This window comes from Triticum urartu, chromosome 7A (genome assembly GCF_056163025.1).
Source record: "Triticum urartu cultivar PI428250 chromosome 7A, HENAU_Tu73, whole genome shotgun sequence".
NCBI lineage: Eukaryota > Viridiplantae > Streptophyta > Magnoliopsida > Poales > Poaceae > Triticum > Triticum urartu.
Genome location: NC_141879.1, coordinates 616,481,111 through 616,625,289, shown reverse-complemented (window position 1 = coordinate 616,625,289; position 144,179 = coordinate 616,481,111). Strand labels below are relative to the sequence as shown.

Here is a 144,179-nt window from a genome sequence, read left to right as displayed (position 1 = left end):
CTCTACTGCAAGCATCCGCAACTACAACAAAAGTATTAAGGTAAACCTAACCATAGCATGAAACATGTGGATCCAAATCAGCCCCTTACGAAGCAACGCATACACTAGGGTTTAAGCTTCTGTCACTCTAGCAACCCATCATCTACTTATTAATTCCCAATGCCTTCCTCTAGGCCCAAAATAATGGTGAAGTGTTATGTAGTCGACGTTCACATAACACCACTAGAGGCTAGACAACATACATCTTATCAAAATATCAAACGAATACCAAATTCACATGACTACTCATAGCAAGACTTCTCCCTTGTCCTCAGGAACGAACGTAATTACTCACAAAGCATATTCATGTTCATAATCATAGGGGTAATAATATGCATATAGGATCTGAACATATGATCTTCCACCAAATAAACCAACTAGCATCAACTACAAGGGGTAATCAATACCTACTAGCACCAATCCCGGACTTTGAGACAAGACTTAGATACAAGAGATGAACTAGGGTTTGGAGATGAGATGGTGCTGGTGAAGATGTTGATGGAGATTGCCCTCTCCCGATGAGAGGAGCGTTAGTGATGACGATGGTGATGATTTCCCCCTCTCGGAGGGAAGTATCCCCGGCAGAACAGCTCTACCGGAGCTCTAGATTGGATCTGCCAAGGTTCCGCTTCGTGGCGGCGGAGTCTCATCTCAAAAAGTTCCTTGTTATTTTTTTCTCATCGAAAGACCTCATATAGGAGAAGATGGGCATTAGAGAGCCACCAGGGGGCCCACGAGGTAGGGGGTGCGCCTTAGGGGGGCGCCCCCACCCTTTTGAGCAGGGTCTGGGCCCCCTGGCCTTCATCTTTGGCGTGGATTTTTCTTTATTTCTTTTAAGACATTCCGTGGAGTTTCAGGACTTTTGGAGTTGCGAGGAATAGGTCTCTAATATTTGCTCCTTTTCCAGACCAGAATTCTAGCTGCCGGCATTCTCCCTCCTTATATAAACCTTGTAAAATAAGAGAGAATAGTCATAAGTATTGTGATATAAAGTGAAATAACAGTCCATAATGCAATAAATATCGATATAAAAGCATGATGCAAAATGGACGTATCACTCATCGAGCCAAAGCTCGAAGGACAAGGCACCGAAGCCTAAGTATAATGGCCTTCCGAGGATTTCTTGAGAGCAGTCGGGATTTATGAAGATTTTTATGAATTGGCTCATAATGCAGACCTCACCGCTTTCCTCCACGACCAATGCGATCAGTATCTCTTACTCACAAATACCTTTGTGCAAAACTTTCATTTTCATTCTAGGAACTCACCACCTACGGTGGAGTTTCATTTATATGATGAGCATAAGGAGATGTCACTTTATGATTTTTGTCGGATTTGTTTAGTCTCTTTTGGGGGCAAGACAGAAGAACCACATCATGATGATGTGGAGGGGTTTATTGATACAATCACTGTAGGAGAAACTAGGAAGGTTTCCGATGCACGAATCACTAGCATACATTTTCCTGTTTTACGTTACTTTGCATTATTCGCTAGTCGTTGCTTAATTGGACACGGAAACTGTGGAAACCTTAGTATCCCTGATATAATTATTCTGCTCCATGGTTTATACACTGATAACACTTTTAGTATGGGTGGTATTATTGCTAAACGGTTAAGTCTGAACCGTACAAAGGGCCCCATCTTTGGAGGCATCTATGCTACACGCCTAGCTGCACATTTTAACGTACCTATTAGGCATGGTGAGAAGGAAGAAAAAGTACTGCCTCGTGTTTATCTAGATTATAAAAGTACGGTAGCACATGATTTTATTATTAAGAATAGGGCAGGAGAGCTTAAATATCAATTGTTCTTTAATAAACATCATCTTGAGACTATTACCTTGCCTGCTCCTTCTTTGTTTGATTTGACTGTAGGCAAGTACCTTGTTCCATTGACGTCTATCCACGCTTACCGGAACCACAATTTGATCCTTCATGACAGTCTAACTATCAGTGGGATCCGGAGATGATTGCTAGCCAGTGGCAATCAGAGCCTTCTTCTTCCTCATCGCAGTACGACCCCAACTATTATTATGGATATCAGACAGGCCAGCCATGGCCATAGACCAACATAGGCCAAAAGCCTAAGCTTGGGGGAGTACGTATTTCTCACCGACATTACATTCATGTTCACACACACTCATTGCTAGATGTCGGTGTTCATACTTTTTCATTGTATCATCCATGCTAGTTTATTTTCCTTTTTATGCTTTCTTCTTGTGTGTTTAATAAACCTTAAGAAAAACAAAAAAAATTGTTGTAGCTTTTAAATAATTTACTTTCCATGCTTGTAGTAGTAATTAAAAAGAAAACCCAAAAATATTTCCTGTTCTTCTTTTGCTTGTTGGGAGCTTTCCCGTGTAAATAGTTTTATTTTCTTTCTTTCTTTGGGGGTCAGTAGGAGAAGACCATGATTAAATTGTTGAAGTGGCTCTTATATGCAGTATTGTTGATTTAACCAAGAGCCCATATTGCTTTGTCTTCTCCTGTTTATTGAATACCCACAGATTCTAGCTTAGTCCAATGCACGTGCACTCTTATTATTATTCACATCGTTCGGTCGTGCAAGTGAAAGGCAATTATGATGATATATGATGGACTGACTGAGATGAGAAAAGCTGGTATGAACTCGACCTCTTTTGTTTTTGTAAATATGATGAGTTCATCGTTCTTGATTCATCTTGTTATGAATAAACATGTTTGCAATGACAATTAGAGATCATAGTTGCGTGTGCCATGCTTGATTAGCTATGAGTTATAATGGTTTACCTTGCGTGCCAACATGCTATTAAAATGGTTATGATGTGGTATGATAGGGTGGTATCCTCCTATGAATGATTTAAGTGACTTGACTTGGCACATGTTCACGCATGTAGTTGAAACAAATCAACATATCCTTCACGATATTTATGTTCATGGTGGATTATATCCTACTCATGCTTGCATCCAATGTTTATTAATTTTAATGCATGTACATGGCTGTTGTCGCTCTCTAGTTGGTCGCTTCCCAGTCTTTTGCTAGCCTTCACCTGTACTAAGCGGGAATACTGCTTGTGCATCCAATCCCTTAAACCCTAAAGTTATTCCACATGAGTCCACTATACCTTCCTATATGCGGTATCTACCTGCCGTTCCAAGTAAATTTGTATGTGCCAAACTCTAAACCTTCAAATAAATATCCTGTTTTATATGCTCAAGCTCATGTATCAACTAGGCTTGTCTGTATCTTCCATGTTAGGCGGGTTATTCTCAAGAGGAGTGGACTCCGCTCCTCACTCACGAGAGAAATGGCTGGTCACCGGGATGCCCAGTCCCATGCTTTATGCAAACTAAATCAAAAATAATTGCAAACAAAACTCCCCTGTGACCTGATGTATGTTGGAGGCACTCGTTGTTTCGAGCAAGCCATGGATTGATGTTTGTTGGTGGAGGGGGAGTATAAACTTTACCATTCTGTTGGGGAACCTCCTATAATGTGTGTAGCATGGAAGATATCGCCATCTCTTGGTTGTTATGTTGACAATGAAAGTATACCGCTCAAAATATTATTCACCTCTATTTCAAAACCGAGCTCTGGCACCTCTACAAATCCCTACTTCCCTCTGCGAAGGGCCTATCTATTTACTTTTTATGTTGAGTCATCACCCTCTTATTAAAAAAGCACCAGTTGGAGAGCACCGCTGTCATTTGCATTCATTACTGTTAATTTATATTGGGTGTGACTATGATCGGATCTCTTTTACCATGAATTATAATGTCTAGTCAGTCCTTGATCTTTAAAGGTGCTCTGCATTTATGTTTTGCGGTCTCAGAAAGGGCTAGCGAGATACCACCCTGTTATATCATATTATGATTGTTTTGAGAAAGTGTTGTCATCCGAGTTTTATTATTATGGCTCGCTAGTTGATTATGCTATTGATATGAGTAAACATGAGACCTGAGAATTATTGCAAATGTGGTTAGTTATAATCTTTGCTGAAAACTTGAATGCTAGCTTGACATATTTACAACAACAAGAGCAAACAGAGTTTGTAAAAGTCTTTCTTTATTTCTTTCAATTTTTCAATTGAATTGCTTGAGGACAAGCAAGGGTTTAAGCTTGGGGGAGTTGATACGTCTCCGTCGTTTCTACTTTTCCAAACACTTCTGCCCTTGTTTTGGACTCTAACTTGTATGATTTGAATGGAACTAACCCGGACTGACGCTGTTTTCAGCAGAATTGCCATGATGTTGTTTTATGTGCAGAAAACAAAAGTTCTCGGAATGACCTGAAACTCCACGTAATATCTTACAACAAACAATAAAATTCCTCGCCAAAGATGAAGACCAGGGGCCCCACACCCTTGCCACGAGGGTGGGCCCCCCAGGGCGCGCCCCCTACCTCGTGGGCCCCCTGGAGACCTCCTGACTCCAACTCCAACTCTATATAACTACTTTCGGGGAGAAAAAATAGGAGAGAAGAAATCATCGCGTTTTACGATACGGAGCCGCCGCCAAGCCCTAGAACCTCTCGGGAGGGCTGATCTGGAGTCTGTTCGGGCCTCCGGAGAGGGGGATTCGTCGTCATCGTCATCATCAACTATCCTCCATCACCAATTTCATGATGCTCACCGCCGTGCGTGAGTAATTCCATCGTAGGCTTGCTGGACGGTGATAGGTTGGACGAGATTTATCATGTGATCGAGTTAGTTTTGTTAGGGTTTGATCCCTGAGATTGATGTTGCTATGACTTTGCTATGCTTAATGCTTGTCACTAGGGCCCGAGTGCCATGATTTCAGATCTGAACCTATTATGTTTTCATCAATATATGAGAGTTCTAGATCCTATCTTGCAAGTCTATAGTCACCTATTATGTGTTATGATCCGTTAACCCCGAAGTGACAATAATCGGGATACTTACCGGTGATGACCGTAGTTTGAGGAGTTCATGTATTCACTATGTACTAATGCTTTGTTCCGATTCTCTATTAAAAGGATGCCTTAATATCCCTTAGTTTCCATTAGGACCCCGCTGCCACGGTTGGGTAGGACAAAGATGTCATGCATGTTTTTTTCCATAAGCACGTATGACTATATTCGGAATACATGCCTACATTACATTGATGAATTGGAGCTAGTTCTATGTCACCCTGTGTTATGACTGTTACATGATGAACCGCCTCCGGCATAATTATCCATCATTGATCCAATGCCTACGAGCTTTCCATATACTGGTTTACGCTTATTTACTTTCTTGTTGCTATTGTTACAATCACTACAAAATACCAAATACATTACTTTGCTTTCGTTACTCTTTTGTTACCGTTACCATCACTATCATATTACTTTGCTACTAAACACTTTGCTGCAGATACTAAGTTTCCAGGTGTGGTTGAATTGACAACTCAGCTGCTAATACTTGAGAATATTCTTTGGCTCCCCTTGTGTCAAATCAATAAATTTGGATTGAATACTCTACCCTCGAAAGCTGTTGCGATCCCCTATACTTGTGGGTTATCAATGACCAGTTCCTATCATCTCTCTAAATAGATATAAGTGAAGCAAGAGAGTTTAATTCTTTCGACAAAAGATATGCCCGTGCTCTAACAAATATAAGTGAAGCAAAAGAGCATTCTACAAATGACGGTTTTCTATGTAAAGAGAAACAGGCAATCCAAACTTCAAATGATATAAGTGAAGCACATGAAGCATTCTATAAAGCCATACTCAAAAGATATAAGTGAAGTGCATAGAGCATTCTATAAATAAACCAAGGACTATCTCATACCAGCATGGTGCATAAAAGAAAAATGAAAACCAAATGCAAAAGACGCTCCAAGATCTGCACATATCACATGAATGAAATGAATCCGAAAACATACCGATACTTGTTGAACAAAGAGGGGATGCCTTCCGGGGCATCCCCAAGCTTAGACGCTTGAGTCTCCTTGAATATTTACTTGGGGTGCTTCAGGCATCCCCAAGCTTGATCTCTTGCCTCTCTTCTTCTCACATCGAGACCTTCTCGATCATCGAACACTTCATCCACACAAAACTTCAACAGAAAACTCGGTAAGATCCGTTAGTATAATAAAGCAAATCACTACTCTAAGCACCATTGCAAACCAATTCATATGTTTTTTTTGCATTGTGTCTACTGTAATATAGCTTTTCCATGGCTTAATCCACTGATAGGAATTGATAGTTTCATCAAAACAAGCAAACTATGCATCAAAAACAGAATCTGTCTAAAACAGAACAGTCTGTAATAATTAGAACATTAACCACACTTATGATACTCGAAAAATTCTACCAAAATTACGAAAAATAAACAATTTGTATAGACATACAGTGCAAAAAGAATCAGAACCATTTGATGTTCCAGTAAAATACGTAAAATCCCGCGCTACAGCCAAAGTTTCTGTTCTTCACCGTACAAACCAACAAGCAAAGTAAACATCCTAAAGGCAAACCATGGCACATTATTTTTATAATACAATGGAATTGTACAAGGGGATAATTATTTTTGTTGAAAAGTTTCTGTAATCAAGATTCACAAAGTTTCCGTGAGCCTGAACAAAGTTCAAGGCTAGCTCCCACTTCAACAATGCTTGTCTCTCTCATTTTCACTTTCCTTTTTGAAAAAGTTTTGGGTTCCCCTCTTTATTTTTGTTGTTTTTAAACTATATGTAAGCACTCAACAGAAATAAACGACTCTCTAAAACTTCTGGGTTGTCTCCCTGGCAGCGCTTTCTTTAAAGCCATTAAGCTAGGCATATAGTGCTCAAGTAGTGAATCCACCCGGATCCCAAGGTATATCAAAGCCAATTTTAATTAACAATGATTTGTAATTTAGTAGTGAGAACAATAACATATATCATGTAACAACAAAGTCTAACTCTCTTCCTATGCATCGGCATGTCATAAAAGAACAATTCATGCACACATAGTAAAGGCCAATGCATAGTATAAACAATTTCTTGCAATTTTATCGTATTGGAAACATAGAGAGGTGGAGATATAGTTCCTCTCTCATAATAATTGCAAGTAGGAGCAGCAAGCACATGCATATTATATCTATCAAAATCATCATGTGTAGTAGTAAAAGGCAACCCATCAATATAATCCTTGATAAGCACATACTTCTCCGATATAGTGTAGTTTGGAGAATTCAAAAAGATAATAGGACTATCATGTGTGGGTGCAATAGCAACAATTTCATGCTTAACATAAGGAACTATAGCAAGTTCATCTCCATAAGCATAATTCATATTGGCATCTTGGCCACAAGCATAGCGAGCATCATCAAAAAGGGATATTTCAAAAGAATCAACGGGATCATAGCAATTATCATAGCATTCATCCTTCGGTAAGCATGAAGAGAAATTAAACAATATATGAGTTGAAGAGTTACTCTCATTAGAACGTGGGCATGGGTAATCAATCCGCTCTTCCTCCTTTTGTTCTTCGCTCTCCTCCTCATCTTTTCCATCCAATGAGCTCACAGTTCCATCAATTTCTTCTTCCATAGATTCCTACAAAATATTAGTCTCTTCTAGGACACCAGAGACTTTCTCAATAAACGCATCAATATAGGAATTCTATTCATAATTCTCATAACAATATTTAAGGATAGCTAAATTTTCAGGTCTGTAGACAACATCATAAAGATTTTCATATTCTTTGAACATAGATTCAATTTCATAAGCACCCATAAAAGCAACAAATTCTTCTATTTGTTCCACATCATAGTAGTCATATATATCTCTAGCATAAGAAGCCAAGTTTCATTATCATTACATTTGCATAAAAAGGGAAGGTGTGGAGCCTTCATCCTAGAACAACAAGTATACTCATATCTCAAGCATAGTTGCCTAGCATACCATTTCAACATATAAATTTGATCCCATATTAGTTTCCCCTTTTGAGTCAAGCGAAAATCCCTAAAGTATTCACGTTGATCCAACGTGTCTCCCATTACCAAATTGAATGGGGTTTTCTCTGGATTATCAAAGTAGTACATAATATCTGTCACATAGCGAGCATCGAGGGTTTTAGGAGGTTCCTCATCTCCATGAGCAGCAAGTACACCTAATTTTTTTGGTATTTCGTGTTGCATATCCATAACTAAAGATAAAGAACAACAAAGAACATCAAATAAAAATTACTTAGTGATAAAGCAAACAAGCACACACTAGAATATTCACCCCACGGTATGGCTCCCCAGCAACGGCGCCAAAAAAAGATCTTGATAACCCACAAGTATAGGGGATCAATTGTAGCATCTTTCGATAAGTAAGAGTGTCGAACCCAACGAGGAGCTAAAGGTAGAACAAATATTCCCTCAAGTTCTATCGACCACCGATACAACTCTACGCACGCTTGACGTTCGCTTTACCTAGAACAAGTATGAAATTAGAAGTACTTTGTAGGTGTTGTTGAATAGGTTTGCAAGGTAATAAAGAATGTGTAAATAAAAAGTAGGGGCTGTTTAGATAAAGACACAACTAAATTAGTTTTAGTAGAGAGCTTTTTGTTACGAGAAAGTTATTTGTCCCTAGGCAATCGATAACTAGACCGGTAATCACTATTGCAATTTTATTTGAGGGAGAGGCATAAGCCAACATACTTTGTATACTTGGATTATATGCACTTATGATTGGAACTCTAGCAAGCATCCGCAACTACTAAAGATCATTAAGGTAAAACCCAACCATAGCATTAAAGTATCAAGTCATCTTTATCCCATACACAAACAACCCACTTACTCGGGTCTGTGCTTCTGTCACTCACGCCACCCACCATAAGAAAATCATGAACATATTGCAAACCCTAATATAGGAATCCCTCACACTTGCGCGACACGGAGAGCACCATAGGACAGCACCAATAATAAAACATGCAACTCAAACCAATCACGATCATCAATTAAACCATAGGACAAAACGGATCTACCCAAACATCATAGGATAGCCATACATCATTGGGAAATAATATATAGCGTTGAGCACCATGTTTAAGTAGAGATTACAGCGGCTAAAAGAGGGGTTACACCGCTGCATAGAGGGGGGGAAGAGTTGGTGATGATGGCGGTGAAGTTGTTGGTGAAGATTGCGGTGATGATGATGGCCCCCGGTGGAACTCCGGCGCCACCGGAGGCGAGGGGGAGAGAGCCCCCTCCTTCTTCTTCTTCCTTGACCTCCTCCCTAGATGGGAGAAGGGTTTTCCCTTTGGTCCATGGCCTCCATGGCGTGGGAGGGGTGAGAGCCCCTCCGAGATTGGATCTGTCTCTCTGTCTCTCTCTGTTTCTGCGTTCTCAGATTCTACCCTTTCACCGTTTCTTATATTTCCGGAGATCCGTAACTTCGATTGGGCTGAAATTTTAACACGATCTCTATCCGGATATTAACTTTCTTTCGGTGAAAGAAGGGCATCAACCGCCTTATGGGGTGGCCATGAGGGTCAGGGGCGCGCCTAGGGGGGTGGGGCACGCCCCCCTGCCTCGTGCCTCCCTCGGGCACCATCTCGCGTGGATTTTTCTTCCCAAAAATCATATATATTCCAAAAAAATCCCCGTCAGTTTTTATCCCGTTTGGACTCCGTTTGATATGGATACTCTGCGAAACAAAAAACATGCAACAAACTAGAACTGGCACTGGGCACTGGATCAATATGTTAGTCCCAAAAATAGTATAAAAAGTTGCCAAAAGTATATGAAAGTTGTAGAATATTGGCATGGAACAATCAAAAATTATAGATACGACGGAGACGTATCAATTCCCCCATCCCTAATAATGTCTCTTGTTATGTTCTTGTTGGATTTGTTGTCTCTTCTCCTTATTTAGGAGTTGTTCTAGCAGATTGTGGTCTTCTTCTTTTCTTCAATAAATACCCCCACATTCATCTAAGTTACCTTGAATTTCCTCTTTATCTTCTCCGGCGTTGATCTTGCTATGCTCCATGTTCGATCTCTTGAGGTTGTCAATGGGTTGGGGGCAAGGCATGTGTTTCCATTCTCAATTCATGGCGTTGGTTCCCTCCCACGTTGTCGATGTTTACTGGCCATTATGTTGCGTTGACAGGGGGCAATCTTAGCGAGTGACGTAATTCTCTTTGTTCCTTCTCCACTTCCAACCTGTAGTTTAGAGGCCCATCATGCGGTCTTGAGCAGTTGTGGTGTTGTAGCTAGTTTGTTCGTGTTGTAAGATTCCTTGTGTGGAGATCTCCAATCACAAAATCGTTTCCTTCGAATGACAGTGCATGTGCTCATTGATCTTCTGTGGTGCTAGAAGACTCTGCATCCTTGGATCCACTTGGTTGTCTGACTCGAGGATCTCTAGAGGGTATTCCTTCCGCCAGTCTAGCTAGTGGCAACCAAAACGGTGAGCCAGCGACGCAATCGGCTTCTGTCTGTGGAGGTGTTTGTTTGGGGACACGTTTCTCATCCCTACATCCACGTGTGGATTCGGGAAGTTGCTAGTTCAATATGTGTTGGTCGATATCCTGTAGCCATTCATGTGTTGTCTAGAATGGTTGCAATCTTTATTTTTCTTGTTGCTAGCTATTGTAAACTTTATACTATTATGTGGGATTTATCCCCACAATTCTTGGAATATAAGACAGGGAAGTTTGCCAAACAATTGGTGAGTGAATTAGAAAATAAGTGAGGAATAATATTTCCACACATAGGATGTGGTTGTACAATTTTCACACAAATATTTTTGTTGCGATGAAATTTCCACCTAATCGTGTGCATGCATCCAATTCCACAAAAAGTGTAGGTGCACATGTATATCTTTGTGAATAAACCATACCTTTCGTCTAAAGAACATTAACGTAGCAAAAAATTACAATCATAGAGTTCATAACAAAACTCTGTAGATACACTTCATTGAAAATTTAAGCGCATGACCAACATAAAATCGTAAGAAATAAAGATAGCCACAAAGATATAATGCCATGGAATCATACACACCATAAAATGTGCTCCACAAGGTTTCAACCGTGGAACACTTGCACCACAAAGTAAAATCCAGAGATATTTCAAGAAGGTGGGACTGAGAAAACTCTCTAGCTGGCAGGAGTGAACTTCATGCGGATCGGAGGGTTAATCTTGGCAAGAGCAAGCAGTGAAGACGTGAATACCCATATGCCATCCCCACAGATCAAGCCGGACGCAACAGCGGGCACTTGGATGGTAGCATCCTTCTTATCCATCTTCTCCCACACAAATACCACCAAACTCCCGATGCACATGTCAATGGCAAGGCTCCCACCTACAAGGAAAGGCACCACCATTGCCATCGGCAGGGGCACATACTTGACATACCTACGTGGTAAGATATCCCTTGCAATACTCAGAAGCATCGCAAATGCAAAAATTCCAGCAGAGACTGAGAGGCGGTGCTTTGGCAAAACTGAGAAGCCTTCCACACCAATAATTGCCATACAATGGTATATTAGTGCATACGGCGCCTTCCAATATCCGTCTGGGTTACCAACGTCAAATGCCTTGTAGAAGAGCATGAAGGTGAGGGGTGAGATAATGCAGCCCATGCCTGTCCCGACAGCCTATGCAACAAGCATGGATCGTGGGGATGTCGACGTGAGATAACTCGTCTTCAAGTCATGCATCAACTCGGCAGACATGAAGACCAACAGCTTTACCAGCGTACCACCAACTAGGCCAACAATTACACCATTTTTCTTGCCAGCCCAGGCCGCAAAGATGAAGAGGGCAATCTTGCCGTGGTTGTAGGCCATGTTGATGTCAGTGAGACCCACTCCATAGGAATTGGAGAACCCAAGCATAGGTGCAAGGAGATAGGCTACTATCACATAGTACCACTTGATCTGCCAGAACATTGGGGGTGTGATGATTCATGAGATGATGCTAAGCAAGGCATACTCTATGTATGCCATCCAAGAGGGTATGTTGTCACTCTTGAAGATCTCGTCGCGCTGCAGTTCCTCTAGTGAAGCCCTACCGTCCTTATCTATCACTGCATTTTGTCCATTCACTTTACACATTAGACGATGAGGTTAGATGAGTACGATAAAATACAAAAATTGTATGCTTTGCTCACCTTTGTTGGTAACAATATTGAGGTTTAATCTTTGATATAGGCTTTTACAAGTGTGACTTTCAAGAATTGGTAAGGGCCATCTCCAATTATCAGAGCTACATAGAAGAAGGCCTGTAACGTGAGTGATTGATACTGGTGACATAAACCCTTTAAGTGATGTCTATTATTTATCAAATTTCTAACATACACAAAAAAGCATGTTACCTTGTAACCGTAGAAGCTCTTCATGCTGCTTGCTGGTACATCTGCAGGGTACCAAACCCCCTTTTGTTTGGTAATGAGTGGCCACATTTTCCCCCATGAAAGAACTGCACCCAATAGAGTGGAGAGGTTCACTAGGTGTGAGCAAATCATTCCGGCACCCACATATGTGAGGCTAAAGTCAAAGAAGACCCTGTCACACCCAGAAGTGTTGAGTAAGAAAAAATTATTGATATATCATATTGTGAAACTGTAGAAACGAAAAATGCACAAGTTTGTTTCCAAGCCTTGAGACCAAAAGTAGGGAACTGGACAAAACCGCAAACAGGGCCTCCAGTGTAGAACCTTTGAAAGAAGCTCCACATAAAGTTGATCCCAAAGTATTTTAGGAACCCGTTGACTTGTTTCCTGTCATGAAAAATCAAATAATAATTCATCATACCTTGTTTGAATCATTGTTTTAGTTAATCAATGGCAATGTAATGTAATGTTATGTAATGGGCATGACAAAGGTGACATAATCCGTACTTTGCATTCTTGTCTCCCTTGGGGGGGGGGGGGGGTGTGAAACCCATTAATAAGTACATCAGTTGCACTCCCACTTAGGTAGGTTAGTTTGTAGTCGACCGCCAAAACCTGAATACATTTTGCAAAATCATCGCGTCGCAAAGAAACATGGGTAAAAATTAATTGTACAAGATTTCCAACACATAATGTATAAATTCCTCTTTAAACTTGTATTGAAACAAATGGACCATGAATCTTGAGTCCAAAGTCTAAAACAATTATTCAATTGTTGTATTCAGAACATGATACACATGTCATGACTTGCAATATCTCTTGTAACCAGAGTAGCAAACATCATCAAATCTATTATTGCGTTCAAAAAGCGGTGAGAACCCGGCCGTGCCGTCATGGTGACCGAATTTGGTTCATACATTTCGGGTCAAATTCTAGCTAGGCGTCGCCCTCATGGAAGTTTGAAGTCAGAGGCAAAGACTATAGGTGCACATCGACATTTCAAAACAAAAAAATATTGTCCATCACGAAGACGAAAATACCCATGTATTACTCTTGAATCTTGATTGATTGCTTGTACTACTCCATCATATGTCTCTGCCAAATTAAATGCTCTCTATAATTAACCTAAGGCTCACCCAGCCCAAGTCTACATGATTAACGAAAGGGAGAAAGGATGATTAATTTGTACTAACTAGATGATACCCCGCGCGTTGCTACGGGAATTTGTAGCAGTGTGTAGGAGGATTTATAGAGTGAGAAAGATTAATGGAAACAATAATATAAATACATGTCTATTTGAAGCTTTGAATGGTATAAAAAGTAATGCAAATTAATATATGGTAGACTTTCTCCATATTTACAAAATTAGAAGAATGCATCACCAACATTAAGAGAAGTAACATATATTTCAAGATAGTATCATTTGGTTGTCTATTGGAAGTGCATCGGAGGAAGAAAAATATATACTTCATACTAATTTGCCCGAATAGTAATCATCTTGCCTTCTCCACCTTGATCTACTTATTGAGCTAAAGATAACCAACTATACAAAATGTCATCGTTACTTAATAGAAACATGTGCACTCCATTTTACTAAATAGAGTATTATTTAACACACTACCAACAAACAATGAGCAATTTTTTTGCAAGATAAACAAAGAGCAATTAAATTGAAGGACAATGAGAAAAGCCCATACCTGATCTCTCTGCGAGAAAAAACTTTGTGGTTTGGATTGTTATTAGAAGCATAACAATGAAATATTGATATTCTATCTATAAAAAAATCATGTATAGTAAATCTATAGTAGTTATCGTAAATTTGAGAGAGAATGCAAGTATGTTCATAAGAGGGAGAATGCAAGTATGTTCATAAGAGTCGCTTCATATTTTTTTTTCATTTATGTAGGTAGATGATTGTTGTCAGTTGTGACAACAGTAGACCCCTGCAGTATTGGGAAGAAAAACAATGTCAATCACACAATTGTATCACAAAGGTAACAGAAAGATACCAAAAAATTCACAATGGAATACTACTCATAGGGAACAAATTACCTGAAATGAACCCCAATATGCCACATGTTGTGATTCTACAAAACAACCAGAAAAGAGCAACAAAAGTACCGAATTTGTACTAAATTAACATGTGTGAGAGGGAGGGAGACAGAGAGATACAGTTGTTGGGGAACAATACATGGTAGCTTCATCTGTTTGTTCTTTCCACAACCCTAAAGAACACAAAGGAAGGGAAGAAAAAATGTTCCATCATCTAGTGCCTCCAATAAAAAAAAACAACCAGATTGGAGAAACATCAATGATCCATCGCATCTCGATATATGTGTCAGCAGTAGTTGAGTTAGAAATGAGTTTGGGGGAGAGAGACTGGCCGGACTTGTTGCCGTAGAGGACGTTGCTGGGGATGGAAACGAGATTCCTACTATGAAAACAACACACAAATCAGAGCGTCAAACCAAGCTAACTCAAAAATTACGTTCATATATATGAGAAAATTGAGAGGAAGGAGAGCACCCACCTCTCGCACAAGTGATTTTGGAGGAGAGCGGTGGCGTCATGTACCTGCAACGGCGGGGATTGCAGGGCTCCGTGAGCAATAGAGATAAAGGAAACGATCATGAGGCCTGGAGCCGGCTGCAGTGAGCAGCTCTTCGATGGTGACAACGCCTGAAGGCATCATCCGCGTCAGCGCGGTATATATGGAGAGAGAAGATGAGGAGAACCGGTGGGATTTTTTTTAGGGAACAAATCATTGGTGCTGAAACGGAATCAGTGCTGCCCTTAATTGGATCAATCACCCACCCACGTTCCCACGCATGCAAAATTACACGACCGCATGCGTTGGTCTGGCTGCCTGCCTCTTTGAATTAATGCCAAAAGCTAATTAAGGAGACGCACATAGTACTTTCCAGGAATTTAACATGAGGAGTTTTTAAGATGCTCGAATCACTGCATACACATATTGATTGCGGTTTATCGAGCATGCCTAGCGAGACGGACACTTGCATGCAGCGCCGTGACCTTAGGGAATAAGATTAATCGGATGATTTTGGAAACCGAATAATGACGTGGCAATCCGCTGACGTGGACAATGTGCATGATGAAAGAATAGAAAAAAGTGGGAAGCAACTTCTTAAGAACGATAGATGATAGATACAAGAGAATGAGGCTGAGGAGGCCTCCAAAACAGATGCCCAGAAGGAATCCCGTCATCCACCCAATGCCTGGCTCCTTGTAGCTCCCGGGCACGTTGCCGGCGAGTCCCCGACAAGCTCGTACGTCTTCTTGTTGAGGCCCAGCAATGTCGACCCAAACCCACCTGCAGCAGCAGCGCACGCAGAAAATAATCGCTAGCTACTCATCAAGAACCAGCACAAGAACTTATGGATGGTGCTACGTGTAGTTGTGTACTACTGGCTGACGTGACGGACCGGCACTTGCGATGACGTGACGGTGTTCTCCTGCCGGGTGAAGGGGCGGGACGAGATGCCGAGGCGGGCGAGCCCGCGGGTCCAGCCGCGGAGCACGAGGAAGGCGACCAGCGCGGTGGAGACGTTGAGCGTGGGCACCAGCCCGGTGGTGAGGGCGATCTTCATCACGATGACTGTGTAGATGACACCGATCAACAGCGCTGCCACCATTCCCCGGATCGTCAGCTGCTCCTGCCACGGCTGCACGGGCTCCAACTGCCGCTCGCGCGCCAGCGCGGGTCCGACTCCATGGCGATGTTGTCGACAGCCTTCTCGATCTCCGGTGCCACCCGTGTGCGATCGGCTGTGACATCCATGGTCGATCGATCTCCCTCTCCTCTCGGCTATCAGCTCCTAGCTTTTAGTAATAATGCTCACGCAATGCCATTGAATTATATAAATTCCGAGCGTTCGGAATTCTGCAACAGGTCCGAACGGTCCATTCACCGTTGAATGCGCATCGAATGCCCCACACAAGGTCCATCTCCCACTTTTTTTTTCGCCTGCTCACGTATGTCTAGGAAGACAGGTTCCTTTTTTCCAGCCATCTCGCATGAGGGAGTTTTTTTTCCGGCCATTATTCCCTCAATCTGGTTTTATGACCTGATCCCAAAGCATGTGGAGCCGGCAGTCAAACCTTACCTATAGGTAAGTCATGAACTCAATAACCACTTGGCTTGCTCGGGTTTGACAGAGGATATAATTTAGTTTTCTTTTGTACCTTCACGTATCAAATAAAAAATAAAAAAAATGAACACTTGTGCAAATAGCATGGTGCATAGGATTCGTACATGATGTCTCTACCTAACTAAATGGGCGGTACTAGGCGCCGGCGCGCCGGTCCAAAGTTTGGGCCGGTCGTGCATTAGCCGTCGGATTGGCCCCCTCTGAGCCGCTTGATTCTTATCCCTTCGGGTCATCTTCTTCTTTCCCGTTGCGCTCCTCTTTCTCATCCTCCTCCTCCTGCATGTGTGCGTGCCCCTCACACCGCAGCGAGAGCCAGCTGCGCGAGTGCCCATCAATCTCCGCTGTAATTTGCAGCCCCGCCACCGGTCGCCGCCATTTCGCCACCGGTCGCCGCCCTCGCCGGTGGTCAACGCCTCCCATACATTTCTCGTCGGTCGCCAACCGGGTCGCCACCCTCGCTACCGTGCTGCGTCAAATCTCCTCCTCCCCCCTCCCACCGACCGCTGTTCGAGCAACCCCGGCGACCTTGCAACGCGCCTCGCCGCGGTGACCTGTCACGGCTCGAAAAAAAGCTTCGGTTGTTGCAGCTTTGGAATTGCTGGTTCCAGCAAAATTAGATACTGGTTGAAGCAAATTTTCTCCCCATTTGTATCAGAAATTGCTTTGCATCTTTGAAAAACATAGGCTCCAGCAAAAATTTCAAAGGTTCCAGCAAAAAAGGTGCTGGTTGAAGCAAAACTGCTCACCGATTGTATCAAAAATTGCTTGCCGATCTCATCGAAGAAGAAAGCCATTGTCGCCGTGAACAAACACCGCCATGGGTGGATGTAGCAAAATTTATCTTCGATTCCAACAAAATCATAACATGGTTGTAGCAAAAAATCGATTGGAAAAAACAGGTGATGTCATGGAGATAGATGTAGCACAAATCCGCAAAACATCAGTAGTAACAAAAACCAAAAACAGTTGTAGCAAAATGGTTCGCCGGTTCCAACAAAATTAACGTGGTAGCAGGATTTTGATGGGTGGGTAGTAGCAAATACATGAGCTGGTTCCAGCAAAAAAACATGCTTGTAGCAAAATCCTGCTGTGACGGCCATGCTACCGTTCGCAGCAAAAACAACGTGGTTGTAGCAAAAAAAAAATATTGACGTCGGCCCGCCGCTGCGTATAGTGGTAGCAAATCATGTCGCCGGTGGTAGCAAAAAACTGCGTGGTTTGCAGCACAAAAAACATTGCCCCCCATCGTCGAGGTTGCATCATCTTTGCGAATGATGTAGCAAAAAATGGTGGAAGCTTTTTGCGATGCCGGTTGAAGCTTTTGTGACACCCTGTCGAAGCATTTTCCTGTTGGCAGCAACCAACCCTAGCATCGTCGTTCGCTGGTTGAAGCTTTTTACAATGCCGATTGAAGCTTTTTGTGACGCCGGATGTAGCTTTTTGTTGTGGCAATGACCGGTTCCAGCATCTGTCAGCTTTTCAGAACGCCGGTTGCAACATCACAGGGGTGTCCTTTGGTCTGTGCCCCCATAGCAGCTCGTGGCCATCCCTCGTTGTCATCCGCCTGGAGCTCGTAAGCCTTGGCCCCCTGGCCTGTGAGCTCATAGGCCATGGCCTCCTGTCGTAGTACCGCCGGTGCTCACCCCCGTCGCGTGCGGCCATGGTGAAGGGCGCAGCCACGGCGATGCTGTGATCCCGTAGGAGAGAGAAAAAAGTACCTAGAGGAAGAAGAGAATCGGTTGCAGGAGAAGAAAAAAAAGGAAACAGTTGGTCATGGGCCCAGGAGATTAGTCAACTACTCGAGGTGCGTTGGGCCGAGGATCTGCGTGAATCAAACGCGTGCTGTGGAACCGGCGGAAGGTTCGGCCGGCGTTCCCTTCCCAAACATTTACATAACTAAATTGATGCCAATTACCCACCTCCAACTAATTAGATTTTTTTGTATACTTGTGTGAACCGAGCGCTGCCTTCGGATTGAGAAAGTTATTGATCCAGGAAAAAGGTTATTGAAAACAAAACCCCGGTAGTTTCTATGTAAATAGCATACACACTATGGACCTAATATTTTACGCAAAAACACCGCTGTAACTTTGACCGGGCAAAAAGTTGTAAAAAATATACTAAAAAATATCCCTCGATAACTTTTATGTAAATAGCATGATAATATAAGCACCGTTGACCTGATAACTTATGTACAACACCGTGGTAACATTGACCCAAGGAAAAATTGTTGAAAACAAACCATGATAATTACATAGCATGGTAATTTATGCACCACATATCTGATAACTTAGATACAAACATCGTGGTAACATTTACCTAGGAAAAATAACTTGTTGAAATTATACCCCTGTAAATACTATGTAAGTAGCATGGTAATTTATCCGCCGCAATCCTGATAATTTACGTACGAACACAGTGGTAACCTTCACTTGATAACATAATCCTGATAGTTTCTATGTAAACAACACGGTAATTTACCCGAGAGAAAAAATTGTTAAAACATATCACAATAACTTTTTTGTAAACCACATGGTAGTTTACATGCAGCAGACCTGATAACTTACATATAAACACCATGGTAACTTTGACAAGGGGGAAAAAAAGGTGTTGAAAGAACACTCCTAGTAACTTGTGTGTAAATAGCATGGTAACATACGCATCATACACCTGATAACTTAGTTACAAACACCGCAATAACTTTTAGCAGTGGAAAAGGTGTTGAAAACCATACCTCCACTACTACAGGAATGTCTAGGCGCCTAAAGCCCAGCAGTGGCGAGCGAGCCTCTTTGGGCTGCCCGCCACTAACCTCCCGCCATTGCTACGAGATGGACTACACTGGCGGGCAAATTTTGCGGCCCGCCACTGCTACAAGATGGACTACACTAGCGGGCAAATTATGCCACTTGCCACTGGTAGGGCCCCAACAGTGGCGGGTGGCGTAATTTTCCCATTATTGTAGTCCATCTCGTAGCAGTGTGCTATTTTTTGAGCTTGCGTTGATTTTTTTTTCTTGAAGAGGAAAGGGTGATGCAGTAAAGTAGAGATAAAAATTTCTCTCAGTTAAGAATCAAGGTATAAATCCAGTAGGAGGCACAAGCAAGTCACCAATTAATGCACCTGCACAAACTAACAAACACTTGCACACAACGCGAAAAAAGGGTTGTCAATCCCTTCACGGTCACGAACAAAAGTGAGATCTAATAGAGATAGGTATAGAAGATAAATAAAAGAGCAAACTAAAATAAATAAATAAATTGCAGTAAGGTATTGTTGGGTTTTTTAGTTTATAGATCTGAAAATATATGGTGAAAAATAGACCCTGGGGCTATAGGTTTCGCTAGGAGAGAATTTCTTATTTAGCCATTTTTTAAAGTTTGGTTCCTTATTTCGCCCAAATAGAATTTTCTTTCCTATTTGACATCTAAAATATTTTTGTTCCTTATATGACACTTCCGTTCATTTTAAACACTAATTGTGTTAAGTGTGAGGTGAAAAGGCCATGTTGTCTCTAGTGTATTGTGTAACTATCCTGAATATAATAAAAAGCAAACAGTTCACTCATGTTCTATGGATGTTCAAGAGATGTTGTGCATGTATATTCATGGTCCAATATTTTGTTTCTTAGGTATCTGTTATGTGCGTGTAAAAGCCATACAAAACATCCATAAAACTTATACTTATAGCATATCTATGATCAGTACAATACCATATTTTGATTAGTTCATCACGTTAGGAGGACCAGGGGAACGCCCACAATCACCTACGCACAGCCAGAAACCACGCGCTTGCCCAGTCTAAGGCCGCCGCCGCCGGCGGCGTCCAGCCCTCACAACTACCTCCGACTCCTCTCTCTGAGGGTGCACGACGACGCTTGCAGCCTAACTGCCTGAGCCTCCTGTGTACGTGTCTGTGGCTGTGGCCACCAAATCTCGCGTGTTGTGTGCCTCCTGTTCTCGCGTGTGTATTAGCCGGCGGCTTCGTACGTAGCTACCCGTGTACGTGCATATCGTGTACACGTGCATGCACTAGGTTCACGTGGAATCAATCCACCTGGTTGCCTACCTGCTTGGTGTGCACGTGCACCTCAACTCCGGTGCAATCGGCTAGCGCGTCTCGACAGAACCAAGTTACGTACCTGCAGATGACAACGCCCAAGACCGCTCCATCGCTCCATCCAGGGCCTCACTCGTGAGCTAAGGCATCCCTTTGCCACGTCCGACTACCGCAGGCGCATCTTTAATCGCGACTGCCTCGAACCGCAGGCGATGCCGACTCCGTCCGCGACTCATGGCACCACTGTGGTATGGGTAGACACGCCAGCGGCGCCATCTCTGCGTAGACGCCCAAGGCCGAGCCCTCCTGAGCGCCGTGGGCCATCTACTCTGCTCTGCAGACGCACTCGCACATCATGAACTAATCATATATTGAGCACATATATATATAAATGCGCAGTATTCATTGAACATCCCTAAAATTGATTGCCTTTTTACTACATCCATAATAGTTACACAATACACTAGGGGCAAAACGGTCTTTTCGCCTCACACTTAACACTGTTAGTTTCTAAAATGGACGGAAGTGTTATATAAGAAACAAAAATTATTTTAGGTGTCAAATGGAGAATAAAATTTTATTTTGGGCCAAATAGGGAACCAAATTTTAAGAAAGGGCCAAATAAGGAATTCTCTCTTTCACTAAAGGCTTCTCTCTTGAAAAAATACATACGGTGGGTAAACAAATTACTATTGAGCAATTGATAGAAAAGCGCATAGTTATGACGATATCTAAGACAATGATCATGAATATAAGCATCACGTCCGTGACAAGTAGACCGAAACGATTCTGCATCTACTACTTTTACTACACACATCGACCGACTCCTGCCTGCATCTAGAGTATTAAGTTTATAAAACACTTTAGGTAAGATGATATGATATAGAGGGATAAACTCAATCAATATGATATAAATCTCATCTTTTTATCCTTGATGGCAACAATACAATACGTGCCTCGCTACCCTTTCTATCACTTGGTGAGTACACCGCAAGATTGAACTCAAAATTAAGCACTTCTACCATTGCAAGAAAACCAATCTAATTGGCCAAACCAAACCTATAGTTCGAAGAGAAATACAAAGAATATTGATAGATAATCTGATCATAAATACACAATTCATCAGATCTCAACAAACGCACAGCAAAATAAGATTACATCAAATAGAACTCTAAGAACATCAAGGAGAACATTATATTGAAGATCAAAGAGAGAGAGAGAGAGAAAAAGTCATCTAGCTACTAGCTATGGACCCTTAGGTCTGTGGTAAACTACCCACGCTTCATCGAAAGGGCAGCAAGGTTGATGTAGAGGCCCTCCGTGATCGAATCCCCCTTCGACAGAGTGCCGGAAAAGGCCCCAAGATGGGATCTCACGGGAACAAAGACTTGCGGCGGCGAAAAAGTATTTTGATAGATGCTTCTGATGTTTGGGGAATATTTAAGAATATATAATGAAAGAATTAGGTCAGGAAGGTCCACGAGGGGCCCACAAGCCAGGGGCGCACCCTAGAGGCTTGTGGCCTCCTCGGGACTCTTCCGGCCCTCTCTCCAAACCTCGTAGGTGTCTTCTGGTCCAAGAAAAATTATCATAAAGTTTTATTTCGTTTGGACTCTGTTTGATTTTTTTTCTGTAACATTCAAAAACAAGGTAAAACAGAAACTGGCACTGACTCTAGGTTAATAGGTTAGTTCCAAAAATAATATAAAATAACATATTAATGCATATAAAACATCCAAAACAGAAAATATAATAGCACGAAACAATAAAAAATTATAGATACGTTAGAGACGTATCATAGTGGCGGACGCCCCTATCAATGGCGGGCAAGGAGCAACGCTCGCCACTAATCTGTCAAGTACGTGTGGCGGGTGCTTATTAACGCCCGCCACTGACTGCTGCACCAACCGAAATCACCGAAATTCAGTGAATTTTTGTTTGAACTTTGGCCAAAGGGCCAAAATATTCACTTGAATTCCATTAAGTATTTGATATTTTTCTTAAAATATTTAAATTCCCGTGTGCTATTGAAATTGCTGAAATATTTTGGCCGAAACGTAAATGTCTGCTATAAGATCAATGAAGTTCAGTGAATTTCATTAAAATCTCACTGAAAGTGAAAACCATGCTTCAAACGCACCTTAGCTACAACGGAAAGGGTGTATGGAGAGGTGATAGCATTACTAGTCTTCAGAGATTACTGAATAACTTTTTCCCGGGATTGATGATCAATGTGGTAGTATGTGCACATGACCTTTATGCTAGTCATAACAAGGAGTCACTTAGACTATGTTACTGGTCGATGTTACTACCTTCATAGTGAGTAGTGTCATATGTGTGGTAACATAGAGAGCTTCATATTATGTTACTCTATTTTCATATCTCCTCATTAATTACTTGCCACGTCATCTTATTTGTCTATATGGTATGCATGCTAGTACTTATGTTACTCCCACTATGAGCAGCCTTATAATGCACCGGTCTTTCCGTATATTTCTGTCCAGACACTGTTCATTCATTTATGATATTTGCCCATGAACTTTATAAAGCACTGGTCTTTCTGTACTTTTGGCCGGTGAGTAGTGACACATGGCTTTCATTAATATGTGCATTTGATTCTCCACTTAAATAAGAAGTAATGACGGCATATAGTTGACGAGTGTCTCCATGATACTGTCACTAGATATGACTTTTCTCTATCTCAATATCTCTAGTATTGAAACTGAAAAGACGAGTTAATTTCTTACCTATAATGCTATGTTGTGCAGATAGTCATAGGCTATATCTAGCACTTGCGGTTGCGAGTTCGACACACCTAGTATGTGGCCATTGGTGAGCTCAGATACGATGCACAAACAGCTTCAGCTGTAGAGGTAGTTTTTCATTAACTTCTTTGTCCCAAAGTGCTATGGCAGATGCAGTTGTTTGGTTCTGTTGCTTTCATTTTTCAGGAGTTGCAGAGGTGCTTATCATCTCTTTGCAAGGGACTATCGGTTCCTTCACAAAAGGAAGACTATAAATTACCTTCTTATATCAGCAGGGTTATGTTCGGTTCAAACTGCTGCATGTTTGGTAGCTCTGATGCTACCAGGACATGGCCATCCATGTTGCTTTATTCTATTTTCGGTGATGCTCATGGATTTTCCACAGCCTTGCTCCTAGTCCTTGGGGAGCAAAATAGGTTTTGGTTCATGATAGAACTGAAAACAATGAGGTGGTGAGACATGAAGCGAGGCTTGCAGCACAAGGGTTCATGCAAAGACCCGACAATAATTGCATGAAACATAATCTCATGTTATTAGCAAAATAAGGTTTCGATATTTGATATCGATGGCTGTGAATAACGAATGTGTCTCGAACTGTTGTATCTCGTGACAGCATAATTGTATATGGGTGTCTTGGTACGGATGTGTGTATGGAAATTCATGAGGGGATGGAGATTACAAAATTAACCACAACATGTATTGCGTAAAGCTGTAAGAGTCAAATTCTGGCTTGAAGTAGTCAGGAAGGATGTGGTATGATAGTGAATTCTTTTATTAGAAGATTACACAAAGAATGATTCTTTTAAATGGTTGAAACCCCAGGCTTTTGCGTCATTGTGATGCACACAACCATTGTTATTAATTATGATGATTGCTGATTTTTATCAAGAAATCCAGAGATGAAATTCGTATCACTTCTATGTATGTTGATGAAAATGTATGTAGACATGTTATATCGACAAATAATTTTTATCCTCCTTATATTACAAAGTTTATTGCTCCAGAAATATTTTAGCACATTGAGTTGCAGAAAAATAGGGAGACAAATAATTTTTCAAAGGAAGTCATGCAATAATCTCAGTGATTTCTTTACAAAGTCCTTACCAATTTGTTTATTCTAGAACTTGTTAATGGAATTGGTAACAAAAGAATTCGTGATTTGCAAGAACCAAGGATGATAACCTATTCGAGATCCTAGAATCTTTGATATTGCACTCTTTTCCTTTATATTGTTTTCTGAATGGTTTCTTAAAGAAGGTTTTTCAAGAAACAATAGTAATACAAGTATTATGATATGTCGTTTTCTCCTTATATTCCCACTTGGTTTTTGGAAGGAGTTTTTCATGGCCAGTTATGTATATCTCCTCACATATTTTCCCTGCATGGTTCTTGGAGGGGACTTTATACAAGATGATGTATGACAACAAGGATAAGAGGTGATTAGGGCAAGTGTTGAGAGTAAATTAATATGTGGTTAGTTGGGTTTACTTATTGCCGCCGTAAGGTCCCCTCCCCCTCTCTTCTTCTTGGAACAGCCCCTCTGGGGATTGCACAAATATGTGAACATCATGAATGAGAACGACACATAGTTCAGTACTATTCATTCTAGCAATTAACTCTTTGCAATAATTTAAAAAATAAAGGTTTAAAAGGGAATATATAAAATTCACTTTTAATTAACTATTAAAATGAAGGAAGGATACAAAAGGAACAATTGAACTGCATGCGCTCCAAACGAAGTCGAAATAGCAATTCAAACCAAAAACCAATGCACTATATTGCGATGAGTTTATGGGTGTGACGGTAGGAGATGAAAACAGAATCACTGCATGGAAGTGCAATCGGATGGAGTAGGTTGGGTCGCACTTTGGATCCGTGCAGTGAACTTGTAGCATAATTCCCGATTTTAAATGTGAGCTTGTGACGGGAACAAAGTCAGTTCCTGGAGCTCCTTATCCCCAACACTAATTCATCTTCTGTATCACCATCCATCACAAATTCACAATGCATGACAAAGAGGGACTTTGTTGTTTATTACCAACAAAGGCACCTTTGCGTCCCACCACTACCATGTTGAGAACAGGAAACAAAAGAACCAACGAAAAAAGAAGCAGCTTCTCCATTTCTCCAAGGGACTATAGAGCAACTCCTAGTGCATTGAAAGCCATGTGTACGTCCAGCTTCTACAACTCCAATCCTTCATCTTATTTTCCATCTCTAGTCATTTCAAGTATGTATAGATACTCACACCAACCACCAACACTAAGTCCAGATAGCAAGGGATGCCATGGCTATGGCCCCAAGAAACAGGGAGACATATGCACCAACCTGCAAGATGGTCGGGTTGTTGCTCATCCTCCGACCAAGAAAATCAGCCGCGATGAGATCCACCAGTGCCATATAGATCAGTACACCAGCCGACATGGCATTAAGAATACCCTCCACCACCAAAGCACGGGGGCTGTACGGGTTGTAGAATGATGCCATGGCGGAGCCTGCAGCGATCCCGGCGGGTGTTTTGATGGCAAAGAAGAACGCCATCAAAAGCATAGAGAGATCCTTCAGCTGAGCCTGCATAGATTTGTTTCATGACATACCTTGCTTAAAGTGAGGAACTATTATGTTTAGCACATATGTACTATTATTGGTTGAGCAGGTACATCTCAATTACAATACGAAGGTTTTGAAAAAAAAAACACACCTCTTTTCATTTTCTGAAAGACCACACTTAAGCATGATTATGGGAAAATGGAGATAGTTAATTAACCTGAGAAATGCAGTCACCCAGTGCAAAACCCTCAAAGAACTGGTGGAAGGAGAGGGCAGCAACCAGAGGCTTGATTGTACACGTGCTCTGCGAAATACCCAGTGATAGCCCGATGATCACTGAGTGTGATACAATTCCAAGTTCCAAAATCTTGAAGGTTGTCCATACATGCAGCAAATGACTATAAATTATTAGGCATATATACATGCAGCAAATGACTATAAATCTTGAAGGTTGGCCATTCATTACATTATTAAACCACATGAAAATAGGCCATTGTATTAATCCACACACCAGCTAAAATATTTTTTCCATTGATCATATGACTGGCTTGATTAACATAGTCTACATCACCTAAAATATATTTTCTATTGATCATATGGCTGGCTACATTAATGCAGTACTAAATACAGATGTATTCCCTCGAAGAAAGAGATTTATGGTAAATACAGCTACATATATAGACATAGTAAATAAGACCTTCTAAGAAGCACCACCTTTTCTCTAGAAAGTAAAATCAATTTTGTATCACAACTATTATCGATTTAAAAAGTTAGAAGTGGAGCCTATAAGCAGTACGTGCTTAAACTGACAAGGTTCCAGACGGTAGTATATAATGCTAACAATAAAGAGCAAGGATTTGACGAATTCAAAGTATCTAGGCCCTTAATTAATCATGGTCTTCATTTAATTTCTTTAGTTGTACATCGATCCTCACAATAATCTAGTACTCCATCCTTTCTGTTTATAGGGCTTGTCTCAATTTAAAGGGCTCATCTCCATCTCATTTGAAACTTCCGGGGGCCATTAAATCACTGCATGCAAGAATTAAAAAGGAACACACCAATGCATGTAATATTCCTACTCATCTAGTCTACAAGCATGCATGAATTACAATTAATTCAAATTAATGCATCAGTTTAATTTGAGTAGTTTTGTGAAGTACGAGAAACATTCCTCCACTCACCATATACCTTCACTGGTAGAAAAAGGGCCTGTTGTCCCGGTTCGTAAGGGCCTTTTGTCCCGGTTCTGGAACCGGGACTAAAGGGTCGGTACTAATGCCCTGTCCCTTTAGTCCCGGTTCAATCCAGAACCTGGACAGATGGGCCTCCACGTGGCCTGTACGTGGAGCCCAGGAAGGAGACCCTTTGGTCCCGGTTGGTGGCACCAACCGGGACCAATAGGCATCCACGCGTCAGCATTTCTGTGGTTGGGGTTTTTGTTTTTTTTAAAGGGGGGGTTGGGGGTTTTGGGGGGTTAATTTAGGTGTTTCATATATTGTGTTAGCTAGCTATAATTAATAGAGAGAAGTGTCCTCTCTTATGTCCGTGCTTGGTCGACGCTACGTACTATACATACGTATAGAGAGGACTAGACACGCTAGCTAGCTAGTAAGCAAATGAAGGAAACTGAAGATCGTCATGAACATATATGCATGGAGAGAGAAGTGATATCGACCACCTCTCCTTCTCCGAGAGATTGGTCGAACAACAAGTTCTCGTATATCTATCCGACACTACCGGCTACATATATACAATAATTATCTCTTACAAATATAATCATACGGACTCAGGGTCCACATAGTATTCTCCGTCTTCAGGGATCACGTGGTCAAGAAAGAATGCTGCCAATTCCTCTTGAATTGCTCGCATGCGAGCTGGTGCTAGGAGTTCATCCCGCTTCCGAAACATCTAATTTAAAGAAGGGGGTCAATACATATATATATGAATGAATGAAACTCAACACAAATGATGGTAATAAAATAAAATTGTGAATGTTGTTATTTACGTACTTCATATTGTTCGTTAGTGTAGCCCCGCTCACAGGTCGTGTGGCGGATGGACTCACAAACGTAGTATCCACAGAAATCATTCCCTTGTTCCTGACACAACCACTTTACAAGAAATAGAGGTCAATCAAACTGATAAGCAAGAATGCCAAATGGTATTGATGAAACTATCGCTTGAATGACTAGTAGATGCGCGGAACATGCTACTATAGTACTTAATTTCGGGTGTCTAAATTGCAGCTCCTTCGGCAGTCCCGGAGCTTTTCTGGTGAATTTTCTCCAAACCCTGCCGGACAAAGAAAACAATTACTTGATATATCAGGAAATGAACAAAGTTGCTGATATGGTGGATAATGATCGATTTAACTTACTTCTCGAGTATTTGAGTCATGTCTGCATAGTCCTGAGGATCTTTTCGTCTCGAGTCTAAGACGGTTACTAGTCCCTGCTCAAGCTTAATCTCTAGGAGAATATAGTGAAAGCTGCACACGCATGCATAACTCATCAATTACATTACTATAACCTTGACTAATATATAAGGGAAACTGAATACGCACAAGACAGTAACACTCACTTGAAGTTGTAAGGAAAGAGTATTATATCTTTGTTTTCATTTATTACCAACGATCGTAGCAAGTTGGCCTCGGTAGCTGCGGCATGAAATTTAACCTGAGTTGCATCTATGAGATATGTGTTAATGAACCCAATATCACCGACTTGTCTTTTCTTCAATTCGGCGATCTTCAATCTGCATAATATAGTGAGGATGATTATAAATACATGCAATGAAAGAGCTGAGCTATATAGATAGACTTAATGACAGAAGTAGTACTACTTACAGACAGTAGTAGGCGGCCGTTGTTTTATCGAGGGCCAATTGATTGAAAAACTGATAGAACTCCTCAAATGGAACATGCAACAGTTCAATTCCAACGAGGTCATGCTCCTTTTTAACTTTCACATACAAAGTACTCCTCCCCCCAGAGTCTCTGCAGATTTTCAAGTACCAATCATGCAATCTTCGCATCATCTTTGATAGAGATCTTTCATCTTTGACGAGAGGCTTTCCGTACTCGTATCTTTGTATCTGCACCTCCATGGGCTCATAATGTACATCGTCGGGCAGGTAATCTGCAAGATTGCTATAATCGGGCACCATCCTCAGATCATTAGCGACGTTGTGGCTAGGCACCTTGAGCGGGGGGCACGATTGCTTCGCTTGTTCGCCGAGCTGGGCAATTTGTTTCCCAGCTCGTCGTTCTTTCAGCCTTTGATCACTGACAGTACTTCCCGACCGCTCCGCTTCGGCAAATTCCTTTGCAATAATGCGCTCATAGTTTCCTTTCGGCGGAGACTTGGATGGTTTTGTCAGGGCAGCCAGAGTGCGCTTCGCTTTCACCGGATCTACCTTCTCCTCCGGAGCTGGATGTCTCTTTGCTTTCAACCCTTGAAACCAGTCATCCACTTCGGTTCGCGCGATCTCGGCGTTCTCCTCCGGGGTCCTCTCGTATGGTAACTTCTCTGGAGTCTTCAGAGAAGGACCGAATCTGTATGTCCTCCCGCCTCTGGCTGTACTGCTAGACGCCGGCCGAGCAGACGGAGCGGTTGTCTTCTGTACTTGCTTACGAGGCGGAGGAGAAGGACTACGACGCGCCGGAGCAGCCGGAGCGGTGGCAGGTCTCTTCCGCCCTTGCTGATGAGGCGGAGAAGGAGGAGGCTGGCTGCTCGGGCGCGTCGGCGCAGGCGGAGAAGGAGGCGGAGTGCCGCCACGTGCTGGAGAAGGAGCCGGTCGAGTGCCCTGATCGTCACTCGCCGGAGGAGGAGGCGGTGGAGGAGGCGGAGTGCCCTGACTCGCCGGAGGAGGAGGCGGTGGAGGAGGCGGAGTGCCCTGACTTGCCGGAGGAGGAGGAGGAGGCGGAGGCGTCTAGTTCGGAAGGTTGATGAGCTCCTTCCGCCATAGGCATGGAGTCTTCAGAGCAGACCCCAGCCTAGTCTCCCCTTCACCGGTAGGATGGTCAAGCTGGAGGTCCTCAAATCCCTCCGTTATTTCATCCATCATCACCCTAGCATATTCTTCTGGAATCGGCCGGCAGTGAGAAGTTGCGCCGGGTTCAGTAGGATAAACAGAGCCAACAGCCGCCTTGACCTTCAAATTCATCCATTGCGTAATAAGATGGCAATTTTGAGACTCCGTGATAGCATCCACGGGATAGCTGGCAGGAGCCGTCAAGGCATGCTCCGGCTAAAGCAGCTCGGTGGAAGCCACGCTGCTTCTCCGCTGAGATGGCGGGGTAGCTTCGGGGGAAGCTTCGGCAGTACGTTTGCTGCGATTTGCTTCTCATTCCTCTATCGCTTGTACCCTTGCTTGCAGCGCCTTCATTTGGGTCTACTGCACTTTTTTCCTCCTCTCATGGGATTTGTAACCGCCTGCGTCCGGAAACCCAACCTTCCACGGAATGGAGCCTGGCGTGCCTCGTGTCCGTCCAGGGTGCTCAGGATTCCCGAGGGCCATTGTGAGCTCGTCGTTCTCTCTGTCCGGAAAGAACGTCCCTTGCTGCGCTGCTTCGATATACTGCTGAAGCTTCCTGACTGGTATGTCCATTTGATCGTTCGTCCAAATGCACTTCCCTGTTACAGGGTCCAAGGTTCCGCCAGCCCCGAAGAACCAAGTCCGGCAACGGTCTGGCGAGTTAATTGTCTCTGGTTCGATCCCTTTATCAACCAGATCATTCTCAGTCTTGGCCCACTTAGGCCGGGCTACGAGGTAGCCACCTGACCCTGTGCGATGGTGATGCTTCTTCTTCACATCATTTTGCTTGTTTATCGCCGACATCTTCTTACTCTTTTCCGATGTCTTGTGGGCCACAAATGCGGGCCAGTGATCTCTGATCTTCTCATATCTGCCCTTGAATTCTGGTGTCTCATTATTTTCGACAAACTTATTCAGCTCTTTCTTCCACCTCCTGAATAGTTCTGCCATCCTCTTAAGAGCAAAAGACTTGATTAATTGCTCTTTAACTGGCTTCTCTGGATTATCCTCTGGCGGTAGGGTGAAATTTGACTTCAGCTCAGTCCAAAGATCATTTTTCTGCATATCATTGACATAAGACACCTTAGGGTCTTCTGTAGCCGTCTTAAACCATTGCTGGATGCTGATTGGGATCTTGTCCCTAACCAGAACCCCGCACTGAGCAACAGATGTGTTCTTTGTTCGGATGGGTTCAATCGGTTGGCCGTCGGGCGCGATTGCTATGATCTCAAACCTTTCATCCGAGCTCAACTTTTTCTTCGGGCCTCGTCTCTTTACCGAAGTTGTGCTCGATCCAGAGGGCTAGAAAAAAGAACAAAGACTTAATTAATATGTGTACATACCAAAACAATGAATGCATCAATTAGCTAGTCAGCACAGGTTTAACTAATATATATACCTGGCCGGACTCGGTTCGGTCACCGGAGCCGTCATCACGGTCTCCTTCTTGCACCGGCATTGGGTCACCGGAGCCGTCCTCATGTTCTTCTTCTTGCACCGGCATTAGGTCACCGTAGCCAGCTTCTGCACCCTCTCCTTCCAGACCATCGGTGTCGTTGAGAAACAACGAGACGGCATCACTTCCTTCTGCGATTATGTCCCTCAACAACGCTTCTTTTGCTTCGTCTCGGGCGGTGTCCATAGTTTCTACAAATATTTACAACATGGCAATTATTATTCAAACATGACAGATGGATATATTAGTGGCAAACGTAGAACTAGCTACCTAATCATAGTAAGGAATCATATATATTAATTAGTGGCCTCGACGCTGCTTCTCTAGGGTTTGGGGTGGCCTCGACAACGCTTCAAGGGTTTGGGGTGGCCTCGAGAACGCTTCAAGGAGGGGGTAATATCGACCCCCCCCACGTGTTGAAGCTATCGGGAGGGGGTTATATCGACAACGACGACACTACATCTATGTCCCTCGACGACCCTCGTTCCCGATAAAAAAAAGAGGAAGAAGAAGAAAAAAAAGAGGAGAAGAAAGAGTAGAGGAGAAGAACTCCTATATTCTTTCTTCTCCTCTTTTTTTTCTTCTCCCTCTTTTTTTTTATTCTCTTCTTCCTCTCATGTTCGAGAGGATCACCGAGGGGTCGGGAGGTTGCCTAGTGTCAAAGGATTCAACAAAACCATGTCTTCATCATTAGGCGAAAGTAACAGGTGCATGATGGTACGAAGCTCTCCAAAGTTATTTTGGAACGGAGTCCTAGATAGGATAATTCGCTTTTTGGTACAAAGTTCAGCAAGAACCTTCCAAATATCGTTATTTGGAAGGCCTTTGCTGAAATTCATACAAAAAGGCAAATTATCCTATCCGGGACACCATTCCAAAATAACTTTGGAGGACTTCGTCATGCTCTGGTTACTTCCGGCTAATGATGAAGCCATGGATTTCTTTAATACTTTGACACTAGGAAACCTCTCTCGACCCCTCGAACCCTCGACGACCCTGGAACCCTCGACCCCTAGACGACCCTGGAACCCTCGACCCTCGATCCCTCGACCCTATAGAACCCTCGAACCCTCGACCCTGAAACCCTCGACCCTTGACCCCTTAACGACCCTCGACCCTCTACCCTAGTTCCCGACCCTCGACCCCTCGGCGATCCTCGACACCCTCGTTCCCGATAAAAATTAAGAAGAAGAAGAAGAAGAAGAAGAAGAAGAAGAAGAAGAAGAAGAAGAAGAAGAAGAAAGAGGAGAAGAAAAAAGGAATAGCTAGAGGAGAAGATCGAAGAAAAAAAGAAGAAAAAAAAGAGGAGAAGAAGAAAGGAATAGTGGACAAGATATTCTATTTTCTCTTCCTCTCCACTATTCTTTTCTTCTTCTCCTCTTCTTTTTCTTCTTTTTTCTTCTCCTTATTTATTTCTCGTTTTCTTTTCCTCTCCTCTTCTTCTTTCTTTCCTCTTCTTATTTTCTTCTTTCCTATCCTTCTTTTTTCTTATAAATTTTAGCATATTCTAAATTTTCTTCTAACTTTCTATATATGAACAAAAAACTTTCTATGAACAAAAAACTTTCTATATATATATGAAAAAAAATTCTATGAACAAAAAAATTAAACTAACATACACATATACATTATACATTGTATATGAACATTATACATACACATATACATTATACATACACATATACATTATACGAAATTTTCTATGAACATATACATGCACATAGCCACATACGTACATACACATATACATTATATATATATATGAACAAAAAAATTAAACTTCAAAAAATGAATGGCAGGGGCGGCGGCACGACAGGGCAGGGGCGGCGCGCGGCGGCCGCGCAAGGCAGGGCGGCGCGCGGCGGCAGCGAAGGGCAGGGGCGGCAGCGCGATGGTAGCGCGCAGCGGCGACGGTAGCCAGTACAGGGGAGGAGCAGGGGAACGGGGCGGCGCTCACCGCGAGGTGGCGTCGGCGACGAGGAAGAAGCTAGGCTCGGGGACAGCGGAGGCCCGCTCGGGGGCGAGGGCAGGGGCACGTGGGCTCGGCGACGGCGACGGAGACGCGACGGCGAGGCACGGGCGACGGCAGGGGCGGCGGACGGCGTCGGGGCGGCCTGGCGACGTCGATGAGCTCGGCATCGTCGGGGCAACTGGCGAGGGAAATGGTGAAAATTTCTCAAGTGTTGCTTATATAGCTAAGGCATTGGTCACGGTTCGTGGCACCAACCGTGACCAATGCCCCCCTTTAGTCCCGGTTGGTGCCACCAACCGGGACCAAAGGCCTCTTTTCAGTAGCCCAAAGGGCGGGAAGCGGCGGCCTTTGGTCCCGGTTGGTGGCACCAACCGGGACTAAAGGGGGGCATTGGTCACGGTTGTTGCCACAAACCGTGACCAATTCCCCCCTTTAGTCCCGGTTGGTGCCACCAACCGGGACCAAAGGCCTTGTGCTACCCCACGCCCAAATGTTTAGTCCCACCTTGCTAGTTGAGAGGCAGCCGCACCTGTTTATAAGGTGCGGTGCGCCTTCCCTCTCGAGCTCCTCTCTAAAGCAGGCTTTCGGGCCTAACCGTGCAATGTGTGCCTATGGGCCTACTGGGCCTCCCGCGGGCCTGAATCCTGGCCCATGGTAGGGTTTCTAGTCGTATTCAGGCCGTGGGTGCCCAGTAGGTGGCACTTTTTTTGTTTTTTTGTTTTCTTTGTTGCTTTATTTATTTTATTTTGTTTCTACTTACAACAAAATACTTATTGTTGCTATTTTTAATTTTTTTTCCAGTTTGTTTGTTTTGTTTTCTGTATTATTTATTTTCTTTTGTTTTTTGCTTTATTTTTTAATTCTTTTTGCTTTTAGGTCAGCAAAATTATAAACTTTCTGTTGCTTTATTTATTTTATTTTGTTTCTACTTACAACAAAATACTTATTGTTGCTATTTCTTTCTAGTTTTTTTGTTTTTTTCTGCATTATTTATTTTCTTTTGTTTTTTGCTTTATTTTTTTATTCTTTTTGCTTTTAATTTTAGAAAAATTATAAACTTTCTGTTAGTGCCATTAGTTTTCAAATTTGAAAACACTTTTTTAGTTTTTTGTTTTCTTTGTTGCTTTATTTATTTTATTTTGTGATTAACTTTACTATAAAAATAGTTTTTTCCTTTTTTTTGATTTGTTTTTTGCATTATTTATTTTCTTTTGTTTTTTGCTTTAATTTTTAATTCTGTTTGCTTTTAGGTTAGCAAAATTATAAACTTTCTGTTAGTGCCATTAGTTTTAGAAAAATTATAAACTTTCTGTTAGTGCCATTAGTTTTCAAATTTGAATAGTTAAAATTTGAATTCTTTGAAAATTGTTTGAATCACAAGTTTGTGATTAACTTACTAAAAAAATGAGAATAGATGCGCTTATAGAGAAAATTCAACCTAAATTCCTAGTAAATTTTTATGAATTTCAGAGAAATTCACTATGAATTTAGGTTAAACTTTTCTCTATTAGGGCATCTATTTTCACTTTGAGAGGAGCTCAACAGGGCAGAGAGGGAAGGGCTTATAAACCGGTGTGAGCCCCCTTCAGTTGGCGAGGTGGGAGTAAACTCTGCCCGCAACGAGGACCAACCCTTTAGTCCCGGTTTGTGGCACAAACCGGGACTAATGGTCATGGGCCAGGGGCGAAGAGCAAAATTATAAACTTTCTGTTAGGGCCAGGGACTAATTGTCATGGTATTACGAGGGCCGAACCATAAGACATGAAAGCATTTCAAATAAACTCTGAAAAAGTTGAAAATTGGGATGGTATCATAATTTCACCCACATAGCATGTGCATGTACAAAACAGACAATGGTAGCATGTTCGTGTGTTACAAAGTTGGCATGGTATCATCATAATAGTTGCGGGAGAAAGTCTTCACTTTTTCTTCGCTTGTGTCATTTGCTTATTGCGCCGTAACCATGGATAATCTTCATTGTTTATCAGGATGCTTGGGTCAGCCTTGACATTGAAGGGAGGAATTTCATGAAACTTTTCATAATCTTCAGACATGTCTGTCTTGCTGTCCACTCCCAGGATGTCCCTTTTTCCTGAAAGAACTATGTGGCGCTTTGGCTCATCATATGATGTATTCGCTTCCTTATCTTTTCTTTTTCTCGGTTTGGTAGACATGTCCTTCACATAGATAACCTGTGCCACATCATTGGATAGGACGAACGGTTCGTCAGTGTACCCAAGATTTTTCAGATCCACTGTTGTCATTCCGTACTATGGGTCTACCTGTACCCCGCCGCCTAACAGATTGACCCATTTGCACTTAAACAAAGGGACCTTAAAATTAGGGCCGTAGTCAAGTTCCCATATGTCCATGATGTAACCATAATATGTGTCCTTTCCGCTCTCGGTTGCTGCATCAAAGCGGACACCGCTGTTTTGGTTGGTGCTCTTTTGATCTTGGGCGATCGTGTAAAATGTATTCCCATTTATCTCATATCCTTTGTAAGTCAATACAGTCAAAGATGGTCTCCTGGAAAACAAGTACAACTCATCACAAACAGTGTTGTCATCTCTGAGACGTGTTTCCAATCAACTGCTGAAAGTCCTGATGTGTTCACATGGTATCCAGTCGTCGCACTGCTCCGGGTGTTTGGAGAGCAGACTGTTCTTGTGTTCATCGACATACGGGGTCACCAAGGTAGAATTCTGTAGAACTGTGTAGTTTGCTTGAGACCAAGAATATCCGTCCCTGCATATTATTGAGTCTCTTCCAAGAGTGCCTTTTCCAGTTAGTCTCCCCTCATACCGCGATTTAGGGAGACCTATCTTCTTAAGGCCAGGAATGAAGTCAACACAAAACCCGATAACATCCTCTGTTTGATGGCCCATGGAGATGCTTCCTTCTGGCCTAGCGCGGTTACGAACATATTTCTTTAGGACTCCCATGAACCTCTTAAAGGGGAACATATTGTGTAGAAATACGGCCCCCAGGATGACAATCTCGTCGACTAGATGAACTAGGACGTGCATCATGATATTGAAGAAGGATGGTGGGAACACCATCTCGAAACTGACAAGACATTGTGCCACATCACTCCTTAGCCCTGGTACAATTTCTGGATCGATCACCTTCTTAGAGATTGCATTGAGGAATGCACATAGCTTCACAATGGCTAATCGGACGTTTTCCGATAGAATCCCCCTCAATGCAACCGGAAGCAGTTGCGTCATAATCACGTGGCAGTCATGAGACTTTAGGTTCTGAAACTTTTTCCCTGGCATATTTATTATTCCCTTTATATTCGACGAGAAGCCAGTCGTGACCTTCATACTGAGCAGGCATTCAAAGAAGATTTCTTTCTCTTCTTTAGTAAGAGCGTAGCTGGCAGGACCTTTATACTGCTTCGGAGGCATGCCGTCTTTTTCGTGCAAACGTTGCAGATACTCCCGTGCCTCAGGTGTATATTTTGTCTTCCCATACACGCCCAAGAAGCCTAGCAGGTTCACGCAAAGGTTCTTCGTCACGTGCATCACGTCGATTGAGGAGCGGACCTCTAGGTCTTTCCAGTAGGGTAGGTCCCAAAATATAGATTTCTTCTTCCACATGGGTGCGTGTCCCTCAGCGTCATTCGGAACAGCTAGTCCACCGGGACCCTTTTCAAAGATTACGTAGTGTAAATCATTGACCATAGCAAGCACGTGATCACCGGTGCGCATGGCGGGCTTCTTCCGGTGATCTGCCTCGCCTTTGAAATGCTTGCCTTTCTTTCGACATTGATGGTTGGTCGGAAGAAATCGACGATGGCCCAGGTACACATTCTTCCTGCATTTGTCCAGGTATATACTTTCAGTGTCATCTAAACAGTGCGTGCATGCGTGGTATCCTTTGTTTGTCTGTCCTGAAAGGTTACTGAGAGCGGGCCAATCGTTGATGGTCACGAACAGCAATGCCTTAAGGTTAAATTCCTCCTGTCTGTGCTCATCCCACGTACGTACACCGTTTCCATTCCACAGCTGTAAAAGTTCTTCAACTAATGGCCTTAGTTACACATCAATTTCGTTGCCGGGTTGCTTAGGGCCTTGGATGAGAACTGGCATCATAATGAACTTCCGCTTCATGCACATCCAAGGAGGAAGGTTATACATACATAGAGTCACAGGCCAGGTGCTGTGATTGCTGCTCTGCTCCCCAAAAGGATTAATCTCATTCGCGCTTAAAGCAAACCATACATTCCTTGGGTCCTTTGCAAACTCATCCCAGTACTTTCTCTCGATTTTTCTCCACTGCGAGCCGTCAGCGGGTGCTCTCAACTTCCCATCTTTCTTTCGGTTCTCACTGTGCCATCACATCAACTTGGCATGCTCTTCGTTTCTGAACAGACGTTTCAACCGTGGTATTATAGGAGCATACCACATCACCTTTGCAGGAACCCTCTTCCTGGGGGGCTCGCCGTCAACATCACCAGGGTCATCTCGTCTGATCTTATACCGCAATGCACCGCATACCGGGCATGCGTTCAGATCCTTGTATGCACCGCGGTAGAGGATGCAGTCATTAGGGCATACATGTATCTTCTCCACCTCCAATCCTAGAGGGCATACGACCTTCTTTGCTGCGTATGTACTATCGGGCAATTCGTTATCCTTTGGAAGCTTCTTCTTCAATATTTTCAGTAGCTTCTCAAATCCTTTGTCAGCCACAGCATTCTCTGCCTTCCACTGCAGCAATTCCAGTACGGTACCGAGCTTTGTGTTGCCATCTTCGCAATTGGGGTATAACCCTTTTTTGTGATCCTCTAACATGCGATCGAACTTCAGCTTCTCCTTTTGACTTTCGCATTGCGTCCTTGCATCGACAATGACCCGGGGAGATCATCATCATCGGGCACATCGTCTGGTTCCTCTTGATCTTCAGCAGCTTCACCCGTTGCAGCATCATTGGGCACATCGTCTGGTTCCTCTTGATTTTCACCAGCTTCCCCCGTTGCAGCATCACCGTATTCAGGGGGCACATAGTTGTCATCGTACTCTTCTTCTTCGCCGTCTTCCATCATAACCCCTATTTCTCCGTGCCTCGTCCAAACATTATAGTGTGGCATGAAACCCTTGTAAAGCAGGTGGGAGTGAAGGATTTTCCGGTTAGAGTAAGACCTCGTATTCCCACATTCAGTGCATGGACAACACATAAAACCATTCTGCTTGTTTGCCTCAGCCGCATCGAGAAACTCATGCACGCCCTTAATGTACTCGTGGGTGTGTCTGTCACCGTACATCCATTGCTGGTTCATCTGCGTGCATTATATATAATTAAGTGTCTAAATTAATAGAAGTTCATCATCACATTAAAACCAAAGTGCATACATAGTTCTCATCTAACAACATATAGCTCTCCAGAGCATCTAATTAATTAAACCATACATTGAAACTATGTAAAACATTTCAATGCGAAAACAAATGCGATCATAATCGCAACCAAGGTAATAATTGATCCAACGGCATAATGATACCAAGCCTCGGTATGAATGGCATATTTTCTAATCTTTCTAATCTTCAAGCGCATTGCATCCATCTTGATCTTGTGATCATCGATGACATCCGCAACATGCAACTCCAATATCATCTTCTCCTCCTCAATTTTTGTTATATTTTCCTTCAACAAATTGTTTTCTTCTTCAACTAAATTTAACCTCTCGACAATAGGGTCGGTTGGCATTTCCGATTCACATACATCCTACATAAATAAAATCTATGTCACGTTGGTCGGCATAATTTTCATAAACAATAAATGAACCAATAGTTATAAAGATAATATATATACCACATCCGAATCATAGACAGGACGAGGGCCGACGGGGGTGGATACCAAAACTATCGCACTATATAAGATGCAATAATAAAAGTAAGAAAATAATACAAGTATCTATGTAAACATACAAGTAAGAATATTTTTCCTTTCAGAAAGAAGATAAGAACAAGAGGCTCACCATGGTGGTGCCGGGGATGAGCTCGGCGCGGGTGATCGACGGCGGTGAAGACCGGGACGGGGCGTGACGGACCGCTAAACCTAAACAAATATTATGAAAAATGGAGATTGGAGGTCGAGCTTGGAGAGGAGAAAACTTAAGTAGTGTGGCTCGGGCATTCCATCGAACACCTTGTGTGCATAGGAGGTGAGCTAGAGCACCACCAAGCCCTCTCCCCCTCGGCCAGAGAAAAACAGAGCACTGGGGTGCTCTGCTCGCGAGCGAGGGGTATATATAGGCACCTCATTGGTCCCGGTTGGTGACATGAGCCGGGACTAAAGGGGAGCCTTTGGTCCCGGTTCAAGCCACCAACCGGGACCAATGGTGGTGGGCCAGGAGCGAGGCCCATTGGTCCCGGTTCATCCCACCAACCGGGACCAAAAAGTCCAGATGAACCGGAACCAATGGCCCACGTGGCCCGACCGGCCCCCTGGGCTCACGAACCGGGACCAATGCCCCCATTGGTCCCGGTTCTGGACTGAACCGAAACTAATGGGATGACCCGGCCTGGACCAAAGCCCTGTTTTCTACTAGTGCTTGGAAAATAAGTATAATGGTTGGTATTTGTCAATCCGAATCTAACATATCATAATGGTGGAGATTCAATACGAATGTAGTACTTTTTTGTGAGAACAATAGTGACATACTATATACACTGATGAAATAAAACGTGGGCTGCTGTCCCTTCAGTATGCGCAACTCTAGATCCATGGTATACATTTGAAACATAACTCACAAACACAGAAAGTGTATATTTTTTTTAAGGGCGTTGCAATGAAATTTAATATAATTGTGTACTAAACCAAACACTAGCATGTTTGTTTTGCGGGGTACTGCTTTCTTGACCAGGCTACAACAAACTAATCACCTCCTACAGTCCGTGGTTGGCCAAAGAATGAAAATTATGTAATTATTTTTATTTTACCATGTTAAATTAATGATATGACTATCAAATATTTATTATTGATCCACTAGAAAGAAGCTGCAACGAGACAAATATTTTAATATTGTCTTGAGGAAAAATATCGACATGTTGGATCCACATTATAATGATGATGGATGATCGGGAGTAGCACCACGACAGGTTGGAATTGCTACCAAAGACTACTCTACCAAAAAATTGGTCATGGCCAGAATGCTGATCCTTGTTTGGATAATTATATATAGTGATACTATTCATTACCTGGGGGTAGAATAAGTTATTCTTCACCCGAGATAATTTTACGATCGTTTTATAAATAAATACCATTGAAATACAAATAGTTACATTCATATTGATTCACTATGTAAAATTTGCATAGAAAAAGAAAAATATAGGTCATAAGACCAAAAAATCGTATTCTATGTATATTTTATACTATATTTTTACATATGTAATTTTACATGTCAAAGTATTTTTTATGGCGAATATATGTTTTCTTACGTTCTCTTTTTACGTCTAAAATAAGACAAAATTTACGGAAAGTAAAATTACGATGCATTAATGTTGAAACAGAGGGGGGGGGGGGGTGAAGAATAACTATTCCTCACCGAGGGTGACGAATAGTCAATCCCTATTCCTCACTTCAGGATCAATATATACCGAGACATTTGCTATTTTTGTCCATGACACATCCAGACATATTTTTTTAATCCCGCCGTTGGATCATGTTATATTATAGGTGTGTTGGTTTAATATTTTTTTCAGTATTTTTAAGAACTTTTACACCTTTGAAAACTTTAACTAGTTCTATGGTAAGCTATTGTAGAAAATCCTACTCCTATATATATATTTTGGAAAATTATATGTCCCAAAATTCTTGGCTTAGATTTGTCTAGATGCGCATGTACTAGAGGGAGGTTATATATATATATTGGAAAATTATATGTGTTTTGCTAGTTAAATTGATGACCTACATTCCCATGCGAGGCTTATATGTGCATCTGGAGGGAGGGTGTAGATATGTTGGTTTATCATATATGTCATGCATGATTAATTCTATTTTTTGCGGGAAAGGAGCATGCATGATTAATTCGACTAGCACATTTGTCATCTTTTCCTATTGGTGTGTCACTAACCCCATATAAAGATGCAACTAATTTGCTGAAAGTATATAGCTTAATAAAAAAAGTTGCACCCGGAGTATATGTGCGCGTGCAATGTACCCGGGAGGTTGGTGTCACGTGCATACAATATGCGGATGATACCATGACTATGGTGGAGGGGGTTGAAACTTGATATCATCAACCTCAAGTTTCTTCTTCTCTATTTTGAGGCCATGCCCGGTCTTAAGATCAAATTTGATAAGAGCGACATTGTGGTTTTAGGATTCTCGGACGACGATCGGTAGCGGATTTCGGACAAGATGAATTGCAGGTTGTAGTCGTTCCCTATTACGTACATAGTGACGCCGTTGTCTCATACGAGGGTAACCTTGAGGGATTTCAACCCGCTTATTGCTCTGGTCGCTTCTAGGTCGGTGCCATGGTGTGACCGTGTTAGGTCCAATGGGAGTAAGTACATTCTTATTGACTCCGGCCACTTGGCAGCCTTTTTTCTTCTTTCTTTGCATTCCCCTTGGATGTGTTTGTGCTGATGCCCCAGCAGGCGTTATTATTTTCTTTGGTGCACTTGAACTTGTTGTATGAACTGCATGATTGATTTATCTATAAAGCATGATGAAAGCCTGCTTCGAGAGAATTCCTTCTTGCACACATACTTAAGCGACTAATTAATTAAGCGAGAGTGATATAGTGTTTTTGAGCTCGTTACGATTATGCTTGCCTGGTATAAGCTATCCCAAAAAACAGCATCGATTATGCTTGAGCTTGAGAGGAGGGGCAAGGCAAGCACTGTGTTCGTACCTGCGAAACCACCACTTGACGAGCTTGGGACGGGCCCTCCTCGTTCTCGTGGCCATGGCCGTTGTGCACTACTCCTTCGTAGACGTGCGCATGGCTGTGCCCAAGGGTGGCCTTACACTTCTCGCCCCCTGTAGTCCTCCCGTCCTCCAGCAATGGCGACCTTTCATCTTGGGCGCTCGTTGTGGCGGAGGCGGCAGCGGCCATATCGCGCGGCTTACGCTCGTAAAACTGTGTGCCGATGAAGTCGACCATGAGCGTGACGAGGCTGGCGAGCATGGCGACAGAGCCCGCGAAGGGGAACTGCCGCCACGGCGACGAGTCCGGGAGGCACGGGTCCAAGAATTTCTCCTCCGCGTCGTGCATCATGTGCACGTACCCCGTGCCCAGGACTACCCCCGCCGCGAACGCCTTGGCGAGCACGAACGCCCACCCGCCCTCACCGGCTCGAACCCCGCCACGCCACCTGTGGCCGACGAGCGGGATGGCGACGCCGGCGGCGCTCGAGACAAGGATAGCGGCGACGGCGACCATCTTGAGCTGCAGCGCGGCCGCCTCGTTGCGGCAGACATCGCCGCCGCCATCCCCCGTCGCTTCCGCGTCACAGCTCGCCGCGGAAACCGAAGCTGCTACCCATCATCAGATATACTGTATCAAGCAGTGCGGCCGCGTCATAGTCATACTACCAAGAACCATCGAGCGGTGCCGCCGTAACTAATTAGTAGTAACGTGATATATCTACGTACATACCTGCGAACCGTTGTAGGTAGGGCAAGAGGGCGACGTACGGCTCCATTTCCTGGTCTCTCGACGAACGCCGGCCGACGAATGCGGTCGTCTTGCTCTTGTCCCGCAGAACAATCGGATGCGAGTTGAGAGTTGAAAGTTGAGACTCCGGCCAGAGTTTACAGCCATGAACACATGGTATCCACTGCATCAGCGCGGCGCATGTTGTCATCCCGCCGCGTCCGCGCCTGGTGGGCCGTCGGGGGGTGAGCCAGGGTCCACATTCTGGGTGACGGCATAAAAAACATGAGACAGGCATGCGCGGTCTTCTGTGTGTGTGTGTGGATTTCAGGACGCGGAGGTACGATGTCGACACAATGACGATGTCTGGACACGAAGGTACGATGTCGACACAGTTGTTGTGTTTGCTTTGATTTTTCGTTCACAATCTAGAACCCAATGTGTCAACCATAAGGTTTCACAAAATAATATGTGGATGATAAGGCCCATGATTCGACTGTGATCGTTAGGGATTGGTACGAAGATAATTTCCTAAGCAAGCTGCAAGCAGGGCTAATTTTAACAACCGATGTAGTAACAATGAAAACCACTCCTTATTTGGCGAGGTTGTACCAGCAAGTGCGTCAAGCAAAAATTGCCATTGTCGTGGAACGCCCATCCCAACAGCAGATAATGAGGGCTGAGAACGTTGACCACGATTCAAATCGATTTCGAAAAAGAACTACTAATCCATACTTTTCGAGGAATCCTTCATCAGTGGTTGTGAATGATTGACTTTTTCAATCCTTTCGACCTTGGTTCCGTAGGAGCAAGTCGGAAAGGTTGAGAAATAGAACCATCTGATTTGATTCGTTCCCAATAGACATGAGATGATTATCTTAGGGTGATCCTTTTGTCAACGGATGCTCCTATTACACGTGTAAATGATGGAAGACTAACACATCCTTGTGGGAGCCGACGAAGCTTCACTCCATGATCAAGGCAACCCCGAAGACGTCGACACACTGCAATTCATGTTGGGGAACGTAGCAGAAATTCAAAATTTTCCTACGTGTCACCAAGATCTATCTATGGAGAGACTAGCAACGAGGGGAAGGAGAGTGCATCTACATACCCTTGTAGATCGCTAAGCGGAAGCGTTCAAGTGAACGGGGTTGATGGAGTCGTACTCGTCGTGATTCAAATCACCGATGATCCTAGCGCCGAACGGACGGCACCTCCGCGTTCAACACACGTACGGAACGGAGACGTCTCCCATGCCTTGATCCAGCAAGGAGGAGGGAGAGGTTGATGGAGATCCAGCAGCACGACGGCGTGGTGGAAGTAGCGGGATTCCAACAGGGCTTCGCTAAGCGCTGCGGGAGGAGGTAGATGTGTCACGGGAGGGAGAGGGAGGCGCCAGGCCTTAGATTTGTTTGCTCCTCCTTTTTCCCCACTATATATAGGGCCAAGGGAGAGGGGGAGGCGCAGCCCTTGCCCCTTCCTCCAAGGAAGGGTGCGGCCAAGGGTGGGGAGGAGTCCATCCTCCCTAAGGCACCTCGGAGGTGCCTTCCCCTTTTAGGACTCTCCCCTTTTTCCTCTCTCTTGGCGCATGGGCCTCTTGGGGCTGGTGCCCTTGGCCCATATAGGCCAAGGCACACCCCCTACAGCCCATGTGTCCCCCCGGGGGCAGGTGGCCCCACCCGGTGGGCCCCCGGAACCCTTCCGGTGGTCCCGGTACAATACCGGTGACCCCGAAACTTGTCCCGATGGCCGAAATAGCACTTCCTATATATAATTCTTTACCTCCGGACCATTCCGGAACTCCTCGTGACGTCCGGGATCTCATCCGGGACTCCGAACAACTTTCGGGTTACCGCATACTAATATCTCTATAACCCTAGCATCACCGAACCTTAAGTGTGTAGACCCTACGGGTTCGGGAGACATGCAGACATGACCGAGACGTTCTCCGGTCAATAACCAACAGCGGGATCTGGATATCCATGTTGGCTCCCACATGTTCCACGATGATCTCATCGGATGAACCACGATGTCAAGGACTTAATCAATCCCGTATACAATTCCCTTTGTCTAGCGGTATGTTACTTGCCCGAGATTCGATCGTCGGTATCCATATACCTTGTTCAATCTCGTTACCGGCAAGTCTCTTTACTCGTTCCGTAACACATCATCCCGTGATCAACTCTTTGGTCACATTGCGCATATGATGATGTCCTACCGAGTGGGCCCAGAGATACCTCTCCGCTTACACGGAGTGACAAATCCCAGTCTCGATTCGTGCCAACCCAACAGACACTTTCGGAGATACCTGTAATGCACCTTTATAGTCACCCAGTTACGTTGTGACGTTTGATACACCCAAAGCACTCCTACGGTATCCGGGAGTTGCACAATCTCATGGTCTAAGGAAATGATACTTGACATTAGAAAAGCTTTAGCATACGAACTATATGATCTTTGTGCTAGGCTTAGGATTGGGTCTTGTCCATCACATCATTCTCCTAATGATGTGATCCCGTTATCAACGACATCCAATGTCCATGGTCAGGAAACCGTAACCATCTATTGATCAACGAGCTAGTCAACTAGAGGCTCACTAGGGACATGGTGTTGTCTATGTATCCACACATGTATCTGAGTTTCCTATCAATACAATTATAGCATGGATAATAAACGATTATCATGAACAAGGAAATATAATAATAATCAATTTATTATTGCCTCTAGGGCATATTTCCAACAGTCTCCCACTTGCACTAGAGTCAATAATCTAGTTCACATCGCCATGTGATTAACATTCACAGGTCACATCACCATGTGACTAACACCCAAGAGTTTACTAGAGTCAGTAGTCTAGCTCACATCACTATGTGATTAACACTCAATGAGTTCTAGGTTTGATCATGTTGCTTGTGAGAGAGGTTTTAGTCAACGGGTCTGAACCTTTCAGATCCGTGTGTGCTTTACAAATCTCTATGTCATCTACTAGATGTAGCTACCACGTTCTATTTGGAGCTAATCCAAATAACTGTTCTACTTGGAGCTATTCTAAATTGTTGCTCCATTATACGTATCCGGCATCTCTACTCAGAGCTATCCGGATAGGTGTTAAGCTTGCATCGACGTAACCCTTTACGACGAACTCTTTTACCACCTCCATAATCGAGAAAATTCCTTAGTCCACTAGTTACTAAGGATAACTTTGACCGCTGTCTTGTGATTCATTCCTGGATCACTCTTGTACCCTCATGGCAAGGCACACTTCAGGTGCGGTACACAGCATAGCATACTGTAGAGCCTATGTCTTAAGCATAGGGGACGACCTTCGTCCTTTCTCTCTATTCTGCCGTGGTCGAGCTTTAAGTCTTAACTTCATACCTTATAACTCAGCCAAGAACTCCTTCTTTGACTGATCCATCTTGAACACCTTCAAGATCATGTCAAGGTATGTGCTCATTTGAAAGTACCATTATGCGTTTTGATCTATCCTTATAGATCTTGATGCTCAATGTTCAAGTAGTTTAATCCAGGCTTTCCATTGAAAAACACTTTCCAAATAACCCTATATGCTTTCCAGAAATTCTACGTCATTTCCGATCAACATATATTCATCAGAAAATCTTATAGTGCTCCCACTCACTTCTTTGGAAATACCAGTTTCTCATAAACTTTGTATACACCCAAAATCTTTGATCATCTCATCAAAGCATACATTCCAACTCCGAGATGCTTACTCCAGTCCTCAGAAGGATTGCTGGAGCTTTGCATACTTATTAGCATCTTTCAGGATTGACAAAACCTTCCGGTTGTATCACATACAACCTTTCCTCAGAAAATCATCGAGGAAACAATGTTTTGACATCCTATCTACAAGATTTCATAAATAATGCAGTAATCGCTAATATAATTCCAACAGACTTTTAGCATCGCTACGAGTGAGAAAATCTCACCGTAGTCAACTCCTTAAACTTGTCGGAAAACATCTTAACGACAAGTCGAGCTTTCTTAATGGTGACATTTACCATCATTGTCCGTCTTCCTTTTAAAATCCATCTACACTCAATAGCCTTACGACCATCAAGTAGTTCTTCCAAAGTCTACACTTTGTTTTCATACATGGATCCTCTCTCGGATTATATGGCCTCAAGCCATTTATCGGAATCCAGGCCCACCATCGCTTCTCCATAGCTCGTAGGTTCATTGTTGTCTAGCAACATGACTTCCAAGACAGGATTATGTACCACTCTGAAGTAGTACGCATCCTTGTCATCCTCCGAGGTTTGATAGTGACTTGATCTGAAGTTTCATGATCACCATCATAAGCTTCCACTTCAATTGGTGTAGGTGCCACAGGAACAACTTCCTGTGCCCTGCCACACACTAGTTGAAGAGACGGTTCAATAACCTCATCAAGTCTCCACCATCCTCCTACTCAATTCTTTCGAGAGAAACTTTTCCTCGAGAAAGGACCCGATTCTAGAAGCAATCCTTTATTGCTTTCGGATCTGAGACAGGAGGTATACCCAACTGTTTTGGGTGTCCTATGAAGATGCATTTATCCGCTTTGGGTTTGAGCTTATCAGCCTGAAACTTTTTCACATAAGCGTCGCAACCCCAAACTTTTAAGAAATGACAGCTTAGGTTTCTCTAAACCATAGTTCATACGGTGTCATATCATCGGAATTACGTGGTGCCCTATTTAAAGTGAATGTGGTTGTCTCTAATGCCTAACCCATAAACTATCGTGGTAATTCGATAAGAGACATCATGGTATGCATCATATCCAAATAGGGTGCAGTTATGATGTTCGGACACACCATCACACTATGGTGTTCCAGGCTGTATTAGTTGTGAAACAATTTCCACAATGTCTTAATTCTGTGCCAAACTCGTAATTCAGATATTCATCTTTATGATCATATCATAGATATTTTTATCCTCTTATCACGACGATCTTTCAACTTCCCACTGAAATTACTTGAACCTTTCAATAATTCAGACTCGTGATTCATCAAGTAAATATACTCAACATCTACTCAAATCATCTGTGAAGTAAGAACATAACGATATCCACTACATGCCTCAGCACTCATTGGACTGCACACATCAAAATGTATTACTTCCAACAAGTTGCTTTCTAGTTACATTTTACTGAAACCGAGGCTTTCAGTCATCTTGCCCATGTGGTATGATTTGCATGTCTCAAGTGATTCAAAAACAAGCGAGTACAAAACGGTCCATTTGCATGGAGTTTCTTCATGCATATATACCAATAGACATGGTTCGCAGGTCCCAAACTTTTCAAAAATGAGTGAGTCCAAAGATCCATCTACATGGAGCTTCTTCATGCGTTTTATACCGATATGACTTACGTGGCAGTGCCACAAGTAGGTGGTACTATCATTACTATCTTTTGGCATGAACATGTGTATCACTACAATCGAGATTCAATAAACCATTCATTTTAGGTGTAAGACCATCGAAGGTATTATTCAAATAAACAGAGTAACCATTACTCTCCTTAAATGAATAACCGTATTGCGATAGACATAATCCAATCATGTCTATGCTCAACGCAAACACCAATCTCGATGGTAGAGGGAGCGTGCGATGCTTGATCATATCAACATTGAGAACACTTCCAACACATATCGTCAGCTCACCTTTAGCTAGTCTCCGTTTATTCCGTAGCTTTTATTTTGAGTTACTAACATTTAGCAACCGAACCGGTATCTAATACCCTGGTGCTACTAGGAGTACTAGTAAAGTACACATTAACATAATGTATATCCAATATACTTCTATCGACCTTGCTAGCCTTCTAATCTACCAAGTATCTAGGGTAATTCTGCTCCAGTGGCTGTTCCCTTTATTACAGAAGCACTTAGTTTCGGGTTTGGGTTCAACCTTGGGTTTCTTCACTAGAGCAGCAGCTGAATTGCCGTTTTATGAAGTATCCCTTCGTGCCCTTGCCCTTCTTGAAACTAGTGGTTTCACCAACCATCAACAATTGATGCTCCTTCTTGATTTCTACTTTCGTGGTGTCAAACATCGCGAATATCTCAAGGATCATCATATATGTCCCTGATATATTATAGTTCATCACGAAGCTCTAGCAGCTTGGTGGTAATGACTTCAGAGAAACATTACTATCTTATCTGGAAGATCAACTCCCACTTGATTCAAATGATTGTTGTACTCAGACAATCCGAGCACAAGCTCAACAATTGAGCTTTTCTCCTTAGTTTGCAGGTTAAGAAAATCGTCGGAGGTCTTATACCTCTTGACGTGGGCACGAGCCTGAAATTCCAATTTCAGCCCTCAAAACATCTCATATGTTTCGTGACGTTTCAAAAACGTCTTTGGTGCCTCAACTCTAAACCGTTTAACTGAACTATCACGTAGTTATCAAAATGTGTATGTCAGATGTTCGCAACATCCACAGACAACGTTCGAGGTTCAGCACACTGAGCGGTGCATTAAGGACATCAGCCTTCTATGAAGCAATGAGGACAATCCTCAGTTTACGGACCTAGTCCGCATAATTGCTACTATCAACTTTCAACTAATTTTTCTCTAGGAACATATCTAAACAGTAGAACTAAAGCGCGAGCTACGACATAAATTGCAAAATCCTTTTGACTATGTTCAGGATAATTAAGTTCATCTTATGAACTCCCACTCAGATAGACATCCCTCTAGTCATCTAAGCGATTACATGATCCGAGTCAACTAGGCCGTGTCCGATCATCACGTGACACGGACTAGTCAACGTCGGTGAACATCTTCATGTTGATCGTATCTTCTATACGACTCATGCTCGACCTTTCGGTCTTCTGTGTTCCGAGGCCATGTCTATGCACATGCTAGGCTCGTCAAGTCAACCTAAGTGTATTGCGTGTGTAAATCTGTCTTACACCCGTTGTATGTGAACGTAAGGATCTATCACACCCGATCATCACGTGGTGCTTCGAAACGACGAACTGTAGCAACGGTGCATAGTTAGGGGGAACACTTTCTTGAAATTATTATGAGGGATCATCTTATTTACTACCGTCGTTCTAAGCAAATAAGATGTATAAACATGATAAACATCATATGCAATCAAATAATAGTGACATGATATGGCCAATATCATATAGCTCCTTTGATCTCCATCTTGGGGCTCCATGATCATCTTGTCACCGGTATGACACCATGATCTCCATCATCATGATCTCCATCATCGTGTCTTCTTGAAGTTGTCTCGTCATCGACATGCAAGTCGTGATTCCCTTGACAAGAACGTGATCAATCTCATACATCACATATATGATTCATCACATCCTTTTGGCCATATCACATCACATAGCATACCCTGCAAAAACAAGTTAGACGTCCTCTAATTGTTGTTTGCATGTTTTACGTGGCTGCTATGGGTTTCTAGCAAGAACGGTTCTTACCTACGCAAAGACCACAACGTGATATGCCAATTGCTATTTACCCTTCATAAGGACCCTTTTCATCGAATCCGATCCGACTAAAGTAGGAGAGACAGACACCCGCCAGCCACCTTATGCAACTAGTGCATGTTTGTCGGTGGAACCGGTCTCACGTAAGAGTACGTGTAAGGTTGGTCCGGGCCGCTTCATCCCACGATGCCGCCGAATCAAGATAAGACTAGTAACGGCAAGCATATTGAACAAAATCAACGCCCACAACTACTTTGTGTTCTACTCGTGCATAGAATCTACGCAATAGACCTAGCTCATGATGCCACTGTTGGGGAACGTAGCAGAAATTCAAAATTTTCCTACGTGTCACCAAGATCTATCTATCGAGAGACTAGCAACGAGGGGAAGGAGAGTGCATCTACATACCCTTGTAGATCGCTAAGCGGAAGCGTTCAAGTGAACGGGGTTGATGGAGTCGTACTCGTCGTGATTCAAATCACCGATGATCCTAGCGCCGAACGGACGGCACCTCCGCGTTCAACACACATACGGAACGGAGACGTCTCCCATGCCTTGATCCAGCAAGGAGGAGGGAGAGGTTGATGGAGATCCAGCAGCACGACGGCGTGGTGGAAGTAGCGGGATTCCAACAGGGCTTCGCTAAGCGCTGCGGGAGGAGGTAGATGTGTCACGGGAGGGAGAGGGAGGCGCCAGGCCTTAGATTTGTTTGCTCCTCCTTTTTCCCCACTATATATAGGGCCAAGGGAGAGGGGGAGGCGCAGCCCTTGCCCCTTTCTCCAAGGAAGGGTGCGGCCAAGGGTGGGGAGGAGTCCATCCTCCCTAAGGCACCAACAGCGGGATCTGGATACCCATGTTGGCTCCCACATGTTCCACGATGATCTCATCGGATGAACCACGATGTCAAGGACTTAATCAATCCCGTATACAATTCCCTTTGTCTAGCGGTATGTTACTTGCCCGAGATTCGATCGTCGGTATCCATATACCTTGTTCAATCTCGTTACCGGCAAGTCTCTTTACTCGTTCCGTAACACATCATCCCGTGATCAACTCTTTGGTCACATTGCGCATATGATGATGTCCTACCGAGTGGGCCCAGAGATACCTCTCCGCTTACACGGAGTGACAAATCCCAGTCTCGATTCGTGCCAACCCAACAGACACTTTCGGAGATACCTGTAATGCACCTTTATAGTCACCCAGTTACGTTGTGACGTTTGATACACCCAAAGCACTCCTACGGTATCCGGGAGTTGCACAATCTCATGGTCTAAGGAAATGATACTTGACATTAGAAAAGCTTTAGCATACGAACTATACGATCTTTGTGCTAGGCTTAGGATTGGGTCTTGTCCATCACATCATTCTCCTAATGATGTGATCCCGTTATCAACGACATCCAATGTCCATGGTCAGGAAACCGTAACCATCTATTGATCAACGAGCTAGTCAACTAGAGGCTTACTAGGGACATGGTGTTGTCTATGTATCCACACATGTATCTGAGTTTCCTATCAATACAATCCTAGCATGGATAATAAACGATTATCATGAACAAGGAAATATAATAATAATCAATTTATTATTGCCTCTAGGGCATATTTCCAACAATTCAGTGGTACTATCTGAGTTCCCCGCCGACGCCCCAAGAGGGTAACGACGCAAAGTGTCGTCGCCGTCAAGCACGAAACAAACTGTCTAGGGTTTTCACCAGAACCCAGACACAAAGAGGAAACCTGCAACGACGTCACAAGGGTAAGCGACACACGCATGCATAACTGTTGTGTGTGCCAAAGCGCATAGCTTTCACTCAGATCCTCGCCAATGCCACAATAGACACTCAGACCCAACCATGTAGACGGACCATCAAGGGTCGATGCCTTGGAATCGAAGTCGGACTCACCACCAGCACGAGAGTAAAAGGACACCTAAGAACAAAGGCATCAAGAAATGGACAACATCATAGCAGAACCGCCATGAACCGGGCATCCCGATGTCGGTCCACGCGTTGGGAGACCCACCTTTGTCGTGGCACGGATCAAGAGAGGCTAGCTAGCATCATCGCCGGGGTAGCCCTAGAAGCCACCACAGCGGTGGGCCTCCACGGGCCAGATCCGGTGGATCCCTAGAGGTCCTCCGCAACCTAACCCTAGATTCCCCATCACCGTACACCAGACACCCTGCACACCACCACAGCTGACGCCGGCCATAACCTTGATCGAGCACTCCCTGCCCCGCATCGGTGAGGACATCGTCTCCCGCTGCCCGAAGAAGATGTCACGCCACATATAAAGAAAGAGAGCAAAGCAATAAGTAGGACTTTTACGGACATTGGGTGCCTAAACATGGCATGTCCTTCTTTTATCTATGTTCTAGATCCACCGATAACCTGATGCAACATTTTTTATGCTTTTTTTACTTTTCACAACTGCTCTTTCCACATTCCCGGATATCGGGAGCCAAATTGCTGCACCTCTCCCTCTAGAAATTCGTTCTAGTATAGCTACTAGGATCTGACGAAAAATCCTTCAAAAACTGGCGCCGAGTGTGGGGACGTCACAATATCATATTGGTCCTAGTAAACATCATCATCATGAACTTGCGCCCTGTTTCTCTGAACGAGGAGTTTTTGATGTATGATCCAATTATCCGTTTTATCATGACGAGACTTCTACCGACATATGTGGCTCTAGCAATGGAGGATACTACCAAGTTTAAGGATGCACCAACAAGTTATTTCTCGTCCGATTACCATCCTTATCCAGAATATGTCGGGCCTATAGCATGCATTGGTATCAACCAACCACTGTACCATGGTTCCGGCTAGCTGGAGCTAGATTTCACCCCTTAATGACTCACCAGGTTTAGGCTCTCATGCCAGTATGACTTGTCAATCAAAATCCTTCCATGTTGGGGTACTCAACTCATGCCTCCCATGTGAAAACTTGGGTCGGAGTTGAAGCCATCACCATTTTGGACATTTTCTTAGGAATGTGATATTTGCAAAGACAATGTGAAGTCATAAAGCATGGATTCATGTCTTGCATCATCAAATATGACCTGAATAACCGCACCAACAAAGTGGGGGAGAAGCGGAGCATCATATGTGGCATCCATCTCCTTCTCATAGGCATCAAGGGGAGGCGGGGTGCTCGGATATTTTGAAGAAACCTTTAAACGGGCGATCTTCATATATTCAGTGTCCCAACCGACAAACTAACTTCATTATCATTCTTTTCCATAGATACACGATGATTATTTATTAGTAGAAATACGCGTATCCGAAAAGGAAAGAAAATATTTGATAGATAAAGTACCTGGCTTAAAGTCCAAATTGTGCTGGAAATTTTTACAAAAAAATAATAATTTGGCTAATACTCCAACTACGATGCCCAGTACATGTGGCTACACCTAGATATTATGTTGTAAACTACATAATATATATAAATATATGCTACTCTTTCTCATATTTGTACCATATAGAAATTTTTACATAGTTTATCATGGATGGGCGTGCGATCATGGTCGAGTTACTGCCTTGGTATCTAGCTATTTTTGTTGCTCTTGTGAGTGATTTAAAAGTTTCATTGTCAGCTCCTTAGCTGTGTCTGTGCGCAAGCTTATCCATGCTCTCTAGTTAGCTTCGCCATATAAACTCCCTTTTATACTTGCCGCCATACATCTTGCTTTAATAAATAACTAACACAAGCATGCACATAACACTACATAATGTGCACATCGAAACACAACCGTTGACCTTGCAACAAGGGCCTGCCTATTCTTTCAAATACAACCTGGCATTGACATTCAAATGCAAGGGCCTGCCTCTTCATTCAAATACAAGCTAGCGTTGACTTATCAAATGCAAGGGCGCCTTTGTAGTTGGCTACTCTTCCAAAATTCGGTTAAGCCGCTTAGCAGCAAGGTAATTAAATTGACACTAATCGCTTTCCCTGCAGCAACTTCTCTTCTCGCTCCATTCCTAAAATCTCGATCTGGTGATGTTCATGTCTTCCATTGTAGCGATGAAGTTCGCCAAGGAGTACAAGAGACATATGCAGGGGATGAAGGAGGAACTGCCCACTTTGGGCTCTCAAACAAATGATTAAGAAATGCAACACTAGTCCCTATTGCCCGCAGCTCCCCGGCGACGACACCACCATGGTCGTCACAGGGCATAGCCAGTGCACCGGGGCTGGCCACTGTTATGGTAATTGCTTTGTGCTTGTTATTTTCAATCAGTTCTCTATTGTTCTCCGATCGACTAATGCACTTCATTCTTACAAAGTATATCAGTAGAAAGGGTTTGAAAAGCAAACTCTCAAAAATAGTTTGAGCAAACACAATATGGATCACAAGATACACTTGTGTAGTACGCATGCCATCTATGTCGGTTGAACATAGTTTGTGCTACCATCTTCAAATACATGCACCTAAAATACATAACATCCTACACCTTTGCATATGGATCCAGTGGGTAGTCATATGAATAAATTGCAAAAAATGGAAAGTTTTTTTTAAAACACAAGATCATTATGAAATTTTCAAATAGCACAACATAGAGCATACACCCCACCCGAATTTTCGGCTTAGGCTGTCCACTTATCTTGGATAACTAATTTTAAGACATGCTTTGAAAAACTAGTAAGCGTGGGTCAATTGAAAGCCCGGTGCACAATCTCCACATGAGTCGTCTCTCCCTCATGGCAATAACATCACTTCTGGTTTCCGTTATAGTAGTTGATCCTTTTTTTAAGATCCTTAACAAGGTTACCTTTTGTTAAGCTTATCCCTAAATGCCAAGTAAATTAGTGATCCGTCTAAGTTTGTGAAATCAGTAATTAATGCCCAACACACGGTGGTACTAAGTTCTTGCAACATGATTGAAAAAAAAGATAGTTGTCCTCTAGCCCTAAGGGAGTATCTTGTGAAAACATGCATTATTCCATTTTGAGAGATATCATTTAATTTTGCACATCCTACATATGTGGTGATATTATAGGATAGAGGTAGACGATGTAGGGTCCTCCTTGATTTATAGAAAATGTGAAGAAAATGATAAGAATGGGGAATTATTCTCTTGGTGCCATTATCCATCAAAATTGGATTCATAGTAATTAATGGTGCAAAGAAGAAACAAGAACAATTTTATTTTGATCTCCGATTCAAAGAGAAATGCCATATTTGTACAATCCACTTAAACCTTTTTCTAGATTTTTTGTGTGCAGAGATTAAGATGAAGGTGTTCATTACCAAAATAAGGTGTTCATTACCAAAATAAAATTATCATTTGCTTATTCTTTTCCTAGAAAAGAGGGTAAATTCCCGGCCTCTATGTCGGCTATACATGCAGCCATTGTGTTGCAAAATATTAAGGTATTATATAAGGAGTAGCAAAAAATGGAAGTACAGGGGAACCACAGCTCGACGGGACTACAACAACCACAATAGAGATTACATGCTACCCATAGTAGAGATGACATACTACACCTCATGTCTCACAAGTTTACTTTGTATGTTCTTTGCATTAATGTGAACACCTTTGCTATGACTCCTTTGTATTTATTTTCCATTTTCATGAATCAAACACCTAAGTCTACAAAGTTCATGCATTCTTCATACGAATCAAACACCTTAGTCTTGCACATGCATTTATACTTGTTTTCCTATCTGTATGTTCCCGAATATTTAAAGAGTTATTAATGAAGGTATAGGCTACATGGCCCATGATCAATATTTGACACTAGCTATTGCATCTGCAGTACGTGATGAGAGTTTCTTTCCATCCCTTGCCAATGAGCTGTCAACAATCGTTTGCTGCTTCAATGAAAAGGTCGAAAAGTTACTTAAATTGCATGTAGCATCCACGGGATTGAGGAAGTACTTCATCTGGTTCACAAACAGGTCTCAAAGGACTGATGAGGCACTAGTACGGCAAGGAAAAGACCTAGTTACCTATGCTATTGTAAATGCTGTAGCCATGAGGAAAATCACAAAGAAGTATGACAAGGCATGGCCCCTAACTCAATAATTCGGTTTTCCTTCGCTACATATATATGTTTTCTAAAGAAAAGCAAGCAGTTTTAAGATGGTCTCTTTTACCTCATCTTTTCACATGGGAGGTAAGAGTGTATAATAGATCTGAGCCGTTGATTTTGTTAGGTAGTGGTCTGAGTAACTCCTACTTTCTTACCTCCCATGTGAAAAGAGGAGGTAAGACGGACATGTTAAAATTACTCAGTTTTGTCGATGAAGGAAAATTGACAGATGGATGACTAATAAGTCGTAATACTTGGTTGTGAACACTCTATTTATCTATCCGGAGGTGCAAAAAGGCCAAAGGCCCCCAGGGCCTAGACCCAGGTCATGGCCCTAGAATCCTTCATTGACTGTAGCACTTCTGCTACTGTTCAACATTGTTCATCATGTTTGGCTCAGGCCGGGTCCAATCCTGGCTGCGCCCCTGTATGTCTCTTTATTTGAAGATGCACACCATACAGTATTAGTCTCATCAATATTGTTGGTGTGAAATGGTGATTACTGCGGCAACATTACCATCTACTGTCCCTGCTTTGATAATTAGATAGTCACAAGCAACTACATAATGATAAATCATTTTCTTAATGGCATAATGATAGCATCTGACACAAAAAAAACTTGCAGAAATGTTGCTCAAAACAAGGGCAATCTTTCAGAACTGAAGCGCGGAGGCTGCACATCGAGATACTTGAATCCCCGTGGCTGCACGAGCTCATGGCTTTGTACATCAACTTGAGGTGGAACAACACCGTTTCAATGGAGCTCTTAGTGGACCTCTCCCTCACATTCGGCGATGAGGATAAGCCGACGCTCTCTTGTAGCCTCTTGGATTCCTTGCGGGTCGACATCGACTTAACCTGTTCGATCTGCTTGGTAAGTTATGGAAATAAATAGTCTCACATGCTAGCCTCTGACTTGGCGGTCCGATACGTGACCCACGTGTCAACAACTAATTTAGAGGGTAGTACTGTAGAGGAGAGTACGTGAGCTATACATTTTCGGCCCTTTTATTAAAGCTTTTTGTGAAAACTCGGACTGCTGAAGAGAGTGGATGATATAACTCAATAAGATGTTTGGTTTTGCAGGACACAGTGTTCGATGCAGTTTCTCTTTCATGTGGCCACATCTTCTGCTACATGTGTTGCAGCGCTGCAGCCTCTGTGACAGTTGTTGATGGACTCGAGTCTGCAGATCCCGGATCAAAATGCCCGATTTGTCGCCGGGTAAATCTATCAAATTTTTGCTCAATATTTTCTACCAAGGTCACCTGCTCAGGAACGTATATCTTTGGCTCTGCTTTAGGCCGGTGTCTTTCCTAACGCTCTGCGGCTGAATCAGCTCAACATTCTGCTTAGAAACAGGTAATAATTAATTAAGTGAATTTGAGAAAAATAAATAAAGGGGATAATAGTTCTCTCTCTCTCTCTCTCTTCCACACAAACGTGTGCACTATTTTTTACGTAGAAACCCTTCCTTAAGTTGAGATTGCTGATCAGTGAAATATTTTTCCTTCCTACAGTTGCCCGGAGTACTGGGAGAAGAGGATGCAAACCGAGCGTGTTGAGCGTGTTCGCTTGGCCAGGGAGCATTGGGAAAGACAATGCAGAGCGTTTACTGGCATATGATTGTAGACAACTCGGGTGTCCTGGCTTCTGTTTGTTATTTTTATCAGTTAGGTCGCCTGTATGATAAAGTTTATTCAGGGATGCCTTCCTCGCGTGGTGTTAAATTTACTAGTACTAAGACTTTGTTTGGCGTTCAAGTGGATTGTAAATAAAATTTTTGTTATATCAAACTGATTTTGGATAACAGAATGCTTGGCCTATCTCCGGCTTCCTTTGAAGATTAGGATCTTTCTATGACAAGGGATCCGCGGGCGCATCCCCTCTGGGGTCGAGGTTCTCAACCGCAACGGCCCGGGCGATGGTATTTGCCCCGTGTGCGACACGGTGGAGGACTCCAACCATAATTTCTTTACATGTGCGATGACCCAATTTTTTTGGAGTTGCTTCCGTGAAGTAGTTGGTGACGGATGGTGCCACACCGACTTCACCGAACTCTTCTCAGAACTGCAGGCCTCTACGATGGGACACCGCCACATTAGGTGGCTGGGTATCGGAGTCCTTATTTGGACGCTCTAGACGATCTGCAATAAACTTGTGATTGAGGGCGCTACCTTGCGATAACCTATTGACGCCATTTACAAAATGTATAGTTACCTGCAGCTGTGGAAGCCGCTTAGTCGAGGATCGGATCGGACCACCATCGACGTCATCACTGCCGGTCTCCGCTCCTGGTGTCTCAACTATCGCAATTTGCTACGACCGGCATCACATCCTGCTACAGCTTGGGCGTGCACCCCCGCAGCACCACCACTGAATCTGCTCCGTCCATCCATCTAGCTCCACTCCGATGAGCAAACCTCCACCCCTGGAAGTTGCAACGAGTTGAGCCATAAGCTGCAACCGTCGTCGTGTTTTGCTATTATCGGTATCGGATTTGCTACATCCCGACCTACTACGGCGGTGACTTCTTTTGTTGCAACCGTCCTCAGATTTTGCTACACTACCGGTGAGGGGTTTTGCTACATCCATCATGGTGGAGCCGCGACCGGTGATGGTGGCTAGATGAATTGCTGCAACCGTTGTTGTATTTTGCTACTACCGGCAAGGGATTTTGCAACATCCATCATGGCAGAGCAGTGACCCGCGACGGCGGCGATGGCGAATTGCTACAACCGTTGTTCTTTCTTGCTACGAGCGGCGAACTTTTCTGCAACATCCATGAACGGCGTTGACATTCTTAGCGGAGTCCATATAGAGCGTTAATCCAGTTTGATGTGCCAGTTGATAGTAACAAGAATGTCTGAAAGATGAACATGCATCTTAAGAATAAAATCCCTGCATGTTATCTTCGTCGCGGAGTCATTCTTACTTAAGATAACCTTATGAAGAAATGGAAGTCCGCAATATTTTTTTTGTCACCACGATGAGACAATAAAACATGTATTCTTGCAATGCAAATTGGCTCGTTCTATATGGCCAAATAGCTTATGGCTTGTATCCTCCTTATAGCATTGCTAATGTATTTGGCAACTGGTTACATGAGATTGATCATAGGTTTAGAACTCTTCTCAGGCTGGAAGCGCTTGCCGTTATTTGGTCGCTTTGGCTATGCAGAAATGATACGGCTTTTAATGATAGATGTACCGGGACTTTCCGTTTATGGTCATCTCTACAACGTGTGGCGGATCGAGACCTGTTTACGGATGTGTGCATACGATTAGAGACTATGATGAGGGATACTTTTACCCAACATGCGTGGCAGCATGATCTTAGGATTGGGCCCCCTTCACTTTAGGCATTATATGGTCTCTACATGTATCTTTGTATTTCGCCTTTCCTATTTTTTGTTTTTATAAAAGGATTTTTTTTGACCGTGTGCATCTTAATTATGCAGAGACCGAGTATAATGCTTAAATAATAAAGTGTCCCCCTTTAAAAAATGAACGATGTTGCCTCTTGGTTGTCGCTCACGCCTCACGCAACCCCGTGCAGTGAGCTTCGATGGCGAGGGGGCGACCACAGCGCATTGGGGTGCTGCGGCGAGCTGCCGCCATCGTCACCGGAGTTGCCACCGCGGGTGCACACGGTTACATCTAGATACATTCATTTCAACAACAAGTATTTCCGGACGGAGGGAGTAGGTGGCAACCGGCGGCAAGGGCGGCGACCTGCAGTGAGGGCAGCCGTGATTCAAGTTGGTTGCGCTTGACTTTGCTCGTTTTTCCGTTGTTGCTTTGTGAGATTTAACTTTTTGGAAGAGAAACTAATGAGATCGTCATCCAACGGTGGTTTTATGTATCTGTATCTGGCTGTGCGTCGTGACCGGCCGAAATTTCAACGGATACGCCGGCGCCTATCAGTGCCAGTGCCAGTATTATTCAACATGATATCATTTGTTTCCACGGAATATATTCACCATTTTATATTACTGTACTTGATTGACACTTTTTTTTAAGTATCAGTACAAATACAAACGCTTATATACACGCGCATACACTCATCCCTATGAATACACACACGCACATCCTACCCCTATGAGCACCTTCGAGAGACTGCCGTAGGAGCCTCGTCGTCAACGGGAACGTCTCCTTCCACTGAAAGCGCATCGCCGGAAATCCTGAAATAAATCCAGAAATAATGCGAGCACCAGGATTTGAACCCTGATGGGTTGAGGATATCACTGTCCATCTAACCAACTCAACCATAGGTTGATTCGCGTATTTGATTGACACTTGACCCGCTGGGATAGTAGAGCCGCACACGCCTCGATCAGTCCGTCTTGAAAATATCTCCGCCGCGCGCGGCGCACATCAACCTACCGCCCGGGCGAGGTGGTTTGCTTGTCTTCACGTTATTACGGACTCCTCTCCCCCATCCATGGATGACGACATCGGACGAAAAGCATCCAACCCCGAGAAAGGAAACCAAGTCAATGCGAACAAGAGAAGGAAAAGCACACGAAAACGTTGCTGGTTATTCCCCACCGCGGCTCCGCCCACCAGTCATCCTCCTCCGGCAGCACAACTCCGGATTGGCGTGGCCATCAAAGGACCAGGACGCGACTCCTCTCGTCTGCGGGTAAGCTCAACTCAAGCTGGCTGGCCTGTTCATTCGTCTCAGCTTGTTCTTCGTTTTCCTCCTGCTTGTCACCGCAAGAACGATCGCGGTTGACCTGCACCAATCATCATCGGTGGGGGGCATTCCCAATGCCGTCGATTGCATGCCATTACCGGATGAATGAATGAAAATAAGTAGTAGCAAGAGCATCTTATACATGCCGTACGTGTTCATGTTATCAGGTTTGTTCTTGCGGACCATGGACGACGGGGACATAGATTTCACCAATCCGGAGACGTACCTGCACCCGGCCATGGACAGCTACTTTGACGACATCCTGAAAGACCCGGAGCACCTCGCATGTACTCACACCCACGCCTGCTGCAACCTGCATGTACGCCATGACCTTGCCCACCACACCCAGACCTGCGTCCATGTCCACACCAAGATCCTCCGGGAGGAGTCGGATGATGTCGCCCAGACCTCCGAGTCGCCGCAAGAGAATAACGGCCCCAAGAAGCGCCCGCCAGGTAACCGGGCAGCTGTGAGGAAGTACCGTGAGAAGAAGAAGGCCCACACGACTTTGCTGGAGGAAGAGGTGGCTCGCCTCAAGGCTTTAAACAAGCAGCTCGTGGGGAGGCTTCAGAGTCACTCGGCGCTCGAGGCTGAGGCCTCCAGGCTCCGCTGCCTGCTTGTCGACATTAGAGGGAGGATCGACGGAGAGCTTGGTGCTTTCCCTTACAAGCGGCCAGTGAAGAACAAGGATTTGGCTGACCAAGGAAGTTCCCTTGGTGGTGCCCGGCAGGTTAGGCTCAGATGCAACGATCCGCCCTACTGCAGTCCAGAGATGCAGGCCATGACAATGGATGACGATGATGTTATGAGTAGCGAGGTGTTGGGTCAAGGTGCCGGTGATATTGCAAATAACCAGTGGCTCCCAGGTTTGCCAGATGATGTAAAGAGGTGAAGGCATGCAGGTTAGTTATACTTATCTTGTGTGTTCTGTAGACAAAATTTTCTTGTACAAATGGAAAAGGGCCTGCCTTTTTCCTGAAAAATAGAAGAGTTTTTCTTATAGCAACATCAATTTCGGGCAATAAACTGCTTGTTTACTTCTGCCTTTCTGTATGTTCAAACTCACATTAGCTGCTCATATCATTACTGAATAACCTTTTCCAGGGAATGATCATCAGTGTGATAGTATTAATTCAGTTTGTCATTAGACACTCTGTTCATTCATTCTGATAGCTGCCCATGAACTTCATAATGCACCGGCCTTGCCATACTTTCGATTGTCCTTTAGACTGTTTTATAGTGGGCAGTTATGAACGGCTTTCATTAGTATTTTCATCTGATTCTTCACTTGGGAATAGTATGCTAAGTATAATGAAGACATATAGTGGACAAGTGTCCCCATTATTCTGTTACTGAATGTAACCTTTGTCCATCTCTAGTCTTCGAGCTGAAATAATGAGTTAACATCTCACTATGCTGTGGGGATTGTACAAGGGCATCTCTAGCCGATCCCCTAAAATTAGTGAAGTAAAGAAAAATCTCCATTCTTTTAGCCTAGCCGCATGAACATCAAACAATTGCATAATATATCATCAATCATTCAAATATTTAAAAATAAACACGCATAACGTATAAACCATTAACAAACATTTAGTTTCACGTATGGAGATATTCAAATTAAAACACATCTGAGAGACATCACATCATCGATCAAGTTTGATCCATAATCGCCACAATGTAGCATGTTTTATGTTGCGGATCGAGGCCAACCAATGATATACACGAACTGAAACACTTTCCTCGCCAAAGAAATCACGCACCGCCATACACATGGGCACGCCCATCACCATCATCATCATCATCACCACCACCAACAACAACATCCTCTCAGCCACCACCACCACCACCATTCCAAAGAGAGACCTCCGTTTGGGTTAAGATCTCCACACAAGTAAGCTCCCAATTTTTTTTTTGCGATATCATCCATTGTGTTTGGGTTCATGACAACAACAACAAATTCCATCATCCATGGGCCGCACACCAATCACCGCACAATGCATAGGCCGAAATGAAAAAGAAATTACCTTGTAGGCATTTCATCGAGCACTTGGCGGCCGTGGCCCTTGTTGCTGGCTGCGGAGGTTGGACGCGCTGGAGCACTAGTCGTAGGGGTGGACGGAGATGCCACACGAGCCACCATCCTCTCAGCCACCACCACCATCACCATTCGGAAGAGAGACGTCCGTTAGGATAAATCTCCCCACAAGTGAGTTCCTATAACCTTTTTTGCGGTATCATCCATTGTGGTTTGGGTCATTACAACAACAACAAACTCCATCATCCATCGGTCGGTGACAATCACCACACAATACATAGGCTAAAGTGAAAAAAATACCTTGTAGGCATTTCATAGAGCACTTGGTACCGTGGTCCTTGTTGCCGGCTGCAGTGGCCGGACGCGCCAGAGCACTAGCCGTAGGGGTGGCGAAGATGCCACATGAGCCGCTGTGTCCTCTCGGCCACCCCCACCATCACTATTCCGAAGAGAGGCCTCCGTTTGGATCAAGATGTTCCCACAAGTGAGCTCCCAAAACTTTATTACTGTATCATCCACTGTGGTTTGGTTCATGACAAAAACAAGAACAAACTCCATCATCCATTGGCCGACAACAATCACCGCACAATGCATAGGCCGAAACGAGAAAAAGCAAGAAATTACCTTGTAGGCATTTCATTGAGCAGTTGACGGCCGTGGGCCTTGTTGCCGGCTGCGGCAGCCGAACACGCCGGAGCACTAGCCGTAGGGGTGGCCGGAGATGCCACACGAGCCACCAGACAGGTACGAGGGGCTGAATTGGCTTTCTTTTTCTTGCTCTTCGCCGCCTCCTCGGCGAGTGGTGCTGTGGCGGCTGTCGGCTTCCTAGAACACTTGTCGCTGGCTAGAGCAGCGGGCTACCGTCGCCAGAGACGAGGTGGCCACCCGGCCGACATTGCTACTAGCGGTAATTGCTGGTGTGGTGGACTGGGTAATTTTTTTGTCCCCAACCTTTTTCCGGTGTGGACAGCGGTGCAAGGGTGGTTTGCGGTGGTGATACGCCGACGACGGCGACCTGTGGGGTGGTGGAAGGGTCTTTGCTACCCATGCCGGCCGGAGCAGTAGTCATCGGTGGTGATGGCGGGTGGGAACGGTGGCAAACTCAAAATTTACTCGTCTAACCGATTTTAGGGGATCGGCTAGAGATGCCCTACGCTATGTCCAATACATGCGGGTTGCGATGTACCTAGCTAGTTTGTGGCCTTCGACTCGCTTAGTACGACGCGCAAACCGTTTCCTTCTGTAGAGATTATTTTTTGCATTATCTTTTATATTTTTAAAAGTGTTGGTGTGGATGTTTGCTTCAGGACTCAAGTAACACTCATGCTACTGCTTTCATTTTTCATCATCTTTTCTGTCTCTACAAGTGTTGGTGCGGATGCTTTGATCAGGACTCGAGTAACATGCTGCTGATTTTCTCTTTCAGGACATGCCTAACTGCGTATCTTCCCTCTGTTGGGGACCATTTGTTTCCTCTATAAGGAAGACTACATTTCCTGCTTCTATCGGCCGGCTTGTGTTTGGTTCAAACTTCTGTATTGCCGATGATGCCTTGTATGGATCCTGAGGCGCTGCAAGTTCGATAGCTCTGATGCTACCAGGACATGGCTGCTCACGTTGCATTGCTCTGTTTTCAGTTATGTTGATGGAGTTTTGACAGCCTTGCTTCTGGTCCTAGATGCCTCCTTACAATGAGTAGATACATACCGCATTCCAAGTTATTGTGAACAATCAAGATTTCTGCATCCGTGGTTTGTGCTAGTTTTCTTTTCTTTACCCGTCTATTTTTCAGACGTTAATGGTAATATAGCTAAAAATCACAACGTCTGACTCCTCTATGTTTGTGAATAATAAAGATCACAATGCAGAAATAGAAGAGTTTTTTTACCCCTCTATGTTTGTGATAATAAATACGTTGCTGGTTTGTACAATTGTTCTATGGTGATTTTCAACTCCGTTCATTATTACAAGATATTCTGACCTTTTGCTGATTCGGATGTATATAGTGCATTTTAGTTTGTTTATTGACTCATTTCAGTCTGTATGTAGTCTATATTAAAATATTTGAACCATCTTATATCTGCGAGTGGAGGAAATATTAAATATGAAGAGTATATACAAAGAGTAGCAAAATATTACATCAATCAATGCCTTTTCTAGGCCACATAGAAAAAGATAGAAATTCAAGTTCACAGTTTAACCGTGCACCGCTTGTTGAGCCTCTGCTTTTAGAGGTTTGACGTGCATCATTGTGAATTTGAGCAGTTCTTTCAGGGTGAAGGTCCAGCTATTGGAGTTCTGGATAGTATTTCTGAAAATTTTGTCATTCTAGGTTACATTTCAGTTTGAGTTGACCGCAAGTTCGATATCAGCAGTTGTTAGCCTTTGGAAAACACGCTCACTATAAACTCCATCAAGTTGTCGGTATGCCTATCCTGTTGTATCGTGTTTGATTATACAAGCAGAAGGATTCCACCATTGTTCTGATATTTTGTAACACAAACACGCTACCCTGACAGTATTAGTCCATATTTGTGGTCGTTCCTGTAAGTGTAATGAAGACACTATACACCGTTACTCGTGTTCCCCCACTCCTAAGCAGAAAGCCCTTTGTTTCATGGAGTGCAATGTAAGAAGACAACGACAAATATGTCCCTACACACAGCAGTACAAAGTAACCACACTAAACCTACAAAACCATTAAAAACTTGAAATAACATCCCAGGCTGATTTTGGTATGTCGTATTTGTTGTTTTTTTATCAAGAGAAAGGAGGGGACAAGTAGCGGAAGGGCGACTGGACGACTTCTGGCCGCAATGCCTGCCTCGATGCCTTCCTCTGGAAGCGCTCGATTTTCTTCGTTGATTGCATGAGAGGCAGTTCTTTGAGTTTTCTCGTTGACAAGTTACCTTGCACACGCAATAGGCATCAACAATGAAATAGCTTTGTGGGCCTCACCCTTACTTGGGTCCTGACCGGCTTCTCGGTTCTTCCTTGTTTATTAACCAAATGAAGAACTTGACAGTGTTGTGATACCATCTTCAAGAAGTCTTCAGTGCAAAGTTCCAAGGAAAGTTAATGCAACATTGGCTGTCAAATGTGTTGTTCACCCACCAATATATTATATATGGGAGTATGAAATTCCATCAATAAATTCTTGAAGATCCAGAACTAAATTTTCGATAACCCAAGCATGATGAAGGTGATTACTGCCTTCATGCAAGCCTTACACCCAGAAGAAGTGAACCAGGCCCTAAAATTGTAATCTTCCAAAGACAACCGAAAAACTATACCATGTCATGTAAGAGTACATCTAAGGAGAAGACAATGACATGGGAAAAGGCGACACGTGGACCGCTGAGAGACAATGTGCCTCCTTGACTAAGGATCTGTATGAAAACAATTCAAGGTTGATACTATACATACTCCATGGATCGGAAGCTCGTGGCTATCAATAACTTACCCCGCGAAGTCCACGATCCTCGCGAGCCAAATAGGACACCCCAGAGCCACGCGAGAAGATGGTGCTCCTTCCACAAGTCCATGTTCCATTGAACAAATGAATGTCGAGATCAAGCCCAACAAGTGTCCACCGTGCCCCGGTAACAAGATAAAACAGTAATATGTACTAGTAAACCTAGCCTCAGAAACACATGGGGACAATCCTGCCAATGGTTTTATTATTTAGCCTCGCATGAAGCACATTAGTAGTTTAAGCCCACTAGCTCCGCCTTCGAGCGCCGCACCTGTGCCGCCTATGCAGCCCAACCCCGTTGCGGCGGCGTCTCAGGCGGACACTTCCGAGCTGGGTCGTGTAGCAAAGAAAGCAAATTTGTGGTGTTATAAGTGCAGGAATGATGATCATCTCTCAAAAGATTGCACCATTACGCACTACTGTTATATTTGTAATAACTATAAGCACCCTCTGCATCGTTGTTCTGTGTTGAAGCAGCCGAAGCCAATGGCATCTTTCGGGGTGTTGGTCTTAATGAGGCTATGTTTGTGCACCTGCCGGACTCGGTTTTCAGGGAACACCTTGCACCACCATCCTCACCGACTGGTCTGGTAAAGATATCTAGAGGTTCGGTCACAGCTGCTGTTGTGGAGACTGAGATTGCAAAAATTTCTTCGGTCCTAACTCCTTGGAAGTGGGAGGCCGTTCCCCATGGCAATGATGCATTCCTGGTTGCTTTCCCATCTATGGAGGTTCTAGAGAGAGTTGCTGCTTTTGAGTTCAAAGTCAAGTCTCATGATGTGGTAATTGCTATCAGTGAATGGAAATCAGAATCAGATGTCAGACCATCTTATAATCCGCTAAAGCCAGTTTGGGTACATGTAACTAGTGTTTCACCGCCACTTCGTCACTTTCTTGGTTTGTGGGCAGTGGGATCCGTCATCGGTGTTACTCAGGATGTTGACTTGGTATGCTTGCACCGTCGTGGCATTGTGCGCATCCAGGTGGCGGTTCTGAATTTAAACATGTTTAAAAAAGAAGATGGTGCAGGTCTTGCCTCGGTCTCGGCTGGGGTTTATGTCAAGCTTAATGGGTACAATCTTCGGTTCGTGCTTGAGGAGGACGATTTCATACCCGAAGATGATTTCATCCCTCGCATTTGGCAGCACGATGATGACGGTCCAGACCACGGGGCTAACCGAGATGATGTTTTGCCTGATCAAGATGCGAACAAAAATGGGAAAAATTCTGAAAGGGGTGTTGCTCAGTCCAATACGTCATCTGCTGGGACCATTCCAATGGAGACTGATAATCGCTTTGTGAACGCATCGGACGCTCCTTCGCAGACTGATGCAGGAGCTGACCTCGATGTGGACACCACCGTGGCGGCTGGTACTGGAGTTGACCAACAGTGAGATACTACATCCATTACAGGAAATGAAGCACTCTTGCTGCTTGATGCGGCTGCACACCCAGGTGTGGCTGCATGTGTGCATGCGCACAGTGGCCTGCATGCAGTGCTGCGGGCTATGGTTGAGGGCGCACCGTCAGTAGTGCAGCCAGCCGGTGCTGCATCTTCTGCGCTCGTGCAGCCGGTCATGGGTACGGGCGCACCGCCAGCAGGGCATGTTGACGATCCTGCTCCGGTCCGCGCGCAAGGTTCCAAGTTGTCACCCGTGGATGCTTCTTCAGCTCCTGCTCCGGTTGTCGTGGTTCCTCTCGGTCCATTAGCGGATTGTCCGAGTGGCTCGGCCCCGGCACCGGTGGCGATCGTGCCGGTGGGACCTGCGGCACGTCCCTCTTCACCGACCTTAGGGATAGATTGGAGCCCGCCGATTTTGCAGCAACCAACACCAACGGCTCGACCGAAGACATACTATGTCTGGAGGGCTGGCTTCGCCGCTTCGGCGTAGTAACTGTCACGCCGTCTCCGCGGACGGTTCCTCTTCAACAGATGAACATTCACTAGCTAAGGCAATGCGATGACAAGCCTCGAGGAATTTGGACTCCACGCTGGGTACCTCACCCGCTAAATCTTTTCTTTCATTTTCGGATACTTGTATTTCCTGTAGCCTTAAAAATATTGGTATATCCATGGGAAAGAATGACAATGAAATTAATCTTTCGGTTGGAGCACTTAAACATATGGAGATTGACCGTTTAAAGGTTTCTCCAAAGTGTAATAGTGCCCTACCTAACCCCGAAACCGAGGATGAGGATGAAGCGGATGCCAAATATGATGATTCGCTTGTCTCCCACTTGGTTGGTGAGGTTACCGAGGTTGGTTTGGATGACGCAAGACCCGGATCCATGTTCTGTGACTTCACAGCGTCTTTGCGAAAATCTAAATCGCATTCCCCTAAAAAGAAACAAAAATAGCCCAAGAAGGTGAAATGTTCAACACCGACCCGAGTTTCCACATGAGAGGCATGTTTTGGAATAGCAGATGTCTCTCAGACTTGGCTAAATATAAACACGTCGGTGATTGTGTGCGAGAACATGGGTTGGATTTTGTGGCAATTTCGGAGGCTGGTAAATGTGACTTCCGCCCGCATGTCCTTGATCACCTATCAGGTGGTTTCGACTACACGTGCCATAGTCTGCAAGCTCGTAGAAGGTCTGGAGGAATCCTTCTTGGGATACAGACCACCACCATGGACTTGTTGGCTTTTTCGACTGGTGAATTTCATATGAAATTTCACTTACGAAACAGAGCTGATAATTTTACATGGAGCCTGGTCGCAATCTATGGGGCTGCCCAAGATGAGCATAAATCGGCTTTCCTTCGTGAATTGGTGAACCTGGCTAAGGATAAACCATATCCAATGCTTATTGGAGGGGACTTTAATATCCTTACGTATCAGCAAGAGAAAAATAATGACCGCTTCGACACTCATTGGCCTTTCATATTCAATGCTGTGATAGACAGTTTGAATCTTCGGGAGGCCAGTATGTCGGGGCGGTAGTTCACCTGGGCTAATAACCGATCTGTGCCGACATACGAGAAACTCGATAGGGTACTCATGGATACCGAATGGGAACTAAAATTTCCTATGGTAACCATGCGAGCCCTAGAGCTTATCGAGACGTTATCAGATCATGCACCCATAATTCTGGATTCTAACTCTACGAAGCCAAACATCTGTCGCCCTTTCAAATTTGAATTGGGATGGCTGCATCGGGATGGATTTGTAGACATAATCAAGAATGTTTGGGAGAAGCCCGCTGTTGGTCGTACGCCTATTCTGAGATGGAACTTTAAAATAAGGGCCATGAGGAAACACCTCACTGGATGGGCGAAACACATCAACGGGATATATAAAAAAGAAAAACAAAGACTCTCTACCATTATTGACGACCTCGACAAAATTGCAGAGACGCGCACCTTATCTCAACAAGAGATTGAGCTGAAAAATCAATCTAACGAGAAGGGTGCACATCTTTTGCGAGAAGAGGAGATCAAATACTACCAGAGATCCAAAGCTGACTTCATCTTGATGGGTGATAGTAATACAAAATACTTCCAATTGATCGCCAATGGGCGGCATAGGAAAAAATGTATTTACAGTCTTCAACAAGATGAGGGGCAGATCGAAGGACATGAGGAGATCAAGAAGTATATCACCAAATACTACAAATCTCTATTTGGAGCGTCAGTTGAAGGGAACTTCACCCTTTACGAGATCCGAATGGATGATATTCCACAAGTCACGGCAGAAGAAAATGATATCCTAACGGCACCATTCTCGGAAGAGGAGGTGAGAGCGGCGGTGTTCCAAATGGAACATAACAAAGCTCCAGGGCCAGATGGTTTCCCCCGCAGAATTCTATCAGAATTTTTGGGATATCATCAAGACCGACCTTTTGGATTTGTTCAATTGTCTTCATGCCGACCGACTAGACCTATTTAGACTTAATTTTGGTGAAATTGTCTTGTTTCCCAAGATTAAGGAGGCCGAACGGATCCAACAGTTCAGACCCATATGCCTCCTTAATGTTAGCTTCAAGATTTTCACCAAAGTGGCCACAAATAGGTTAAACTTGGTAGCTGATCATGTTGTTCGGCCATCTCAAACGGCGTTCATGCAAGGAAGGAATATACTCGATGGCGTAGTAATTTTGCATGAGACCGTTCATGAGATGCACCGGAAAAACATGAGTGGAGTAATATTCAAAATTGACTTTGAAAAAGCCTATGACAAGGTCAAATGGTCTTTCCTCCAACAAGCCCTAAGAATGAAAGGTTTCTCCGATAAATGGCGTCAGTGGATCCAAAATTTTGTAACTGGAGGTAGTGTGGCCATCAAAGTCAATGATGATGTAGGCCCTTACTTCCAGACAAAAAAAGGACTACGGCAAGGTGACTCCATGTCTCCAATGTTATTTAACATTGTTGCAGACATGTTGGCTATTCTGATTGAGCGTGCTAAGCAGGACGGTCAGATAGAAGGAGTAGTGCCACATCTTGTGGATGGTGGCCTCTCTATTCTGCGATACGCCGATGACACAATTCTTTTTATGGAACATGACCTAGACAAGGCTCGAAACCTAAAACTCTTGCTCTCAGCGTTTGAGCAAATGTCGGGTCTCAAAATTAACTTCCATAAAAGTGAACTTTTCTGCTTTGGAGAAGCCGTTGAGGCGGCTGCCGATTATGCTGACCTCTTTGGTTGCGCACATGGCCAATTTGCGATTAAATATTTGAGAATACCGATCCACTATCGGCGTCTCACCATTGCGGAGTGGAAGCATGTAGAGGAGCATCTAGAGAAATGATTGAGCAGTTGGAAAGGCAAGCTGCTCTCAGTTGGAGGACGGTTGGTTTTGATTAACTCCGTTCTCACAAATATGGTTCTCTATATGCTTTCTTTCTTCCAACTCCCAAAAGGGGTCCTGCAAAGATTGGATTATTTTAGATCCAGATTTTTTTGGCAAGGAGATGGAGAAAAGAAAAAATACCAGTTGGCCAAATGGAGCATAGTTTGTAGGCCAAAAGACCAAGGCAGCCTTGGAATTCATGACCTACAGGTCAAGAATGAGGCCTTGCTCAGGTAATGGTTGTTCAAACTTCTTACTGAGGATGGTGTTTGGCAAACCATGTTGCGCAACAAGTATCTAGGCCAAAAGGTGGTGTCCCAGGCATATAGGAAACCTGGTGACTCGCACTTTTGGGCTGGCCTAATTGCGACAAAGAAACATCTCTTTCGCTTTGGGTCTTTCGCGATAAAAGACGGGTCGGAGACTCAATTCTGGGAGACATCTGGCTAGGCAATGCCAGTCTCAGAGAACAATATCCAGCCTTATATAACATTGCTCGCGATAAGCACAACACTATTGCGCACGTGCTCAGTTCATCCCCGCCGAACATTTCGTTTAGGTGGGATTTGATTGGCCCCAGACTTCTGTCATGGCATAATCTTTTGTCCCGATTGGATTCGATTAACTTGACACAAGGTCGGGATGTGTTTAGCTGGAACCTTACTACATCAGGATCTTTTACAGTAGACTCTATGTACCATGCGCTCACACATTCTGAGGTACAAGTGAGTAATAACAAGAAAATTTAGAAGTCCAAGATTCCACTAAAAGTGAAAATTTTCATGTGGTATCTTCGTAAGGGAGTTGTGTTGACCAAAGACAACCTCGCACGACGCAACTGGCCAGGGAGTAAGAAGTGTTGTTTTTGTACTCATGACGAGACAATCAAACACCTCTTTTTCCAATGCAAGTTTGCACGTTCTACGTGGTCAATCATCCAAATAGCGTCAAATTTATATCCACCCACAAGTGTTGCCAATATATTTGGTCACTGGTTGGACGGTATTCCAAATAGATTTAAAGCGCTTATAAGGGTGGGAGCGTACGCCTTAATTTGGTCGCTCTGGCTATATAGAAACGATTTGGTTTTTAATGAAAAAATGATTCTCCTCTGCAGGTTATTTTCCGTTGTACGCACTCGCTTCATACGTGGTCTATGCTACAAAGATCGGAGCACCAATCGTTATTCAAGACGGTGTGTACGCGGTTGGAGCAGGTGGCTACGGAGGTTTTTTCCCAACATGGGTGGCAGCATAACCTCCGGATCGATCCACCACCACCTTCGACATAGGCATAGTGTCGGTCTATAGGACTTTACTGTTGCTGATATGCCTGTTCATATTTCTTGTTTTTTGTCAGACTTTTGGATTTGGCTGTGTGCATCTTAGTTATGCAGAGGCCGGGTGTTACTCATAATGTTTTGTATCCCCTTGATGCTACATTCTGAGATAATAAAATTGCCCTTTATCGAAAAAAAGCTCAGTCAAAGAGAACATACCGACGACAACCTCATAAATACGTCTTGAAGTACACTGCTACAGAAAATATGCGATTTAAACACTAAATTTACCCAGCTCACAGTGACCCTGTATCATTCACTTTTGTACTCACAAAATCACAAGTATTGTATAAATGTTATATGACAAATGAAGTATATCTCAAATTTAGCTCAGATAAACACACCATAAATCCTTCCAGCAAAAGGAAACTATAGTACAAATACTCAAGACGGAGGTGGACGGTAGATTAATTTACGCAAGCCACCATATAACAATCTTCTTCTTCTGTCATCTTTCTTCACGTTAACTTATTCATTGATGGACAAAAGGGATACACATACCCATGACAGTTCAAAAGCAAACACTAACACATCCACACAAAGAAAAGGAAAAAATGATGACCAGAATATAAATGAAATACTCCCCATCTCATGCTTCTTTGTGAATTCATTCACTCCATGCTAGTGAAACTTTGGATGAGAGAGAATTCTATACATCGTCAAGCTTGCACAGCTTTAGCGATTTTGTATGCTGCGGCAGAAGCAACGGCACCGATAAAAGTAGTCTGGAGAGCACTGGAGAGTGGGCGGCTTCCAGTGAAGCGGCCTTTGACATAGCCAAAAAAGAAGATCGCAGCAAGCGTGACCACAACCGATGTGAGCATTGCATCGTGAGCAGTGGGAATGAGCATGTAGGGAACGAGGGGGCCCAGCCCGCCAACAACGTAGGACAGTGCTATCGCCAGAACGCTCTACACGGCTCTTCTAGGGTCTGGCTTCTCGAGTCCCAGCTCAAACTTCAATTAAATAATTATGACCAACTTAACATAATTTCTTTAGTGTGAAAGACACATCTTGTCACACATGTCATGTCAAAAAAGACGACGTACCTCATCATGAACTTGAGCCAGGCTTGCGGCTTCCTAGGCAGGCACATCACCACAGGGCCATACTCTTGGGCTTCGAGTCCATATTGCGACATGATCTCTCCGACCTTAGCAGCCTCTGGACATGGTTCGTAATTGTAAGAATGAAAATCCGAACCCGATAGGTCAAATTCCGCAATGCACGCATAAATATGTACATATGTAGGTGCATGCACTTTTTTATGAACTAACTAATGTAGAAAAAAAATATGTCCAATCTTTTTCGTCACAAAAGACATTCTCAAATTACCGATTTCAGGGACCGCAGTGATCTCCTCTTGCCCCCTTCTTAACTCCTGCTCATAATGGTCTACTTCGCTCTTAGCCGCCAGGTACCTATACAGCAACGTATCCCAAAGATGCAAATAGATGATGAGAGGTTAAGCCAAAACAGTAGTCTTGAATGCGCATCTCGTTCAAGATGCTCTCCAACTACCTTATTAAAGGAAAAATGTAGTGGAAAACCCGACAATATAAATATAACAAGAAATCCAAATTGTGATAATTCAAGACGTCAACCAAACAATGTAATTGTACATCAACTCTCTTATCCAAGTGAATTAGATTCATTTCCAGATGCTCTCCAACTTAACCCTAATAAGGGAAAAAATAATATATTTAGTTTTAACCGCTCAATGGTAAAAGGCATCCATGTATGTGAGAGGCGAAACGGTAGCACCCCCCCCCCCCCCCCCCCCAAGATGAACACTATAATATTCCATGTTTTTCAGAATTAGACATATAAATGTTCAGGTACCATGCGTGATTGTAAATTACACATGAAGATGATGGTCCCCCCCCCCCCCCCCCAAAGAAATTTTTTGTGGTATAAAAAAATGAAAATATTCTAGCAATAGAGATGTGAAGTTTATAAAGGGTAAAAACTGATTATTTCTCAACAAAATTTTCGAAGTACAACTTAAACATTTGCATGTTTGCGTGTTTTACAGAATAATTTGACATTTCATAAATTTATTCCCGGCTGAGTAAGCTATCCTGTGCGGTTTTTGAATTTCTTCCGTTGTATACATCACAATACATACATTTTACATTCTTAAAGATCATTATCTTAATACCATGTGTATGCAATAAGTATATTTATGTCTTAGAATAGGCATATCCAAACTTACGAACTTACGAACGCTCTTATATTTCTTTACGGAGGGAGTACCAATTTAAAGTTGTACTTAGTGCCTACAACAAGCATATTTGTTGTAGCACATATATTAGAAATTGGGATAAATTGGCAAGGAAGTAATTGTACTTGCCACCTCTCCTCCCAATCCAATGGATCACAAATGGTTGCAGCATGATAAATGCTTGATCATTCCCTATTATATCCACCCCCACCCCCGTTCCCATAACAAAAGCTTTAAACTGACACTGTTTCAGAAAATGGAAGCTTAATTTATTAACCCGGGTCTAAGCAGCAATAATACACAAGGCCAAAATATAACAAAGATAAATGGGATAAGAGAAACATCATGTTACATATAGCATTTTTGTTCATAACCTACAACTATCAATATTCCTGCACCAGAAGTCTATGAGCCAATAAGCCCCCCCCCCCCCCCCCAACATTCACTATAAATTGAACAACAAAGGCCGTAGCCCATCATATATATCGATGACTAATAATAACCTCTTGTATCGTCAGCATTTCTTTCTGTTTTCCATTAGTTGTAGTTAATGTTTAAGGATCTTTTAAGATGCTTCAGACTACCCCCTAGATGGTAAGATTAGTATTTAATCCCAGCCATCCATCGAGCAAGGTTGGTTGTACCAAATTTTCACTTATGGCAAGTTATTTTCTGACCCCACAGGATTCCCATCTGTACTAATGAAGAAAACCTATATATTTATCGTCTTCACACCAAATACTAATGCCACAGCAACGAATATGCATCACTTGTATAGTATTGCACATACACCATTTTGTTGAGGAAGACATTAATGCATAACATTGAGAGTGAGAGAAAGTGTATGTCGAAAATCATCCGGCTAAATAAAGCGAGTCGACGGAACTTTTGTCATTCACATTTAAATTCAATCGAAACTCATCCGGCTTGTGGGATAGCTGAATGGGTTTCAGACGTGCAAACATCTCATTTTGTGGAACAAATCATGGAGCTAGCAAATCCCTCGAAAAAAATGTCAGGATCAGCTTCGTATTTTTGGGATGGTCCGTGTGTTATTTTTTCAGATCAACGGCCTGATCGCACAATGATTAATTAACCAGTTAACATTTCGATTATTTGTCCTTGCATGCGATACACCATGTGTTCTACTACTATCTGCACCGGGATGCATGTCCTGTTTATGTGTCATTGTGTGCACACCCTCGATATGTTTCAGCAAGTTGTGTGTGACGGATCAATACATTTATATATACACTGACAGTCTGTTTATTTCCCATAGTCCAGCAACTAAACTTGCAGTGTTTCAATTGCTTATTTAATTTATATTTTTTTCTATTCAATTAGCATGTTTGTGCATCCGGATGTGCACAGGCTGCAAAAGATTCTTTCGTCTATTATCTAAATGAAAGTTGATTTGACAGTTAAGATCAAGTGAGCCAACAATATCGACATCCCTAATCTATAGTCACTCATCAAAGTAATGTTTGCAGTCGGATCCCAAAACCAGAACGGTCACGCGGGAAAATGACAAATCGTGCGCGGCATTCCCATCTGCATCCACCATCAAAATTGCTAGCAAAACCGTACAGATAATCATAACATTGTTAAGTGAGACAGCCCCATGCATGATAGATGATTGATTAAATTCCTACCACTCGCGTGCACCATGAATCATGCTGTGCCAGGGGTGGATAGAAAGCTCGAGGCTCGAGGCCCGGGCCATGGCTCGGATGGCGAACTAGCCGAGCCCAATCCCTCTGACTAGTTTGTGAAGCTCGAAAGATCTTTGGAATCCTTGCACATCAAATTTTGGCATGACCTCTGATAAGAAAACAATTCACAATGATGTATAGGCATGTCATCACTCCATAAAATATCGTATCAGGTTTCACTAATAACATTAATTCATAGTCTCATACATCATACTGCAACACTAATCCATCCACATGCACTTAGTCCAACAATTCCATTAGGGAGATTTGTTTGAACATGTGTGATGCCTGAGCCCTGGGATGTGCTGCACACCCCAAAATATACGAATACTACTCCAATAAAGTCATGAAACAGTTTGATCCCGTGATGGCACGCACTAACACTAAGAAACTGAAATCATTTTGTGTACCGAATGCTATGCAGGAGGCATGTCGTCGACCACCGTGCAATTGCTCACCACCTTGTCCATTCTGCTGGCCTAGACCGGGGATTTCCCAAGGGAAGTTTGTCTAGACAAGGCTCGAAACCTAAAACTCTTGCTCTCAGCGTTTGAACAAATGTCGGGTCTCAAAATAACTTCCATAAAAGTGAACTTTTCTGCTTTGGAGAAGCCGTTGAGGCGGCTGCCGATTATGCTGAGCTCTTTGGTTGCGCACATGGCCAATTCCCGATTAAATATTTGGGAATACTGATCCACTATCGACGTCTCACCATTGCGGAGTGGAAGCATGTAGAGGAGTGTCTAGAGAAAGATTGAGCAGTTGGATAGGCAAGCTGCTCTCAGTTGGAGGACGGTTGGTTTTGATTAACTCCGTTCTCACAAATATGGTTCTCTATATGCTTTCTTTCTCCCAACTCCCAAAAGCGGTCCTGCAAAGATTGGATTATTTTAGATCCAGATTTTTTTGGCAAGGAGATGGAGAAAAGAAAAAATACCGGTTGGCCAAATGGAGCATGGTTTGTAGGCCAAAAGACCAAGGCGGCCTTGGAATTCATGACCTACAGGTCAAGAATGAGGCATTTCTCAGTAAATGGTTGTTCAAACTTCTTACTGAGGATGGTGTTTGGCAAACCATGTTGCGCAACAAGTATCTAGGCCAAAAGGCGGTGTCCCAGGCATATTGGAAACCTGGTGACTCGCACTTTTGGGCTGACCTAATGGCGGCAAAGAAACATCTCTTTCGCTTTGGGTCTTTCCCGATAAAAGATGGGTCGGAGATTCGATTATGGGAAGACATCTGGCTAGGCAATGCCAGTCTCAGAGAACAATATCCAGCCTTATATAACATTGCTCGCGATAAGAACAACACTATTGCGCACGTGCTCAGTTCATCCCTGCCGAACATTTCGTTTAGGCGGGATTTGATTGGCCCCAGACTTCTGTCATGGCATAATATTTTGTCCCGGTTGGATTCGATTAACTTGACACAAGGTCGGGATGTGTTTCGCTAAAACCTTACTACATCAGGATATTTTACAGTAGACTCTATGTACCATGCGCTCACACATTCTGAGGTACCAGTGAGTAATAACAAGAAAATTTGGAAGTCCAAGATTCCACTAAAAGTGAAAATTTTCATGTGGTATCTTCGTAAGGGAGTTGTGTTGACCAAAGACAACCTCGCACGAGGAACTGGCCAGAGAGTAAGAAGTGTTGTTTTTGTACTCATGATGAGACAATCAAACACCTCTTTTTCAATGCAAGTTTGCACGTTCTACGTGGTCAATCATCCAAATAGCGTCAAATTTATATCCGCCCACAAGTGTTGCCAATATATTTGGTCACTGATTGGACGGTATTCCAAATAGGTTTAAAGCGCTTATAAGGGTGGGAGCCTACGCCTTAATTTGGTCGCTCTGGCTATATAGAAACGATTTGGTTTTTAATGAAAAAATGCTTCTCCTCTGCAGGTTATTTTCCGTTGTACGGGCTCGCTTCATACGTGGTCTATGCTACAACGATCGGAGCACCAATCGTTGTTCAAGGCGGTGTGTACGCGGTTGGAGCAGGTGGCTACGGAGGTTTTTTCCCAACATGGGTGGCAGCATAACCTCCGGATCGATCCACCACCACCTTCGACATAGGCATAGTGTCGGTCTATAGGAATTTACTGTTGCCGATATGTCGGTTTATATTTCTTGTTTTTTGTCAGACTTTTGGATTTGGCTGTGTGCATCTTAGTTATGCAGAGGCCGAGTGTTATTCATAATGTTTTGTATCCCCTTGATGCTACATTCTGAGATAATAAAATCGCCCTTTATCGAAAAAAGCTCAGTCAAAGAGAACATACCAACGACGGCCTCATAAATACGTCTTGAAGTACACTGCTACAGAAATATGCGATTTAAACACTAAATTTACCCAGCTCACAGTGACTATCATTCACTTTTGTACTCACAAAATCACAAGTATTGTATAAATGTTATATGACAAATGAAGTATATCTCAAATTTAGCTCAGATAAACACACCATAAATCCTTCCAGCAAAAGGAAACTATAGTACAAATACTCAAGACGGAGGTGGACGGTAGATTAATTTACGTAAGCCACCATATAACAGTCTTCTTCTTCTGTCGTCTTTCTTCACATTAACTTATTCACTGCTGGACAAAAGGGATACACATACCCATGACAGTTCAAAAGCAAACACTAACACATCCACACAAAGAAAAGGAAAAAAATGATGACCAGAACATAAATGAAATACTCCCCATCTCATGCTTCTTTGTGAATTCATTCACTCCATGCTAGTGAAACTTTGGATGAGAGAGAATTCTATACATCATCAAGCTTGCACAGCTTTAGCGATTCTGTATGCTGCGGCAGAAGCAACGGCACCGATAAAAGTAGTCTGGAGAGCACTGGAGAGTGGGCGGCTTCCAGTGAAGCGGCCTTTGACATAGCCAAAAAAGAATATCGCAGCAAGCGTGACCACAACCGATGTGAGCATTGCATCGTGAGCAGTGGGAATGAGCATGTAGGGAACGAGGGGGACCAGCCCGCCAACAACGTAGGACAGTGCTATCGCCAGAACGCTCTGCAGGGCTCTTCTAGGGTCCGGCTTCTCGAGTCCCAGCTCAAACTTCAATTAAATAATTATGACCAACTTAACATAATTTCTTTAGTGTGAAAGACACATCTTGTCACACATGTCATGTCAAAATAGATGACGTACCTCATCATGAACTTGAGCCAGGCTTGCGGCTTCCTAGGCAGGCCCATCACCACAGGGCCATACTCTTGGGCTTCGAGTCCATATTGCGACATGATCTCTCTGACCTTAGCAGCCTTTGGACATGGTTCGTAATTGTAAGAATGAAAATCCGAACCCGATAGGCCAAATTCCACAATGCACGCATAAATATGTACATATGTAGGTGCATGATCTTTTTTATGAACTAACTAATGTAGAAAAAAATATGTCCAATCTTTTTCGTCACAAAAGACATTCTCAAATTACCGATTTCAGGGACCGCAGTGATCTCCTCTTGCTCCCTTCTTAACTCCTGCTCATAATGGTCTGCTTCGCTCTTAGCCACCAGGTACCTATACAGCAACGTATCCCAAAGATGCAAATAGATGATGAGAGGTTAAGCCAAATCAGTAGTCTTGAATGCGCATCTTGTTCAAGATGCTCTCCAACTACCTTATTAAAGGAAAAATGTAGTGGAAAACCCGACAATATAAATATAACTAGAAATCCAAATTGTGATAATTCAAGACGTCAACCAAACAATGTAATTGTACATCAACTCTCTTATCCAAGTGAATTAGATTCATTTCCAGATGCTCTCCAACTTAACCCAAAAAAGGGAAAAAATAATATATTTAGTTTTAACCGCTCAATGGTAAAAGGCATCCATGTATGTGAGAGGCGAAACGGTAGCACCCCCCCCCCCCCCACCCAAGATGAACACTATAATATTCCATGTTTTTCAGAACGATTCAAATATATAGACATATAAATGTTCAGGTATCATGCATGATTGTAAATTACACGTGAAGATGATGGTGCCCCCCCGCCCCCAAAGAAATTTTTTCTGGTATAAAAACATGAAAATATTCTAGCAATAAAGATGTGAAGTTTATAAAGGGTACAAACTGATTATTTCTCAACAAAATTTTCGAAGTACAACTTAAACATTTGCATGTTTTCGTGTTTTACAGAATAATTTGACATTTCATAAATTTATTCCCGGTTGAGTAAGCTATCCTGTGCGGCTTTTGAATTTCTTCCGTTGTATACATCACAATACATACATTTTACATTCTTAAAGATCTTTATCTTAATACCATGTGTATGCAATAAGTATATTTATGTCTCAGAATAGGCATATCCAAACTTACGAACTTGCGAACGCTCTTATATTTCTTTACGGAGGGAGTACCAATTTAAAGTTGTACTTAGTGCCTACAACAAGCATATTTGGTGTAGCACATATATTAGAAATTGGGATAAATTGGCAAGGAAGTAATTGTACTTGCCACCTCTCCTCCCAATCCAATGGATCACAAATGGTTGCAGCATGATAAATGCTTGATCATTCCCTATTATATCCACCCCCACCCCCGTTCCCACAACAAAAGCTTTAAACTGACACTGTTTGAGAAAATGGAAGCTTAATTTATTAACCCGGGTCTAAGCACCAATAATACACAAGGCCAAAATATAACAAAGATAAATGGGATAAGAGAAACATCATGTTACATATAGCATTTTTGTTCATAACCTACAACTATTAATATTCCTGCACCAGAAGTCTATGAGCCAATAAGCGCCCCCCCCCCCCCCCCCAACATTCACTATAAATTGAACAACAAAGGTCGTAGCCCATCATATATATCGATGACTATTAATAACCTCTTGTATCATAAGCATTTCTTTCTGTTTTCCATCAGTTCTAGTTAATGTTTAAGGATCTTTTAAGATGCTTCAAACTACCCCCTAGATGGTAAGATTAGTATTTAATCCCAGCCATCCATCGAGCAAGGTTGGTTGTACCAAATTTTCACTTATGGCAAGTTATTTTATGACCCCACAGGATTCCCATCTGTACTAATGAAGAAAACCTATATGTTTATCGTCTTCACACCAAATACTAATACCACAGCAACGAATATGCATCACTTGTATAGTATTGCACATACACCATTTTGTTGAGGAAGACATTAATGCATAACATTGAGAGTGAGAGAAAGTGCATGTCGAAAATCAACCGGCTAAATAAAGTGAGTCGACGGAACTTTTGTCATTCACATTTAAATTCAATCGAAACTCATCCGGCTTGTGGGATAGCTGAATGGGTTTCAGATGTGCAAACATCTCATTCTGCGGAACAAATCATGGACCTAGCAAATCCCTCGAAAAAATGTCAGGATCAGCTTCGTATTTTTGTGATGGTCCATGTGTTATTTTTTCAGATCAACGGCCTGATCGCACAATGATTAATTAACTAGTTAACATTTCGATTATTTGTCCTTGCATGCCATACACCATGTGTTCTACTACTATCTGCACCGGGATGCATGTCCTGTTGATGTGTCATTGTGTGCACACCCTCGATATGTTTCAGCAAGTTGTGTGCGACGGATCAATACATTTATATATACACTGACAGTCTGTTTATTTCCCATAGTCTAGCAACTAAACTTGCAATGTTTCAACTGCTTATTTAATTTATATTTTTTTCTATTCAATTAGCATGTTTGTGCATCCGGATGTGCACAGGCTGCAAAAGATTCTTTCGTCTATTATCTAAATGAAAGTTGATTTGACAGTTAAGATCAAGTGTGCCAACAATATCGACATCCCTAATCTATAGTCACTCATGAAAGTAACGTTTGCTGTCGGATCCCAAAACCAGAACGGTACATGCGGGAAAATGACAAATCATGCGCGGCATTCCCATCTGCATCCACCATCAAAATTGCTAGCAAAACCATACAGATAATCATAACATTGTTAAGTGAGACAGCCCCAGGCATGATAGATGATTGATTAAATTCCTACCACTCGCGTGCACCATGAATCATGCTGTGCCAGGGGTGGATAGAAAGCTCGAGGCTCGAGGCCCGGGTCATGGCTCGGATGGCGAACTAGCCGAGCCCAATCCCTCTGACCAGTTTGTGAAGCTCGAAAGATCTTTGGAATCCTTGCACATGAAATTTTGGCATGACCTCTGATAAGAAAACAATTCACAATGATGTATAGGCATGTCATCACTCCATAAAATATCGTATCAAGTTTCACTAATAATATTAATTCATAGTCTCATTCATCATACTGTTGTTGGGGAACGTTGCAGAAAAAAAAAATTCTACTCGTTTCACCAAGATCATCTAGGAGTTCAACTAGCAACGAGCTATCGGATGCATCTACGTACCTTTGTAGATCGCGCACGGAAGCGTTCAAAAGAACGGTGATGATGTAGTCGTACTCGACGTGATCCAAATCACCGATGACCAGCGCCGAACGGACGGCACCTCCGCGTTCAACACACGTACGGGACGGGAGACGTCTCCTCCTTCTTGATCCAGCAAGGGAGAAGGAGAGGTTGATGAAGATCCAGCAGCACGACGGCGTGGTGGTGGATGCAGGGCGTCACAGTAGCAGGGCTTCGCCTATACTACGAAAAGGAGACGTAACGGGGAGAGAGGGAGGCGCCAGGGGCTGGGGTATGAAGTCCCTCCTCTCCCCCACTATATATAGGGGTGCCATGGGGGGGGGCGCCGGCCCTAGTAGATGAGATCTACTAGGGGGGGGGGGGGGCGGCCTAGGGTGGGGGGGCTTGCCCCCCAAGCAAGGGGGCGCCCCCTCTAGGGTTTCCCCCAACCCTAGCCGCATGGGCCCTTGGGGGGGTGGCGCCCCAGCCCACTATGGGCTGGGTTCCCTCCCACTTCAGCCCATGGGGCCCCCCGGGATAGGTGGCCCCACCCGGTGGACCCCCGGGACCCTTCCGGTGGTCCCGATACAATACCGGTGACCCCGAAACTTGTCCCGATGGCCAAAACAGCACTTCCTATATATAATTCTTTACCTCCGGACCATTTTGGAACTCCTCGTGACGTCCGGGATCTCATCCGGGACTCCGAACAATATTCGGGTTACTGCATATACATATCTTCACAACCCTAGCGTCACCGAACCTTAAGTGTGTAGATCCTACGGGTTCGGGAGACAAGCAGACATGACCGAGACGACTCTCCGGTCAATAACCAACAGCGGGATCTGGATACCCATGTTGGCTCCCACATGCTCCACGATGATCTCATCGGATGAACCACGATGTCGAGGATTCAATCAACCCCGTATGCAATTCCCTTTGTCAATCGATATGTTACTTGCCCGAGATTCGATCGTCGGTATCCCAATACCTCGTTCAATCTCGTTACCGGCAAGTCACTTTACTCGTACCGTAATGCATGATCCCGTGACCAGACACTTGGTCACTTTGAGCTCATTATGATGATGCATTACCGAGTGGGCCCAGTGATACCTCTCCGTCATACGGAGTGACAAATCCCAGTCTTGATCCATGTCACCCAACAGACACTTTCGGAGATACCCGTAGTCTACCTTTATAGTCACCCAGTTACGTTGTGACGTTTGGCATACCCAAAGCACTCCTATGGTATCCGGGAGTTACACGATCTCATGGTCTAAGGAAAAGATACTTGACATTGGAAAACTCTAGCAAACGAACTATACGATCTTGTGCTATGTTTAGGATTGGGTCTTGTCCATCACATCATTCTCCTAATGATGTGATCTCGTTATCAATGACATCCAATGTCCATAGTCAGGAAACCATGACTATCTGTTGATCAACGAGCTAGTCAACTAGAGGCTCACTAGGGACATGTTGGTGTCTGTTATTCACACATGTATTACGATTTCCGGATAACACAATTATAGCATGAATAAAGAAAATTATCATGAACAAGGAAATATAATAATAATGCTTTTATTATTGCCTCTAGGGCATATTTCCAACAGTCTCCCACTTGCACTAGAGTCAATAATCTAGTTACATTGTGATGAATCGAACACCCATGGAATTCTGGTGTTGATCATGTTTTGCTCTAGGGAGAGGTTTAGTCAACGGATCTGCTATATTCAGGTCCGTATGTACTTTACAAATCTCTATGTCTCCATCTTGAACATTTTCACGAATGGAGTTGAAGCGACGCTTGATGTGCCTTGTCTTCTTGTGAAACCTGGGCTCCTTGGCAAGAGCAATAGCTCCAGTGTTGTCACAGAAGAGCTTGATCGGCCCCGACGCATTGGGTATGACTCCTAGGTCGGTGATGAACTCCTTCACCCATATTGCTTCATGTGCTGCCTCCGAGGCTGCCATGTATTCCGCTTCACATGTAGATCCCGCCACGACGCTTTGCTTGCAACTGCACCAGCTTACTGCCCCACCATTCAAAATATACACGTATCCGGTTTGTGACTTAGAGTCATCCAGATCTGTGTCGAAGCTAGCGTCGACGTAACCCTTTACGACGAGCTCTTCGTCACCTCCATAAACGAGAAACATTTCCTTAGTCCTTTTCAGGTACTTCAGGATATTCTTGACCGCTGTCCAGTGTTCCTTGCCGGGATTACTTTGGTACCTTCCTACCAAACTTACGGCAAGGTTTACATCAGGTCTGGTACACATCATGGCATACATAATAGACCCTATGGCTGAGGCATAGGGGATGACACTCATCTCTTCTATTTCTTCTGCCGTGGTCGGACATTGAGCTGAGCTCAATTTCAAACCTTGTAATACAGGTAAGAACCCCTTCTTAGAATGATCCATATTGAACTTCTTCAATATCTTATCAAGGTATGTGCTTTGTGAAAGACCTATGAGGCGTCTCGATCTATCTCTATAGATTTTGATGCCTAATATATAAGCAGCTTCTCCAAGGTCCTTCATTGAAAAACTCTTATTCAAGTAGGCCTTGATGCTGTCCAAGAGTTCTATATCATTTCCCATCAAAAGTATGTCATCTACATATAATATGAGAAATGCTACAGAGCTCCCACTCACTTTCTTGTAAACGCAGGCTTCTCCATAAGTCTGCGTAAACCCAAACGCTTTGATCATCTCATCAAAGCGAATGTTCCAACTCCGAGATGCTTGCACCAGCCCATAAATCGAGCGTTGGAGCTTGCACACTTTGTCAGCATTCTTAGGATCGACAAAACCTTCTGGCTGCATCATATACAATTCTTCCTTAAGGAAACCATTAAGGAATGCCATTTTGACGTCCATTTGCCATATTTCATAATCATAGAATGCGGCAATCGCTAACATGATTCGGACGGACTTCAGCTTCGCTACCGGTGAGAAAGTGTCATCGTAGTCAACCCCTTGAACTTGTCGATAACCTTTAGCGACAAGCCGAGCTTTATAGATGGTCACATTACCATCCGCGTCTGTCTTCTTCTTAAAGATCCATTTATTTTCTATGGCTCGCCGTTCAACGGGCAAGTCAGTCAAAGTCCATACTTCGTTTTCATACATGGATCCTATCTCGGATTTCATGGCTTCTAGCCATTTGTCGGAATCCAGGCCCGCCATCGCTTCTTCATAGTTCGAAGGTTCACCGTTGTCTAACAACATGATTTCCAAGACAGGGTTGCCGTACCACTCTGGTGCGGAACGTGTCCTAGTGGACCTTCGAATTTCAGTAGGAGCTTGATCAGAAGTATCTTGATCATTATCATTAACTTCCTCTCTAGTCGGTGCAGTTACCTCAGGAACATTTTCTTGAGTTGCGCCATTTTCCGGTTCAAGAGGTAATACTTCATCAAGCTCTACTTTCCTCCCACTTACTTCTTTTGAGAGAAACTCTTTCTCTAGAAAGGACCCATTCTTGGCAACAAAGATCTTGCCTTCGGATCTGAGGTAGAAGATGTACCCAATAGTTTCTTTTTGGGTATCCTATGAAGACGCATTTTTCCGACTTGGGTTCGAGCTTTTCAGGTTGAAGTTTCTTGACATAAGCATTGCATCCCCAAACTTTTAGAAACGACAGCTTAGGTTTCTTCCCAAACCATAATTCATACGGTGTCGTCTCAACGGATTTCGACGGAGCCCAATTTAAAGTGAATGCGGTAGTCTCTAAAGCATAGCCCCAAAAAGATAGCGGTAAATCGGTAAGAGACATCATAGATCGCACCATATCTAATAGAGTGCGATTACGACGTTCGGACACACCGTTACGCTGAGGTGTTCCAGGCGGCGTGAGTTGTGAAACTATTCCACATTTTCTTAAGTGTGTGCCAAATTCGTGACTCAAGTATTCTCCTCCACGATCTGATCGTAGAAACTTGATTTTCCTGTCACGTTGATTTTCAACCTCACTCTGAAATTCCTTGAACTTTTCAAAGGTTTCAGACTTGTGTTTCATCAAGTAGACATACCCATATCTACTCAAGTCATCAGTGAGGGTGAGAACATAACGATAGCCACCGCGAGCCTCAACACTCATTGGACCGCACACATCAGTATGTATGATTTCCAATAAGTTGGTTGCTCGCTCCATTGTTCCTGAGAACGGAGTCTTGGTCATTTTACCCATGAGGCATGGTTCGCACGTGTCAAATGATTCATAATCAAGAGACTCTAAAAGTCCATCTGCATGGAGCTTCTTCATGCGTTTGACACCTATGTGACCAAGGCGGCAGTGCCACAAGTATGTGGGACTATCATTATCAACCTTACATCTTTTGGTACTCACATTATGAACATGTGTAGTAATACGCTCGAGATTCATTAAGAATAAACCATTTACCATAGGAGCATGACCATAAAACATATCTCTCATATAAATGGAACAACCATTATTCTCAGATTTAAATGAGTAGCCATCTCGAATTAAACGAGATCCCGATACAATGTTCATGCTCAAAGCTGGCACTAAATAACAATTATTGAGGTTTAAAACTAATCCCTTAGGTAAATGTAGAGGTAGCGTGCCGACGGCGATCACATCGACCTTGGAACCATTCCCGACGCGCATCGTCACCTCGTCCTTCGCCAGTCTCCGTTTATTCCGCAGCTCCTACTGTGAGTTACAAATATGAGCTACGGCACCGGTATCAAATACCCAGGAGTCACTACGAGTACTGATTAGGTACACATCAATTACATGTATATCACATATACCTTTTGTTTTGCCGGCCTTCTTGTCCGCTAAGTATTTAGGGCAGTTCCGCTTCCAGTGACCGCTTCGCTTGCAATAAAAGCACTCAGTCTCGGGCTTGGGTCCATTCTTTGGCTTCTTCCCGGCAGCTTGCTTGCCGGGCGCGGCAACCTCCTTGCCGTCCTTCTTGAAGTTCTTTTTACCCTTGCCTTTCTTGAACTTAGTGGTTTTATTGACCATCAACACTTGATGTTCCTTCTTGACTTCTACCTCCGCTGATTTCAGCATTGAGAACAACTCAGGAATGGTCTTTTGCATCCCCTGCATGTTGAAGTTCATCACAAAGCTCTTGTAGCTTGGTGGAAGCGACTGGAGGATTCTGTCAATGACCGCATCATCCGGGAGATTAACTCCCAGCTGAGACAAGCGATTATGTAACCCAGACATAGTGAGTATGTGCTCACTGACAGAACTATTTTCCTCCATTTTACAGCTGAAGAACTTATCGCAGACTTCATATCTCTCGATCCGGGCATGAGCTTGAAAAACCATTTTCAGCTCTTCGAACATCTCGTATGCTCCATGTCTCTCAAAACGTTTTTGGAGCCCCGGCTCTAAGCTATAAAGCATGCCGCACTGAACGAGGGAGTAGTCATCAGCACGTGTCTGCCAAGCGTTCATAACGTCTTGGTTCTGTGGGACGGGAGCTTCACCTAGCGGTGCTTGTAGGACATAATCTTTCTTGGCAGCTATGAGGATGATCCTCAGGTTCCGGACCCAGTCCGTATAGTTACTGCCATCGTCTTTCAGCTTGGTTTTCTCTAGGAACGCATTGAAGTTGAGGACTACGTTGGCCATTTGATCTACAAGACATATTGCAAAGATTTTAGACTAAGTTCATGATAATTAAGTTCATCTAATCAAATTATTAATGAACTCCCACTTAGATTAGACATCCCTCTAGTCATCTAAGTATTACATGATCCGAGTTAACTAGACCGTGTCCGATCATCACGTGAGACGGACTAGTCAACGTCGGTGAACATCTTCATGTTGATCGTATCTTCTATACGACTCATGTTCGACCTTTCGGTCTTCTGTGTTCCGAGGCCATGTCTGTACATGCTAGGCTCATCAAGTTAACCCTAAGTGTTTTGCATGTGTTCCGAGGCCATGTCTGTACATGCTAGGCTCGTCAACACCCGTTGTATGTGAACGTAAGGATCCATCACACCCGATCATCATGGCGTGCTTAGAAACGACGAACTGTAGCAACAGTGCACAGTTAGGGAAGAACACTTCTTGAAATTGCATGAGGGATCATCTTATTTACTACCGTCGTTCTAAGTAAACAAGATGCAAAACATGATAAACATCACATGCAATCAAATAATAAACGTGACATGATATGGCCAATATCACATAGCTCCTTTGATCTCCATCTTGGGGCTCCATGATCATCTTGTCACCGGCTTGACACCATGATCTCCATCATCATGATCTCCATCATCGTGTCTCCATGAAGTTGCTCGCCAACTATTACTTCTACTACTATGGCTAACGCGTTTAGCAATAAAGTAAAGTAATTTATATGGCATTTCTCGATGACACGCAGGTCATATAAAAGAATAAAGACAACTCCTATGGCTCCTGCCGGTTGTCATACTCATCGACATGCAAGTCGTGATTCCTATTACAATAGCATGAACATCTCATACATCACATATAGATCATTCATCATTCATCACAACTTTGGCCATATCATATCACAAACCACTTGCTGCAAAAACAAGTTAGACGTCCTCTAATTGTTGTTTGCAAGTTTTACGTGGCTGAATTAGGGTTCTAGCAAGAACGTCTTCTTACCTACATTTAAGCCACAACGTGATTTGTCAACTTCTATTTACCCTTCATAAGGACCCTGTTCATCGAATCCGCTCCAACTAAAGTGGGAGAGACAGACACCCGCCAGCCACCTTATGCAACTAGTGCATGTTAGTCGGTGGAACCGGTCTCACGTAAGCGTACGTGTAAGGTTGGTCCGGGCCGCTTCATCCCACAATACCGCTGAAGCAAGATAAGACTAGTAGGGGCAAGGAAGTTGACAAATCTACGCCCACAACAAATTGTGTTCTACTCGCGCAAGAAGAACTACGCATAAACCTGGCTCTGATACCACTGTTGGGGAACGTTGCAGAAAACAAAAATTTTCCTACTCGTTTCACCAAGATCATCTAGGAGTTAAACTAGCAACAAGCTATCGGATGCATCTACATACCTTTGTAGATCGCGCACGGAAGCGTTCAAAAGAACGGTGATGATGTAGTCGTACTCGACGTGATCCAAATCACCGATGACCAGCGCCGAACGGACGGCACCTCCGCGTTCAACACACGTACGGGACGGGAGACGTCTCCTCCTTCTTGATCCAGCAAGGGAGAAGGAGAGGTTGATGAAGATCCAGCAGCACGACGGCGTGGTGGTGGATGCAAGGCGTCACAGCAGCAGGGCTTCGCCTATACTACGAAAAGGAGACGTAACGGGGAGAGAGGGAGGCGCCAGGGGCTGGGGTATGAAGTCCCTCCTCTCCCCCACTATATATAGGGGTGCCATGGGGGGCGCCGGCCCTAGTAGATGAGATCTACTAGGGGGGCGGCGGCCTAGGGTGGGGGGGCTTGCCCCCCAAGCAAGGGGGCGCCCCCTCTAGCGTTTCCCCCAACCCTAGCCGCATGGGCCCTTGGGGGGGTGGCGCCCCAGCCCACTATGGGCTGGGTTCCCTCCCACTTCAGCCCATGGGGCCCCCCGGGATAGGTGGCCCCACCCGGTGGACCCCCGGGACCCTTCCGGTGGTCCCGGTACAATACCGGTGACCCCGAAACTTGTCCCGATGGCCAAAATAGCACTTCCTATATATAATTCTTTACCGCCGGACCATTCCGGAACTCCTCGTGACGTCCGGGATCTCATCCGGGACTCCGAACAATATTCGGGTTACTGCATATACATATCTTCACAACCCTAGCGTCACCGAACCTTAAGTGTGTAGACCCTACGGGTTCGGGAGACAAGCAGACATGACCGAGACGACTCTCCGGTCAATAACCAACAGCGGGATCTGGATACCCATGTTGGCTCCCACATGCTCCACGATGATCTCATCGGATGAACCACGATGTCGAGGATTCAATTAACCCCGTATGCAATTCCCTTTGTCAATCGATATGTTACTTGCCCGAGATTCGATCGTCGGTATCCCAATACCTCGTTCAATCTCGTTACCGGCAAGTCACTTTACTCGTACCGTAATGCATGATCCCGTGACCAGACACTTGGTCACTTTGAGCTCATTATGATGATGCATTACCGAGTGGGCCCAGTGATACCTCTCCATCATACGGAGTGACAAATCCCAGTCTTGATCCATGTCACCCAACAGACACTTTCGGAGATACCCGTAGTCTACCTTTATAGTCACCCAGTTACGTTGTGACGTTTGGCATACCCAAAGCACTCCTAATGTATCCGGGAGTTACACGATCTCATGGTCTAAGGAAAAGATACTTGACATTGGAAAACTCTAGCAAACGAACTATACGATCTTGTGCTATGTTTAGGATTGGGTCTTGTCCATCACATCATTCTCCTAATGATGTGATCTAGTTATCAATGACATCCAATGTCCATAGTCAGGAAACCATGACTATCTGTTGATCAACGAGCTAGTCAACTAGAGGCTCACTAGGGACATGTTGGTGTCTTTTATTCACACATGTATTACGATTTCCGGATAACACAATTATAGCATGAATAAAGACAATTATCATGAACAAGGAAATATAATAATAATGCTTTTATTATTGCCTCTAGGGCACATTTCCAACAACTGCAACACTAATCCATCCACATGCACTTAGTCTAACAATTCCATTAGGGAGATTTGTTTGAACATGTGTGATGCCTGAGCCCTGGGATGTGCTGCACACCCCAAAATATACGAATACTACTCCAATAAAGCCATGAAACAGTTTGATCCCGTGATGGCACGCACTAACACTAAGAAACTGAAATCATTTTGTGTACCGAATGCTATGCAGGAGGCATGTTGTCGACCACCGTGCAATTGCTCACCACCTTGTCCATTCTGCTGGCCTAGACCGGGGATTTCCCAAGGGAAGTTTGTCTAGACAAGGCTCGAAACCTAAAACTCTTGCTCTCAGCGTTTGAGCAAATGTCGGGTCTCAAAATAACTTCCATAAAAGTGAACTTTTCTGCTTTGGAGAAGCCGTTGAGGCGGCTGCCGATTATGCTGAGCTCTTTGGTTGCGCACATGGCCAATTCCCAATTAAATATTTGGGAATACCGATCCACTATCGGCGTCTCACCATTGCGGAGTGGAAGCATGTAGAGGAGCGTCTAGAGAAACGATTGAGCAGTTGGATAGGCAAGCTGCTCTCAGTTGGAGGACGGTTGGTTTTGATTAACTCCGTTCTCACAAATATGGTTCTCTATATGCTTTCTTTCTTCCAACTCCCAAAAGCGGTCCTGCAAAGATTGGATTATTTTAGATCCAGATTTTTTTGGCAAGGAGATGGAGAAAAGAAAAAATACCGGTTGGCCAAATGGAGCATGGTTTGTAGGCCAAAAGACCAAGGCGGCCATGGAATTCATGACCTACAGGTCAAGAATGAGGCATTTCTCAGTAAATGGTTGTTCAAACTTCTTACTGAGGATGGTGTTTGGCAAACCATGTTGCGCAACAAGTATCTAGGCCAAAAGGCGGTGTCCCAGGCATATTGGAAACGTGGTGACTCGCACTTTTGGGCTGGCCTAATGGCGGCAAAGAAACATCTCTTTCGCTTTGGGTCTTTCGCGATAAAAGACGGGTCGAAGATTCGATTATGGGAAGACATCTGGCTAGGCAATGCCAGTCTCAGAGAACAATATCCAGCCTTATATAACATTGCTCGCGATAAGAACAATACTATTGCACACGTGCTCAGTTCATCCCCGCCGAACATTTCGTTTAGGCGGGATTTGATTGGCCCCAGACTTCTGTCATGGCATAATATTTTGTCCCGGTTGGATTCGATTAACTTGACACAAGGTCGGGATGTGTTTCGCTGGAACCTTACTACATCAGGATATTTTACAGTAGACTCTATGTACCGGGCGCTCACACATTCTGAGGTACCAGTGAGTAATAGCAAGAAAATTTCGAAGTCCAAGATTCCACTAGAAGTGAAAATTTTCATGTGGTATCTTCGTAAGGGAGTTGTGTTGACCAAAGACAACCTCGCACGACGGAACTGGCCAGGGAGTAAGAAGTGTTGTTTTTGTACTCATGACGAGACAATCAAACACCTCTTTTTCCAATGCAAGTTTGCACGTTCTACGTGGTCAATCATCCAAATAGCGTCAAATTTATATCCGCCCACAAGTGTTGCCAATATATTTGGTCACTGGTTGGACGGTTTTCCAAATAGGTTTAAAGCGCTTATAAGGGTGGGAGCGTACGCCTTAATTTGGTCGCTCTGGCTATATAGAAACGATTTGGTTTTTAATGAAAAAATGCTTCTCCTCTGCAGGTTATTTTCCGTTGTACGCACTCGCTTCATACGTGGTCTATGCTACAACGATCGGAGCACCAATCGTTGTTCAAGACGGTATGTACGTGGTTGGAGCAGGTGGCTACGGAGGTTTTTTCCCAACATGGGTGGCAGCATAACCTCCGGATCGATCCACCACCACCTTCGACATAGGCATAGTGTCGGTCTATAGGAATTTACTGTTGCCGATATGTCGGTTTATATTTCTTGTTTTTTGTCAGACTTTTGGATTTGGCTGTGTGCATCTTAGTTATGCAGAGACCGGGTGTTACTCATAATGTTTTGTATCCCCTTGATGCTACATTCTGAGATAATAAAATCGCCCTTTATCGAAAAAAAAGTTCAGTCAAAGAGAACATACCAACGACGGCCTCATAAATACGTCTTGAAGTACACTGCTACAAAAAATATGCGATTTAAACACTAAATTTACCCAGCTCCCAGTGACCCTGTATCATTCACTTTTGTAATCACAAAATCACAAGTATTGTATAAATATTATATGACAAATGAAGTATATCTCAAATTTAGCTCAGATAAACACACCATAAATCCTTCCAGCAGAAGGAAACTATAGTACAAATACTCAAGACGGAGGTGGGCGGTAGATTAATTTACGCAAGCCACCATATAACAGTCTTCTTCTTCTGTCGTCTTTCTTCACGTTAACTTATTCACTGCTGGACAAAAGGGATACACATACCCATGACAGTTCAAAAGCAAACACTAACACATCCACACAAAGAAAAGGAAAAAATGATGACCAGAATATAAATGAAATACTCCCCATCTCATGCTTCTTTGTGAATTCATTCACTCCATGCTAGTGAAACTTTGGATGAGATGGAATTCTATACATCATCAAGCTTGCACAACTTTAGCGATTCTGTATGCTGCCGCAGAAGCAACGGCACCGATAAAAGTAGTCTGGAGAGCACTGGAGAGTGGGCGGCTTCCAGTGAAGCGGCCTTTGACATAGCCAAAAAAGAAGATCGCAGCAAGCGTGACCACAATCGATGTGAGCATTGCATCGTGAGCAGTGGGAATGAGCATGTAGGAAACGAGGGGGACCAGCCCGCCAACAACGTAGGACAGTGCTATCGCCAGAACGCTCTGCAGGGCTCTTCTAGGGTCCGGCTTCTCGAGTCCCAGCTCAAACTTCAATTAAATAATTATGACCAACTTAACATAATTTATTTAGTGCGAAAGACACATCTTGTCACACATGTCATGTCAAAAAAGACGACGTACCTCATCATGAACTTGAGCCAGGCTTGCGGCTTCCTAGGCAGGCCCATCACGACAGGGCCATACTTTTGGGCTTCGAGTCCATATTGCGACATGATCTCTCCGACCTTAGCAGCCTCTGGACATGGTTCGTAATTGTAAGAATGAAAATCCGAACCCGATAGGTCAAATTCCGCAATGCACGCATAAATATGTACATATGTAGGTGCATGCACTTTTATATGAACTAACTAATGTAGAAAAAAATATGTCCAATCTTTTTCGTCACAAAAGACATTCTCAAATTACCGATTCCAGGGACCGCAGTGATCTCCTCTTGCCCCCCCCCCCCCCCCAAAGAAATTTTTTGTGGTATAAAAACATGAAAATATTCTAGAAATAAAGATGTGAAGTTTATAAAGGGTACAAACTGATTATTTCTCAACAAAATTTTTGAAGTACAACTTAAACATTTGCATGTTTTCGTGTTTTACAAAATAATTTGATATTTCATAAATTTATTCCCGGTTGAGTAAGCTATCCTGTGCGGCTTTTGAATTTCTTCCGTTGTATACATCACAATACATACATTTTACATTCTTAAAGATCATTATCTTAATACCATGTGTATGCAATAAGTATATTTATGTCTCAGAATAGGCATATCCAAACTTACGAACTTACGAACGCTCTTATATTTCTTTACGAAGGGAGTACCAATTTAAAGTTGTACTTAGTGCCTACAACAAGCATATTTGGTGTAGCACATATATTAGAAATTGGGATAAATTGGCAAGGAAGTAATTGTACTTGCCACCTCTCCTCCCAATCCAATGGATCACAAATTGTTGCAGCATGATAAATGCTTGATCATTCCCTATTATATCCACCCCCACCCCGTTCCCACAACAAAAGCTTTAAACTGACACTGTTTCAGAAAATGGAAGCTTAATTTATTAACCCGGGTCTAAGCAGCAATAATACACAAGGCCAAAATATAACAAAGATAAATGGGATAAGAGAAACATCATGTTACATATAGCATTTTTGTTCATAACCTACAACTATCAATATTCCTGCACCAGAAGTCTATGAGCCAATAAGCCCCCCCCCCCCCCCCCCCCAACATTCACTATAAATTGAACAACAAAGGCCGTAGCCCATCATATATATCGATGACTAATAATAACCTCTTGTATCGTCAGCATTTCTTTCTGTTTTCCATGAGTTGTATTTAATGTTTAAGGATCTTTTAAGATGCTTCAGACTACCCCCTAGATGGTAAGATTAGTATTTAATCCCAGCCATCCATCGAGCAAGGTTGGTTGTACCAAATTTTCACTTATGGCAAGTTATTTTCTGACCCCACAGGATTCCCATCTGTACTAATGAAGAAAACCTATATATTTATCGTCTTCACACCAAATACTAATGCCACAGCAACGAATATGCATCACTTGTATAGTATTGCACATACACCATTTTGTTGAGGAAGACATTAATGCATAACATTGAGAGTGAGAGAAAGTGTATGTCGAAAATCATCCGGCTAAATAAAGCGAGTCGACGGAACTTTTGTCATTCACATTTAAATTCAATCGAAACTCATCCGGCTTGTGGGATAGCTGAATGGGTTTCAGACGTGCAAACATCTCATTTTGTGGAACAAATCATGGAGCTAGCAAATCCCTCGAAAAAAATGTCAGGATCAGCTTCGTATTTTTGGGATGGTCCGTGTGTTATTTTTTCAGATCAACGGCCTGATCGCACAATGATTAATTAACCAGTTAACATTTCGATTATTTGTCCTTGCATGCGATACACCATGTGTTCTACTACTATCTGCACCGGGATGCATGTCCTGTTTATGTGTCATTGTGTGCACACCCTCGATATGTTTCAGCAAGTTGTGTGTGACGGATCAATACATTTATATATACACTGACAGTCTGTTTATTTCCCATAGTCCAGCAACTAAACTTGCAGTGTTTCAATTGCTTATTTAATTTATATTTTTTTCTATTCAATTAGCATGTTTGTGCATCCGGATGTGCACAGGCTGCAAAAGATTCTTTCGTCTATTATCTAAATGAAAGTTGATTTGACAGTTAAGATCAAGTGAGCCAACAATATCGACATCCCTAATCTATAGTCACTCATCAAAGTAATGTTTGCAGTCGGATCCCAAAACCAGAACGGTACACGCGGGAAAATGACAAATCGTGCGCGGCATTCCCATCTGCATCCACCATCAAAATTGCTAGCAAAACCGTACAGATAATCATAACATTGTTAAGTGAGACAGCCCCATGCATGATAGATGATTGATTAAATTCCTACCACTCGCGTGCACCATGAATCATGCTGTGCCAGGGGTGGATAGAAAGCTCGAGGCTTGAGGCCCGGGTCATGGCTTGGATGGCGAACTAGCCGAGCCCAATCCCTCTGACCAGTTTGTGAAGCTCGAAAGATCTTTGGAATCCTTGCACATGAAATTTTGGCATGACCTTTGATAGGAAAACAATTCACAATGATGTATAGGCATGTCATCACTCCATAAAATATTGTATCAAGTTTCACTAATAACATTAATTCATAGTCTCATACATCATACTGCAACACTAATCCATCCACATGCACTTAGTCCAACAATTCCATTAGGGAGATTTGTTTGAACATGTGTGATGCCTGAGCCCTGGGATGTGCTGCACACCCTAAAATATACGAATACTACTCCAATAAAGTCATGAAACAGTTTGATCCCGTGATGGCACGCACTAACACTAAGAAACTGAAATCATTTTGTGTACCGAATGCTATGCAGGAGGCATGTCGTCGACCACCGTGCAATTGCTCACCACCCTTTCCATTCTGCTGGCCTAGACCGGGGATTTCCCAAGGGAAGTTTGTCTAGATCGTGCGTGTGGTCATGGTCATAATCATGTAATACAGGGAGTAGGCGTGTAATAGGTAAATGGTCACTCAGTTTTTTTATTTTGAAAAGTCATTGAAAATCTTTTGGAAATTATCCGGTTCCCCCACTCCTTCAATGCTCCCAACTTCCAAAAATACATTTAAATGTTTCAAAAGTTCCCGAAGAACGTTAAGAATGTTCACAAGACATGGGCCTATAATCCCAAAAAAATTCAAATCCAAATTCGAAATACGTAAGGAGAAATGAAAAGACAAACCACAGTGAATAGTGTCACAAAAAGACAAAAGCAAAAAAGACACTATTCACATCCTGAATTTTCTTTTTGTTTCTCCATGTATATGTTGATTTTGGATTTGAAATTTTGAGGGATTGTTGAGACAAGTCTTGTAAACACTAAAAATTTATTTTCGGAACTTTTTGAAACATTAAAATGTATTTTTGAGAGATGGTGGCATGGGAGCATTTGAGGAGTGGGTGCTCCCAAATTCCAAAACATAAATTTAAATCTTGATCGAAACTTATTTATTGATAGCTTCCATTCAGTCGTGTGAACTCTTTGATTTGGGCACTCCTATATTTTGGGTGTCAGCATGTCATGCATATAAGAGCAACTCTAGCAGATACCCCTAAAACACCTCGAGAAAAAGGTCCAGACCATATCCTGCAAAACCGCATGTACTGTAATTTTTTTACCGTCCCCCTAAAAACCGCACCGTCCTCTAAATATGGAGGTTTGAAGGAAAAATTTATAGCTCCCTCTATACCAGAAGACCATTGACGGGAGGGAAATTTTAGCTCCCGCGCATTCACCCTCGCCATCGCCGCCATCATCCACGGTTGATTTCGGCCATCCCTGCCGCCACCAACCTTCACACCACTGCGGTGGCTTGGAGGTCACACGCGCTCCTGTGCATGACCAGGAGCAGCCCGATGTCGTCCACCTCACCTATGGGGGCCGCACGTCGGACCTTGGAGCTTGAATGGGACCAGCTTGTGGGAGCCCCACGTCCGAGCTCAAGATGGACCAGCCTCCAGAGGCCGCGCATCGGAGCAAAAATTTCGAGCGGTATCAGCCCGTTGTCACGGCCGATGTGAACCAGGGGTCACCACCTCCTCTACCCCGACGACATAGAGCGGAACTGATTTGCTGCATCAAGCTGACTCGAGAAGAATCAGGGGTCAACCTCGATTGTAATTCAGTTTTTGTTTTGAGGGTGCTTTGTGCTAAATCTTTACGAGATCTGTTCTACCACAGCACACATCATACCATGAAAACTCACCAAACCCTTTTTGTGGTATACACTAAAACGATTTTACAGTATGAGTTTTTAGGGCATCCGTTAGAGTTGCTCAAAGGTTGGAGCTGGAAATGTGTCATCATATCTAGTATACTACACATGCCACTTCATCACACATGCCCCACCATTTATATTTCTCTCTTCATGCATGAAAAATGCTACTTACTCTCTCAACATGCACGGTCTCCCGCTTAATCAACCACACTACTTTTATTTCTCTCAATATGCATGAGAGTATGCTACTTATATTCTATAAATACTCCCTCCATTCCCTTATACAAGGCCGCTATGAAAAATACATTTTGCATCTATACAAGACCACTAACAGTAATCGAGGCAAAAAATAATGATGTTTCCTCACACTATCAACTTGTTTAATACTTGCATGCTTGTAGTCATAATGACACTGTGTTACTTCCTTCACATTCCTTCCTTGCATGCATACAGGCGTATTAATGATTTCGGTTAATGAAAAGAAAAGTGGACTTGCAAAGCTATCGTTAAATTTTACCTTGGTACATGTAATTTGAATTTGTGGCTTGTATAAGGGAATGGAGGGAGTATCAAAAACTTTATAATCATTAAACAAAATAAGTGTGTGGGTGCGTGCGTGTGAGTGTGTGTGGTCTTCCTTCTCGTATTCAAATTTCAGACAACAAATCTCATCAAATAATATATTGCAACCCAATTCCCGTAACAACCTGCGCGGTATCATCTAGTGTAAGTAACAAATGAGCTTCCGTTATAGTGGGGACTCAAAGAGTTCATGCATGAGGGAACTGTACTAATTTATGCATGATTTGCTGCTTTAAATTTGTCTAACCGATTGCTTATTCTAAAAAAAGGAGGGTCAAAACCTTTTTTTGCGCCTCCTGCCCTGCATTCGCAGGTGCACGTAACCATAAATTAACTAAATAAGATGCAAGTCGGCGCTTAAACTTACAAGTAGAGTCCAACAAGTATATAGCAATGACGAAACCACGACAAGATGAGAAACAACCAACTAGCATTGTAAACTCATAATTTTCTTCCATGACCAAATTTCAAGAAGGAAGTAGGAACATGCACCGACATTGCCTGGTCAAACCTATGAATGTTAAGGTAAAGACTTTCATCCTAGAAAATTGAGTCCGACCAATCAAGGCTAGAAGATCATAACAAAGAAAACAAATTCAACAAAGAGGCGGTGCAACTACGCCATTGCCGGTCTGACAAGTGAAAGAAAGATGGCTAGTTTTCAGCCACAACATGTAGTGACATTCTAGCCACACCATCATAACACAGATGTTCCGAGAGATGCGTCGCTATTATTCTAGCAATATCCACGTGCCATGGTGTCCTCGAGAGCAAATGAACAAGATCAAGCTCAAATCAAGCCATATGATTATTGTTCGTCCACCTCACGCGCGAATATTTCACTCATTGCAGGGGGGGGGGGGGGGGGTGAATCCATGACTCACAATTGTAGTGGTACACTGCATTTTTACGAGGTAGGAAGAGATATGAAATATGTATTTATGTACAAGGACAAAGGCATTACATAACATTATATATCGTTGAGCATATGATAAGGAAGAAGAAGCCAATTCGGAATAGCACGGCAAGGAGTACATGGTCGTCTAAGCTAAAGAGATTTTCTTTACTTAGTCATGGAAGACTGTGAATCTGACTCGAATTCACTCTGATTTGGAAGGCATGACGTGTTGGGGAACGTAGCAGAATTTTAAAATTTTCTACGCATCACCAAGATCAATCTATGGAGTCATGTAGCAACGAGGGAGAGAGGAGTGCATCTACATACCCTTGTAGATCGCGCGCGGAAGCGTTCAAGAGAATGGGGTTGATGGAGTCGTACTCGTCGTGATCCAAATCACCGATGACCTAGCGCCGAACGGACGGCACCTCCGTGTTCAACACACGTACGGTTGGGAAGACGTCTCCTCCAACTTGATCCAGCAAGGGGGGAGGAGAGGTTGATGAAGATCCAGCAGCACGATGGCGTGGTGGTGGAAGCAACGGTGATCTCAGCAGGGCTTCGCCAAGCACAGGGAGATGGAGGAGTGTCACGGGAGGGAGAGGGAGAGGCCAGGGGCTAGGGTGAGGCTGCCCTCCCTCCCCCCCACTATATATAGGGTATCCAAGGGGGGGGGGGCGCCCGCCCTATGAGATCCAATCTCCTAGGGGGGGCGGCGGCCAAGGGGTGGCTTGCCCCCCAAGGCAAGTGTGGCGCCCCCCACCCCTAGGGTTTCCAACCCTAGGCGCAGGGGGAGGCCCAAGGGGGGCGCACCAGCCCACTAGGGGCTGGTTCCCCTCCCACTTCAGCCCATGGGGCCCTCCAGGATAGGTGGCCCCACCCGGTGGACCCCCGGGACCCTTCCGGTGGTCTCGGTACAATACCGATTACCCCCGAAACTTTCCCGATGGCCGAAACTTGACTTCCTATATATAAATCTTCACCTCCGGACCATTCTGGAACTCCTCGTGACGTCCGGGATCTCATCCGGGACTCGGAACAACTTCCGGGTTACCGTATAATAATATCTCAACAACCCTAGCGTCACCGAACCTTAAGTGTGTAGACCCTACGGGTTCGGGAGACATGCAGACATGACCGAGACGACTCTACGGTCAATAACCAACAGCGGGATCTGGATACCCATGTTGGCTCGCACATGCTCCTCGATGATCTCATCGGATGAACCACGATGTCGAAGATTCAATCAATCCGTATACAATTCCCTTTGTCAATAGGTACGTTACTTGCCCGAGACTCGATCATCGGTATCCCAATACCTCGTTCAATCTCGTTACCGGCAAGTCACTTTACTCGTACCGTAATGCATGATCCCATGATCAACCACTTGGTCACATTGAGCTCATTATGATGATGCATTACCGAGTGGGCCCAGAGATACCTCTCCGTCATACGGAGTGACAAATCCCAGTCTCGATTCGTGCTAACCCAACAGACACTTTCGGAGATACCTGTAGTGTACCTTTATAGTCACCCAGTTACGTTGTGACGTTTGGCACACCCAAAGCACTCCTACGGTATCCGGGAGTTGCACCATCTCATGGTCTAAGGAAATGATACTTGACATTCGGAAAAGCTACAACAAACGAACTACACGATCTTTGAGCTATGCTTAGGATTGGGTCTTGTCCATCACATCATTCTCCTAATGATGCGATCCCGTTATCAATGACATCCAATGTCCATAGTCAGGAAACCATGACTATCTTTTGATCAATGAGCTAGTCAACTAGAGGCTCACTAGGGACATGTTGTGGTCTATGTATACACACATGTATTACGATTTCCGGATAACACAATTATAGCATGAACAATAGACAATTATCATGAACAAAGAAATATAATAATAACCATTTTATTATTGCCTCTTGGGCATATTTCCAACAGTCTCCCACTTGCACTAGAGTCAATAGTCTAGTTACATTGTGATGAATCGAACACCCATGCAGTTCTGGTGTTGATCATGTTTTGCTCTAGGGAGAGGTTTAGTCAACGGATCTGCCACATTCAGGTCCGTATGTACTTTACAAATCTCTATGTCTCCATTTTGAACACTTTCACGAATGGAGTTGAAGCGAAACTTGATATGCCTGGTCTTCCTGTGAAACCTGGGCTCCTTGGCAAGGGCAATATCTCCAGTGTTGTCACAGAAGAGAGTCATTGGGCCCGACGCATTGGGTATGACTCCTAGGTCGGTAATGAACTCCTTCACCCAGATTGCCTCTTGTGCTGCCTCCGAGGCTGCCATGTACTCCGCTTCACATATAGATCCCGCTACAATGCTTTGCTTGCAACTGCACCAGCTTACTGCCCCACCATTCAAAATATACACGTATCAGGTTTGTGACTTAGAGTCATCCAGATCTGTGTCGAAGCTAGCATCGACGTAACCCTTTACGACGAGCTCTTCGTCACCTCCATAAACGAGAAACATATCCTTAGTCCTTTTCAGGTACTTCGGGATATTCTTGACCGCTGTCCAGTGTTCCATGCCGGGATTACTTTGGTACCTTCCTACCAAACTTATGGCAAGGTTTACATCAGGTCTGGTACACAGCATAGCATACATGATAGACCCTATGGCCGAGGCATAGGGGACGACACTCATCTTTTCTCTATCTTCTGCCGTGGTCGGGCATTGAGCCGTGCTCAATCTCGTACCTTGCAATACAGGCAAGAACCCCTTCTTTGACTGATCCATTTTGAACTTTTTCAATATCTTGTCAAGGTACGTACTCTGTGAAAGACCAATGAGGCGTCTCGATCTATCTTTATAGATCTTGATGCCTAATATATAAGCAGCTTCTCCAAGATCCTTCATTGAAAAACACTTGTTCAAGTAGGCCTTTATGCTTTCAAGAATTCTATATCATTTCCCATCAACAGTATGTCATCCACATACAATATGAGAAATGCTACAGAGCTCCCACTCACTTTCTTGTAAATGCAGGCTTCTCCATAAGTCTGCGTAAACCCAAACGCTTTGATCATCTCATCAAAACGAATGTTCCAACTCCGAGATGCTTGCACCAGCCCATAAATCGAGCGTTGGAGCTTGCACACCTAGTCAGCATTCTTAGGATCGACAAAACCTTCCGGCTGCATCATATACAATTCTTCCTTAAGGAAACCATTAAGGAATGCCGTTTTGACGTCCATTTGCCATATCTCATAATCATAGAATGTGGCAATTGCTAACATGATTCGGACGGACTTCATCTTCGCTACGGGTGAGAAAGTCTCATCGTAGTCAACCCCTTGAACTTGTCGATAACCCTTAGCGACAAGCCGAGCTTTATAGATGGTTACGTTACCATCCGCGTCTATCTTCTTCTTAAAGATCCATTTATTTTCTATGGCTCGCCGATCAATGGGCAAGTCAGTCAAAGTCCATACTTCGTTTTCATACATGGACCCTATCTCGGATTTCATGGCTTCCAGCCATTTTTCGGAATCCGGGCCCGCCATCGCTTCTTCATAGTTCGAAGGTTCACCGTTGTCTAACAACATGATTTCCAAGACAGGGTTGCCGTACCACTCTGGTGTGGAACGTGTCCTCGTGGACCTACGAAGTTCAGTAGCAACTTGATCTGAAGTTTCATGATCATCATCATCAACTTCCTCTCTAGTCGGTGCAGGCACCTCAGGAACATTTTCTTGAGCTGCGCCACTTACCGGTTCAAGAGGTAATACTTCATCAAGTTCTACTTTCCTCCCACTTATTTCTTTAGAGAGAAACTCTTTCTCTAGAAAGGACCCATTCTTGGCAACAAAGATCTTGCCTTCGGATCTGAGGTAGAAGGTATACCCAATAGTTTCTTTAGGGTATCCTATGAAGACGCATTTTTCTGATTTGGGTTCGAGCTTTTCAGGTTGAAGTTTCTTGACATAAGCATCGCATCCCCAAACTTTTAGAAATGACAGCTTAGGTTTCTTCCCAAACCATAATTCACACGGTGTCGTCTCAACGGATTTCGACGAAGCCCTATTTAAAGTGAATGCGGCAGTCTCTAAAGCATAGCCCCAAAATGACAGCGGTAGATCGGTAAGAGACATCATAGATCGCACCATATCCAATAGAGTGCGATTACGACGTTCGGACACACCATTACGCTGAGGTGTTCCAGGGGGCGTGAGTTGTGAAACTATTCCACATTTTCTTAAGTGTGTGCCAAATTCGTGACTCAAGTATTCTCCCCCACTATCTGATCGCAAGAACTTGATTTTCCTGTCACGTTGATTCTCAACCTCACTCTGAAATTCCTTGAACTTTTCAAAGGTCTCAGACTTGTGTTTCATTAAGTAGACATACCCATATCTACTCAAGTCATCAGTGAGGGTGAGAACATAACGATAGCCACCGCGAGCCTCAACACTCATTGGACCACATACATCAGTATGTATGATTTCCAGTAAGTAGGTTGCTCGCTCCATTGTTCCTGAGAACGGAGTCTTGGTCATTTTACCCATGAGGCATGGCTCGCACGTGTCAAATGATTCGTAATCAAGAGACTCCAAAAGTCCATCTACATGGAGCTTCTTCATGCGTTTGACACCTATGTGACCAAGGCGGCAGTGCCACAAATATGTGGGACTATCATTATCAACCTTACATCTTTTGGTATTCACACTATGAATATGTGTAACACTACGCTCGAGATTCATTAAGAATAAACCATTCACCAACGGAGCATGACCATAAAACATATCTCTCATATAAATAGAACAACCATTATTCTCGGATTTAAATGAGTAGTCATCTCGAATTAAACAAGATCCTGATACAATGTTCATGCTCAAAGCTGGCACTAAATAACAAATATTGAGGTTTAAAACTATTCCCGTAGGTAAATGTAGAGGTAGCGTGCCGACGGCGATCACATCGACTTTGGAACCATTCCCGACGCGCATCGTCACCTCGTCCTTCGTCAGTCTCGCTTATTCCGCAATTCCTGCTTTGAGTTACAAATGTGAGCAACCGCACCGGTATCAAATACCCAAGAGCTACTACGAGTACTGGTAAGGTACACATCAACTACATGTATATCACATATACCTTTAGTGTTGCCGGCCTTCTTGTCCGCTAAGTATTTGGGGCAGTTCCGCTTCCAGTGACCACTTCCCTTGCAATAAAAACACTCAGTCTCAGGCTTGGGTCCATTCTTTGGCTTCTTCCCGGCAGCTTGCTTACCGGGCGCGGCAACTCCCTTGCCGTCCTTCTTGAAGTTCTTCTTACCCTTGCCTTTCTTGAACTTAGTGGTTTTATTCACCATCAACACTTGATGTTCCTTTTTGATTTCCACCTCCGTTGATTTCAGCATTGAATATACCTCAGGAATGGTCTTTTCCATCCCCTGCATATTGAAGTTCATCACGAAGCTCTTGTAGCTCGGTGGAAGCGACTGAAGGATTCTGTCAATGACCGCGTCATCCGGGAGATTAACTCCCAGCTGAGTCAAGCGGTTATGCAACCCAAACATTTTGAGTATGTGATCACTGACAGAACTATTTTCCTCCATCTTATAACTAAAGAACTTGTCGGAGACTTCATATCTCTCGACCCGGGCATGAGCTTGAAAAACCATTTTCAGCTCTTCGAACATCTCATATGCTCCGTGTCTCTCAAAACGCTTTTGGAGCCCCGTTTCTAAGCTGTAAAGCATGCCGCACTGAACGAGGGAGTAATCATCAGCACGTGACTGCCAAGTGTTCATAACGTCTTGGTTTTCTGGGATGGGTGCGTCATCTAGCGGTGCTTCTAGAACATAATCTTTCTTGGCAGCTATGAGGATGATCCTCAGGTTCCGGACCCAGTCCATATAGTTGCTGCCATCATCTTTCAGCTTGGTTTTTCTCTAGGAACGCGTTGAAGTTGAGGAAAATGTGGGCCATTTGATCTACAAGACATATTGTAAAGATTTTAGACTAAGTTCATGATAATTAAATTCATCTAATCAAATTACTCAATGAACTCCCACTCAGATAGACATCCCTCCAGTCATCTAAGTGAAACATGATCCGAGTTAACTAGGCCGTGTCCGATCATCACGTGAGACAGACTAGTCAACATCGGTGAAAATCTTCATGTTGATCGTATCTTCTATACGACTCATGCTCGACCTTTCGGTCTTCCGTGTTTCCAGGCCATGTCTATACGTGCTAGGCTCGTCAAGTCAACCTAAGTGTATTGCATGTGTAAATCTGGCTTAGACCCGTTGTATTCGAACGTTAGAATCTATCACACCCGATCATCATGTGGTGCTTCGAAACAACGAACCTTCGCAACGGTGCACAGTTAGGGGGAACACTTTCTTGAAATTATTACGAGGGATCATCTTATTTAAGCTACCGTCGCTCTAAGAAAATAAGATGTAAAACATGATAAACATCACATGCAATCAAATAGTGACATGATATGGCCAATATCATTTTCTCCTTTTGATCTCCATCTTCGGGGCTCCATGATCATCGTTGTCACCGGCATGACACCATGATCTCCATCATCGTGTCTTCTTGAAGTTGTCTCGTCATCTATTACTTCTACTACTATGGCTAACGCTTTAGCAATAAAGTAAAGTAATTCCATGACGTTTATGCTGACACATAGGTCATAAATCAATAAAGACAACTCCTATGGCTCCTGCCGGTTGTCATACTCATCGACATGCAAGTCGTGATTTCTATTACAAGAACATGATCAATCTCATACATCACATATATCATTCATCACATCCTTTTGGCCATATCACATCACACGGCACATGCTGCAAAAACAAGTTAGACGTCCTCTAATTGTTGTTGCAAGTTTTTACGTGGCTGCTATAGGTTTCTAGCAAGAACGTTTCTTACCTACGCCAAAACCACAACGTGATATGCCAATTTCTATTTACCCTTCATAAGGACCCTTTTCATCGAATCCGATCCGACTAAACTGGGAGAAACAGACACCCGCCAGCCACCTTATGCAACTAGTGCATGTCAATCTGTGGAACCAGTCTCACGTAAGCATACGTGTAAGGTCGGTCCGGGCCGCTTCATCCCATGATGCCGCCGAATCAAGATAAGACTAGTAACGGCAAGCAAATTGACAATATCAACACCCACAACTGTTTTGTGTTCTACTCGTGCATAGAAACTACGCATAAACCTAGCTTTGATACCACTGTTGGGGAACGTAGCAGAATTTTAAAATTTTCTACGCATCACCAAGATCAATCTATGGAGTCATCTAGCAACGAGGGAGAGAGGAGTGCATCTACATACCCTTGTAGATTGCGCGCGGAAACGTTCAAGAGAACGGGGTTGATGGAGTCGTACTCGTCGTGATCCAAATCATCGATGACCTAACGCCGAACGGACGACACCTCCGCATTCAACACACGTACGGTTGGGAAGACGTCTCCTCCAACTTGATCCAGCAAGGGGGAAGGATAGGTTGATGAAGATCCAGCAGCACGACGGCGTGGTGGTGGAAGCAACGGTGATCTCAGCAGGGCTTCGCCAAGCACAGGGAGATGGAGGAGTGTCACGGGAGGGAGAGGGAGAGGCCAGGGGCTAGGGTGCGGCTGCCCTCCCTCCCCCCACTATATATAGGGTCCCCAAGGGGGGGCTCCGGCCCTAGGAGATCAAATCTTCTAGGGGGGTGGCGGCCAAGGGGTGGCTTGCCCCGCAAGGCAAGTGTGGCGCCCCCACCCCTAGGGTTTCCAACCCTAGGCGCAGGGGGAGGCCCAAGGGGAGGCGCACCAGCCCACTAGGGGCTGGTTCCCCTCCCACTTCAGCCCATGGGGCCCTCCGGGATAGGTGGCCCCACCCGATGGACCCCCGGGACCCTTCCGGTGGTCCCGGTACAATACCGATTACCCCCGAAACTTTCCCGATGGCCGAAACTTGACTTCCTATATATAAATCTTCACCTCCAGACCTTTCCGAAACTCCTCGTGACGTCCGGGATCTCATCCGGGACTCCGAACGACTTTCGGGTTACCGTATACTAATATCTCCACAACCCTAGCGTCACCGAACCTTAAGTGTGTAGACCTTACAGGTTCGGGAGACACGCAGACATGACCGAGACGACTCTCCAGTCAATAACCAATAGTGGGATCTGGATACCCATGTTGGCTTCCACATGCTCCTCGATGATCTCATCAGATGAACCACGATGTCGAGGATTCAATCAATCCGTATACACTTCCCTTTGTCAATCGGTACGTTACTTGCCCGAGACTCGATTGTCGGTATCCCAATACCTCGTTCAATCTCGTTACCGGATAGTCACTTTACTCGTACCGTAATGCATGATCCCGTGATCAACCACTTGGTCACATTGAGCTCATTATGATGATGCATTACCGAGTGGGCCCAGAGATACCTCTCCGTCATACGGAGTGACAAATCCCAGTCTCGATTCGTGCTAACCCAACAGACACTTTCGGAGATACCTGTAGTGTACCTTTATAGTCACTCAGTTACGTTGTGACGTTTGGCACACCCAATGCACTCCTACGGTATCCGGGAGTTGCACAATCTCATGGTCTAAGGAAATGATACTTGACATTCGGAAAAGCTACAGCAAACGAACTACACGATCTTTGAGCTATGCTTAGGATTGGGTCTTGTCCATCACATCATTCTCCTAGTGATGTGATCCCGTTATCAATGACATCCAATGTCGATAGTCAGGAAACCATGACTATCTTTTGATCAACGAGCTAGTCAACTAGAGGCTCACTAGGGACGTGTTGTGGTCTATGTATTCACACATGTATTACGATTTCCGGATAACACAATTATAGCATGAACAATAGACAATTATCATGAACAAAGAAATATAATAATAACCATTTTATTATTCCCTCTAGGGCATATTTCCAACATGACGTTCACGCTGGGGCCCAGATGCCAAGTCCAAGAATCGAGTAGTTCAAGTTCTACAACCTGTTTGAGGTCATCCACCACACGAGAATCCATGGATCAATTCAGAAGCTCTAGTCGATTAACTATTAGCTCATTTATCTTCCAAACAATGCTGCTACCTATTTTGAGATAATAATAAGATTGATAAAGTCATGAATTAGGGTTATTACTCACCTTGGGTGCTTGAAACCTAGGTAAATCTCATGTCATCATCTACTTCATCGGTTTGAGCTTCGTTGGATTAATTCATGTATCACCTCACCTCCAAGATTTGTACAACATATAGCCATGTATACATGGTCCAGCATGGGCGATACAAAATTTTCTACATACAATCTTGTGTATACATTCTAAAATAGATTTCTCAACTCCAAACATCTAGAAAATGTCACATGTTGAGTTCCCTAAGACAAGTATTTATAACAAAAGGACCTCAAATGGACAAAACCACACCATAGCAGCATGTTGGACGGTTGTAGGGGTGGACCTCTCATTGGCATATCTAACTTCGTACCTCAGTGGGGATGCCAAAGTCCTTCACCATTACCTATTTTTGGTGTCTAATAACAATGATTGCGTGACTTGATGCTGGGAATGCATCGTACTCGGGCTTGCTTTTGTCATAACAAAGAACTACAGTTGGTGTCCATGTCCTGTCGCATTGTCTATAAGATTTTGATGAAATTTCTTGCATGGGCTCCATCCTAGGTAGGCAGCATAACCAGATAATGGTGAAAAAGAACGAGTTAGAAGGGGCTCTTGGGAGATGAGTTGGTGAATACTTCTTAACATGATATCCGTTCGTCCTCATGTGGTAGAGGTGATTCTGTGGCCCACTACTACAAATCAACCCTTTAATGAGAAACACTTGAATGCCTCCACTAACGGTTTCAATGCTCATGACTAAGCCTCGTCAAAGGGGGATACCTTCCACTAGTGGGCACCTTACAACAAGTGGATATCTACCACTAGTCACATGCTCTTGCTTCAAGTCAATGGAAACATGTCCAAGGAAGCTTGGGAGCCACTTGGAGGTGCTACCTCCACCCGGGATTATTGGGCCCTCTTGTATTTTGTGTCAAACTTTGACTATCCATAAAACTAACAAAAATATAAGTTATATGATACAAGAAAATATATTATTAGATTTATATTTGGAAGAGATTTTCTATAGTATAATTTTTGTGACATATAGTTACATTTTTTAAGTTAAATTTATGATCAAACTTCAGCCCAAAATAAGAGGTGGCCAAGTAAACCAGGACTAAGGTAGTACTTATTATATTGGGCACTCTAGCCCCTCGCATGTGTAAAGGAGTGTCCAGGAATGAGCACCTCAACTCTGCCCATTAGGGGGTTGCACTCTATGTGTCAAACCTGGCGCAGGTCAAATTGTTGCACAATTCGTGATGGTTTTCTCTCAGAATTCATATATCCAGCACATAGCCGATTGTATTTCACATGCTACATTCCTATATGCATAAATAACATCAATATTCACAAACACATTCTTATGTATATGACATAGAAATTCAGCACAAATGTATGAAAGAACATGAGTGCACAACCAACGAACAAAGTAGTTAATTCTATTATCATGCAATAATTGATGAACTGCATAAATAACGAATCTATCAAGTTTTTTTGCGGGCAACAAATCTATTGAATTTTGTATACAAAATTTGAACTTCCTAGGGCTTACATGTGGCTTGTGAGCATCACCCTTGAAAAAATCATGCCTTGTCTAGTAGTTGGATGTCAGCGTATGCACCGAGAAAGATCGTAGATAGTAAAGATCTATTATGCACCAACGACGACCCCTTCTCTTTACCTTTATCGTCTCATACCTCAGTCCATTGCTGTCTTGAATGATGTCTCTCTTCTTCTTTGCTCGCGAGAGTGAATAAGAGGACGACCCACCGGGGGAGGATGGAATGAGTCGGGAAGGGGATCAACCATCTTCTTTCAATAAAGGCCCACACATTATCCTTAATATTGGGATAAAAGGACTCTGAAGAAGGAAACTCTCTTCCCGTCTTGCGTAACTAACCACTTCAAATCAAGTCGAAAGTGCTTATATGCTTAACACATTTTTGTCTCAATGACTTATTTATCCTTTGGTAGGATCACATCATAGTCAATGATGTGCACCAAGATATGTTGGATGCATGTAAAGTTCACCTTCCAATTATACATGTCGTTACACAACTCATAGTAGAAAGTTTTCGATGATATCATATCACATCATCAATGTTGGCTTCTTGACTGAACAAACGAGTCCACACTGGCGCATACTTGTTACCCACAAGTCACATGAACTTTAGGTTGCACTCTACATTAGTACTTATAATGGAGTCCCAAACATGTCTTATTTCGAGGTGCTACCAAATCCTTAACAAAAATGACCAGATGCCATTGAGGTTTGACCCTTTTTTTGTTGGAATAAAGATAAAAAATCATTGGCCAATATATGAAAGATCTCAATGAGGACCAAAGTTACTATGTAAATCTGAAAAGAGGGATGTAAGTAGACAGAGATACGTGCAAACGAAATGAAAATGAAATGCCATTCTATATTAATAGACTTACGGTGGATAACGGGGAAGTGGTATGTACTCCTTGTCCTTACGAAAGCACATGAGCTCCGTAAGATATGGGATTAGAAGCTCTTTGCCGTCTAGGGCCCAGCATAGGATTCAATCATGGTTATCGAATTAACTACTCAAATCTTTCAATTGCATAGACGATTCCACTTTTGGGCATAGCAGAGCTCCCATAGCCCAATCATCTTGTGTAAGGCCTATAGAGTTTTCAATATTTAAGATGTCCTCTAAGTTGATGTATGAAGGTTTGGTTCGCTGTGAAAAAATGGTATTCTCTAGACATTTTAGTCAATCATTATGGATAATCTTTATCTCCACACGAAGATTCTCTGACTCATCCTTTAATGGAAAGTCCCACCTTCATAGAAAATATCTTGCCAATGGCAACTAGTAACCATGTGTGATGTGTGTCCATCATGCCGATGGTGAGGGCCTTAGTTCCATATGCCATGAGATTTTCTCAACCATGTGCAATGTGTCATTCTAAACTAGCATGCTTTCCAAAAAAACTATTCATTGAAACATAATCACATAAGGGATCCAGTTTTGAAGAGCTAGTCTAGGAGCTCCAACGGTGAACGGATCATAATTTTAATGTTCAGTTCATAAGTTGTTGAGTTTTGAATATTTTTGAAACATAGTTAAACTACATGAAATGTTAAGAGTGTGCATGCAACAGGTAGTACCTCACATGGTGGGTGGACAACCCGGCCTTGTTGGCTCTGCATATATGTCTCCCTTGCATCGCACCTCTCCTCGTCCTCCTCCTCCAGCCCCTATCTCTACTAGATCAAGTGGCCTCACCAGTCGGGGAGGTGAGAGATGGGGAGGGGGTCCTTGCGCTTCCTACCTTTAGTATTAGTTAACGTTGTTAGGTTTGCATTCCTAGTGGTATCATCATTATGTCATTTGTTGTGTTTGTTGATGTGGAGGATATAGCGAGTTTGGGTCGAGGTGACACTTGGGGTGGACGTCTGTGATGGTTTTCTTCTAGTTTCCCTTGATTCCCCCATCCCCGAAAAACGTCTCTTAATATGTTCCTGCTAGATCTACTCCCTCTTCTCATAATTTGGAGCTCTACTAGCAGATTTTGGTCTTTTTTCAATAACCCCACCATATTCATCCAAGTTTCAGTTGCCAGACCTTGATTTTTTTATTCATCTTCTCCGGTATTAATCTTATTATGCTCCATCTTCGAGCCCTGAAGGTTTTCCACTGGTTGTCTTGGAGCCGAGGCCTGTGTTGCCATTCTCAATCATTGTGTCAGTTCCCTTCCCTGTAGGTGATGTTTTCTGGTCATTCTGTTGTGTTGACATGGGGTCAATCTTACACAACATCATTGTTCTCTTCATGCCTTCTCCACCTCCAACCTCTACTCAGGAGGCCCACAATGCAGTCACGAAGAGCATCGGCATTGGAGCTAGCTCCTTCGTATTGCAGGATTCCATGTGTAGAGATATCCAACCGAGGAATGGTTTTCTTCGACTGCCGGTGCATGTGCTCATTAATCTTGTATGGTGCTGCAGACTCTGCATCCTTGAATCCACTTGGTGGTTTGACTTGAGGTTCACTGGAGGGTATCCTTTCTGTCGATCTGGTGGCAACCAAAGTGGTGAGACAGCAAGGTGAACCGCTCTGATTAGCGGTGGTGTTAGCCTTGGGACACTTTGCTCATCCCAACGTCCTCATGTGGCTTTGGGAAGTTGCTAGTTCAATACGTGTTGCCAGTATTATATATCCATACACGTGATTTTTTTCTTATTCACAGTAGTTGTAAACAGTTATACTATTATGTGGGTTTTATCCCCACAAGTCTCGGAATATAACACGGTGAAGTTTGCTAAAAATGGTGCTTGGACTAGAAAATAAGAGAAGGATAATCTTCTCATACATAGGATGTGTTGGACATATCCACATATATATTTTGGTGGCGATGAAATTTCCATCTAACACTACTAGGAAAAAACCTACTAGCAGCGTGGGGTAATGGCCTAGCAGAGCGTGGGGCACCGCGCTACTGCTAGCGCGCTACAACTTGCTTTCTAACAGTAGCGTCGTGTGGTACCCTGCACTACTGCTACAAAGAGTTAGCAATAGCGTGGGTCAATCCAGCGCTACTGCTAACTAGCTGCAGTGCCGGGATGAACCCCACACTACTACTAACTCTATGTAGCAGTAGCGCTGCACTAGTCTTGCTGCTACCCTCCTATCCCGCGCCACTACTAAGACTTTCTGTATATTTTTTGCATATTTACGTTGTATATATACAGGTTTTATACAATAGCAACATACACATACATTGAAACTATATGAGACAAGAATATCCGATCGTCATCATCATCATCATCATCGAAGTGCTACAACATAGTATCATCATCATCATCATCATCATCATCATAATGATCCAACACAAATGTCTCATCATCATCTTGAAACAACAACTACATGGTCACATACAGATGTTTCATCATCGATCTAAATTATGATATACTATGAGCAAGAGTGGGATTAAATAGGACATATCGATCGAGTTTGCCCGAAATTCGCTGAAACATGAATAAATGGACATTTCAGCAAAACATAGGCAACTCATGTCACGCACAATTCGGCAAATACACATAGGCAACTCATGCCACAACCAATCCCATCATATCACCCGATTCGGTCATGTCGCACCATTCGTTCATATCACACAATTCGGTCATATCACACAATTCAATCATATCCCACAATTCAGTCATATCACACAAATTCCAATCTTGCATAACACTACTTTTTACCCACCTATCTCGATAGGGAGCACGGTGATGAGGCTGGTGTCGCAAAGGATCGAAGTGGGCAAGGATAATTAATGCCCCTTCTTTATTAATGAGGAGGAGGTAGATAAGTTACTTCCTTAAATAAGTAGATCTACTTGGGGAGGAGAGATGAGTATAACTGTTGGAGTGGGAGAGAGAGCTAGTGAGTCAATGAAGTGGAGGGGCAAGAGATATGGGAAGAAGGAAGAGAGAGGGAGAAGAAAGCAAGTGAGAGGAAAGGGAGCCATTAATGGAGATGGTGGAGGGGCAAAGGAGAGAGAGAGAGAGAGAGAGAGAGAGAGAGAGAGAGAGGAGGGGGAGAATTGAAGGAAGAGATAAGAAAGCAAATGAGAGAGGAAAGCAAGCTATGGGAAAGGGAAGGGGAAGGGAGGAGGGGGAAAGGTGTCTGATATTTTGGCCGGCACACTTAGTAGTAGCGCGGGATAACCCGCCCGCACTTCCACTATAGTTATTACCTATAGAGCGGGCGTACGTACCCGCACTGCTGCTAAGCGGAACCCACCAGCTAGCCCCGTGTATAAGTAGTAACAACGCGGGGTACACAGACGACATTATTGCTATTAGATTAGTTGCAGCATGGGTCGTATACCCAATGTTGCTACTGCGGCCTGCCCCGGGGGTACTATGGGGACCACTTAGTAATAGCACGGGGCCGCTCTATCCACGCCACTACTATGTACTACCTGTAGCGTGGCGTTTAGCCTCGCACTGCTACTAATTAACTGTAGCGCGCAGTCTCCATCCCGTGCTACTACTAAGCATATGCCTATAGGGTTTTCCCTAGTAGTGTAACCATGTGTATGCATCCGACTCCACAAAAAAGTGCAGGTGCACATCATTGTGAATAAAGTTTACCTTTGTCTAAAAAATATTAAGATAGCTGAAAAATTTACAATCAGAGAGTTCATTACATGTCAGGATAAACTCACTAGATACACTTGATTGAAAATATAAGCACACGACCAATATAAAATTGTAAGAATCAACGCTCGCGACAAAGATCTAATGCCATGGAATCATATATACACACCATAAAATGTACTCCACAAAGTTCCAACCATGGAGCACTTGTAGCACAACGTAAAATCCAAAGATAGTTGAAGAAGGTGTGACTGAGAAAGCTCCCTAGTTGGCAGGAGTGAACTTCATGCAGATTGGAGGGTTAATCTTGGCAAGAGCTAGTAGGGAAGATGGGAATACCCATATGCCATCCCCGCATATCAAGCCAGATGCAACAGCAGGCACTTGGATGATAGCCTCCTTCTTGTTCATCTTCTCCCACACAAATACCACCAAACTCCCGATGCACATGTCAATGGCAAAGCTCCCACCTACAAGGAAAGGCACCGCCATTGCCATCGGTAGTGGAACATACTTGCCATACCTGCGTGGTAGGATATCCCTTGCAATACTCAGAAGCATCGCAAATGCAAAAATTCCAGCCGATATTGAGAGGCAGTGGTTTGGCAAAGCTGAGAAACCTTCCACACCGAGAATCGCCATACTACGGTATATGAGTGCATACGGCGCCTTCCAATAGCCATCTGGGTTACCAACATCAAATGCCTTGTAGAAGAGCATGAAGGTGAGGGGTGAGACGATGCAGCCCATGCCCGTCCCGATAGCCTGTGCCACAAGCATGGATCTTGGGGATGTCGACGTGAGATAACTCGTCTTCAAGTCATGCATCAATTCGGCAGACATGAGGACCAACTGCTTCACCAGCGTACCACCAACCAGGCCAGCAATTACACCATTTTTCTTGCCAGCCCAGGCTGCGAAGATGAAGAGGGCGATCTTGCCATAGTTGTAGGCCATGTTGATGTCAGTGAGACCTGCTCCGTAGGAATTGGAGAACCCGAGCACAGGTGCAAGGAGATATGCTACTATCACATAGTACCACTTTATCTGACAGAACATCAGGGGTATGCTGATTGATGAGATGATGCTAAGCACGGCGTATCCAGTGTATGCCATCCATGAGGGTATGTTGTCACTCTTGAAAATCTCATCGCGCTGGATTTCCTCTGGTGAAGCCATACCATCTCTATCTGTCACTGAATTTTGTTCATATGCTACACGTTAGAACAGAACCTGAGTTTAAATGAGGGGATTGAAGTACTGAAAACGTATGCTTTCCTCTCCTTTGTTGGTAACAACTTTTTTGTTTAATCGTTGATGTAGGCTTTTACTAGTGACATATGTGACTTTCAAGAATTGGTAAAGGCCATCTCCAATTATTAGAGCTACACAGAAGAAGGCCTATAACAAGAGCGATTAATACTGTGACGTCCACTCTTTAAGTGATGTCTATTATTTATTAAAGTACTTGACCAAAAAAAGGTAGATACCTTGTAACCATACAATCTTTTCATGCTGCTTGCTGGTACATCTGCGGGGTACCAAACCCCCTTCTGTTTGCTAATGAGTGGCCACATTATCCCCCATGAAAGAACTGCACCCAAGAGAGTGGAGAGGTTCACTAGGTGTGAGCAAATCATTCCCGCACCCACATACGTGAGGCTAAAGTCAAAGAAGAACCTGTCACACCAAGAAACATTAATTAACAGAGTTTGTTGCGTACGAAAAATTACTGATATATTATAGTGTGAAACTATAGAAAGCAAAAAATGCATACGTTTGTTTCCAAGCCTTGAGACCAAAAGTAGGGAACTGCACAAAACCGCAAACAGGGCCGCCAGTGTAGAACCATTGAAAGAAGCTCCACATAAAGCTGATCCCGAAGTATTTTAGGAACCCATGGACTTGCTTCCTGTCATGAAAAATCAAGGAATAATTCATCATACCTTGTTTGATTCAATGTTTTAGTGAATCAATTGCAATGTAATGTTATGTTATGTAATGGGCGTGACAGAGGTGATAGAATCCATACTTTGCATTCTTGTCTCCCTTGGGGGTATGAAACCCATTAATAAGAACAGCAGTTGCTGTCCCACTGGGGTAGGTCAGTTTGTAGTCGACCACCAAAACCTGAATACATTTTGGAAAATCATGGAGAGTCCAAAACAATTACAGGGATAAAAACTTAGTTGTACAAGATTTCGCAGGAATAATTTGTATATTCCTCTTGAAACTTGTATTGAAACAAATGATACGTGAGGTATTTTGGTCTTCGTGCTGGACCTAAGGCTCACCCATTGAAACAAACTTAGTTCATCATGTTGTAGAGTACTAGTGATTAAGTAGACTTGATCTGGGTGAGCCTTAGGTTAATTAATTAGAGGGCAATTAATTTACCGGAGCCATATGATGGAGTAGGAAAATCAATCAATGAAGATTCTAGAGTACAACTAAGTTTTTATCCCTGTACGCCTATATAGTACGTCTTCGTGCTGGACCGAGAACAAATGATACGTGAGGTATTTTGGTCTTCGTGCTGAGGGCAATCTTCATCACGATGACGGTGTAGATGAAGCCGATCAACAGCGCCGCCACCATTCCCCGCACCGTCAGCTGCTCCTGCCACGGCTGCACGGGCTCCAGCTGCCGCTCGCGCGCCAGCGCGGGGTCCGACTCCATGTCGCCCTCCATGGCGACGTCGTCGACGTCCTTCTCGATCTCCGGCGCCACCCGTGTGCGGTCGGCTGTGACGTCCATGGTCGATCGATCTCCCTCTCCTCGGTTATCAGCTCCTATCTCGTGGAGCGGACAGATGGTGATTGATGATGATAATGCTCACGCAATGCCATGGAATTATATAGGGGTTCACGGGGAAATGTCAACTCCCCGTGCTGCAGTTTTCTGTATCTATATATTATAAACTGGAATGCCCTAGCTAGTTGGGTATCACTACTCTTTTCTGTCCAAGTATCTTAGTTTTCTTTTTATAATCGCTGCAAGCAAATGCCTCTTCCAGCTGTTTGCCGATGAACGCGCGAAATAGCAGGTCGACAGTGCAGTTAGCTAGATATCTAATTCACATTTTTGCAGGTCAGCTGATGAACTAGCTAGGAACAATTCAATCTGGGAGAGTTAATCAAGGAAACAAAGAGATGAACGTACTAGAGCGAGAGTAATATATACAGCAGTGGACGCACGTTTCTTGCCGTCACTTTAGAGCTCTAAGTTTTTTTGCATCATATATACATGCAATTAATAATAAAACAGTGTTGCTAAATCTCAGTCGAGTTATGTCTCAGTCAATGTTATATTTATGAATCTCACAAAAAAACTATGTTTGTCAGATCTTAGATTAAGAGATGTGCAAATTTTTGCTTGTAGTTTTTTCTTTCTTTCTTACATTTTACGCGCGTCACTTGTGAGACTTGGGACTTGGTTAAGTCTCAGTCCACTTATACCTAGCGACACCCTAATAAAAATGCAAATAACCATATGTTATTGCACTGTAAAAAGTACATCACTATCAAGTAAAATCACGTGATACGCCCGTATATATGAAACTATTAAATATTAGTTAGCCATCTAAGTCACTCCGCAGAAAAACATCTTTTACATAAAATTCTCTGGTGAACCACTTCAATTTGTTCACACCAGATTCGTTGAGAGACATGCTTTGTGGCCGTTGATCAAGGATTGGGATTGTAGCCAAATGATTCGAGAGAACATTAATTACATGTTGAAAAATATGCAAATGCATATGTTAAAATGCATATATTGAATCTACAAGTTGAATTGGGGTGTTATGTCTGCCATAATACCCTAAATAAATGTGAGAATGATTTTAGGTAGGAATTTACTGTATTTTATTTTTATTTTCTCTTTTTGTTTTTTCTAGCTGTCTTCAGTTGATTCGTGGAATATGGTTGAGAATGGCACCACCTCTGGTTCTGCATCACAAAAGTATTGTTTTGAAGCCCTATCAACATCTATTATCATTTTTTTCTTGAACACCCCTCCAAAGTCTAATTCTCTATTCGGAGATCCAACCATGTACTCTCACCCCCTAGGGCCCCGTTCGATAGCAAAGTATTTTCTAAGTATTTTGATAATACTGCAGTTTTTGAGATAACCATAGTTTTATTTACAATGATTTGTTTGGTTGCCCCTAACAACTGTGATTTTAAAACGGTAATATTGGGAAAACCGTAGTTTTTTCTCCGCATAAAAAAAGAACCCCATACCTCTTTTTTTTTTAAAACAGAGTTGCTGAGCCTTAAATGCAATGGCTAGACAGCACAATTTACAGCGTTGTGGGGCAACAACCAAACAGGTTCTATGTATTGTGGATACTCCAAAATACTCCGTTTTAGTAAAACCATGGTATCTCATACCTATAGGCAAAATTACTATAGTTTTTAATACTTTGGTTTACATAGTACTATGCTATCAAGCACAAGCCAACCTATGTCAAAAGCAGATGATTTTTTCTAGTACTTCATGGGGCCTACTCAAAATGTATGTAACTTATAGCTTCAAAACATTTTCTTCTACACCAGCTCAAAATATTTAGATGGGTTTGATGATAATTTTTGTTTTGTTTGACCTAAATTCACAAACCAACATCTCCCACTTCCAGTTTTTTTGAAAATTTGACACAAAACTCACATGGAGCGTCACTCCATTCCATGAGAAGCTTGCCATGTTCGCAGTGTGGCGATTCTAGTCCCAATAACCATTACTGCCATTTATTACCACTTTTACAATTATTGTTCCAAAGCTTGTTAGTTCTGCGATCCAACTCCCATACCCCATTTAATCAATAAGGGATAGTTCGATCAGAAATGTCAGATTTTCCAAATTCACTAAGAGCACACGATACATGGTAAAGAAAGTGCATGAAACATTTGGCACTTTCATGTTGTGTTGCCTGGCGTCGACCTGGTCTTCTACGCAACACCAAGCCTAGTTGTTGTGCCACCATCTGCCATAGGGTATTCATGTATCGGCTACAAATTGAAGACCATCAATATTGTCATTGACATGTTTGTGCCCCCGCCGGGCATGCTCACCATGTGAGAGTTAAAAGTGAATCTTAGGCCCCCACTGGGTTTTCATGATTAATGACAAGGAAATTAAGAGGAAACATATTTTATGAAGTTTATTTCAGTTATATTCTCCATATTGTTGAGTGCATTGGTGACTCCTATCTTCCATACACTAGTTAGGAAACCCCTAATTAGCGGCATCCAACATTGCCCTCTAGTAGTGTTCTTACAAGACACCGCTAGTGCGACGCCGCTGGTAGCAAACCGGTACCAGCGTGCGCACCACCCGCGGCTAGAGACTAGCAAACTAGCAGTGTTGTCCATGCGGATGCTACTAAGTGCTTCGCTATAGTGGCGTGCATTCGTATAGGCTCTACTAAATGTCAACAACTCTAGTTGTATTTGTTGTCTGTCTTGCACACTGCTAAGTGGTGAAGACATCGGCCGCATTCCCTTCTTCCTACATGCTGCTAAGCATTTTTTCTGGGCCAAAAAAAATCAGCCACGGCAGTTGTCATGGTAATTGTAAGTGCATCTAGTGCCCCTTAGTGATTTTGGTGTATTGAAGACTTATAGGTTAAGGGACTAATGCGTTTGTGAGTGTACACAGGTCTATAAGTCTATGAGGAGTTTGATATTTACAGAGAAATTCGACCCCTAAAAATGAAGTTCTTCGACTGAAGACTTTGGATTTCTGAAGACTTTCTGAAGACTTTGAAAGTGAAGAAATTGGTGTGACCTTGAAAACTTGGTATTCATTCGAGGAACATGAAGCGTGAAGACTTTTGTTTTCATAGTTTCATTTTCTCTTTCTTGAGTCATAGGAAACACCGTACTGTTAAAGGGGGTCGAGGAAATAATAAGGAAAAATTTCCATGTGATGCTCAACTCAAAATCCTACACCTACCAATCCCTTCGAGTGAAGCCATTGGAAATCTCATACAGTCCAGTCATATTCTTCAGTGACAGAGACGAAGTTCTTCTGGTCTCTGCGAAATTTGTTCTGACTGGGGAGTTAGGAATTCGCAGTGCGGATTGCCTACACAGTGAGGAACATGATAGCCCTGAGGATTTTGCTACTCAAAATTCTGACCGTTGCTGTGCTATGCGCCAGCTGTCCCAAAATATCTATCCACGTAGCGGTCATATCATTGAAGGGCATTTATGTCTTATCATGTCGGGTTGCTCCCTAGGCTATAAATAGCCGCCCCCCTACAACCACTAGCTGGTTGGCTGCTCCGAGAGAAACTGACACATTATTTGGTGGATCTTCACCCATTAGCATGTTCATAAAACTGTCAGGCAGCCTCTGCAGTTTGGGACAATGAGTGATGTAGGCAAACAACAGATATCATAATGAGATGGGTGAAGGGGAGATCTCTTGTTTTATATACCTGCGTCATGGATGATACTGAAGTCCCAAGTATGATAGTGAAGAACTCGGAAGCATCCAACTCGTACTGCGGTGTTGCAGAGCGGCGGTGGCTGCTTCCCGCCATCTCTGATAAGCAGCAGAAGAGACCAATTAGTACCCTTACAACAGATCATAAAACATATGGAGTACCCTGTCTATTTCTTCTATGCTATCAAACCTAACAAACCAACTGGACAACATACAGGTATAACCGATACAACCAAACAAGTCAAGGTATTATACAGATAACATTTAGATTTCTTTACTTGAAAAGGACAGACAAAATATACCATAGACCTTTCTGTAGTGGAAGCACAAAATATCAATTGACCATAGACCTTTATGCACTAGAACCGAACAAGGCAAGGCAAGGTATTAAGACAGATGTGAACACATGAGATAAAATCTAGAGACGTGAACACAGAAGATAATAAGAACTACTCGTCATCATCACCAATATTGTGACCAGTGTGATCTTCATCATCACTACCATATTGCATCATAGTTTCATCGTGGTCATCCTCCTCCTCGCTTTCATCCAATAATTCAATATGTTGTTTGACAAGTTTTGCTGCTACAACAGGATCAAAAAAGTGTTCTAAAAAATACCGCTAACTACGCGGATGAAGATCATGGCCCCTAAAATGGCCTGTGTTTGCTGTACTGGTTCTCCAGTACAGAAAAGGAAACGGGCTCATGGCCCCTAACTACGCGGCACCACCGATCGTGGCGCTCGTGCCATCCCACGAGCGATCAGAGGGGGAGCCAGACTCGCTCTTGGCGCTAACTAACTCGAGCTAAACTCATTGACAGAAAACAATCTCAAACTACTACTGACGAAACGGATGAAACTGACGAAACTGAAGAAATAAACACTAGCTACTGAAGACTTGGCTTTATTCAACAGATATGACCAAACAAGGAAGAGTAGATTTCTCACATTACAATTGATAATGTAATATCAGTACATTACAATTAATAACAGTAATCAGGACACGACATCAAGATAGTCATTTACTTCAAAATATGATAGTCAATTAATAACTAAATTTGTAAATGCACCTAGGTTGACAGTAAATTCCCAAAAATGACCAAAAAACGATAAGAAATTTCCAAATTTTTCTGGGAGTTGTAATTTGGAGCAAATCCACTACTAGCAGCAACAAAGAGTTAAACTTTCAGCGAGCAGAGGATAAAAACATTGCACAGAGACCGCATCAATTAGACCAGCATGTACTTAAGCAACATAGGAGTTCACATAGCTTATTCATATGGGTGAAGAAAGTGGAGATGACATCTACTAGTATGACCAAGCCGAGAGGAGCACAATACATGCTGCATCTACTACTAAACAAATGAAACTGGCAAATTCAATCCAACATGCCACTCCTAGAATTTATGGGGTTCTCTCTTGCTCAAAGCCTGTACCATCATCAACCCAATCATATGATAAATACTTGCTTCGATGCATATGTGGTGACCAAACCAAACAGGCGCAGAGCTGCCCCATGGTAATAACTTAATAGAGGTGAATCGATGATAATTATATGTATTAACCACATGGTACAGATAGCTGAATGGAAGTGCATAGATGAGAATGACATCCGAGAAACCGCACACAGCAGACAAAGCATATATAGCAGCAACATGAGCACGCCCACGCTCATCGTGCATAGTTAAGCTGAATGCTAATCTTATTTATGGGGTTCTATCTTGCTGAAAGCCTGTACCATCGTCCACCCAAACATATGATAAATACTTGCTTGGATGCATATATGGTGACCAAACCAAACCAAAGCAAAGAGGCGCAGAGCCGCTCCATGGCTATGCAGATGCAGAGCACACAAAAACTAATCAAGCAGCCATAGAAATTTAGCACGCAAAGCTTGAGGTGTTGAGCTAGTACAGATTGATGCATTGAGCTCCATCGTGCAACAGAGTGGTACATTTTCAGGTAGAGGCATATCCTCTGATATTTCCATTTTATCTTTATCTTTTGGAAGGGATGGATTGATTACCAGAGGATGACGAGGTCGCAGAGGATGACAACATACCAAACATAAGCATCGGAGGTAAGCAAGAGTATGCGAGGAACTGTACCTGGGGTGGCCTGGTAGCGGACGTCGGGGTGGGGGGCAGAGGGGTGGAAAGTGTCGTACTGGTACTGGGCGGGGTCCTGGCCCCGCAGGTGCGGCGGCTCCGACGGCGGGAGTGGGCCGGAGGAGGAGGAGTGGGCCATCTTCTTCTTGCCGTCGTCGCCGGCGCCGGCCTCCAGGTCTTGCCCGGCTCCCATGGTCGACGGACGGAGATCGGTGGGGACGGGGCGGCGGCGGCAGGGGACGACAGGGGACGGAGGGGACGGAGGGGGCGTGGGGCGCGGGGGTCGGGGGTCGGGGCGGCGGCGGCAGGGGACGGAGGGGGCGTGGGGGCGCGGGGGCGGGGGTCGGGGCGGCGGCGCCAGGGGACGGAGGGGGCGGAGGGGGCGTGCAGGCGCGGCAGCGGCGGCGTACGGTTGGGGCGGAGGGGGCGTACAGTTAGGTCGAGTGGGGAGGAAGGGAGGGAGGGGAATAGGTGGAGTGGGGGGGAAGCTTACTAATGGCGCACCCAGCAGCGGTGCGCCATTAGAATGTTTTTTTGCCAAAAAGTAAAAAAAATTACTGGCGCACTCTGTCGCCGGTACGCCATTAGTAGTTCTAACTACTAATGGCGCACTTTGCCAGGATGCGCCATTAGTATATTTGAAAAAATGAAAAAAAAATTGTTTTACTAGTGGCGCACCTTTTGCCTGGTGCGCCATTAGTGTCTTCCACACTAATGGCGTATCTCCACCAGGTGCGCCATTAGTATATAGTAGTGGCGCACCACTTCTCTGGTGCGCCATTAGTGTCAATCCTATCTTTAGTCCTTTTCCTAGTAGTGTGAGGAAACTATAAAGTTCAAGGCTACTGAGGATGTCATTCCTACTGAAGAATCTGCTGAAGAATTCATTCCAGAACATGAAGAACGTCGAGCTAATGCACTTGAAGAAAATACTGATGAAAATGGTGCTGAAGAGAATGCTGATCAAATTCCTCAACGACAACCAGCTCATCCTCGCATTGAAAAAGAAGTGCAAGGTGAAAAGATCATCAATGACATCAAAGCGCCAGGTCCTCTCACACGCTCAAAAGCTTCACATTTATCTAACTTTTGTCGGCACTATGCTTTTGTCTCTATCACAGAGCCCACTAAGGTAGATGAAGCATTTCTGGAGCCTGAGTGGATTCGGGCCATGCAAGAAGAATTACATCAGTTCGAGCTCAACAATGTCTGAGAACTGGTCAAACGTCCAGATCCTCGCAAGCACAATATCATTGGCACAAAGTGGATCTACCGCAACAAGCATGATGAAAATGGCCTTGTGGTGAGGAATAAGGCATGGCTTGTAGCACAAGGCTACACACAGGTTGAAGGAATTGACTTCGATGAAACTTTTGCACCTGTTGCTAGACTTGAGGCTATTCGCATATTACTTGCTTATGCTAATCATCATGATATCACTTTATATCAAATGGATGTGAAAAGTGCATTCCTCAATGGTAAGCTTAAGGAAGAAGTATATGTTGCTCAACCCCCAGGTTTTGAAGATCCGAAGAATCCTGACAAAATCTTCAGACTCAACAAGGCCCTCTATGGCCTCAAGCAGGCCCCACGGGCGTGGTATGACACATTGAAGGAATTCTTCATGAAGAAAGGCATCAAACCCGGTTCACTCGACCCTACTCTTTTCACTAAATCTTATGATGGTGAATTGTTTGTGTGCTAAATATATGTTGATGATATTATCTTTGACTGTACTGACCAACGTTATAATGACGAATTTGCCTATATGATGAGTGAAGAATATCAAATGTCTATGATGGGAGAGTTGAAATTATTCTTAGGTCTTCAAATTCGTCAACAACGCAATGGCATATTCATAAATCAGGAGAAATACCTCAAGGATGTACTGAGGAAATTCGGCATGCAAGATTGCAAAGGCGTCAAAATTCCTATGCCCACAAATGGCCATCTGTGCACTGATGAAAATGGTATTGACTTCGATCATAAGGTATACCGCTCCATGATTGGCTCTTTATTGTACTTATGTGCATCTAGGCCAGATATAATGCTTAGTGTTTGCATGTGTGCCCGATTTCAAGCTTCACCGAAGGAATCACACCATAAGGCCGTGAAGCATATTCTTCGATATCTAGCTCACACATCAACACTTGGATTATGGTACCCCAAGGGCTCGGCTTTTGATCTAATTGGATATTCTGACTCTGACTATGCTGGTGATCATGTGGACTGCAAGTCAACATCTGGTACATGTCATTTCCTCGGACGATCTTTGGTCTGTTGGTCCTCGAAGAAACAGAACTGCGTATCACTATCTACTACTGAAGCTGAGTGCATTGCCGCTAGTTCTTGCTGTGCTCAATTGCTATGGATGAAGCGAACTCTCAAGGACTACGGCGTCAACATGAAGAATGTGCCTCTCTTATGTGGCAATGAGAGTGCCATCAAGATTGCTCACAACCCAGTTCAGCACTCAAAGACTAAGCACATTCAGATTCGTCATCATTTTCCTCGTGATCATGTGTTGAAGGGCGACATTTCTATTGAGCATGTGAAGACTGAAGAACAGCTAGCCGATATCTTCACAAAGCCCTTGGATGAGAAGAGATTTAGCAAGTTGCAGTGTGAGCTAAATATCGTAGAATCTTCGAATGTTCTCTGAAAAGGACACTCATCCTAACACTTATGCAAAATTGATAACTTAGATGTGCAACACATGACGAAATGTTTTTCTTCAATCAATGAAGAATAACACTCTTAGTGTGAAGAAATTAACGAAGAATTTGATTCTCAGAACCCTACGATAATTGTATGTGGTGTCTGAAATCATCATTCTTATACGGTGGGTCACGCCACCACCAAAAGTTTAAATTCCTCAGTTGTTCATAATCTTCATCTTTGCATTGTCTTCACTGTTTCCATCGTTTTTCTTCATTGGCTATATATATATATATATATATATATATATATATATATGAGTTTATGTCCTCTACAGCATTCACTTATTGCTAATTCTTCAAGTTAGTTTTTCTGCTAAGTGAATGTGATCGGACCCTTTCCCCCTCTATGCTATACTCAACCCAATCTGTTCACAAATTTTTCATGTGCGTTCTATTGAAACTCGTTCAAAATCTTCACTATGTCCTTATCAGCTGAAGAAATTGCGAACGGAACTCTAAAACCTATCTTATCTAAATTTTCGGCTTTGCCGCTCAAACCGTTCCGCATCCCACGATACACTTATCCTTTCACCCACGATCGCACACGATCTCCACCTCTCAGTACGTGGGTGACACATGTCATGCGAATGAGAAGGGTCAGGGGCACATTCGTCCAATTTCTTCGGGCGAACAGTTTTTCACCGTGGCTATAAATACCCCTCTTCCCCTTCCTCACTTCTTTTACTCCGCTCGACCTCTCTCCAGCTCGAGCTTCTCAAACCCTAGCGCCGCCGGTGAGGAAGAGCTTCACTGCCTCGACCTCGTCGCCACCGTACTCGCGACGGCCGCGGAAATATTCACTCCGCCGTCGCTGTAGCTGTCTTCCTCCGCCGAGTTAGAGCGTGGAAGATCTACACAGACGAACTTCACCTCTCCACCTCACTATTCATCGTGTTCTTCATCCAGGGTAATTAAAAGTTAATTTTACTACCCTCATTGATTCAAATGATTATCTACAAAATCTTCAAAGGTGTTTTTCTTCATATCTTCACACACTAAAACACCTCACATATCATCTGTTCTTGATTTGTTTCTCTAAGCTATCGTTTTCTTCTAGATATCTCAAATGTGTGGATTTTTGATCTACACATCTCTGGAACCTAAGACAAAGAACGCTTAGTGAAATTCTTCAAGACTCATCTGGTCAAATTCCTTAAACTTGTTCTTTTTACAAAACCTTCTAAGAACGCATATGACCTCTCCAAATTCCTCGCAACTATACTCTATTCACAGGTACTCATGTCAGCTACTGAATCACTAGGTTCTCATCAACTTAACTCATTTGCAGCGTTCCTCGAAGAAAAGTTGCATACTTCTTTAGAGAATTCAATTGTTCAAATTCCTCAACTGAAGAAAATGGCTGACGGTAAGAAGCCACAGAAAGGAGGAAAGATGGCTGAGGTCAACACTGCGTTTGAGATCCCTAATGATATATATGCTGGGTACTACACACCTCCTGAGGAAGACAAAAATCAGCGCAAGGTGCGCATTCAGAAGATAGAGAGGAGATGGGCAAGAGTGGAGGGAGTACAGGTATGTTACTCCCAAGTACATGAAGAAATTCACACTCAATCCTCTAGGCCCAAGATCTCCATTGGCACCTGGCCAAATAGTTGATCCCACCAGCCTCAAGCACGGTGAGGATTATCCTGATGAATGGGCCAAGCGCCAAGCCAAGTTGGCTAAGCAAGCCAGAGAAGTAGTGAGGAAATTCAATGAAGACTCTGCTGCTGCTCATGCCTCTGCTGAGGCCTCTGCTGTAAAGCCGAAGAAGGCTATGTCAAAGAAGCCTGCGCGCAAGCCAAGTGCTTCACCAACAGTGCCCTCAAGGCCAAGTTCCTCATCAATGCCCTCACGGCCAGAATCCTCAAAGCCCTCACGGGAAATTCCTCATGCTGCTCCTATTCCTCAAAAGTCCTCAGCTCCTCCGCCAAAGTCTTCGGCCGCTCCGACAAAGTCCTCTGCAGCTGTGCATCTCGCCACGTGTCAAAGGACTACTGGCATCTCAATTGCCTTAGGAGCTTCAGCTAGTTCCTCAGCTGCACCAAATTCCTCAATGGGGCCCTCTCTACTGAAAACAAAGGCCACTGCTGGACGAGGTCCTCGCCCTAGTCCTCAGAAGAAGCAAGTCGCCTTCCAAGTGCCGTATGAAGAAGACGAAGCTGATGATGATGAACTTGCTGAAATCATAAGAGATAGGAAAGTCAGGGCCGCTAGAGCCAAGGGAACAAATGTGCCACTGCATTTGGATCACAAGTTGATCCTCGAATACATTGACGTTTGGCACAAGAACCCCAACACTCCCATGCCTGATTTCAAGCTGACTCCTGGCCAAAGTCACATGCTGACCCATTTCATCCAAGAAGAAAAATGGAAATATGAGAAGCCCAGGCAGATCAAGAAAGCGCAATACAAGAAGGAGAAATTTCTGAAGAACAACGTTGTCACTATGACAACTGATGAACTTGTAAAAATCCAATCTGAAATCAAAACCCTCAGCGATGACTTCAAAGCCTACTATGCTGATTGGCAAGGAGCCAAAGTCAGATTTGTAAAGATAACTGAACAGTTCACTTCAAATGTTTCTGCCCCAACGCAACAAGAAATTCCTCAGGCTGAAGCATCTGCTCAGCCGACTAAAGAACATGCCAGCACCGCTGATGAAAATCAGGCTGCTGAAGAAAATGTGAGTTCCAAGGCTGATGACTGCATTCCAGCCGCTGAAGAAATTGCCAGGGCATCCACTAGTGGTGCGCCTGAAGAAACTGAAGAAATCAGGGCAACTGCATCAGTTGTTCCTGAAGAAAATCAACCAGATTCCTCTGCTTCTCCTGCGCCAACACCAACTCCAATCCTTCCATCTGCATCAGATGTGAAGAAGACCAAGGCTGCAGAGCGTGCAGTAGTGAAGAAAAGGAAAGCATCAGCTACTTCAGATTCTTCAGCTACAAAGAAGATGAAGCCTTTGACCAGTTCATTTGCTAATCCCATTGATGCTGTTCCGATCTCAACCATGCCATCGAAGGACCTTGTTCCTTTTGGTGAAGAATATGAGATCCCTAGTGGATCCGATGAAGAAAATCATTCTGCTATTTCGTCAGAGCAGATTGATGAAGAAATTAAAGTGGATACGATCCCTTCAACACCTGTTATCTCCTCGCCTATGCCTCAGTTCACAGCTGAAGAGGCTGGCGTTGAAGAAATGGAAGATGAAGATGTGGACGTTGGCTGCTCCACACCAGTGATCAGTGATGAATTCTGGGAAAGTCAGCATCCAAACTCTCCAATGTTCACACCGTTGCAGCAAATATCTCAATCCCCTGCACAAACTGTTCAAATGGGCTCTGAAGAAACTCACCCCACTTCATCTGTACGTGAAGAAATTCCAGCCACTAGTGCTGAAGAAACTGCTGGTGCTGAACATCTAAAGACACAGACTACCATTGAAGAGGAACCAGAAATTCCTCAGCCTGAAGAACCTGAGATTGCGATTCCCGAGGTCGTGATGCAACTCACTGACACTCCTCTGCCCAAGCCAAAGGATCCATTCTCACGCAAGAAAAAGTTCAAGGCTGATGATTTCTTTGGCGAGCACGTATTCTTCGAAGACTTCAACACATATGATTCTGCTCGTATAAGGAAGAGGCGTTTCTGGACTGCTAGTCAAGCCAATTTCTATTCCTCAGTGATGTTCAACAAAGAGAAAATCTTCTATCATGAGCAGATTCCTCATGTGGATATGGAATCTCTGCCATGTTTCGTGCCAGTCCTCAGTGTTCTTCACGGCGCTGGACTGTTAAACTTTTGCTCTGACATCTGTGATTGGAATGAAGAACTGATTCTTCAATTTTATGTAACATTGCACATCACAGGAGATTCTAAAGATGTGAATTCATGTGTGCTAGACTGGATGACTGAGACCACTCACTACACAACACCAGCTTCTGAATTGCTTTGTGCCTTACCACTCCGTCCTCCCCTTGAATAAGCTCGTTGCATCTACAGTGAACCTGAGCTTACAAATCACTACATGCAGGTTCTGATGAAACCTTTGAAGCCAGGTCAGGCCCATGAACCAAATTCCTCGTGAAGGAATTACTCTATGTGCCCAGAACTGTTTATCGTATTCTTACAAGGACAATGAGTCCTATCAAAGGCCACGACTCATCTGATGAGGAAATTGTTGGCATCATGAAGAATCTGGTATTCAACATCGTTCATGGCATTCCTGTCAATTATCATGATTTCTTCATGAGGACTCTGGAAAATGTTCCACTGTCTCCGTTTGAGCTGAAGCCTTATGCACCTTGGATTATGAGATTCCTTAGGACAAGGTCTTCACTCAACTACAAAGCTGATTTTCAGAATCACCTCAGCTACTTTCCCCCAATTGAATTCCTCAAGCAGAGCTATTCCTCAGTTGATGAAAAGGGCAAGGCACCAGCTGTTATAGATGAAGGCATTCGTCCATTGGATGGACAGTTTCGCGAAGCTGCCTCTTATTCCACCAATGATGACTCTGCCACACATGACTCTGCCAATGCACCCAAGTCTACTCCTCAAGCCACTGCTCCTCGTGTGATGACTGATCGTGAGCTTCTGCTTAGTCTTCACCAGAAGGTGGATCGAAATCACAAATGGGTTAAGCATCAGTTTGGTTCATTTCTTCACAACATGATTGCTACACACAATGTAGTGAAGAAAAACCATTACTACCTCCATGAAGTCTTTGGTCGCACCTGGGCCATTCTGTCACATCTGTATGGTGAAGAAGATCTAAAGAGAATGGGTCTCAAGGAAGATTTTTACTGGTCTGCACCTCCATCGAAGAAATTCAAGAAGGTCAAGGTTCCTTCTCTGGTGGCCAGCTCATATTCTTCATCGCGCGACACTGATGAGAATGAAGACTTGGACGACACTGCGGCAGGCCCTACGACGACAAACGACCCCAACAACGCTGGCGCTCCTTCATCAACTTGATATTCTTCAGGGGCGTTAGTCCTCATATTGGATCCTTTTGGTCATTTGATGACAAAGCGGGAGAATTTTGAGTTAGTCTTCAAGCGGGTCTTTCTATATGGGCGTTTCTTTTTAAGTTACAACTCTCGTTCTTCTGAGACTTTATTGGATCGAGTTGTAAACTTAAACCCGATGAAGCTCTGATGCTTATGATATGTTTTTCTGCATGCTTATTCCTCATATAAGCTAATGCACGCATGCTGAATTACATCAGTCACCATATTTCATCATGCATTTCAAATTCTTCACTGTTATATGTCAAATGCATGTATGAATTACAAGATATAGGGGGAGATCTTCATGATTCAACTCTTCAAGTGTGCATTGCTTCAAAAGCAAATTCCTCACTATGCACAACTTCAAGGGGATTTCTTCTATATCTTGCAATCAAATTCCTCAATATCAGTATTTACACTTCATATGTTTATCCCCGTTGAAAACTTAACCTATATTACCATCAATCACCAAAAAGGGGGAGATTGTAAGTGCATCTAGTGCCCCTTAGTGATTTTGGTGTATTGAAGACTTATAGGTTAAGGGACTAATGCGTTTGTGAGTGTACACAGGTCTATAAGTCTATGAGGAGTTTGATATTTACAGAGAAAGTCAACCCCTAAAAATGAAGTTCTTCGACTGAAGACTTTGGATTTCTGAAGACTTTGAAAGTGAAGAAATTGGTGTGACCTTAAAGACTTGGTATTCATTCGAGGAACATGAAGCGTGAAGACTTTTGTTTTCGTAGTTTCATTTTCTCTTTCTTGAGTCATAGGAAACACCATACTGTTAAAGGGGGTCGAGGAAATACTAAGGAAAAATTTCCATGTGATGCTCAACTCAAAATCCTACACCTACCAATCCCTTCGAGTGAAGCCATTGGCAATCTCATACAGTCCAGTCATATTCTTCAGTGACAGAGATGAAGTTCTTCTGGTCTCTGAGGAATTTGTTCTGACTGAGGAGTTAGGAATTCGCTAGTGCGGATTGCCTACACAGTGAGGAACATGATAGCCCTGAGGATTTTGCTACTCAAAATTCTGACCGTTGCTGTGCTATGCGTCAGCTGTCCCAAAATATCTATCCACCTAACGGTCATATCATTGAAGGGCATTTATGTCTTATCATGTTAGGCTGCTCCCTAGGCTATAAATAGCCGCCCCCTACAACCATTAGCTGCTTGGCTGCTTCGAGAGAAACTGACACTTTTCATTTGAGAGCAACCCATCCTCCGAGGACTTTGAGAGAAAATCATCAAGTGAGGAAAAACCCAAACCCAAACACCTACAAACCCCAAGTGATTGAGCATCACTGAAGAGATTAATCTTGCGTGGATCCGACGCTTATTACCTTTGAAGACTGTGGTCATCGTCTAGAGCATCCAAGAGGAATTGTGGATCGCCGAGTGACCAAGTTTGTGAAGGTTTGGAAGTCGCCTGAAGACTTACCACGAGTGATTGGACAAGGTCTGTGTGACCTTAGTTCAAGGAGAATACGGTGAGGACTTGGTGTCCTAAGCTGCGTGTTTAGTATTGGGTGCCCGGGACTGTGTGTCCTCGAGTTTAAATACTCGGCCTCTCCAACCAGACGTACAACTGAGACAGCAGTTGGAACTGGTCTACCAAATCATTATCTTCACCAAGCTTACTGGTTCTATTTCCTCAACTCTTTCATTTCCTCATAATTGTGTTGTGTGCTTGTTCATATCTGTGTTTGAAGACTTTGACTGAAGACTTTCTCAATTTCCTCAGTTCAATTTCTTCAGTCCGTTTGTCTTCATCTTGTGTTATACTGTGCTTACGCTTCCTGTACTCTGTGCCTGTCTTCATTTCATCATGATGACTATGTTTGTATTCTGTTATGTTTACTTTTGAGTACTTATTCCGCTGCTAGTAGTTCTTCGCTAAGGAATTTCCTCACCGGCAAATCCCTCAGTGAAGAATTTCATAAAAATCACCTATTCACCCCCCTCTAGTCGATATAACGCACTTTCAGTAGTGAGACTGACAGTGAGTACTAGTATGAACAGGGGCGGAATCTAGCTACGACATAGGTGTGACACTCAGATTTACGAGTTCAGGCCCCTCTCAGAGAGGTAAAAGCCATACGTCTTGGTGCTCGGAGGCTGTGTTTTTCTCTAGGGGTGTCTGATTACAATGGGTTGCCAACCCTTGTTATGGAGCCGGAGGGGGGCTTATATAGAGTGCGACAGCCCTCATTAATGCTACATTATAAGGGAAGATAAAAGGGGGAGTAACTACAGGCATTACCGGTAACTGCCGCTATTACTACGCTTGAACTCCAGCGTTAAGCCTCTCGAACGTTGCAGCTCCCTCGTCGCCTCTCCGCCTCCTGTGTCACAGTTTTATTGGCGAGGCCGACTAGTGGTGGAAATTCCGAGTGAGCTAGCACCATCCGAGTGGATGGATAATATCCGAGTGGATATCCAGTAGTGTGCATCCGAATGCACCAGTGGTCTAGGAACCCCTTCATTATTGGTGTGGGGCTCTTGGTGAGCCCTGGATGTCAGGTCCATGGCCCTACCCTTGGTAGGTGACCCTATCATTAGCGCTTGAATCGGTTGAGGTTTCGTAGGACGAATATGATGAACTCTTGATTCGGGCCGAGTGCTTCAGGAGCACTCAGAATCTTTCACCAAGTGATAACGTGATCCGAGCAAAACCATAGCAGATTCTCGACTAGGAGTTTCCCAACTGATCGGGATGTGTTGATTATTGGGAGAAATTTGGTGGCATTCGTATGTCTCTAGGGAGAAATTTACTAGTGGTCCGAATGTCGACATGCCATGAAACCCGAGTGTTAGTGTCGGCGCGTGTGCCGACTCCCCGGAGAGACGCCACTCATTTCCCCGGGGGAATGCAAGCATAGGTCATCTCTGAGTCCAAATTTATGAGACTTGCGCCTTGGAGCCTAGAAAAAGGATCAAGTTAATACGTAGAGAGCTGAGCTCATCCCATTGCAATCCTCAGGATGACTTTAGTCGGTTTTGATTACGTTTCTGAGTGCACGGTGACCCTCGAAGGGAGATCGGCGGAGTGACTAGTGTTCCTGAGAAAAACAATCAGAGGCAATCGATCGGGTTGATTCACAGCAGAAATCCCGTGATTTGAATATTTGTGTGTGCATGAGGAACTAGTTACGCCGCCGCTACTGGGGAAAGTATGGCGCGACGCCTCGATTTCTGCCCCAGAAATCCTCCACGTGCTCCATTTCCTATGGGCGGTCATCGCAGCGGACGTCATTACATCCAGGAATCAACGGCTCGAGATCGCGAGGCGGATTTACCCGCGGTATAAAAAGCGGGATAGCTAAGGTAAAGGGAGCAGATCCCCTTTTTCACCCTGCTCACTCTGTTGCTCCACGTCTCTCCACCTCCACTCCGTGCTCCAGACCACTCTGACTAAATGGGGAAAGGCACGGCGGCGAAGCTCGAGAAGGCGAAGAAGACAGGGAAGGGCTCAATGTCAAGCATTGGCCCGCCGGTGGGTCGAGCCCAGGGAGACTGGATCCCATCGCGCGTCACGAAGAAGCGGCTGCTAGAGCTTGCCGCTGAGGGGCTGATTCCAGATGACGGGTGGAGGTAGACGAGATCGAGCCCACGCCGCAGGCGGATGAGCATGTCCTCCTCGTCACTCATGTTGAGCGAGGTTTCTCCATGCCGCCCACCCGTATTTCCATGCTTTTTTAGATTTCTTCGGGGCACAGCTCCATCATCTTCCACCGAATGGTGTAGTCTATTTGTCAGCATTCGTCTCACTTTGCGAGAACTTCATTGGTTGTTACCCACACTGGGGTTTATTTAAGCACATATTCACTTGCTGGCCGATGACCATGAAGAAGGACTCGCTGGATGGGGCAAAGACCAATATAACCCAGTAGTGTGGTGGAATAGGTATACAACTCAGGGGGCAGAGTGCCTTCCCCAAGATGATCTTCCCAGATTTCGTCAAGGGCTGGCAGGATAGTTGGTTTTACTACAAGGATGTCTCGAATACGGGTTCTCTGACTGGACTTCCTCGGTACTTGAGAGTGAGAGTTGCTGCTACGCCATCTCTCAAGGTAAGCAAGGAGGAGAAGATGGACATAGGAATTCTCATCGACATCTTGGTGGGCGTCGTGAGGGACGGAGTTGACAGGATGGACCCGCTGAAGGTGTTGCTCGGTCAGCGGATCCAACTGTTGTAGGATAGGGTGCATCTCATGTGGGTGTACATCGAGTCCGTATCTAGGCACTCGATGGCCACGGCCGTCCTACACCTCCCCCGAGCACCCTATCATGTGTATGGTTAGCCTAGGATCATTTGCCCCTTTCCTCCGCATCCTCTCGAGCACCATAGCAGTCTGTCACTGAGCATCGTCCGCGTCTCCTAAGGTCATCGCCCATGTAGCTCCGAGGACCCTTGGTCACCATGTTTCCTCCCATCAGTGTGGAGTGAGACAACGCATTGAACATGCAACTCCTCAAGATCCCTATAGCCTCGCCGCGCTAGCGTCGCGGTCTTTTTGGCAAGTCGTTGCTCACCGACATCAGCTGACATTAGCTAACACAAGGGTCCCACTAAGTTCATCGACATCAGCTGATGTCAGCTGTTGTCATGGTATGGCCAATTCTCATCTGTCCGATTTAAGTAAAATCCAACGGAAACCATCTTGTGTCCCTCTTCTGCCGCTACCAGGTGGGCCACTCACTTCTCCAAGCCTGTCGGCCAATTAGGTCGCACAACCAGCCATGGAGCACCCCACCAAATCCAGCCAATCAGGTCACAAAACCAGCCACTCGCGGATCGACCATGCGTAACCCTAGCACCGGATGCAAACCATCCATGCACAGCTATCCAACGTCCTGAAAGGGTGCGGGTTTTGAGAGGGTTTCAAGGGCTACGGTTGACCATAACTAATTAAAGAAAATAAAAAGTGAAACTTTCGCGCATCATCATTTTATATGACTAAGTTGCTAGGAAAAATAAGAAACTTGGCCAACAGATATTTTCGTGAAAAAGCCTTCATAAAACTTAGCTATCATGAACAAGGTTGTAGGGTTTTCAAGGGAAATGAGCTAGGGTTTGGGGTTAAGCATGGCATAGTTGTTCCAAAAGATCTAATATTGGGCATGGACCCTATATTTGCACACTAGATGTCAATGAATTTTTTTGGCTCATTTAGATAAGGTCAAAAAACTTGCATAGAAATGGGTCTATTTAACCTAGCTTTGGAGCTCATTTGGAGCATATTTTCATGACTATGTGTTCTACTTCACAAAATTACTTGAATTGATCCCCTAAAGTGTATAATATTTGAGAAAGCATTGGAATATAAATACACATGAAAGTATAAATTTCAATTTTGGCTCAAATTTGAATAGTGTGTGCCGATACACATCAAAGTACAAATGGCATTACACCACATACCTTTCAGTACCACAAACTAAGAACAAGTTTCGACAGAAAGATGGGAATACATAGTGGGTACAAATACACATCAAAGTACAGATAACATTACATCAGACTAGCCGAGCCCCATGTGTACGGGTACGGGTACCTGCGGATACCATACCCGCATGGGTAGGGTATGGGCACAATTTTATACCCACGGATAGTACCCGTAGCCTTCCTGTTAAGTCGTGGGTAGGGCAAAGGTATAGCCTTGTACCCATGGATATACCCATACCCTGCCCATTTATACTAACATCTTACTTGTCCAATATTATTTGGTGAAGTGTTCCATGAGCTTATGAACCTATGTTAAAATGGTCACCAATTGTCAATTTGAATATATATATAATTGTCTTGTACTCATTTATATGTTATTGAGTTGAGATAAATATTTGTTTGGTCAAATGTGCTATGGATGAATGTAAAATTATGAATAACTTGTGTACTATTTGATCTACCGGCCCATTAGGTACCCAATGGGTATGGGCACCCGTCGGGTATGGGTACGGGTAAAGGGTACGGGTATGGGTAGAATTTTGTACCCATTGACTACACGGGTATGGGTATGGTATTTCTCTACCCACCCATACCTTACCCATTGCCATGCTTACCTTATCATGAACTATTTTGGAAACTCCTTGTTCGTAAGACAAAATATAAACTTGAAATACCACAAATTATAAAAAAAATCCTTCACAAAATGGCCAAATTTGAACCTGTGCCAAATCCTTCATTATTTTTTTAGATTTAATAAAGTAATTCAAATTTGACCTTCATGTGTGTTGTACTTTGTGCCAATTTTTCACTATTTGTAGGGTTTTCTGTGAAGCAAGTAGCAAAATATGATGAAAATTGCAAAAGTACATTTTTTGCATCTTGTTTGTGCTATTTGCTTCACAGAAAAAACCCTCTTTCGACAGTTGAAAAACATGTTTATTGTGACAAAAAATTGGAAACTCTCTCTTTTGGAAGCTATATTTTTATGTTCTCTTTTAATACAATTCTCTGAAAATTGTTAACCAAATTTTATTAAATTTCTGAGGTCAAATTAGAATTTAGAGACATTTTTGTACTGGAGTAGGATGAACTCACAATTGATTAGGAATTTCTAAATAAGTCCTATATATATCAAATATAGATTTAAATCTAAGATACATAGAAAAGCTTCATGTATAATTATAAAAATTGGCTATTAAATAGGCCTGAAGATATGATGAATTTAGGAACTTGAATCAACTCAACTGGATTTGAAATTAATGTTTTATGAATTTATAAAACTGACAGGAAATGGAAAACTGTATTCGACATTGTCCAGGTATCATGAACAGGCCAACCCAATTACTTAAAACACCCACAAAGCGGCGCTTAAGCAGATACGCACACATGCCGCGCTGGCTCAGCCTAGAGTCATATCCACGAGCTAGGATGCAATGTCGATGGCGCATTTTGTAGGTTGTTCCACACGTCAAGACGTCATCCAAGTATTGATCAATGTGAAGGGACTATCTATTTACTTTTATGTTTTGTCATCACCTTCTAAAATAAGCGCCAGAACCCGGGAGCACTGTTGTCATGCTTATGCATTGTGTGTAGCTAATGTTGGGTGCATCATGACTGGATCTTTTCTACCATGAATTACAATGTTTAGTTGCTGCTTGAACTTTGAAGGTGCTCTGCATTTATGTTTTGCGTTCTCAGAAAGGGCAAGCGAGATACCACTATTGTCATATTATATCCTGGTTGTTTTCACAACATGTTGTTCTTTGAGATATCCTATTATTGCTCACTAGCTGATTATGTCATTGATATGTGTTAATATAATTTTTAAGAGTTATTTTTGGCATGGTTAATTATAAGCTTGGCTGAAAACCTGGGTGTTGTTTAAGCTTATTTATGCAAACAAGAGCAAAGGAGTTCATAAATGTTTTTCTTTTCCACTTTCAGTTTATCAACTGAATTGCTTGAGGACGAGCAAAGGTTTAAGCTTGGGGGAGTTGATACGTCTCCTTCGTATCTACTTTTACTAATGCTTTTCCTCTTGTTTTGAACTCTAATTTGCATGATATGAATGAAACTAACCCGGACTGATGTTGTTTTCAGCAGAACTACCATGGTATTGTTTTTGTGCAGAAATAAAAATTCTCGGATTAGAATGAAACTTTGCGAGGAATTTTTATATAAATAAAGAGAATTTCTGCAGCCAAGAACCACCGTAGGGGGCACCTGGGTTGGCACAACCCACCAGTGCGTGACACCCCCTCCAGGCGCGCCAAGGTGGGTTGTCCCCACCTGGTGGCCCCACAGACCCTAAAACCGATGCTATAAAAATCCTATTTTTCCAGAAAAATCAGGGAGAAATAATTATCGCGTTCCACGAGACGGAGCTGCCGCCGTCTCCTGTTCTTCATCGGGAGGCCAGATGTGGAGTACGTTTGGGGCTCCGGAGGGGGGATCTTCGTCATCATAAACCCTTCTCCATCGCCAATTCCATGATGCTCCCCACCGGGAGTGAGTAATTCCTTCATAGGCTCGCTAGTCGATGAGGAGTTGGATAAGATTCATCATGTAATCGAGTTAGTTTTGTTAGGGCTTGATCCCTAATATCCATTATGTTCTAAGATTGATGTTGCTATGACTTTGCCATGCTTAATGCTTGTCACTTTGGCCTCAGGTGCGATGATTTCAGATCCAAACCGTTTATGTTATCACCATTATATATTTGTTCTAGATCCGATCTTGCAAGTTATAGTCACCTACTATGTGTTATGATCCAGCAACCCCGGAGTGACAATAGTCGGGACACTCCCAGTGATGACCGTAGTTTGAGGAGTTCATGTATTCACCATGTGTTAATGCGTTGTTCCGATTCTCTATTAAAGGAGGACTTAATATCCCTTAGTTTCCAATAGGTCCTCGCTGCCACAGGAGGGTAGGACAAAAGATGTCATGCAAGTTCTTTCCATAAGCACGTACCACTATATATTTACGGAATACATGCCTACATTATATTTATGAACTGGAGCTTGTTTTGTATCGCCCTAGGTTATAACTGTCACATGATGAATATCATCCAACAAATCACTGAACCAATTCCTACGATTTTCCTACATATTGCTCTTGCTAAGTTACTACTGCTGCTGTTACTATTGTTATTGCTACAAAACTATTGCTAATTGGTACCATTACCATTGATGTTGCTACTACTATCAAAACGATCATACTACTTTGCTACTGATCACTTTGCTATAGATAATTAATCTCCAGGTGTGATTGAGTTCACAACTCAGCTGCTAATACTTACAAATATTCTTTCGCTCCCCTTGTGTCTAATCAATAAATTTGGGTTGAATACTCTACCCTCGAAAACTATTGCGATCCCCTATACTTGTGGGCTATCAGACACTTATAGGAATAGCTCAATGGATTGATCAAAAAGAATAACTTTGAGGTGGTTTCGTACCCTACAAGCAATTTCATCTTATGTTCTCCGCGATAGGAACTTTAGAGTGACTTTTGTCGCACGTTGAGGGATTGCCATATGATCTAATTATGTTATCATTGTTGAGAGAACTTGTACAAGTGAAATTATGAGCCCTAGGCCTTGTTTCCAAGCATTGCAATACCGTTTTCGCTCACTTTTACTACTAGTTACCTTGCAGTTCTTATATTTTCATATTATAAAAACCCATATCTACTATCCATATTACACTTGTATCACCATCTGTCCGCCGAACTAGTGCACCTATACAATTTATCATTGTATTGGATATGTTGGTGACCCAAGAGACTTTTTGTTATTTGGTTGCAGGGTTGTTTGAGAGAGACCATATTCATCATACGCCTCCCACGGATTGATAAACCTTAGGTCATCCACCTGAGGGAAATTTGCTACTTTCATACAAAAGTCTGCACTTGGAGGCCCAATAATGTCTACCAGGATAAAGTTGCGTAGTAGACATCAAGCTCTTTTCTGGCGCCATTGTCGGGGAGGTTAGTGCTTGAAGGTATATCTTCAGATTTTGCAATTGAATCTTTTAGTTTCTTTTTTTATCACTAGTTTAGTCTATAAAAGAAAACTACAAAAAAATGGAATGGAGGTTGCCTCATATGCTTCATCTTTTTAACGTCTTTCGTGAAAATGATGGAAAGGAAAATTGTGCCCAAGTGTTAGAGGAAGAAGTCTATAAAATGTTTGGCCCTAAATTTTTGAATGATGAGCATGATTGCAATGTTGTTAGTATGAATTCTTTGAATATCCATGATGCTAATGATGCAAAGCCATAAGCTTGGGGATGATATGTTTGATGAAGATGGTATTTTTTTTCTCCCCCAAGTTTTGATGAGCAAATTTATTATGATGATATCATGCCTCCTATTTACGATGATTATATTGATGAAAGTGGGTTTGGAAGAGTGTCAACTCTAGGTAATGATCCCACTATTTTTAGGGTGTTGAATCTTATAATATTTATGAAATTGGATTTGGAGAGGTCATGACTTTAGTTAATGATGATTCCACTATTTCGGAAGAGGTTCCAATTGATTATGAGAACAAAGTTGCTATCTATGATGATTATTGTGATGACATGTATGCTATAAATAATAATAATAATAACCATGAAACTTGTCATCATGATTTTAATTTTCAATTGGATTATGCCTCACATGATAGTTATTTTATTGAGTTTGCTCCCACTACTATGAATGAGAAGAATTTTGCTTATGTGGAGAGTAATAAAATTTCTATGCTTGTGCATCATGAAAATAATGCTTGATGGTGATGTTTATATTGTTGAATTCATTCATGATGCTATTGAAAATTATTATGAGAGAGGAACATATGCTTTTACATATTGCAATAATATCAAGTTCCCTCTCTATGTGTTGAAAGTTTTGAAGTTTTGCTTGTTTTACCTTCCTATGCTAGTAGATTCTTGTTCCCATAATTTATTTTCTCACAAAATACCTATGCATAGGAAGTGGGTTAGACTTAAATATGCTATTCGTATGCTTCATGATGCTCCCATTATGTTTCAATTCTTATCTTTTATGTGACCATAATTGAAATAATCATGCCTAGCTAAAAAGGTATTAAAGAAAAGTGCTTGTTGGGAGACAACCCAACACCATTACCTACTGTTTTTGTGTGTTCACATGATTAGGCTACTGTATTAATCATGTTCTATAGCTTTGGTTTCAATAAAGTGCCAAGTAAGATCTTTGGGATGGTCTATGGTGATAGTTGACTTGATTCTGTGCAAAAACACAAACTTTTGTGCCGAGTAAAATAATTTTCAATTTTTATAGAAGCATGATAAAATCATGATTCTTTCTGCATAGGATTTATATACAAATTTCCCAGGTTGTCCTAATTATTCGGAATTTTTGGAGTAGCATAAGTATGGTGGTTGTCCAGTTCATTATAGACTATTCTTTTGACCGATTCTGTTTTCAATGCATAGTTTGCTTGTTATTGTGTTTCCATAGCTTATATTAAGTGATATAAATTGTGGAAATGATAAGGTACATTAGGCATTATTTTAAACAATTATTAATCTTGTCTTGGCAGTATGAAAGTGAATGATTTGCCTTTATCATACTAACCTATCTCACGAAGTTCCATTAAGTTTTGTGTGATTGAAGTTTTCAAGTTTTGGGTGAGATATCGATATGAGGAGAATAAGGAGTGGAAATACACTAAGCTTTGGTATTCCCAAGGCACCCCAAGGTAATATTCAAGGAATATCTAAGCAACTAAGCTTGGGGATGCCCCGGAAGGCATCCCCTCTTTCGTGTCCAACACTATCGGTAACCTCTCTTGGAGCTATATTTTTATTCGTCACATGATATGAGTTTTGCTTGAAGCATCATTTTCTTTTGTTTACATTTTATTGCTGTTATTTAGAGTAATGTTTTGCATCTTTTATTTCAATAAAAGTTCAAGTATAGCCTTTACCATGCTTATTTTGCAAGTCTATATGTTGCTGTTTGAAAACAGAAAGTTTTCCGTTATATTTTTAATATTGGTGAACAGTCAGAATATGATAAAATCTTGAAATTTTTACACAATGAGTAACAACAAATTTTATATAGTGTGCTAATTTTTCAGAATTTTTGGAGTTATAGAAGTATGATTCCTCTTGCATTCTTTACAGACTGTTCTGTTTAGACAGATTGCTGTTACGTTTGCATATGTTTGCTTGTTTAATGATTCTATTTGAGAATAGGATTGTTAAATATGCAGAGGCATTTAGTAGGCAATATCAAATTATAATTTTAGTGATTTTCTGCAGTAGAGAATGATAAGGTTTTGCATGGATTTATACTAACTTATCTCACTAGTTCTTGTTGAGTTTTGTGTGGATGAAGCTTTTAAGAATTAGGGAAACCACGATATGAAAGGAATTAAGGAGACACGGAAGCTCAAGCTTGGGGATGCCCAAGGCATCTCTAGTTAATATTCCAAGAAGTCTCAAGCATCTAAGCTTGGGGATGCCCCAGTAGGCATCCCACCTTTCTTCTTCAACAATGATCGGTCAGTTTGGTTGAACCTAAGTTTTTACTTCTGCACATGATATGTGCTATCCTTGGAATGTCATTTTATTTTGTGTTTCTTGCTGTTTGAATAAAATATTAAGATCTGAAATACTTAAATGAGAGAGAGTCCTCACATGGCTAAATAATTATTTGACTACTCATTGATCTTCACTTATATTTGTTTGAAGTAGTTTGTCATTTACTCTTGTGCTTCACTTATATCCTACGAG

At 43.4% G+C, this 144,179-nt stretch overlaps 3 protein-coding genes and 5 pseudogenes across 5 annotated transcripts; 3 read left to right on the top strand and 5 right to left on the bottom strand.

Moving 5' to 3' along the window:
- Nucleotides 1–11,088: 11,088 nt before the first annotated feature.
- LOC125524449 (iron-phytosiderophore transporter yellow stripe 1-like) lies at nucleotides 11,089–16,134 on the bottom strand (annotated as a pseudogene).
- Nucleotides 16,135–25,581: 9,447 nt separating this feature from the next.
- LOC125519153 (zinc transporter 10-like) lies at nucleotides 25,582–43,224 on the bottom strand. 2 transcript variants are annotated; one of them, XM_048684037.1, is made up of 4 exons: nucleotides 42,949–43,224; nucleotides 42,202–42,824; nucleotides 26,087–26,236; nucleotides 25,582–25,890 (listed from the first exon to the last, which is right to left on the bottom strand). In XM_048684037.1, exons 1-4 carry the CDS (start codon nucleotides 43,154–43,156, stop codon nucleotides 25,582–25,584), a joined length of 1,290 nt encoding a protein of 429 aa, XP_048539994.1. In that variant the 5' UTR covers nucleotides 43,157–43,224. The 2 variants fall into 2 exon arrangements, with proteins under 2 accessions (XP_048539994.1, XP_087392747.1); XM_087536621.1 differs by lacking the exons at nucleotides 25,582–25,890; nucleotides 26,087–26,236 and adding an exon at nucleotides 38,060–39,065.
- Nucleotides 43,225–54,427: 11,203 nt separating this feature from the next.
- Nucleotides 54,428–58,066, top strand: LOC125519814 (putative E3 ubiquitin-protein ligase BAH1-like 1; annotated as a pseudogene).
- A 2,523-nt stretch (nucleotides 58,067–60,589) lies between these two features.
- Nucleotides 60,590–65,113, top strand: LOC125521364 (basic leucine zipper 19 pseudogene; annotated as a pseudogene). Its single transcript, XR_015610368.1, has 3 exons — nucleotides 60,590–61,084; nucleotides 61,306–62,040; nucleotides 64,600–65,113. The product of XR_015610368.1 is annotated as a basic leucine zipper 19 pseudogene (transcript).
- Nucleotides 65,114–67,169: 2,056 nt separating this feature from the next.
- LOC147960714 (uncharacterized) lies at nucleotides 67,170–71,895 on the top strand (annotated as a pseudogene).
- Nucleotides 71,896–73,443: 1,548 nt separating this feature from the next.
- On the bottom strand, nucleotides 73,444–76,731 carry LOC147960713 (vacuolar iron transporter 1-like; annotated as a pseudogene).
- A 2,777-nt stretch (nucleotides 76,732–79,508) lies between these two features.
- Nucleotides 79,509–94,772, bottom strand: LOC125519152 (vacuolar iron transporter 1-like). The gene is made up of 4 exons (XM_087533508.1): nucleotides 94,726–94,772; nucleotides 80,184–80,269; nucleotides 79,895–80,013; nucleotides 79,509–79,805 (listed from the first exon to the last, which is right to left on the bottom strand). The coding sequence occupies exons 1-4, from the start codon at nucleotides 94,770–94,772 to the stop codon at nucleotides 79,509–79,511; spliced, it is 549 nt and encodes a 182-aa protein (XP_087389634.1).
- Nucleotides 94,773–115,931: 21,159 nt separating this feature from the next.
- LOC125519151 (iron-phytosiderophore transporter yellow stripe 1-like) lies at nucleotides 115,932–118,424 on the bottom strand. Its single transcript, XM_048684036.2, has 6 exons — nucleotides 118,182–118,424; nucleotides 117,700–117,797; nucleotides 117,445–117,579; nucleotides 117,158–117,347; nucleotides 116,942–117,068; nucleotides 115,932–116,857 (listed from the first exon to the last, which is right to left on the bottom strand). Exons 1-6 carry the CDS (start codon nucleotides 118,422–118,424, stop codon nucleotides 115,932–115,934), a joined length of 1,719 nt encoding a protein of 572 aa, XP_048539993.2.
- Nucleotides 118,425–144,179: the final 25,755 nt, after the last annotated feature.

Coding starts and splice junctions, on each gene's coding strand:
- LOC125519153 (XM_048684037.1), bottom strand. CDS start 43,156: ATGACAACATGCGCCGCGCTGATGCAGTGGATACCATGTGTTCATGGC. Junction 42,825..42,948: donor CTACCTACAACGGTTCGCAG/GTATGTACGTAG, acceptor GATGGGTAGCAG/CTTCGGTTTCCGCGGCGAGC. Junction 26,237..42,201: donor GTCAAGTGGTGGTTTCGCAG/GTACGAACACAG, acceptor ACAACCTTCAAG/ATTTTGGAACTTGGAATTGT.
- LOC125519152 (XM_087533508.1), bottom strand. CDS start 94,772: ATGGGCCTGCCTAGGAAGCCGCAAGCCTGGCTCAAGTTCATGATGAG. Junction 80,014..80,183: donor CACTGCGGTCCCTGAAATCG/GTAATTTGAGAA, acceptor AACCATGTCCAA/AGGCTGCTAAGGTCAGAGAG. Junction 79,806..79,894: donor TCAAGTTCATGATGAGGTAC/GTCATCTATTTT, acceptor ATTTAATTGAAG/TTTGAGCTGGGACTCGAGAA.
- LOC125519151 (XM_048684036.2), bottom strand. CDS start 118,424: ATGGACGTCACAGCCGACCGCACACGGGTGGCGCCGGAGATCGAGAAG. Junction 117,798..118,181: donor CGAAGACCAAAATACCTCAC/GTATCATTTGTT, acceptor AAATGTATTCAG/GTTTTGGTGGTCGACTACAA. Junction 116,858..116,941: donor TACCAACAAAGGAGAGGAAA/GCATACGTTTTC, acceptor ATTCAGTGACAG/ATAGAGATGGTATGGCTTCA.